The sequence below is a fragment of the Apteryx mantelli genome, chromosome Z (genome assembly GCF_036417845.1).
Source record: "Apteryx mantelli isolate bAptMan1 chromosome Z, bAptMan1.hap1, whole genome shotgun sequence".
In the NCBI taxonomy this organism is placed as follows: Eukaryota; Metazoa; Chordata; class Aves; order Apterygiformes; family Apterygidae; genus Apteryx; species Apteryx mantelli.
Genome location: NC_090020.1, coordinates 8,099,369 through 8,221,264, shown reverse-complemented (window position 1 = coordinate 8,221,264; position 121,896 = coordinate 8,099,369). Strand labels below are relative to the sequence as shown.

The window sequence follows — 121,896 nt, the reverse complement described above, 5'->3', positions numbered from 1 at the left end:
CGACCCTCAGGTATTCCACACCCAGAATCGGTTTCATCGGTGCGTTGGAGGGGATGAAGGCGGTGTTGTGTTGTCCTGTGTCTGACCCTGCTAAGGGCAGGCTCGACCTCCTCGCCTGGCTCTGCACAGCTGCATATTTGCACAGGGAGCAGGGTCGGACGCCGTCGAGGTGAAGTTTCCAAATGGAAAGGGCCAGGGGAAGCAACAGGGTAGCGCGATGACTCCTGTAGCTGTGTCCATGAGTAGGTGCAAGGTATCTTCCCTCACTGAACTTTTGCAAATTCTTGCCTTCCCTGCTTTTTCCCTCCAGACCCCTCAAAAATCCCCCTCCACGCGGGGCTCGGGGATGGGGCGCACGGATGGATTTCCAGCCCGCTCAGTACTGCGGTTACGTTATTGCAGCCCCGGGGCAGCCTGGCCCGAGGGATGAGGAGGGGAGACCCGCCGGCCTGCCCGAGGTGCCTCAGCTCCCGGTGCTCCAGGAAAGCACCGGGAGGGGGTAAGAAACCAGCTGTGCACATTAGCAGATCCCTCCCCCTTCGGTCGATTTCGGTGAGGAAGGTGAAATGCGGAAGTTGCCACCCAGAGCTGTCAGAAGCGGGTCGGATTTTTAGCCTGGAGCATGCAATAAAGAAGGGGGGGAAAAAAACAACCCAAAAGACCCCAAAGCGCCCTTGGTGCTTTCAGGCAGCTTCTGTCCTCCTCGGCAGCTGAAGCTGCAGGGCTGCTCCGCCGCATGGCTACGCTGCCCGCTGCAGACAGGAGGGCGTTTGCCCTGAAGATCAACAGGTAGGAGACTTTTTTTGGGGGTCGCACCTCTCGGCTCCTGTGGCCGCCGCTGGCAGCCCGGCAGGCAGCGGCGAGGGGAAGGAGCGCGGCGGGGATGTCTTCTGCTGCGGACGCCGCGCGGGCGGGCGGGCTGCGCGCTCCCACGCGTGACACCGGCTGCCGGCGGTGGTGGTGGGGGGGGAGATGTCGGGTCCCCCCCTGCTCTGCCCCGCCGAGCCCTTTAGTCCATGCAAAAAGGAGAAAAAAAAAAAAAAAGTATGGTTTAAGATAAATAGATCTTCCCCTCGCCCTTTAAAACCGAATAAATCAGGTTGCAGCTGCTGAACGCCACGCTCTGGCTGCTGACCCTGCTGTCTGCGAGAACTGGGTGTCTTTTCCCCCCGGGCATGCTGACTTCCACCTGGTCTGCGCTCTCTGGTAGCAGTAAGAAGCCGAGATAATTATTCTGATATTGTTACAAATTCAGGCCTGCTTTTCAAGAGTCTTACAATCTGAGACAAAAACTGTGTTTCCAGGGTGTTGATGCAAGTGCGAGGTAACTGAGTTTGCTGACACGTAAAAGAGCAAATAGCATAATGGTTTTATTATAAACTGAGAGTAAGGCTGATTTCTGCGCCGGAGAGGAAAGTATGCACAGAAACTCCACCTCCACAGTAATTTATTGGAAGACATGGGATTTTCAGTCACTGAGGATAAAATTAGCTTCACTCTGAGATATGCCTTTCCCATGGCAGAATACACATCAGCGTACCTTTCCACGGCCTTTGAGAATTCATTTCAAACTGATGGCAGAATATTTACAAGAGTGAGATACCAAATCAAGAGGCTGTCAGATGAGCAGTTCAGTCCAGGGTCCTGCTGTAATTTCTGGTCATTTGGAGATATACTTGAATAAAGAGTATGACTGGCTGATATTTAGAGGGTTTGGGTTATTTTTTTCTTCTATTTTTAGGGCAGCTTTTCTGGCAGCTTTTCCCAGCTGTGGTGATGGTCAGTGTTCCTCGGTATGACTAAAGCCTTACGCAGTTGTGGAATCATACCAATTAACCTGGCTTTGTTTCAAAAAGGCTCACAAAAATTTTGCTAGAAAGAAACATTGTGAAATTAAACTGTTATGATTTTTTTTTAATCTGATAGTGACATATTTGATATTTGTATCATAAATTAAACTTCAGTTATGTTATCCAGCAAGTTCTAAATGTGATTCCAATTTAATAATCTATATATTTATTTTGCAAGTAAGAATTTTTATTTTTTTTTTACTGAGTGTGGTAGAAAGTATGTATGCTTGCTAGCAGAACATATATTTCTCATTCTTCAAAAGCAGCAGGTTGTTTTTGAATGAGCCAAGTGTGGTTTGTTCTACTGACAGTAGAACAATATATTTTCACAAGGAGCATTTTTAATGTTTATTTTTTGAAAGGAACCTTCTAAATACAAGGAGTAGTAAGTCAGTGTGTTAGCTTACTTGCCCATACACAAAAGGTTAATATACAGCTACAAAATGTTGTTCCTCTTTCTTCAGAGTTCCTGAATTTATTTTTTCAAAATACAGCTCATCAGTGAAAGTTGCACATTGCTGACCAGACATCATTTACAGGAGTTACTATTTTGTCAGTATAATTATTCTCTATTCACTTCAAATTCACATGCAAGCTGGATTTTCTCTCTTGCCAGTGACTTGGCTAAGCCATATACTGTTTTTTTAATGAGGACCAGTGGAAATTCAGGCTCTATCCTGGTTCCTCAGTACAGCACCACTAGCTGCCTCCGTGCTAGTTACATAAGGTGTAGTTTGATGTGTCCACTGAAAGCATGGTAGATATCTAATCATTGTACAAACTATACTAAATACTGTTCTGTAAAAATCCAACAATGAAAAGATCTGAAATGTTTTTAAGTGATCATGATCTGGAGTCTTGATTTCAAGTCAATGTCACTTCTTCATCATGTGCATTTGGGTGGCAGGTGCTTCAGGAAAAGCTATTATGTGACAAACAAGATGTTCATTTAAAGCAAAGTCAAATTTTAAATTTGGGTCTTAAAATGCCTTCAAACTTGTAAGCTGCATATGCAATCTGTCCTCATAACCATGTCCTCCTATCACTTTATTCTTCCTTCCACCCATCTTGTTTTTGTTGTCCCAACCTGTTGCTTCCTGCCTTTTCTTATCCTGCAAAGACTTGCACATATAATGCATATATGTGACTGGTTCCTTCTAATTTAATGGGATAACTCCTATGAATAATGATGTTCATGTTACACGTAGAAGTGAAGAAACAAACCTTTAAGTTAGCGTCCCTCAGGTTAGGCAGCATTCTTGCTACTTTTCTGCATATTACCGAGAGTTAAGTGGCTGTGAACAGAGTAGGGCCTCAGAGAACGTCATACTGAAATAATCTTTTTTTTAATTACATGAAATATTAAATTCATTTCCAACTTCATACATTCTTTTAAAATAAAGCCTAATATTAATTGCATAAAAGAAAGTCAGCTGTAACTGTCTTTTCAAATGGCTTCCAGCATTGGACAAATGAAGGGGACAAGGTAAAATTTTACAGAAAATTCTTGCTAATATACATTATTAAGAAAACTTTACAGCATCTTCTGAGTACGTTAGGTGTCTGTGGTGTTTGGGATCCAGCATGGGACATGAAAAAGTAGAACAACCTTGTTGAATCAAATGAGTCCTAGATAGTAATTGTTAAGTGTCTGAATTGCATGTTGTAAATGTGTTTGCTTTCCAGTCGCAGTATTTGTATCTGTTAACCAAGAGTATTGAAAAATAATTCCAGAAAGTACCCAGAAGTACTCCACTGCTAAAAGTGTGGGCCCTAACATGTAGTAATTGAGCAGTGCGTTTTAAGACACTATATAGCCTGAATTTTAATCAGAGTAATTTGACTCAGCAGTGTGTTAGGATAAAAAAAAGTATTCACAGAACAGATTTTCTATTTTAATTACTTTTATTTAGCTAATGTAGTTTACTACTCTATCTTCAACGCTGCTGTTGCAGTATTATTTATTTGTTTTGACTTCAAGTGAAAAAAATTTTGCCTTAGGCACCTGCCTGGAGCCCTGGCCACCAGTGCCATACCTTCAAACACATAAACTACAAAACAGAAAACTACCAAGAGCAGCAGTACAGTTTCCTAACAAACATATCATTTAACTGTCAGTCATGTGACCCACTCGATTTAAAACCTTCCTGATAGACATAACTCCTCAACTGTCTCTGCAGACCACCACATTTGCATTTTGCAAGCGACATAAAACAAATTTTAGCATTAACTTCCATCATTTCATTTTCTCCTCACTGAAATTGTCCAGTTGCCAAGCAAAATTTTCTTTTCATATTCTCTTTTTAAGAAGCCTAGTTTAAGGATGAATTTAGATTTGGGAATTTCTATATTAAAAAACAAAACTATCTGTACTAAGGCAAACATTTGGCTACTGAAGTTGCATTAAAAATTCATATCATAAAGGTTGCGTCCCTATCTAACTCTCAGATTGTACCATGAATTCTCCTTTAAGTATATGATGACAATACATTTCAGTTATTCCTACCTGAAATGAAAATGCCGGCTTAAATTTTATGGCATATTGATGTCTGGGTTCTAAAGTTTCACAAGAAATTACCGTAAATGGAAAAGACTGTTGCAGAAGGGTCAGGTGCAAAATGGTTTCAGTGGCAGAACAGGCCATTTCCTACCTACTCAGCAGATTTCTGTTCAGTGCAGTCCCTTTATGGGGTTGGGGCCTGCATCTTTTGATTAAATTTCAATAAACTCTTCATCATGTGGATATAATAAAATTCTAATTACTTGAAAACAATTTACCAGGCTTCGTTGTTTAGGCCAAGTTATTTTTTTAATCAGTTTGCATTTTTTAACTTTAAGTATGTTAAATAAGCTGCAGAGAGTCCTTTTGACTGCAGTTTGTATGTATTTAAAACAAACTTATATTGTAAGTGCTTTTTTAGTAAGATTTATAAATTGTTGTAGTCAGTTTGTTACATAAAATTATGGATTATAGAAAACCTAATACAGTTACCAGTATGCTAATAGCTGCCTAATGTACTTCCCGTGTGTTTGCCAGATACCCAAAACATATTCACAGTTTATCAAGTTTAAAAAATGCTTCTAGATGTATCCTTCCTATCAAATATGTTCACTGAGCCATTGTCTGAATTATATGTGCTGTCAGGACAGTGGTAATATTAAAAATCCCGTGTTCCTTTTTACTAAGTCCTTTGTGACTTTCTTTCTTGGATAAGGTTGACTTAGTACACTTGATGAAAGGGTTCCATCCTGCTTTACCAAGATAAGTTGCGCTCTGGGAGTCTGTGTAAGGAAAACTCAAGTTAGTAAGCCTTTGCAGGTACATGTCCAAAAGAGTTTGTTCAAACCATCAAATAATAATCTGTTTGAGTTCATCTAAAATCCATATCATAAACATACAGTATGGAATGGCTTTCAAGAACCCTTAAAAAATTCCAATTTGTAACTGCTGTGGAAACAGATTGCTTTTCACATACTACATGTGTGAGATAATAGTGGTTCTGTAGTTGGTATGGGGAATATTAACCACTAATAACAGATTAAAGTTAAAAATAGGATGTATATAATTTCATATTTTATATGTAACATTTTGTCAGTAGCTATTTATATTAAAAAGCCAATTTTTTTAGACTTGCTTAAAATTAAATGAGAAGCTGATTCTTAAAACCTTTCACAGCAAATTACTTGGCGTTGCATGTGCAGTGAGTATAAAGAACAGGTTAGCCTCCTCTTCTTGCATCCTCGTGTTGTCTGAGAGTCTTTTACTGTGGTTATAGGAAATACTGGGATTTTCATCTTTCAAGAACATTACATGTTTTTCACCTTTCATTAATTTTGATATTCTACTTCTTTATGGTTTTGCAGCTGAGTACAGCAGGCTTTTTCCCAATTCCAAAGCATGTATCTCCCATTTCCAATTAACAGGGATAGACTATGAGTACATCAGAGTATCTGCTCATTCCTTTCCTTCAGATATGGGAAATCCTCAATCTCCAAAGTGTTACTTCTTCTCAGGAAAATTCATCTCTCTCCTCTTCACTTACTGCAAGCTCATTTTTTCTTGTTTTTAATGGAATCATTGTCCTTCAGTCTTCTGGATCCGTATTCTGCACCAGAAATTGGTTGCACGTGGCTCTAAGGCAGGTGCAGAGGAGGGAGAGAGCACAAGGAGTCCCGCTCCGTTGTGCAGTAGTCATAGAGCAGCTTTAACTCCCACCCCACCGCTGTCTGGGTTCAGAGCAACCTAACAGAGCAGAAAAGGAAGGGAGGAGTTGAGATGACAGTTTTATCCCTGTTCTTTTGGTTATGACTGCTCGCTGCATATGGAGGAATGGATTGTAACCATTGAAGATCTCAGGTTGCTGATTCCTTAGGTGGAAAAACCTCTCTCTTCCTTCTGTGTTCCTTCATAACCTGTAGGAACAATAGATGTCTAAATCTACACAAAGGAAGTCAAGATTGTTAAAGCAGGCGAGGGATGGATCGCATCTGGTGTAAATAGCTCTATAAGTAACAGAAGGAACTTTCCTAATGCCTGTAAGATTATCTTTTCATCAGCCCTAAAGATAATTCATTTGCCTTTGCTAGGAGGTTTCCACCCATGTAGTCAAATTAGACTAGATCTACATCAATGCAGTGCTTCTAAATGTATTTTACAATCATGTTTGAGTAAACAATGAATTTAGGTAGTATGCAGTGTGGCTGATCACTGTATAATCCAAATCAACATCAGCAGATTTCCACCTTGCATGCTGGCTTTGATAACTGTGGGATCTAACCAACATTTAAGCCCAACTATATCACGGCCTGTCTGCATCCACACAGCCAATCAAACTATAACTGGGAGTAAGCTGTGCTATAGGTCGTACGAGCTAGAGCCCAGCTGGAGACCACCAAGAGAGACACCTGCACAAAAAGAGGAACTTTGCTATAACGTTTTTCTCAAATTCCCATAAACGTGTTATGGACTGGACTTAGACTACAAGCTGTCATATCTTCTAGAAGCACAAAATAAATAAGAGCAAACAATGGACAAAAAGTTGGATGCCCTTAGGGTGTTCCTAACTCTGATGGGGAACCATGTGAGCATTGTTTCCTCCTCTGGCAGAAGTAAGTCCTAAATCAGTCATGGGAGTGAGTTTAGGAAGAAAGCAACATTATATGTCAAGATTATGCTGTATGGTGTCAGTTCATAATGCTAAATAAATCTCTGTAAGTATCTTTTCATTTTTCAAAGATAAGGTTATTCAGGTTCCTCTTCCAGATTTGACATCCCATTGTCCATCATGAAGACAAAATGCACAGACTTTTCTTCTGGTCCACTGTGCAAAAGATTACAACATTTCCTGCCTAAAATATGCTAACTTTTAGGAAGTACAAAAAGACATGGTAAGAAAATGTCCTCTTACTACTTTTCAGAGGATACTGAGACCTTTGGTTATTAACAGTGATTTACTTTTGGTTTTACTATTTACCTGGAATTTTATGATTGCTGTTTCTGGAGTGGTGGATCTGCCACTTGTGCAATCAAGGTGATAGTAGCCACTTAAGTAAGGGGTTGATGAGAAACACAAGCCCATCCGATCAAATGTCTGTGAAAAATTCCAAGAGCAGGAAATATAGGCTACCTAATGCAAATCTGCTCTTTACCAGCAAACAGGCTGCTGTAGAAACAAAGCATTTAGATAATGACTGGCTGTGCAAGCAGAAAACTATTGTTACTTTTGAGAGACATATATAACTGACAGCTCTTAAGTAGGCAGGAAGCTAATCTTTTCATCTGAGTAGACACTCAAATTGTGTTTAAAATACAACCATCTGTTTTCTGTAAGAGCTGTTGGGGATTGGTATTACACTGTAATTATATATCTAAACAGTCACTGGAATCAGAGATACTAATCCCTGCATACTTGATTAGAATATTGTGTTTTGGAAGATGACTGGTGGAAGTGGATTTTAGGCCCCGACCAGCAAAGCTGCATTTTAAAATCCTTCTTACATCCATGTTAGACTTCAAATGTCTACGAGCACTGAGAAGTCTAAACTGCAATCTGTAATGAGATTCTTTCTTTATAGTACAGGAGGTGTTAATCTGACCCCCCAAAAATGTAGTTGCAAATGAAAAACATCTTTATCTCCATCAGGTACCAGCTATGAACATCCTTTATTCACCTTTCCAAACTTTTTCTTTTCAGACATGAGGCGAAAGCCAACAAGGAAGAAATATTTAATGTTGTATTTTATTGCTTTTAGCTTATATGGTCACTAAACATTATGATTTATGAGCATAGTTGAGCATGGTTGTTCTTGTTTTCTATTCTGATTTTTTTTTTTTTTAATTAGAAAAACACTCACTGGACTATCCTGTTATTTTTAGTAGTAGTAAAAAAGGATAGCCTGTAAAAAGCCCTTAAGTGGTAATACGCCTGCCCTAAATGCTTGACATCAAGAACGTAGTTATAGCAAAATAGGTCCAAGCCTAGACCAACCATTGTGCAAAATTCATGTAAAAAATCTGCAGTATTTTACTTCAAGACCTGTGCAGAGTACTGCTTCGTGCATATGAGATCCTGTATTATTATGGGATGTGTCTCTCCAGGAGACAGCTTACATAATTCCTCTAGTACGTAAAGAAGGTACTTCACAGTATATCTTTAAAAGATTTTCATCATCCTCATGTAGTGAGAGGAAAAGGCTTGCTGGAGTCAGACAGGAGAGTGGAAGACCAGTTGAAGACATCCACATATTTCTGATCTCAGTTTGGCTCTTATAACTTTAAGTAATCTGACAATTACATTGTTGTCAGACAAATTACTTAAATTAATCAGAACAAAATTCTACCAAAATTGCAAGTCATTCCAGATTTGATTTCAGGCAATAGAAAATAATTGAATTGCCATACAAAAGAAATAACAGTAAGCAAATAAAGGAGCAGAATCTGGGCCAAATTCGCAAGAAGTTCTAAAGGATTTGTCAAGAAATAGAAAACTGCCCCCAGTTCTATGTTTATCACAATCCCAAGTTGAGCAAGATTCAGTTGCTCTGGGGTTTGTTTTGTGCTTTGCAATAAAGGTTTTTTTCTTTTCTTTAAAATAAAGCCAGTCCCTTTTGTACTCATGGTTGAGGTAAACAGATTTCAGCTTCTGTAGAAAACGTAAGTGTTCTATGCACACTGGAATTAAGGCTATAACAAAAATGTAAGGGGGGGCTTAATTTTCGCTACTGGCATGCAGTCAAGAATTGCACTTTGGAGGGTATCTTGCTTCTGTTGAGACATACAACTGGGCAGGCTCACCACTGTCATATCTCTCGCTTTTAATTACCTGTTGTCTGAAATGTCTAGAAGTTTTAATAACTTTTAAGAATAGGGGAGAAACTGGTGAATCACAGTGTCTCTTGAGTTTCAATAATAATGACATGGAAACTTTTTATTAAAGAGTCAACACACTTGGACTCAGTATTAATATCTTTCCCTAAAGTCAAGGAAACTGAATTAGGTAAGAGTATATTTTATTTCAGTTATCACATAAGCTGAGCTTGACAATCATTATAATAAAAAAACCTTATGTTCAGAAATTATTAGAGAAAAATTAACTTTTCCCAAAGCTTGAAATTTCACATATGAATTGTCAAGTTTGTAACTCATAGCATAAAATTGCTTGCATCACATGAATCCAAATGTGTGTGTGAGGTTATATATTATAATTTCTATAGAATTTGTACCTGTAGCCATAGCCAGCAGATACAGAAATATATTTTTTAACAACATAGTTGTAAACATAGGCCAAATTTTGTGCACTTCTTTGTTCATAAAAGTATGGCCAGAAGCTCCGGCTTCTAAGTGTATCTTAGTTATTTCTCTGGCTTCCACTGAAGCTGAAGTCAAAATTCCCTGCTCTAAAAATGACAGTACCTCTTCATTTACTTGAGATTATACCAAATTTTTCAGGTATACTGCCCTAGTAAAAGATCCTACTTTTTCCAACTAGCCTCAGACCTCTGAAGAGAAATGTTACTCTAAGAAGTAATTAAAAAAAAGCTTCTTGTTTTTTCTTTTTATGACCAATGGTGAATCTTGTAGTATGTTAGCTCTGCGGGGCAAGATTTGAATGCTTACACATGTTTGCCCAGTAGCCAGATCCAGTGCCAAACACTGTTTTTTAGGCATAATTGCAAGGCAGAAACTTAGTAATCATCAGCATTATGGACAACACGTCAGCACTGAATCGTAAAAAGCTTATAGCCATAGCTAAAACCTAGCAGCATCTTCCAAACTGAGATACAGTGGTGGAGACCACAAGGACAGTAGCTGAAGATGCTCCTGTGCGCAAAGCGATGGGAAAATCGTATAGGTCTTTACAACGTGCCACCAGCAGCATCATAGCAGGGTTCTGCTGCTTCCACTGTGAAACAAATTAAAGGTAACCACAGAAAGGTCGCGCTTCCGATACCCCACAAACTTGTGTTCTTAGGAGATGAGGGGCCAAAGTATTAATACAAAGGCTTCTCCTGATTTTGTGTCATTTACATTATCTGCTCCTCTGGCTTTTGAAGTAGTCATGTTGTTATTACTTCTGAGACTCATTCATGAGTAGATTGTGAATCCTTCAAAGTGGCCAGTTGTGAAAGATACAAAATACGTATTTTTTCCTTCCTAGACTCTTTCTTGTAGCACCAAAAAGAAAAATTCCCCAAGAATGATGTTTAAGTGATCTTTATCATTATTCTTGATATCTGACACTTTTTTCATTTATTAATAATAAATTTTGATAGGAGGAAAGAGGAAGCAAAGCATGTAAACTATTAAACTTCATATGGGTTTTACAAAATTATCAGCTTTATGTTAGCACTTCGTTAATGAAGTCCTTGTAAAGCTTGGATGATATCTGTGAGCTAGAAGAGTTCTTGCATTTATTTCATTATTCTTTTGTTTTTGAATTGACAGGAAGGTGCAGACAAAAAAATATATAAATAACACGCTGATAATGTTATATTACATTTCAAGTCATGATGTAAAAGCTGGCTTAAAGTGGGAGCACTAATAGCTTTGAAATTGCTACTGACCTGTGTTATAGATGATTTAAGATTTAGGAAAGAATTTATACAGTCTAGCAAGAAATGAATCACAGAATCACAGAATCACTGAGGTTGGAAGGGACCTCTGGAGATCATCTAGTCCAACCCCCCTGCTCAAGCAGGGTCACCTAGAGCACATTGCACAGGATTGCATCCAGGCGCGTTTTGAATATCTCCAGAGAAGGAGACTCCACAACCTCTCGGGGCAACCTGTTCCAGTGCTCTGTCACCCTCACAGTGAAAAAGTTTTTCCTCATGTTAAGATGGAAAAAATGAACAAACAGAAAAAGAACTAGGACCTAGCTGCAAAATCTTCCCTGGGAATACAGATCCACAGAGTCTTTTGGAGAGCTCAGGAGCATGTTTGTAGGAAAGTTTTTCTTCAGCCATCTCTCTGAAATGCACATTTAAGGAGTCCCCAATGTGAGCTTTAACACTTCAAGCAGAGAGGTCTCTGAGCCAACCACAGAAAACTAACCTTAGACACAGCAAGCTTAATTCTTTCAGTATAGAAGGTTTATGTATATAATGCTGTATGCTGTTGGCATTTTAAGTTAATGGGGATAACAAAAAAACTTCATTTTTTTCACATAAATTTATCTTCTATTCAAAATTAATATCATATGAACTATTCATTAATAACTTCCTGTTACATACATTGTATAGTATGAGTTATAATCATCAGTTATAACATCATCAGTGATGAGTTATAATCATCAGTTTTACTTTATACTAGGACGGCAGATAAAGCTTAATTTACACTGTTTGCTTTCCAGAAGGCATCACTGTCCTGTGATACGTTACACCTACGTACACTTCAGTCATAAGAGCCAACGAGTTAACAGTGCACGCATAATCACATCTCAAATGTTATGTCATAGATTTTGCATATTATCCACAGAACATAATGATTTAAAAAAACATATAAACACATGGTTCGTCAGGACCAAATCCTAAATCTTGTTTATTTGCCTAGCAAGAAAGTATGGTTGTCTTTCTCCACTGCCAGGACTGGAAAATTGATTTTTAGGTGTGCTTATATCTCTTCCCGAGGGATGAAGAGCCAAACTGGGTGGCAGTTAAAAGTGGTCACTGTATGAATGGCATATGTGACCTAGGGCAAAAATTAAAACTGACTTCTTGCCCATTTTTCCATGTAACAAGCTTACCATAGCTGAAGTAGATGATTTGCCCTCCTAGACGTCTTCTTTCGTTCCTGCACCGCCTCCATTGAGAAGGCTGTGGTTAAATTTCAGCCGTCTTGACTGGGATCGTTATTGCCTTCACCGAGAGAGTCTTAATGTGGCAGACCCCCTAGGTAAGGGTGTGCAAGGTACCTACAACCTACCTGAGCCGTGAGGGAGTTACCTGCTGGTTCAGATCAACCACTGCTGCAAACTGGATAAAGCAGATCTCTGGTGCCTTAAGGACTAATTAGAAACTTAGAAGAAAAACAGGCAGTTCCACTGGCAGTAAGAAAAAAAAACTTCTGAGCAAGATTCCCATATATGCTAGTCAAAGATTTGGACTGTAGCCCAAAACATAGTGTGCGTGTTTGGGTATGGGAGTGGAGGAAAACATAGTTGTTACCTTATTCTATTCCAGAATTTTTTGTTTCTTGTTTTTAGCTGCAACCAGAGAAGTCTGATGTTAAAGAATAAAGGCTCAGAAAAAGCTTGCTGAGGATTTTCTGTGTCAGTGTTGGTTGAAAGGGATTATTCCTCAGGGTAACAACGACTGAATATTTTACCTGTTAAGCAAAAGTTTTCACTACTTTACTTTATGATTCCCTCATCTGTATATATTTAAATGTAAATGTATCCCCATCCTTGGAGATACTTCTTATGGTACCTCTTTATTAATTTTCCATTTTTCCTTGCTGTCAAATGGTGTATGCAAGCTTTCGTGGGAGACATTTCACTGCTCCTCAGTGACTGCTGGAAGGGACTAGAAGAGTGTTAAAAATTTATCTTGCTACCTCGCTCTGGTAGATAACTTCTAATATCCTTCAGATATCTTGATCTAGCAAGCATGTGAAACATATTTTTAAGGTCATTTTTTTCTTATTGTAAAGTTTCTGATTTCCAGTTTATAGATGATCTTAAAACCTACTGTATTTCTGTTTTATTTCTCTCTAAACCTCTAGTTCTCTGTTTAAGTTTTTATATTGTATCCATACTACCGAATCCCTGTTATGCCTGCTTTTGAATTATATATTTCAAAAAAAAGATATTGTTGAGTAGAGTTTGTGGTGAAACTGCAGAACCAGCTGTTTGTGTTATGTGCATTCATATCACTTCAATTACAGAACCTGGGAGTGTTCAACGGCAGGCCTAAAGTATGTTAGAGATAGATAGAAAGCAAATGGTTGTTTTCTCTTCCTTTCCTGATTTCTTGTCCAGACTCAGTCAATAACCCAGATCTCCAAGTCTCCAATCCTGCAATGAGCTCTAATTGGAGAGACCTCTGAGAATTTGACTTACAAGTTAAATTTAATTTTAAGAACTTGCAGGTATAGTCTGCTACTTTGGTTACACTGTTGTTTTAATATATTATGCAAACTGTTCACTTTGCATTGGAGAGTAGTTGTGAAATATAGGCTATGTCTCAACTATTTGTTAGATGTTTAAGAGAATTACTGTAGGATTGTCTATATCACTGGGCCAAACGCTGGCAAAATTCCAGAGAAGCAGAACAGCACCAATATTTTTGGGAGACTACCCTCCAGTCCCATTTCAGGGGGATCAGGATATCCGGTGTGTTCCAGCCTTTTCAAGATTTACACCGGAGGAGTAGGGCATAGTCATTCAATAGGGCCAAATCAGTAGAAATAAGAACAAGTAGTATTTCTCCCAATAGGTCACACGCGTGGACTGCAGTGCCAGCATGCTGTCAAGCCACAAGCACCACCAGACAGTCTCTTACAGTGCTCCACTACCTTTACATTGGAACATTTTTTGTAAAAACTTATTAAATTTTCTTTGCTTCAAATTAACTGGATTACTTCTTGCTCTTCCCTTTATGGATGTGAATTGCTCACTGTTTTCTTTATAGGTTGCTACCTATACATAGGTTGAGAACAACCGCTACCCAGCATAGTTGAGAACAACTGTTGGGTCTTCCTCGCAGTCCTCTTCTTTTGTAAGCTAAATGCATTCATTTTTTTCAGTCTTTCCTCTTGCATCTTCCATCCCCAAATTTCTAGCATTCTGACTGCTTTCTTTTGGAGCCTTTTCAGTTTGTTGGTATCTTACCCTGTGGTGCTCTGACTATGTACACATGCCTTAGCACTGTCTCACTGGTTTAAATAAAAAGAGATAGCTTCCCTTTTTCCTCACTTTTATGCTTTGCTAATAAGTGAGGAAATAATAAGTGCCCCACTGTACTCTGTCAGAGCCTCTTCTACTGCATGTTTGTTTCTCTAGACAGTTTGTTTCCCTTTTCTGTATTTCTGCATTTGATATTTTTTCCTTCCTGAAATTAGAGTTTTACATTTCTCTTTATTGAATCTCATTGTGCTGATTTCAGACTATTTGTATAATTTGAGATCATTTTGAGTGCTAGTCCCGTCTTCCAGAGCACTCACAACTCCTCCCAGACTGGTGTCATCCACAAATGTTATAACTGTGTTTCCTATACCATCATCAGTGTTGTAGAATAATGTATTAACTGGAACAGGACTGGACTGAAGACATTAACCTGATACTCACTTACACTATTACCCTGTTTGAAATTTCCTCATGGTATTATTTTGAACCATTCTTGATTACACTTCACATACATATTTTAACTAATTTCAGAATGAACTATGATGATTTCATCTAGCCATTATCTTCTTTAACATTACCTTTGTTTATAAGAATGCCATGAGCGACAGTATCAAAAGCCTAACAGAAAGCTAGTTAAACCATCATAGAAAAAGATTAGAATGGTTTTATGTGACTGGCCTTTGAGAAATTGACATTGTCTGTTCATCACTATCTATATATTGCTCTTTCTTTTCTAAATCAATAATTGCCAAACTTTTTGCACCATGACTTACTACAGTCCACAATTTCTAGTGGCCCATCATTCACTTCATCATCAGACTATTAATAAACAGACACTATTAAGGTACCTACATTTTAATGATCAGTATGATTTCATGGGCCTCTTGCTTCATCTGGATACTGCCATTTGGGACCTGATGTCCTCCATGATTACACATTAATTGGCAAGTAATTTGTTGTAGTATCTTTTTGAGTGTCAAAGACCAGCTGACTGGTCCATGATACCTTGAGTCCTCCTTTCTAAAGATATATTTGCCTTTTGTCCTACCTGGAAAATTTCTTTGGTTAATCGATTCAGAACTGTAGGATGAATTTCATCAAATTCTGTCACCTTCAGTACATCCCATTTCTCTAAATAGGTTTTTCTCCCCTTCAGGCATCTTTGGGAGATCTTATTTACTCTTTTTCCCTTTGCAATAACAGCGCTCTATTTTTCTGTGTCCCCCTTTTAATGTAGTTAAGATTTTTTTTCTTCTTTTTTCTGTCTTAGTCTTAAGTATTTGTGTGTTAGCCTTTCTGATTTTACCTCCACAGGCTTCTGTCTTTTCCTTATGCTCATCTCTACTCAGTTGCTTGGTTTCCCTGCTATGCTTGAGCACCTACCTAAGGCTTATCCTAGCTGCTAAGGTGACTGCAAAGCTCTCCTTGCAGTCAGATAAGCTTGTTATACGGACAGAGAGAGTAAAAATATGGTCATGGCGTAGACGGACCCCCATGTGCTAGGTTAACGTGCAGCACCATTTTCGTACAGGTTCCCTGGCAGTGTCTGAGGTAGCTGTTTGGTCAGAAAACAGGCATTTCACAGACCACTGACACGCTGAAATCACTTAAGAGCTGTCTAGAAAAGTTTGTGTTTCCACCTTGTTTCTCAAGTTGTTCAAAACCATTTGCACTGATGTCTAATACCCACCTTTTTTCCGTGTTGGATCTGCGGACTGTTGTGCTTTCTGTTTAGTCTCTTTTAACAGCTGCGAGTCTTTCCCTTATTTACTCTTAATAGATCCTGCCAATTATTTCCTGAGTCAGTCCGAACCAGCTTTGCTATCGTCCATTATTCTTACTCTATTGCTTCTCTTTTCCATCATTCACTGATACGAAAAACATGAAATTAATCAATCAAATTAACTTTCTGAAATTCAGTTTAACAGACTGCGGAATTCTTCCTCCACTGGACTGCTTTGTTTTGGAAAGTCTTGCTATTACAGGGAGCCTCTGGAGCTAATCTCAGAGATCTTGAGAAACATAATTTCTCTCAGTTAGCTGGTTTCGCACAAGCTTTTACCAGACAGCAAATTTGGTCCTTCGTCCATATGCCTGCTTCCTCTTTTGCAGATCAAAACTCATACCATTTCCTGTTCTGAGAGTCTGATGACCCCATATCTGGTATAATTTAGAGATGTGTTATACCACTGTTTGCAGCAAGCAACTTCTGCAATACTTGTAACATAATTTTTGAAATACATTAAGCCAACTTCTGCTGCTACATCTTCTATTTATATCAGTAGTAGATGTTTCTGCACAGGACAGAAACTGATTTAGTTCAAAGAAAAATCATAATTTTGGATAATCTCAGTTTTATGCCTTGCTATGCTAAATACACTCATGATTAGAGGTTGTATGTACTGGGGAAATACAAAAATAACCTTAATATGCAAACAGTTTTACTTTTCAAAACAGAGGGAAAATAACCTGATGAAAGCCACAAACTTCCTCACTTTCCCTCCACAGTGTTTTTCTTACTTTTTGAATCACCTTTTGTAAAACAAAAACAAAAACAAAAAAACCCCACATTTTCTCTTGTCTGACCCTTGGAATACCAATGCTGAATAGGAATTTCTCATCCAAATTGATCTCTCTTCCTTCTCTATAACTCTGGCTTTGCTCTGCCTGCAATTGTTGCTGCCTTTAAAATAGAGCAACGTCCCATTTGCACCTGGCATGGCCTCCTGAACTGTAAGCAGCTACTTTTATTTATCCATCTCTTATTTTGGAAATCAGACGTAAAACTTTTTGTACCTTCTGTGAGATGCTAGTCTCTGAGTGGGAGCAGAATATTGCATTCAGCAATACCAGAGCCCATAGTTTGGGTTTTGTCATACTTATTAAATACAACAGTATTCAGATATTAAGTGTCACAGAATAGGTACAGGAGTCATAGAAATTGAGAAACCACAGAAGAGAGAAGGTGCAGACTGAAAAAGGAAACTCAAGGTTGTGGCCTCTGGTAATTCTAAGTCACCTAATAATGTTTGCTGGAGTTGGAAAAGGGTCTCACAAGAATGGAAAAATTATCCTACCTTTGTATTTGCCTGTCTCTGTTGCCTGCCCAAGGCAGCAAAAAGCTTGTCAGCCTGAAATCTGCTTAATCCTCTCATGTTCTTTCAAAAACCTTGCTTGAATTCTCACAGTGAAATTTTCTGTAAATGTGTTTATCATTTCATGGCTGATTATCCTTATTTCATGGCTGGTTATTCTTACATCTTATTAAATATTATTTAATTCATTTCCTTAACGCTGTACAACATTAATCAAGAGACCATGAAGAATGAGCAAGCTATTCTGATTAGTAGATTTGCAGAGTGGATACATGCTGTTGTACTATCAGTTTGGGATTTCCAAAGAACTCAGTATCGTTCTTTTTCCGCTACCACTGAAATCAGTATATTAGCACTTAATAAATGTCCTTCAATTGTTCAGCTGATACAGAGCAATTTTTAAATTAACGCTTTGGTTTGTCTTGTGCTGTTCACAACATACTGCAGCATGGACATAAATCTGCACTTACACTGTTCAGCGAGTGGTCCTGTCTTGTTTTTTTACCCTTGGTCAATTGCTAGCTCATTAAAATATTTTCCTTTGTGATGTTGATTTTTCTCTCTCTGCTCTATTATCCTGTAACTTTGCTTTACAGAAATGAACCTGCAAGTATTGCTGCTTCAGGTTGCAGTCACAACTGACTTAAGGGCAAGATTGTCCTTTCGTGCTTAGTCCTTCCTAGTTGCAGGGACTAGGATATAATGGAAGATATTTGTTGATGAAAGAGAGAGCAGCATCTGTTATATAGGGCTGCAGGTTTTTTTGAATCATTCAGTGGAAGTTTGCATCAACTACACAAAACAAGAAGAGACTAGAACATAACCAAAATATGTTTCTAACCACTGGAATAGGAAACTGAATTGGCTAAACTCTAGGATTTAGACTTTGTATGTGGATAACTGTAATGATAAGGTCTTTTCTCTGCTTAATTAAAGGCACTCCTCTGCAGAAATAAGAAAGCAATTTACTCTCCAGCCAGGCTTTGCACAGTTCTGCCAACGAAGTTTAAGTACCCCTGGATTTTCTACTCTTCATCTGGTAAGTTTTGAGTGCATGTTCTGTATACAGATTGCCATCTACATTGCTTAAAGTTTTCAGGCTGAATTAAGTGACCTTCTTAAGTTGTCTGTTGCTTTCCGCTGGCTTCTGCCTAAAGCTGTTAAAAATACTCCCTGGTGAACTGAGGAAATTATGCATTTCAAACAACTGAGAATGCTCCCTGGAGCATGAGGTAGACGGTCTGTACGCTACTATAAATCAAGGTAAGTTAGTAAGTGTTGGAGCGCGTTATAGCTTTGCTCAGCTGGAAACGTTAAACTCCACCAACTGAATGGGTTCGTTATGTGGTGGCCACAGCTGCTTTGCAAAACGGCGTCAGTGAAGAAAGAGGAAAAGAAGAAAGACGGAGGCTCAGCCGGGATTGCTTGATGCATGCTTTCCAGTCCTAGCCGCAGAGCCGTCATGCCGACCTGCTTTTCGGCGGTACGCAGTAAGGCGAGTGTTACGTGGCTCTGCATCCTCTCCCTCAGCCTTCCGAACGTAAGCCCGCCCGGAGAAGCCAGACCGTGCGGCTCTGTCGTTACGGCAAAGGGAGAAATTGCCAGATCTTTTTAATCGCCCGTCGGAAAGGATGGGGTTCTGCAAACGTACTATGCCGTGACATTTTGATACTCCCCTTCTTCCTCCTTCTTCCTACCTCCCCCCCCCCCCACACACACATTTTTTTGAGGCACAGTAAGTAGAAGCAGGAAAAGCCCGTGTGCACTAGCGATTGTGGAAAACGTAAAAGCACTGTATGCAAGCGTTCACTTCCTGCGTGTCAGGGCCTCCCGCCGCCGCCGCCGCCGCTCGCTTCCTTAATCGGCAGCGCTGCGACATTTCAGCTTGTCGCTTGCGGTTGTTCGGCCTGAGGAGGCTCGGTTCTCCTCTCCTGCGTGCAGGCGGCCGCTCTCGCTCTCGAGAAGCGTGACGGCGTCTCGCTTCCGGCGTCTTGCGCTGTAGCTGCCATTTTGTGCGCTGCCGCAATCTGCACGCCTCTAAATCCAGCCTCTCTGACAAGGTATGTTTGCCGTGATGGCCTGGGGCGTCTTCTGCGGAGCGGTGAGGTCCCGCGCTTCTGCGACGCGCGGCAGCGAGCGTTGGCTCCTCGGCCGTGACGGGATCTCTTCCTCTTTCTTTTGATAACTGGCATCTGCAGTTAGGCAGACCATCGCCCTCCATCTGCATTTACCTTTCCCCGCTATCTTTTTCGTCTGTGTCTAAGAAATTCCCAATATTGACCGCTGCAGGCAGTTCCAGTGATTAAAGATTGTTATTACCGTTCCAACTAGAAAAAGTTGGAAAGTAATGAAATGTGATTGCTTTGGCTTGTCGGAATTGGAGACTGTGGTTTCTGAAAGGAAGTGCAATGCTTATCAAAAATTAGATTGTATTGAACGACATTATTTTGCATATAAAACATTACATCTTCAGCAACTGCATATATAAAATACATTTTTGTACACTTTTAGCCATTTGTTTAATTTTTTTTTTTTTTTGGTGCAGGAGTTAATATTTGAAAGTAGAGCTTCATATATATGTTTTGACGCACAATGTTTTGCACACTGATAGTACAGTAAGTGGACTTCAAGGATGTTGTCCTAGGACTATAAAGGCAATTTAGAAAAATCAACAGCTAACGGAGATTGCTATTTACTGAAAACTGTTGACCCAGTATGCTCAGCACTAAATTAGGCACGAAATAGAGATAGTGCTTATCCTGAAAATTCATAAACAGCACGATGTACTACTTCAGTTGGCTGCTTCATGATCCTCGGGACTTACCATCAGTTTTAGCTTTTCCCTTTGGGTAGGAAGGGCAAGAAAGAGAGGGATTTTCCAAAAAGTGGTTTCAGAGAATGCAACCGATCCTTATACATGTTCGCAGTGGGGAGATCCAGAGACCGTGCTCAGGTAAAGCCCACTACAGTTTCCCTATAAAAGAGGAGAGTGGGTATGTTGGTTTTTTTTCTCATGTGTTCGGTGGTTTGTACTACATCATTTGCAGGAGTATTTACCTCATCTATTTTTGTCAAGTGTTTAAATTGCTGTGCTTCTTCTAAATGTTTTATCATATTTCTTCTAAACTTGCTTTGCTTTCTGCAGTATTTTTCTCAATTTTTATTAACTTACTAACTTCCTCGCTTATATTTCCAGAATACTAATAAGACTCCAATTCTAGTATTTACCACTGATCAGTTTGAATTTACCTCCCTATCTACCATGACTGACGTGTCATATTCTGTGTAAGCCATTTTAGTTCGGAGCTACCCAGAACTTTGTTACTGTTGGGCACCTTCGCGCCCTTCATAAATTGTAGAATTCTGCATTGTCCTATTGACGTAAAATTCCTGATGTTGTGAGTGCAACACTGCTATTACACAGGTCATGGGGAGAGGATGCAAGTCCCAATCCACTGAAGCCAAACAATTGCATACTATTGCATACTTTAGAGGTGGGGATTATCCCATCTGTTGTATATAAATGTCAGGGGGAAAAAATGCGTATGTCTTACGCTCTCTAATTTCATTGGTTTAATAAGTTATGCTGGGTTGGTTTAATAAGTTACATGAGAAAACCATGTGAGAAGTCTAGAAATTTCAGTGGCATGATCCAATGGGTAAGTCCACGCTACTCTTTCTGAGTTAAAATTGCTTCAGCATCAGTTAGCCCTGGACCCTTTTAGGAGTTACTGCAAGTTCTCTCTGGCAGAATGATACTTCCAGAACCAAAATTATCTGTACAAAGTCTAAAACCTATGTTATGTACAGGATATGTTCAAAAGATGCCTCAATCCATGTAGAACTAAAGGAACATACAGTAACATTTGCACTATGAACATTTCTTCACATTCAGAATTTTGGGAAGTTTTCCTCCTACTGCTGTAGATGGTATAAGTGCAAGTGGAGCTTCTTGGCATTGTTTTTAAATACATACATGCACAAGCAACAAAAAATTCTCTAAAACTTTTACATCTAAATATCCTAAAATTACGCTAAAAAACTTTAGGGTAAAAATACCCTAAAACTTTTATTTTTTAACAAACTTTTAAGTAGAACATGACTGATGTACAAAACGGAAGATTAGAGCAGAGTCTAACAAGATGTGAAGAGGACAAAACATACTGGCAAAAATTCCACTCAATGAAATGCAAAGTATTCATGACCCAATTTTTTGTGAACAGGAAAGAACATCTTTTTCTAAGGCTAAGTCCAAAAGTCCTTTCTGTTTAAGGACAACTGTCACTGCAGCAAAGTCTCAAGTTCTTATTCTTCACTCACTTCAGACTCAGGTGAAAATCCTATTAACTTCCATGAGCACATTGCCTGAGCATGTGCTTAGCAATAATGTGTGAAAACTTCCTGATTTCGATCTACAGATGTTATTTGTGGAGACAAACACTGGAATATCCCCAGAATAACCCTGTAAAAAAAATCTTGGGTGAGATAATAGTTCCTGTAGCACTAAAGATAAAGGTCATATTGATATCACAGGCATGGGGTCCTTTGTTTTCCCCAGACCCCACCAATAAAACCCCACAGATAGATTGTCTCATCCGTTTTTGGTCTGTTTGTTGTTGGCACATGCAGTCTGGTGAAATGTATTTGGGCTACTGGTGCAATAGAATCCTTGTTCTTTACAGTCAGGGATGATTTGATATTTATCCTTCACTAGAATTTTTCCTCATGACAAATTAATTGTTCTAATATGGTAAATATTTTTCTGTGCTCTTACTGTATATAGGTTCCCATTGCCTTCCTGGAACTCACAGAAAATAAAAAATAGGTTTTCTAGAGCTGTAGCTTTTAGATCTATTCATTATTTTTCAAGACTCTCAACAATATGAGATGCTGATGCTGGTTTCTGTACACAACTGGACAAATATTTTCTTTATGTATACAGGCTATTTTTCTTGGTTATATAGCAAGTGAAAGTAAATTTCAGTATTATCTAAATACAAATAAATGTGACTTTATATATATTATTTGTATGTGGAGCAGTTCTAGTTAGCATATCAAAGAAGTCTTTTCTGCCTCTGTTTTTTAGACTAAGTAGGTAAAAGGAGCCAAACAGCTTCATAGCACGTGCAGCTGGCAGAGCTCCCACTTGTTGAACTCTGTTCTGGACTGGATGTTCTACGTAAGAATGGCTGATTAAATATAATCAAATACCATTGCTCCCTGGCAAGATGCAATGCCACGTGCTGTAGAAATGGTGGATATCTGAGGTTTGCTGTGATAACTTCAGTAGTTTCATGCAATGTTTTTGCAGTTACTGTGCTAACCCTCGGAGAAGACTGCCAGTTTGGATTTAGGTGTAATATCTTCCATTTCTTCTTTTGAGTTTTAGAACTTTTTTTCTCTTTGTTCCTTTTCTTTTTCAGCTAAATATTTCGCTAGCAACTTTTCCCTGCATTAAATGCAGTGGCGCTGTATATAAGGTTAGAAGTCTGTTTCCTATGCTTAATAAAAATGACAGTGACAAGCAGTAAATAAATAAATAAACCTAAGTTATGTTAAAAAAAATGTTGCTAAATAAATACCTTTTTATTTAATTCTTTAGCCTTCCTTTTATGACGCAGTAGACCCGGTGGATTTTGAAGGCTTCCTAATGACACAGCTGAGCAACTTGGACTCAGAACTAGCTCATGAGCTTGGTGATTTTCCCGAAGATGACTTGGACATTGTCTTTACACCTAAAGAGTGCAGGACTTTGCAGCCTTCTATGCCAGAAGATGGGTAAGAAGACTCTCTCTCTTTTTCTCTGAAATGCTGTAGATTTAAAAATAGATTTGAAAACAAGGCTGTTGGTCCAGATACCTCACTGTGCCGGCCACTATGTACCCGATTAACTTTAAACATTTGAACATTGCCATTGATTCTGTTAGGGCTGTTTGCACACCTAGAATTACGTAATTAGGTACTAACACAACTTCCTGAGCTATCTGGTAGCAGCAGGAGTGAGATATGGGTAAACTGGGGAGAGGAGGAAAGAAGGAGTGTGAGAAATAATTTTGTAGCTGTGATCCTGAGGCTGGAAGCTGATTCTGGTTGTGTAGGAAGCACAGGACTGCAGGGTGTTTTTTTTTTGCTGGTTACGTGTTACGGGGGGTTGGTCACATCACTAAACATGTCTTTTTCAGGGCCTTTGTTGCTTAAGGAGGGGGCAATAATAGTTATTTTAAAAAGTTTGGGGGAGGAAAAATTTGTTAATTTCTAGCACAGGAGTCACATCTCAATCTGGACAAGTATCAATGAAATTATTAGGAAGCTTTCCACTATTTTCCAGCAGGTTTTAAGTTAAAACAAGTAACACATGTTGATGCCAGCGCTCAGCAATCCTGGAAATTTTTAAGCTGGTTAGATACACAGACAAACTACATGCAACAGAAGTTTTCAGAATGAGAAAAGAGATGCGCTGGAGATTTTTCTGATGTGTTTTGGAAGAGCCCTGTGCATTGTATACAGAATATTCTTCAAGGACCTTTCGACTGTAAATGCTACCTTGAAATAGAACCACAAAGGCATATTGTGGTTTGCAAGCAGCAAGAGCTGGATAAACTTCAAGTCAACACCAGTTTAACCCCAGACTTGTATGTTTGCAGAGACCAGACCATGCGAACGTGTTTCAGTGGAGGGGTTTGTGTGTTGTGCCTGGCTCCTTCCAGCACATTCAGGAAATCACATGCATAGTCGGTATTCTTTGCTGTGCTGAGCTTCAGTATGGTTGGGTTGAGCTGGCTTAGCTTATGGTGCTCTGGCTTGCAGTGTAGACCTGCATCACCCTCTGTTCCTGCATAAGTTGTAACAGCCTGCTCTAATTTATACCAGGTAACAATATAATTTAAAGCCCTATCTGACAACTGTATTTGTGCAGTGTCTTCTGTCCAGCGTATCAAGTGTGATGAGGCTAAATGGAAATGACAGTACAGATGATTTTGTGTTAAGTGTGGGCTAGGCGAGACTTCTTCTCTCTCTAAGAGGATTTTCAGCTTGCAAGTTCCTTTTTGGCTTAGTACATCACTTAAAAAGTTCAGAAGAGACAAGGTGGTAGAGAATCCTAGGGGATTTTGTAACATGTGCTCAGAAGATGATTTTCACTTAAACTTACGCATGAATCCCTCATAGAAAATATTCCAATCTTTCTTATGATTTTTTTTTCTTATAATCTTTCTTTTCTTTGTGGGTAATAGGAAGAGAGAATGAGTGTGGGAGACCATTCATATTTTGACGTTTGAACTTCCCATTTAGTTAGATGATGAGTATAAACAGTAAAAAGTTATCCAACTTTGAAATGAGATTTAAAAAGATAAAAAGACCATTTCTTTCCTATACTTTTATATATATATATGTGTAATACACACTTATATATATATAAAAGTATTTCCAAGCTTATTTCCCAGTATGTCAGTTAGTTAAAAGCAGCAGTAATCTCTTCATATTTCTGGTAGGAGAATGAGTAGATTCATGCTGTACAATCTGTTTTAGACCTTATTTGCAGCACAGGGAGATTAAAGTTTCTACAAGGAGTCTGTGGCAATGCTGAGATAGTCAACAAAACAACAAACATGCTTTCAGCAGGTTTTGTCATACATCGGCTTCCCATTTTGCCGTTCATACCACCACTGCCAATATTAGTGCTTTCTCAGAAAACCCTGTTCAAGGATGCCACGTTACCTGAGGGAAGGTTAGAGCATGGGAAGGGCATGAACCAAAGGTTGTTGTGTAGGCAGTGCAGTCTGCGATGTACTCCTGTGCTGAACGCAGGAAGCAGATACCACCAACCAGACTGGGTTCACGTGCTATCTGCTTACAAAAATATGTTCTTTCTGCACCAGATACAGGAAATTGACTGTGTGCTATGTCTGTCCACCAACCAAAGCAGCACACAGTCGTCTGACATACTTACCAACCAAGGATTCATCCTGTGGTGTATCGTTCGTAACTCAATCTTGGTAATTGGTTGCAAATCTGCTAAAGAGTTCTGGGTGGAAAGAACTAAAAAGTATCAGACCTTCTATTCGATCCTGCATTGCAGGTTTATCCTGCTTTTCTGCTTTCTTAGTTCAAAGGACATAACAAGTGATTTTGATACAAGTCACTAAATTTTTTCAGACTGGGGGTAGGAAAATTACACCACAACGTCATGACATCAAATTCACAGACAACAAACTTAGCTTATAATATTTCAGTGCCAATAAGTATCCAGTCTATTAGTCAGCACTGATAACTCCCTACATTAAATGACTCACTGAAAAATTATGAAGTTATGTTTTCAGATCTTAATGTTTTCTTATGCTTTCTGATAAAACATGTTCCTTTTTTACAATTTCCTCCATTTTTATGAGAAATAGAAAATGACACCAAAACCAGTCAATGAGATTATGTATTCCCAAGAGTCCAGGAGCTGCGGTCTCTGGAAGAATATCAGAGATAGCAAGTAAGACTTGCTATCAAGTTTTGAAAATCACAAATGTGGGTACCTGGGATACGTTCTTTTGTTTTGCAGAATATGGCAACTCAGTTTTATATTCATGAAATACATGTGGAAATGGTTACCTCTGTTAAATGTATGTTTGCTAATTTATAAGCACAGCAGCAAAAATGTGCATCAGGCTACTCACGCAGTACAGGTAATTCTTTAAAACTTAGTCAATAGTGTAGAAGTAAAATAAACATATAGAAAAGAACTAAGAGAGGCCTTAATCTGAACAGCATAGTTAGATGAATTTCTTTGTCCTTCAGGTTTGACCAAGGTAATAAAATATTTACTATATGTTGCTTTTTCTCCAGGGTTGAACTAGATTCACATGTCAGAGATTGTGTTCAGACGTATATCCGGGAGTGGCTGATTGTGAATCGAAAGTAAGTTATATATAGATAAAAAAATTAGGAAATACCTTGCATCTTATTTGAGAGAGAGAAGATGTATGTTGTTATAAATAATCCTTAAGAGTAATGATTGGAATCAGTGACTGAAGACAAGAATTGACTTTTCAGTAGTTTATTTAACTACATTGTTTTGTTTCAGCAGGCAAGCTATGGCTAAATATTCTTGCTGCTGCTTCTTCATTATTGGGAACCATAGCAGAATTAATCAAGTAGTAATTCACATCAGCAGTGTATAATGGTGATTTATCTGAAAAAGGAATACTGCATTTATTTTGCTTCCTATTATTCTTAGGTGGCAGTTAATTGGCCAGTGTAATATACTTGGTAGGATATTATCTTTCAGAGGTATGAAACTTAGTTCTTGAATGCTTATGGGGTTTAAAATTTCTGTGTCTTAAGTTCCTGAGAAAATTCCAAATGAATTATTTTCCACTTTTATTCCTCGACCAATTGCACTTTGAATTTAGGAATACAATACCGCAAGGGGTCATATGAGTCTCTAAGGCCATTCACTGCTTTCCAGATACATAATCCCTTTCTAATCCGATTGATCTTTATTTTAAAGTAGTAGGTTAGTAGTAAGTAGTAGTAACCATTACTCTTGCTGTCCTAGAAATTTGCTCATCTGATAGTTGCAGCCGTTTCCTAGTTCCCAGCTCAATGTACTCACTGCCATATGGGCCATTTATTCTTAGGTCAATACCATCCTTTTTGTCCTTACCATTTACCCTGTTTGCATACTGAGAGACAGCAATCATATGCTACCTCAGCCTTTAAACTGCTGGGCTGAACAAACTGAGCTCTTCTGGTCTCCGCTCGTACTGTAGTAGCTTTACTCAGTTAATATATATGCTGTTGAGTCCTTCATCTCAACCCCTTATTCCTACTTCTTTTCTCCTTTTATCTCATGCTTGAAAAATCTTTTTTTTTTTTCTTAAAAAAAAGTCCTGTGCAAGGTCTAACTCAGTTTGAGTTTCGACAGTTTTGACTTTATATTCCTTAATACCAGCATTTTAAAATATAGTTGTGTTGGCTCTCCAGTCTTTTTAATCCTTGTAGGCTCTTTGCTTAATATTTATATGCTTTGTGTGTTTATGTCTTGATGGCTTTTCTTTCTTCTTTTTCCTTTAATCCAGTTAAGTAAGGAGTCTTTCCTAACAAATCCTGTAGATTTCCTAAAGAATCACAACTTCTAAAACTATTTTAAAATTTCTTGTCAGACAACAGATGACTTAGATAATCACTCTAAGCAGAAACCAGGAGAATTTCCACTTGTGGCTAGATTTCCAAGTACTGACAGAACACACTCCTGCACTGGAAATGATTTTTTTTTTTTTTTAAATGAAAAGTCAAAAACTCTTCGTACTGTACAACTGACACGGTTGTATTGGAAAAGTGAATTTTCTGGATGTATTATATTCATTACTGGACTAACTAGTTTGCACTAATATTGATTTGTGCTAACTTGTTCTTTGATCAGTTCAAAAGGAAAAATAACGTGGATAAAGATTACATTTGTATGTTCTTCTTTTTCCCCTCCCTGCTCTGAAATTTTGACATAATTGAATTCCTAACGGTGTGTGAAAAGGAAACAGAGTGCTAGTAGCAAAAATCTGAAGATTAGGGGGAACTGGCACTGACTGACTGTATTCATCAGATTATTAGTGTAACGTCCAGGTACACCATTTTTTGTCTATAAGGGATCTCTACATTTGGGGTCAGCACAATTCAAAGTACAGGATCAAACCTGTGGCCATTACAAGCTACTCAATTCCCTTTAGCTTTTTATTTTATTTTATTTTACCTCATTTATTTATTTATTTATTGAATGTCAAGGATGCTTGCAGTCAGTGCTTTCGGTGCTGGGGTGTCAGACTCAGAGTGATGCTCTCTGCCAGTGGAAGTCACCTCCTTGCCCAACATCCCTCCCGTTCGTCAGGCAGAGCTTTCTGAGGCCCCATTTTTCTGCTGCCCCTTCCTGTTCATCTCCTGGTGTGTTCACGCCGTGCTCTTCAGAAGTAGTAGTAGCAGTGGCTGGTAGAGTGCTAGTATATTTACTGCCATTTTGTGGGGCCCTTTTGCCCACTCTTGCTGCTATCTGTGGCTTTGGTCTGATGTACATCACCAGAGAGTGCATAAGCTGATGGTTGTAGAAGACTTGTCTTGTTTAATTTTGCAGTTTGTACAGGGACAGCACAGCTGCTGGGGGTTATTAACTTCCTCCGTGGGTGCTGCTGAAATCGATTCAGTTCTCAGAACTGTTCCACAATGAGTCACTAAAAATAAGTTAGCGAGTTAAGTAAGAGTTTTGCAGGCTCTCCACCTACAACGTTCAGAGCGGGGACACTAGCTCTTTACATGCTGTTGTTCTGAATACACTGTCTAAGGAACCAGCACGCAGCTTTGTCTCTGTACACAAATAGGAAGTAAGTGTAACAAGCAATAGAGCATAACTATTTTTGCTCTTATATGTGCTTGCAGAAATGTAAATGGAGTCACGGAAATACACACGTGTAAAAACATTTTGTAGTAGCTTAACTATCTATCTCATTCATTCAGGTGAGGCAAATTCACATGCAAATTCTTTATTGAGCAGTTGGGTCTGAGGTGAGCATGATGAAAAACCATGTCAGGGAGCTGACCTTTGATGGCTGTGGCCAGCAAATCAAGCAAGTTATTAAAAAATGCAAAGAATGAGATATTTGAAATTGCAGTATATTTTACACTAAACCAGTGATAGATTGTTGTCTGGAGTCTCATATTGTGCTTGGACACCATTCTCAAAACAGATGTGAGAGGAAGAAAAGGAATCAAGAAGGGAGCGAGAAAAATTAGGCGTGGAAAGCTTTCCATTGATTTGAGAAAGGCTGACAAAATGGTAGTTGTCTACTTGGGAGTCAAACAAAGATCCCCAGGACAGGGAGATGACTATGCGGTCTGGTGATCTACAGACGTTGTGGTGGGAACGTGTAAATGACTTTCATCCATTCGTGGCTCTGAAGGGTTTCAGCAGTGCGGAATGAACGGAGTGCCGTGGCTGGCTTGAGGAGGAAAGAGGTCCTTGTGCCTCCGAGCAGAGAGATGCGTGAGAGGGTGGCGGGATGCATCTAGTGAGTCTGTTTATTTCTGCTCCAGGCTGCTTCCTGGGTCTACCAGGGAGAGGCTTCTTGGGTTCTCCTTGCAGTTCCCCTTTGTTTCTTCTCTGTGGCCCATTTTCAGAATTCAGTGTATGGCTGTTCACTTGGGACGTTTGCTAAAAAACAGATTTGTCTCTTTGTGAATTTTAATTGTCATTGTGTTTTTTAAAAACACAAATTTGCCATGAATACTGTCAGGGAAAGGCATCTTGGGTATAGCTTGTACTTCTCAAGGTCAGTGAGGTCTCAGCTAATTAAATCTCTCCATTAGTGGTTTATTTGCCACTGGAGGTGGTGGAAAAATAGCAATAAAGCATCTTTTGGATGCTAAGGTATCTTAAAATAAGCTTGTGTAGAATTCCTGTCTTTCATTCTGTGTGATTAATACAATTCCAAAACAAGGTCACCTCCAAGGAGAGCGGGGTTTGTCTCTTTTATGACTTCATTTTTCATTTGCAGTGAACTGGTAAACAATTAAAATGCATACAATTAAAATTAAAACACATCAGAGCATATAATTCAGTTACTCCCAAAATGTAATAAAAAGGTGTCTCCCTGATCAATAATTGCTTATCATGACATTTTTATGCAAGGCACTAAGATGTTTAGATGTTGCTTAGGAAATGTTATGGAAAGGAAAATGAACAGAGCAGCATATTGTAACTAAGGAGACTGGTTACAAAAAGGCTGTTACACAATTTAGCAAAATGCAAGTTAAAGAAATAGAATTCTGAATGTATTTGGCATGTTTTTTTCAGGGTAACTACTACTTTTTTCCATCTGTCACATAAATGTAACTTGAAATTGGGACCTTTCTGGAAAATTTTGCAAAGTTCCCAGCAGAAAGGGTTAAATTGTGCCGTAGGTGAGAGCCCTCTTTGAAGAACAGGTACTGTTTGAACAAACTAAATAGTTGTACCTGATTCACTCACTGTACCAGCTGGGACATGCTTTGGACCAAACGACATTTCAGACAGCAGCAGTAAACTCCTTGAGGTATAATTGCAGGAGCAGAGAGACAACCAAAAAGTAAGTGTTCCTGATCAAAGTTCTTCATTGAAATAATGACTTCATCTTGCAAGAAGCTCAGAATTTAGTTCGTGCCTATGTCAGGTTTCTCTCTTGTCTCAGTTTGACAGTCCATTCAGAAGTGATGTGAAGTAATGTTGTTCCTTTTAAACCCATTCTTAATATATATGATAGGGCTGCAACAGTGTGATAACACAGTTAAACATTGTGAAATATCATATGAAAATTCACATTTTATATGAAAGTTGTATTGTGCTGCTCTTTTATGCAATAATGTTCCCAGTTGCTTAAGTTTTTTAATTCTTTTTTTTTTCTGTTTTATTTTCCCTTAATTTCTTTTTGCTCCATCCTGGCTTGCTTGGGTTTCTCTGTGAAAGGAACCAAGGAAATTCAGATATCTGTAGCCTGAAAAATAAGGGATCGCGAAAGGATTTTCACAAAACCCTTCAAAAACAAACATTTGAATCAGAAACTTTGGACTCCAGTGACACAAGCTTTCAGGTATTTTTTTCTTCCCTACTGGAAAAAGTTATAAAATATATTAATTTTCATCAAAGGAAGTTGATTTACTGCTAAGGTCTGAAGTCTTGGGTATGGCATGTCTTTAAGAAGTATTGTAACCATTATTTGTAGAGGATGGAGGGCTGATCCAGCCCTAATCTAGGAGGGTCAATGTGGTTGTATAACTCAACCTGTCGTCTCGTGTCCTGGGAAGCACAAACACCCAGACCAGGCTATGCGCTAGCAGCAGTACACCAGTCACCTTATTCTTCCTCACCGTGTGTTGTGCTGTCAGACTCGAGAGACCTGAAAAGCGGCTCCCTGCAACAGCTGTTCTGCTATGATTTCAGGGACATTAACCTTAAAATATGGCAGGCAGTACTGCCATTTTGTTTGTTCACCTGAATTTTCTGCCTCTGCATTATGCTGGCATGCAGGTACAGTTTGGGAACTTTGTCTTGCGTGATTGAAATAGCCGTCCTTCTGCCACCAGTAAAAACAGGGCTCAGGTTTTCCTTTCAGCTCTGCTCAAGGAGGAAGTCACCATATCCATGAGTTGTGCTCACTGCCAAGCTGGTAACTTCATGTTCAGGGCTGTATTGGCCTTTGGCCAGGTCAGAGTTGAGAGAGAAAAATCTTGCTTGACATCTTTTCCAGAGATGTAATATCCCAAACATAGCTTTTTTTTTTTTTTTTTTAATTAACCTGTGGAGTTATTTCATCTCCGTCATCTGAAAGATGTGAGAGCAAATTATTAAGTCCTACTCTTGACTAGCCTATTAATCCTCTGGAGCACATAGACAAGATAAAAAACGAATTACTGTGATCGCTAGACCTTTGGATCTCAGATAGTCTTAATGTGTCATAGCTTGGTGATGCCCACCTTTTAAAACTTCTGAAAATGGACCGGAGAATGGGAAATAAGAATTGCAGTGTGATAGTCCTCAGCGAGTGGGAACAGAGAATGTAGCGACTTCCACCCTGTCTTTGCTTCTCTTCAGTACAGAGATACTTGAAGATGCTTACACTTGATGCATCTTCCCTTTTCCCCTTGCAGTCAGGACTGAGAAAACAGCGCATATCATCTTATTTCTACAGTATTGTCCCAAACCCTGTTAGCAGAAAATCTGAAAAAACAGAGGTTCTAATTAGAGATTTCAATATAGCGATGCCTGTTCTGCCGAAGTATGAACACTGGTGTATGTGAAAAATCCTCAGTCTTGCCTCACCCACAGGCTAAAGAAATCCAGGTGACCTAAAGGGTCTAAGAATGATCGGTATTAGATTCATTACACAAAGTATCTGTAGTATTAGTAGTATGGCTGGAGTAGTGGCCTCTGATAGGAGTGAGGATCACATGGGCCATGCGCTGTGACCCGAAGACAAACATTGTCCTGTCCCAGAATAGGAAAAAATGCAGAGAGACACAGAGTGGAGAACCCCAGGGAAAAGACTGAGATGTACAGTAGGAGCTATCTTGCCATCATGTGCTAGATAATCTTTGAAAGACAAGCAAAGAGAAACTTGAAGATGTTCCAGTATTCAGGTCACATTTCTCTGTAAGAGGTTTTCCTAATTTGTCGTTTTCCAACAGGCAGGTCCCAAGCACGTACACGTACTCCCTGAAGATGCCTCAAAAACTACCCTCACATCCTCTGACTTTGATCTACGCAGCCTACAGCCTGATCCCCGCTTGGAAAACCTGCTGCGACATGTGAGCGCGGAGGAATTTGAAAGGCAAAATGAAGAAGCACGACGAACCAACAGGCATGCCGAGCTCCTGGCCCTCTACCCTTCCGTAGACGAGGTGAGCTCGAAAGTTTTCAGTACACAGATTGTGCCTTATGGTGGTGTTTATGAATGGTTTGGGGTGTTTATTTTGGTTTATGGCAGGGTTATGAATTAATTGAAAGATCAGGTTACCAGTTCTGGTAAACTGTTAACCTGAAGTTAAAAAAAAAGTCCAGTGAAGGATGGATTTTTTTTTTTCAGTGATAAACAGGGGCTGTGTTTTCATATTCAAATAATTGTTTCAATGTGATTCCCAGCAAAGACAATAGGTTGATAGATGCCTCAGTGGTCAGCCCTGTACTTACTTCCTGAGCTAACTGTCTTGGTACAGAATGCACTCATTTGCAGTTAAGTTTTACACTAAAACTGCACTATAGTCAAAAATGGGTTTTGCAATCCAGATATATGTTTCCTTTGCTTTTATGTATCTACCCTGGATAATAACATAGTGAGGACATATCACAGTGAGCATGGGGCGTAAGCCTGTCAGCTATCTTGAATATGCCTTCAAGCAGATGTCCTCAGGCTTATGATGCCGCCTTAGGCTTTGTTATACTCCTTCTTGTGTGGATCAAGCCACATTCTGATAATATGTTTGTGTCAGACTCAAGGTGCTACCCTTTTTTATAATGTTTGCTTGGAAAATACACCATATGGAGGTCAAAAGTGTAAATCATCAGAAATGTAAACCAATCTCCTTCTGACTAAAGAGATGAAATGCCTGCTGAGTGGGAGAACATGTTAGTTTGCAGCAATAGCTTAGTTATGTCATGTAAAGTTTTATATAAGTATGTAAATTTATACTTATTTTAATTGTATATAAATAGAATAACTGTTTAATAATAGGAGGATGCAGTGGAGATACGACCAGTGCCAGATCGCCCAAAGGAACATCTGGGCAACCGGATTTTGGTAAAGCTGCAGACTCTCAAGTAAGTGTCTTTATATCCTCCTGGTTTAACAGGTCTCAGCAACATCTTTCCTTAACAGTTTCTTAATCCATAGGAGTATATTGCTACAGTCCCTATTATACTGCAGGTTTCATGTTCAACTATAAACATATAAGTGCTTGCTTGTTTTTTCTTAGTTAATTTTGGCAGACAACACTCCTATCTAGAGCTACAAAAGCCTTTAACTCGTCAGGGTGAAAAGAAGTTGGGAGGGGAACCCAAATTATCTTCTCAGAACAAACTAGACTGCTCTCTGTACGTGCTAATGGACTTGATAACTAGAAAAAGGGTGTCAAAAATGACATGATCATTTTTGTTTAATATCTGAGGTCACCTTTCTAACAAAATTAGAAAATACATTGCAGGCAGCTTACTTCCCTTCTTTTCCTCTTGAAATCATCTAATAAAATGTGCTAATAAAAAAATCCTGCAAACTTTGAGAGAGCTGAGGTCTGCAACTAAGTCTCTCTCCTTATTTTCTAATAGAAATGTCAAGCAAAATACAGCCCTTTTATTTTTCATTGTACAGAGTCCTAAGAGTGAAATATTAATTAGTGTCCTGTGTCTTTTTTCTCAACAGGTTTGATATAGAGATTGAACCTTTGTTTGCGTGCATAGCTCTCTATGATATAAAAGAAAGAAAAAAGGTAAGTGTGCACTAGAGCAGAGCGGTGGACAATAGCAACCCATAAATAATGGAGTAATAATGGTTTATTTTTCCATATTTTTCAGCTGAATTTCATTGTGATATGAAAACTCCAGGATGTTTAACTTCTCTTTTGTTATTTTTGTTCAGTTGGTTTGGATTTTTGTCTCTGGAGTAGCAATTTAGAATAACTTACAAAAAAATATGCAACTCTTGCACATGTGCAGTCTGACCCAGGATTCTTTTTACTCGGTCAAAATTTTGCATGTTTGCAATTGTATGTTTTGTAGTTCTAGTTACTACTTTTGACTTACTTTAAAATAATCTTTGATGCACTGTTGCTTTGTAATGAGTTTTTTTTTTTTTTTTTCTTTTCAAGATCTCTGAAAATTTTCATTGTGACCTGAATCCTGATTCATTAAGAGGATTCTTGCGTTCCCATACACCCTCCATTGATTTGTCTACTCAGGCAAGATCTGCAGTATTTTCTGTCACTTATCCCTCATCTGATATCTACCTAGTAATAAAGGTATGTTACAGTGCTACCTCAGCATTGTTCTTCCAGCTCCCGGCTATACCTAGTCCGAGTCATCGAGTTGACAAACATGAATTTCTTGTAGCTAAGAAGTATTCTGATGATTTTAATAGTACATGTGTAGGTATCCACTGGTATATCTCACAAACTGACATATTGACACCCTATATTCTAGTTCCACTAAGTATTTACAGTTCCCTAGCTCTGCATCAGGGAAATTCAAAGGAAAGTGCAATAGGTCATTTTTAAAATTGCGAGTTACATTTTGTAGGACTTTTTGACTTTATTTCAGTGCATTTTGCATTGCTTTGTTTATTAATTCTGAAACCTGAATTACCATTTCATTTGGAATGTATAAATTTTCCTTAGTGAAAATGCAGGAGTATCTGACGGACAGTGTTGTCGATAGAAAATTGGGAAAAGGTATATTTAAAAAAAAGGTATATTATACGTTACTCCATAAAGACAGTTTCAAGAATTCTATATTATGCGTTTAGGCAGGCTCTTTCATGTTGTTAGAGAAGGAACATGTTAATATTTGGGTAATTTTTCTTCTTCATGGATGTTTTACTTTACTGCTTTTTGTAGATAGAAAAAGTGCTTCAGCAAGGAGAAATTGGAGACTGTGCAGAACCCTACATGGTTCTTAAAGAAAGTGAGGCTGGGAAGGTAAGTAACAGCTATAGTGTTAATGTCAAAGAATGCATGCCCCAGAGAAAAACAGACAAAGAATAGACCCTTAGAGTAGAACAGAGTCTTCAGGACGCTAGGAAAGTCTCCAGTTGGTACGTACATGGAACAGGTAGTCTGATTCCTGTGACTAGCAGGAAGAGGTTGTGAGAAGACAAAGTACACTTTCATTATTGACCTTTTTGGAAATCAATACTGATAAAGTCTTGAGCAATGAAAGAGCTAGGGGTGGGCAAAGGAGACGACAAGGCAAAACGGAGTTAGCACAAATATTTGCACCTCAGAGACACGCTATTGATTTGGATAGGCAAATAACATGTTGGAGTATGTACATGGCCGGTTCAGTGCTGTCATCCTAAAACATCATGAGCTCTGCCCATGGAAGTCATGGTCATTTACCTCCCTGGAGGAGACTGATAATGTTTCCTGGACTCCCACAGATCTCTCACCTTTAAAATATCACTTTCAGCAGAATATTGTTTCTGTATCTGATGAAGGAAATAGCACCTACTAACATTTCATGGTGATTGCTCATGCTGGGCATGAGGATCACTGGAAAAAGATCTGCATTCTTCTTTCCTGTAATGAAGATGTACGTGTTGAAAGCAAATGAGAGGCAAATGTACAAATCAAAACAGCTATGACCCTGACAGTGGTGTAGCAGAAAAGCGTGGTAGATAAGACTTCAAATTATTTATTCAACTGTAAATGTGTAATTTCAGGTTTTTCTCTTATAGTGGACATGACATAAAATAAAAGCTTGTTTTAACACACTGATTATTTTCTTCTTTATTTTAGACAAAAGAAAAGATTGAAAAACTGAAAGCCCAAGCTGAATCCTTTTGTCAGCGGCTGGGGAAATACCGAATGCCGTTCGCCTGGATTCCCATAAGCCTATCTAATTTCTTTAATGTTGCGACACTTGAACGAGAACTACCTGAGGCAGAAGGTTTAAATGGTAGTACTTTAACTATGCTAATTAATGTAAAGTGACTTTTCAGTAGTACTACGCTTAGGAAACAATTTGTCATTCACTCTGGTATCAAGACAATATTATGATTCAAATTTTCATCTTCTCCACCTTCCTTTTCTTTGCTAAGAACACTTACCAGCTGACATGCTCGCTATTTCATCTTCACGTATTTATTCCTTATGATTTCTAAATATTATTCCATGTTTTAGGCCCAGTTGTGGTTGAATACTGTGGAACTTATAGAAGTGGAACTGCATTTACCACATAGAGTCCATTTACAGTACAAAGAAATCAGAATATTTATCTTAGTTCTTGAGTGTACAGGAGACGTTCTCAAGCTATATCCAGCAGTCACTGACCCCTGGGCTTGATAATCTGTTAGCTAAAGATCTGAATAAGCTTGTGCTCTGCAGTAGGATAATGTTGACTTCACTAGATGTATTCTGGCATTCCATGGTTTCACATAGTCTTAAATGAAAGTAGTGTAAAATGTAGGCAAACAAAGTGTTTTAGGTGCCCTCCTCTGTCCTCTGATGTTTCTGGGAACTTGTGGATTTCTAATGTATTCTGGCAGTCTTTATATGGAAACAACACAAAGTGAGTTGATGTTTTTAATAATTTCTCTTTGAAGGGAAAGGATCAATTAGTGACAAGAGAGCAACACTGCTACAAGCAAGAAGACTTTCTGAGAGGAGCCTCAGCTCAGAGGACGCTTATCCAGTATCAAACTTCAAAACAGTGTCTCAGACCCACAATACCTTCTTTAAACAGGTATGGGATGTTCTTTATTTCTGATCACCTAAGACGTTATTCATCCTTGTAGTGTGAACTGTATTGGGAAAAGTTAGCCAATGATGTCAGTGTGAAGACTGGAGGATGGTTCCTGTCGAGCAGGCAGCAACCCACTTGCTTTGCTTGCTTCAAGGACATGTTTCATGCAGCAGATTTCCTCAGTGTAACAGAATATTGCTATAAAGGTACTGATTTTTGTCTTTCTTCTGATAGGAAGGAGACAGGCTTAGTGATGAAGATCTGTTCAAATTTCTAGCTGATTTCAAAAGATCATCTTCCTTGCAGAGAAGAATTAAGACTTTACCAGGTAAAGAATTCATTTTGGATGGAACAGGACATATGTACCTGTCTCCACTCAATTACTCTATAAATTCCAACCACAAAATGTAGTAACCTTGTTTTTTAAGTCTATAATTTGTACTATTATGGAACTTCCTGGGTTCTCAGTGTCTATGTGAAGACAGCTTTTTTTTTTTTTTTGGTGTGATTGGTGAGTATGGAGATTCATATTTAGCTTTATATTCTAAAATGATTTGTTTTTCTCCCTAATTCACTGTCTATCTACTGAAATACATTTGTTAATTATCATTCAAACTGTTTGAAGAGGATAAGTTTAAAACAGATTTCCAAGAACCTTGCTATTTTCCTGTAATTTTTTTAATCGATTATATTTTGAAGAGGGAGATTAAAATATATATGCATTTCCCCTTTATTTGGGTCAGTGTTCTTAAATCCAGGAGAGAAGCAGAGATAGTGTTTGCTCAAAGACTGGACCAGCTGACTTTTTCTCTTTAATTAAAGTATAATTCTGGCACTTCTGGGTTGTAAATAAACCTCTAAAATGAACTGAGTGCAAAGCTGTTTTGCCTTTCTGGCTGAATGCCAAAACTGGCAAGTCTAGGTTCCCTAAAAGGTTTCCCCTTATCATAGCAAGTATTTAAATTGAAAGCCTATTTATGCCTGTGTAAATGTTATCATTATTAACTCTTTAACTGCTGGCCACTGCAAACCTGACAGTCCTGGTGGGTGGTGTCTGCCGAGTCAGGTGATTAATCAGAGCAGCATCAGTGTAGGGAGTGAGAGAAAACTTTATTATGAAAAAACTCTCTTTTATCTTTGCTTTGGCTTTTTTACTTTTACATTATTTATGAATTACATTCATGAAAGATACTAGAAAATCAAACCAGCATATGGCATTCCTTCCTTTCTTCCTTCTTTCCTGTTCATTTGACTTTGCAGAAAGCAGACATAGCTACAATTTCGGCTTGATGTGTAGGGATGTGTGTACATTATTTCTTGCGTCTCTTTCTACATGCGTATTTTCATTCTGTAACAGCCTTCAAATTAAAGACTTAGTTCTTATTTCTGCAGTATTTCTTTGTAACCTTAGCTTTGTTTTCATTCTGTTTTATTATACATTGGTTATTTTTGATGAAGTGCTGAGCCTTTTTATGTTTTTTTCTTTAAAGGAACACTTAAAGTGGAGATCTCGCCAGCTCCAGAAAGCCTTGGTTATTGTCTGACACCAGAATTATTACCAGTGAAGCCATTTCCAGAAAATCGTAATCGCCCTCACAAAGAGATTTTGGAATTCCCAATTAGAGAAGTGTATGTTCCCCACACCATTTATAGGTAAGAAGCAACATTGTTTTTTAAATTCCTAAGATCCGTTTTCAAGAACAGTTGTGGCATAGATACATTTTTTTGCAGATTAGTGGATACTAGAAATAGAAAAAAGTTGTTAAAGATAATGTAATAGGCTGATGATTTAATCTTATTAGCCGTTACAAGGTAAGATCCCTACTGTATGTTCTACAGTGCATTTACCAGTCGAATTATCTTGACCTCTACAAAGTATTTCTAAAATGTCCAGAAAACAAACAGCAACTTTCATTGGCTTGATATAATTTTTTTTTTCTTTTGTGGTTTTTCTGTTAATTCTCTCATTCACAGTTTTAGTAGATGTTTGTCCTGGATGGTTTCTACTGTTAGTCTGTGTCATCTGACTATCTAAAGAAATAATATGTTGCTCTGCGTACTCCTTCACTATGAGCAAGCTCTGGGCTATGCACGTCACTGAAATCTATTCTGTTCTGGTTGTTTCAAGGAGACCACGGTGCTCGGTAGTATGGAACTGAGCAACTCACATAATTTCTTAGCGGTTTGGCACATGTGAAGGAATGAATATCAATAGAATATGCTTCAAGATGTTTGTGTAGTATAGTATTACTAGTATTACTAGTACCTAGTAGAATTAGTAATAACTAACTAGCAGTAATTGAAAAGGGGCTGACTTGTATCTCATGGTATATTTCAGTATTACAGATACAGAAATACTAGCTTTTGTGTGACTGTTGTGTTAATTTTAGTGAAGGCAAGGACATAAAGCAAAATATGTCTTACATCAGTTGAACCTATTTTAAGGGACATTTCTGATCCCTAAAACAGTAACAACATTGAACAACATTAATGGCAAAGATATGACTATCAATAATAAGAAACGGAATGAGGACACTGAGTAAAGGGACGTAAAGGTTATTAGCTTTTTGGAGCCAGAGGGGCAAGGGGAGAAGGGAAGGGCAAGGCCTGTGGCTCAGTACAACTCACAACTTGAAGACCGCAGACTAACTTATCCTGGGGAGATGCTCCATGCCTTCATGAGAAACCAGAGACTTCAGTGGTGCTGTTGGTCACACCTGGATTTGGGTCTCAGCTTTTGAGGACAGCAGAAGGAGGAAGCCCTAATTTGACCCTGGGGACAGCTTGTTAGATATGCCGGGGAGATGGTGAAAAAAATGCAGAAATGTTAGATCATTTTTTGCTGCTTTGTGACTAAGAACATGTTTGGGGCCAGAAAGAAGAGCTACTACCAGAAATTTTTAATAAACTCCAGCACTAGTTCCCCAGAAAGTTAGATGAGGCAGCTTTGCAAACCTTATGGAATAGCAGAGTCTGGAGCTGTGAGGGGTCCAGAAAATAACGCTTGCGTTTGTGCAGTGGCAGTGATCTCTTCCCACAAGCCACATCTCAGATGCTTTTGCCACTGAAAGTGCTCACTTAGTGCTCATTTAGGGCACCATTTAGTGCTCATTTTGGTGAGCACAGATCTGCAGTTGTGGAATGTAGGGCAATATATCTAAGTAATTAAATTGCCATGCAATTCTCCTTGCTTAGTTCTATGCATTATGAATAGCATTTTGAGTCTGAGATTAAACTAACTTATGCGAAGTAACTCTCTGAACTTGAATAGAAAATTTATGAAGTGTTTTATGTCATTTTTATTCTCTTTCCTCTAATCTAAAAAGCAGAACCATTCTGTCTTCATAAAGCACTGTACTAACATTTAATCATAACTGAGCTACTGTCATGGCCTGCTAGTGTTTTACAGTTGATTTAATAATTCCTAAGTTTTGATTGTAAGTCTACAAGCCAGGTTTATTCACTAGTGCTATAGATACTAAAAGAATTAGAAAAGGATAAAATAATCACTGTCTTATTAATATATTACCATGAATGTAAGAGAGAAAGGACTGTGTGTATAAAATGACTGAAAGCTTTCAAGTATACAGGCTGGTAATCTCTTACTGGCAAAATTATACTTCTGTGTGTGTCCAGATAAATACTAATGGAATATCTAGCTCCAATTTATCTCCTAAATGTTTAAAAGAAATACGAAGATTTTGCTTGTTTTTTTTTTTTTTTTTTTTTTACCAGTGTAAGATTTTTCTCAGAGAGAAAAAAAGTCTTATTTTTTAAAGAAATGCTTTTTTCCTCTTTGATTGGAGAAGCAGAGTCTTCTGTTATAGTCTTTGAACTTGGCTCTTGTTAGTTTTTATCCTGGTGTATTGCCATTATTTTAAATGATGCTATTTCTGATTTATGCCAGAGAGATCAGCCATCCCACTTTCTTTGTGCATTGTGAAATTGAGCACTTCTTTTTGCTGTACCTACATTTCTTTAATAAAAATAGTTCTCTGAAAAATGTCAGAACATTCCAAGATTTATTTCTTTCAGTACCCTTTTTCTATTCTTAATCGGAAAAATGATATAATTTAAAGTTTGTTTATCGTTTTGTTTTCTCATGAAATATAAATGAAAACGATGCTGCTCACTGCCACTGTGAAATGTTGGTTCTGAGGAACAGTGATGTCTTCCATCACTTCAGCAGTAACTCAGTTTAATCAGGAAGTCAGTGTTTAATTGCAAGCCACTTGGCATTGAGCTCAGACTTACTGTATTCTCCTTTGTCAGTTCTAGGTCTTGCCTTTGGCTTTTCTCATTCTACCCCTGTGCTTGACCAGTTTTGAGTATGGGAAGGCAACTGGTGTATTACTGTGTTGTTCCCCTGTTATTTTTGTCATGACAGTATCTGCTCCTTGACTGTCGTCTTTTTTCTACGCATGCTACCCATGAGATGTGGAGAGGACAAAGTAGCTGTATGCTTCTTCCATGCCTTTTAGAGGGTAATGGAATAAATAGTCCCTGCTTGATGCCCTACTGCGGGTGAACTGTGTGCTGTGTTGGGGGAATCTCTCTTCTGGTGTTGGGGGAATTTCATCTGGATGCTCACTTTGATGGCAGAGTCCTGGGGGAAGAGCTGCTGGGACTTGCTCTGTGCTGGTGAAGGAGGCTGCCCGGCCAGACTGCCCCTTTCCAAGCTCCTCCGCTCTATAAGTGGTCAGGAGGAGCTCTTTCCTTCTCATTGCTTTAATTTATGTACCAGCAAGAGGTGCTAGCACTCCTAATATCTTTTCATAGTAAACATGATAGAGTTTAATACTGCACTGTCATGCACAGTTGAGGAAAACAGTGAAACTAGCTACTACAGTATCAGGCAGAGACATGAGTGTGAACTAATTTATACCACTTCCCAGCACATAAAGTTCCACCTTAGGGTAAATGTCCTTCTTCTATTTCCCAAGCTCGATAGTCCTTCTTGGGCAACTTTACGCTCTACTGTCTGAGCAGTAAGATATACTCTTAGTTTTCAGGGAAGGTTTCCTAAATTTGTCTGTGCTTTTTACTAAGATAAAAATGACTTTGTCAAATATGGCATAACAAAACACAAACCATGAAAACAAAAACTTCACTAACAGCATTCTGGAAGTACCTGCCCTCTGCCATAGATAGCTTGTTTATCACAGTGCTTTCTGCTAAGTATCGCACCTAACTTCCCATAAGAAATTGCATCAATTATGGAATACAAGCACAGTGAAAAACATGCCACCATGGCAGAGGATCACAGTGTAGTCACTGAGCTAAGACTCTGTGAATAAAACATGGATTTGCCTAAACTTCCAGATGAAAGCAGAGCCTTTAAAGAAATGTGTAGTTATTCCAGTCAGCACTGGATCTGCCACTCATGCCTGTTCCTAGTGCAGTATGAAGAGGCATCTTTTGGTCATTTCCCCACCTTCTTGCTTCTAGAGTCACTCATCATTTTCATCTGTGCAGGATACCCAGAGCTAATGTTTGCCCCTGTTCTTCCTCAGTGCTGACAGGTTTAATACACATGTAAGCAAGGTCAGTGGAACTGCATGAGCATAAATGGCACTAGCTATAGCACTTCAGTGCAGTACTGGCTGGAATAATGCTTCCTTGGTTGTGTTGACAGCAGAGAGCTCTCTGCTTGTGATTTTACATATCTTTCATCTCAAGTCACATCTAAATGTGAAGTTCAGTGCTCACAGACATTGTATGGATTTGTGATGTCTTTTGCTGGCCTGCAGATTCCTGAAGCAACAAATGGATTATGCAGCCTCCGCTATATGTATTTCTTCATGTCTGACAGATGTAATGTTGATAATATTCTCCGTTTATTTTGTCATTCCCCCAAGCATATTTCAGTGTAGGTTACCAATATATTTCTCACTTTTACTTAGCTTTTCATAATATCATCTTGGAGAGAATTTGGCTGGATGGGAATTGCATTTAAAAATGTGAGGAGGAAAGTGCATTAGTGTGGCAGGCAGGAGTACTAGTCAGAACAAAGAGAATTATAAGTTTTGTGCGAGTTTGTTTGCTAAGACATGTCATGACCCATCTAGCATGTGTTGTTTGGCAAAGTAGCTTGGACTCTGTAACTGAAGAGAGGAGTGTTTTCACACTGTGACACATGGCAATAAGGAGTACCAACTGCAGTTTTTCAGGTCTGGAAGATATACTGACAGGTTTAATGACGATGCTCCCCAAAGCTGCTTCTCATTTTCAGCTGACTTTGGTGCAAAAGAGATTTCTGTGATAAGTACAGGGCAATTTTGTGTGTAGCTTATGACTGTCACAGATGCAAGGCAAGGATGAAAGCCCATAAGTAGTTCTCATTGTTTTCACTGGAAAACAGCATGCTTCCACTAACGCTAGTCTTATTCCTTTTATTAGGAAGGCAAGAGTAAGAAGCCTTTATTAGACTGGGAGAACAAGGCATAAAATGGACATAATCAGGATTTGAGAATGCATCCTGGTCTTGCTTAAATCATAGAGTTGCTATAGATTTCACTGGAGCAAAAGTTTTACATTTGGCTTTTGTCTCTTCTGTCAGAAATCTGGGGTCTAGAACTTGGAAAACTTTCTATGCTGGCATATACCCCACAGGAATTAAAGGTCCTCTGTAAGGCCAGTGATCTGTCCATGTAGAGAAGCTGTTATATGGGAAAGCATGCTTTATTTTAAAGTCCTATGCATATTCATTATGAACAATGAGTTTCCGAAGTCAGTTTCTAGAATTATAGGTTAAAATCTCTTGTTTGTATTTACTCAGGTCGTTGATATTAGTCTTTGATGCTATCACCTAGAAAGATGTGCTGTTTAGTTGCTATAATCTAGGAATGTATGAACTTCAGTTCTTGGTTTTATTTGCAGGTTTACTTTTTTTTTTTTCACCTCTCTGACAAATACCTGTCCTCTTTCAAAACTCCATTCTTCATAGCTGAAAAGTGAGCTGCTTTCTTGAGAAATTTTCCCTTTTCATTGTATCAAGCAAAGATACTCATTCATTTGTAACTAGGAATAACAGATTTGGAATTGCTGTTTCTTCATTAGTTTTGCTTGAAGCAGTCTTTGTTTTCATATGAACCTGCTTCTGAAACTGCATATGAAACAACCGTACCATTAGGTTCTGGAATGCTAGAGAATTGAAGGATTAGCACAGAGTCAGCATGCCTTGAACTTTTCTTCCTTTGGCAATGAAAAGCTTTAAACACAAGGTCTGATTATTATGAGATTTGTTTTGCTAGCAACTACAAAACAGACAATAGCTATCTAATGACAGACTGAAAACAAAAAAATCACTGAAAATCCGTCAATACAGCTTCACCCAGGCTGCACTGTACAGATATATGCACGACATCCTATAGACCTAGACCAAAAGCTTTGCACATGCATGCAGGTATGTACATGTGTGCATCTGATCCTGTGACTTGGTTGTTGCCCCACCTTTTTGAGTGGAAGTCATAGTGAAGTTTAAGGCCAAATCACTGTTGTTATGTTAGAAAATAGTGAAACATCCTCTCAGCTTCCTTTTCTTCTTTGTTAAAGTAGAGGTTCCCATTCTCACCAGCTCAGTCCATTTAGTGATTCACTACTTGAATTGGAGATCCATTTGATGTTGCCTCAGGACATGCTTCTTTAGCCTGATGACAAGGCTCTGCCTGCTGCTTTTGGTATAAGGAAATCTCTGTTCCCGCCCAAGAATGGTAATTGCTTTAAACCTTCTCACCCTGGATTTTCCCTTGACCACAAAGTTAAAGGGTTGGAATGACAGAGCCAAAAAAAAGGAGAGAAAGCAAGACTGCCTTCTCAAAGACATAGTTTATAAGGAATCCTAAAGCATAGTTTTTTCTATGTGCCTCAGTAAGAACTTACCTTTTCTTTATGTACTTTTGAAAAGGAGTTCTAGAAAGCTCTCACCATCTGGGTGGGATTGAAGGACAGGGAGAGAAATTAGCAAGATGCTAGATGGTGCACTTCATTTTGAAAAGCAAGGGCTTGCCATTTATCCATTTTATTCTTCCTTTTCTTTCTTCCAGAAATCTCCTCTATGTTTACCCCCAGAGGCTGAATTTTGCTAATCGACCAGCTTCTGCAAGAAACATTACCATTAAGATCCAGTTTATGTGTGGCGAAGACCCTACCTGCGCAATGCCGGTAACGAACACTGAACATCCTTAACAGACTTTTGCTCACTTGCAGTTCTGAGGAAACCTCTGAAGACATCACTCATTGTCTGCTTCACATCACCACAGCTTCTGGTGGGGTCTTAGGAAGGCTACAGTCAGAGAGCTTCTGCAGTTTGTCATTCTCATGAGGGAGCAGGGCTGGAGGCCCGACCTATGGCAGGAAAGACGTGTCACTTGAGTAGAACAGGGGCATATCATTCCCTCCTATTTAACTCTTCCTGCCTTATTTTCAAAAGATGTTAAAGATGTCAAATCAATGCTATGCTGGAAACTCTGCCAGTAAAATTCACAAAGCTTCAGAAACCTTTTAAGAATGGTACTCTGTAACCCAGTATAACCAGTCCCTGTGCATTGTAGGTACCCAAATTCCCAGGTGCAGCACTGGTTAGATGTTGGGACCTTCATTGCCTGAATGTGAATGGGTGCACACTCATGCAGCCTGGATGAACTTTTCTGTCTTCAGACCACTCCTCTGTCTCTCCCTGCCTATTAGTGCATGTGTGTGCTTTATCAAAAGAGCGGGCAGTGCTGTCTGCGTTCAGGTTATTCAGCATTTTTCAGTATAGGGTCCTCTCTTCAGCTTTACCAGGCTTCAGCTGTTCAGTTTGAGGCATTCTAAGTCAGGTGTCTGCTTCAGCCTGAATTTTGGGGGAAATTTTCAGTCAATGTCATTGGCTCTTTCTAAGAATGATATTAGGATAGTGTCTTCTGTGTTTTAGTTGGGCTAAAGGACCAAAAGTGAGTTGAACCATTACTTTTAGGAGCTCTAGCGCAACAATATGTTAAAGGATGAACATTTGACCAGCCTTTATCAGCACACTGACACTGCACAGGACATACTTCGCAGTGACGCATTCCTTGCTCCACATGAGCTCTGGAACCGAAAGCAAAGCATCAGCACAGTGCTTTCCCAAGCCACGTTTCTTCCAGAGCCTGAGCTGTGCCATGTGAATATAACATTGTCTCCTACACAATACTGCACTGTATGGTTTAGAAATACCCTATGTTCAGGTGTACCGGTTGTGATTTCCTTATTATGATAAATATTATGATAAATATTTCCATATTATGATAAATAATGCTTTTGGTGAATGCTCAGGATAGATGCAGTTAGTCTCCATTGTGAGAGTGAGCTTCACCTCAACACATATGGATGGACTTGTGCTGTACAGGTATCCACACCTATGCTTGTCTCCCTGGGCTCCCTTTAAAGTCACTGGATGTCACGCTGTCATGCTATGAAGGTTCGATAGCAACGACTGAGACAGTAATATAATAATAAAAAAGATGTTTATTTCCTCACACAAGTTCTTAGATTAGTAACATCCATTAAAATAATGCGATTACTAATTTAGGAAGGATAACACAAAACCATCAGTTACTAATTTAGAAAGGATAACCTGAAACCGTCGATTACTGCGTTATTAATGGGAAGGACTGCTTATCCCTACTTGAAAGCTTTCTTGTTCACTCTCCTAGTGAGAGGGCTCTCAACCTCGAGGAGTTACCTTAACCCAGCGTCCCAGGAAAAGGGGAGGGGGGGGAATACTCACGGTCCAGCCGGAGAGGATGGTCAGGTCACGTTCCCGTCCCTGCTCAAACTCTCCTAGCTCCCAAGTCTCTTTTTATACAGCTGGGGCTCTGGGCAAACACCGCTTTTGCTGACTTTTAGCAAGTTTCGCAATCACAGGACTGTCTGTTTGTCTGCTTGGGAGGACCCTGCTGGCGAGGCAAGACCACAACACCTCCGTATTGCTTCTTCCCTCCCTGGGGGTCCGTGCAGATTCCAGGTGGCAGACTTCACCTCTTCAGTCTTGTTAATGCTGCCATTCCGCAGCCTTATACATATCAATCCTTGCGCATATCGGTTGGTAGACGACTTTAGTCCTGTTAAGTCCTCTGTTCAGCAGCTTTGTGCACGTCAGCTCTTGTGCTATCAGTTCTTCTGCGTATCAATTGACAAACTTCAGTCCTGTTGACTCTTCACTCGCCCGTCACTGGATTTCTGCGCCTTACGCCAAAGCCATGTCTGAAATGGGGACATGAATCAGGCGCCAAGAATGCGTATTTCTCTACATTGGTTGTAAAGGGATTCTGGACCTCTAAATTAAATCAGAATCTCACCCTAAATAAGGAGGATTCTACTGAAAAACAAACTTTTTAAAAACATTTTAATTTAACACTTTAACATTCAAATAAAGATGATGTGATGATGTCTAAGATGCTTATAACTACTTTATTCCTGTAATTCCTCACTTTTGAGTGCATGACTGTAGAACATATTGTGAAGTGGTCGGTGCCTCTGGAAGTGACCTCTGCTCCATTTTATTTGTGTTTTGCTCTGAAAGTGTGTAGGGAAGATACCTAGTAATATGCCATTTGTGTCCACATACTAAGGTAAAATTGAAGAGTAATTTCCAGTCTCCAGTTGCCATCTCAAAACTGATACAAGATGATGACAATTCAGTGCTTTAGCTCTGACTGTCGTTACTGTCTTTTCTTCTCAATGCAGGTAATTTTTGGGAAATCTTCTGGTCCAGAATTTGTGCAAGAAATTTACACGGCTATCACATATCATAACAAGTAAGTATTGTAATCATTTCTAACACTTGAAAAATATCAGTCATGACCTCTGTACATATTTCTCATTCTACATAGTTGTTGATACTATTCTGTTTTAAACATTTACATTTTGGGGGGATTTGTCAATATCTTATTTGGATGACCACATGATATTGGACCAGTGACCATTGCCTGGGGTTTACTTATTCTTACTTGGGATGTTTCGAAGGTTAGTCAAGAATTTTCTTTGTCTGAAAACAAAGGAGGAGGAGTAGGAAGCAGCACCACAACTTTGTAACAGCTTTTATTTCGATGAATTCGCAGATCCAAAATAGCTGAAGGGACTATATCTTGTGAATTTGGGCTCAGGATTTAGGATTTATACAAAAAATATGCTGAAACCTCAAATTAAGATTAGATAGTTTTGAAAGTATAGAAATTGGCAATATCCAAAACATTCCAGCTGATTCCATCTGTCCTTTTTCTAATTCAAATTTGTATATAGTTCATTAAAAAGTGTGTGTGTGTGTGTATGCATATGCATATATACATATATGCATACACACACACACACACATGCACATATATTTGTACACACCTCATTTACTTAACTTGGCTCAGAGACTGTTTTCAGAATTTGTACTGTTTTCATTACTACAGCATCTAAAAACCTACTTGTGAATTTGCCTTCTGCTCAGTCTTATACTTTCACTGGAAATGCATTTGGCATATTTTTAAACAGGTCGCCTGACTTTTATGAAGAAGTGAAAATTAAACTGCCCGCAAAACTCACTGAGAAACACCATCTACTGTTCACGTTCTATCATATCAGCTGCCAGCCAAAGCAAGGAGCATCTGTAGAAACCCTCCTGGGATATACAGTAAGTTCCATGTTAGTTTATCAAGAATTTTGTCACACATTCCCCTTCTTTTTATATAATATATCATGATATATTATATCACAATATAATATAATATATCAAAACCAGGAGTTCTTAATTCACAGAAAGCCATGTGTGCTCCCATGTTCATTAAACCTAAGGATTTCGCAAATACAGTTGTCATTTGTGTTATGTGAGGTACTGGTCCTATAACTTTATATTGGTAAGTGTCTTTGAAGTTGATGAATTCACCTGAAGCAGCTGAAGTTAAACATACACCTAAGTATTTACAGTATCAGTGCTTTATAATATAGCACCTAATTCTCTTTGATTCTTTTTATTGCAAAAAAAACCCAAATACGCATACAATTACTGTTATTTGATATTATCTCCCATGTTCATACATGAGGTAAAAACTAAATAATATTTTAATTTAAATTTTATATGGCATATAGTTCATGTTATAAACTGACTTTTCTCCATTTTAATATTAAAAAACAGAAAGAATCTGAAGGCTAAAAATATAATTCTGTTACATTCACTTATCTTTTTAACTTAGGAGATATGTTGTTGCAAAGTCTCTTCTTTATTTCTTAATCAATAAATATATTTAACTAAAAATATTTAAAAATTTTAAATCATTCTTAAGTCATTTTAAAAATAAGAGGAAAGCACTGATGATAATATTTCAAAAGAGTATATAATAACATTTCAAGAAGTCCTAATGTTATGATCAGCAATTGAACTATGGGGCCAGAAAAATTTTTGTTGTTTCAGTGCTTTCCATATGTTCTTGTTATCATATTTGTATTTAATTTTTATTCCTGTACTGGGAATCCTTTCAAATGGGCTTTTTCTTATGCATAGAAATAGCCCCACTAATGCCAATGGGACTGGTAAGAAGTAAGTTAGTTTGTGCTTCAGGAGCAGGACTTGACATGGGTTAGGACTTAATTTTCAGGGTTCTATTTAACTAATTAAGAATGTTTCTGCTCTGTGATACTTGAATACCCAGTCTCTTTCAAATTTGAATGAAAGAAAAATTAAGTGTGCCCAAATATCAATACAGACTTATGATGGATCATTCTGGTCTTAATTCTAGTGGTGACCATGACCAAAAGGTTCAGTTATTCTTAGCAAAACTTTAACTTGGTTAACTTGCTTCCACGCCAGAGATCAGTCTATTCAAGATAAGTGATTTTTTGAATAAAACCATTGTAGATGGACTCTACTAAATCCTTCTGATAGGATATATTAGAAAAAAAGGATATTGGACTTGAAAACTCTGTGTTTGTTTTCCTCAGAAGGGATGGGTTGTAAAGCAGTCACGTGGATTTTTTTTACAGTAGCTGTGGGTGAATTATAATGCAAAGAAATTACTCTTGAATGGGCTGGGGCAGGGAAGCTTTGGTCAATATCTCATCTGTTGTTCTGTTGATGGTAAATAACAAATTAGATAAATAGCCCTAATCATATGCAGTCAGGAATATCACTGTGTTTTCTCTTCATTTGTTTCAGTGGCTGCCGATTCTGTTAAATGATCGTCTTCAAACTGGACATTATTGCCTTCCTGTTGCATTGGATAAGCTGCCAGTCCACTATTCAATTCACTCTCCTGAGGTAACAAACAAAATTACAAAGAGATAGTATTTTCCTGATGTAAAAAGAGCATCATCAGTATTTTAGGATCTAACATTTTCTACTTGGAGTGAATGGCCTGTTTTTATACTTAAAAAGGGAGGGAATTCTAGAGAAAAATGTTATTGTCATTGTTATTAATATTTTGTCATGTTATTTTGTGTTTTATTTTTTAAGTTAGTAATCCAAGCAAATCCTTGCAAAGTGACTAACCAGTGATATATTTGCTTGGGGGTATGAATTCAGTCACCTACTTTCTTCAGCAGGAGGACTTGCCCATTTTTTGTGGTTGTGTAGGAAAAGGAGGAGAACTGGGATCAGGTGCTGCTACAAGAGCAGAAGTAAACATGGCAAGTAGGAAACTGACCAGAGGGTTTGAAATTGCATCTCATCACTGTGGAGTATCTTTGGCAGTGCTTTAATTGTGAATTAATAACCTTAAAAATAACCCAGCAGAAGATGCATGTTCACAGTATGCTGTACCTCCAACTGATGTCCTCTGAATTTCCCCCTTCAGTGCATCAACTTCTCTCCATATAGCCTATGAGAACAAGATGATGTCTAGCTTTGGTCCTCTGTGTTGCACTGAATTTAGTTATCTCAAATGAAGTGAACAGACCCCCATGTAAATAGACTTTCTGTTTTATTTTTAATAGGAAGATAATGATTCCATTTTTTCTTTTCTGTCACAGAAAGTTCCATCACAGACACCACCTGTTAAGTGGGTTGAAGGACACAAGGGTGTTTTCAATGTTGAAGTGCAAGCTGTTTCATCTGTTCACACGCAGGTAATGCACTGGTAGCATCACACAGCTGTAGTTTCATTTCAAAAAGAGTTCTGAGGTGTAGACTGACTTGGGAGGTTTATGAATTGGAGACACTGGAGTCCACAGTGTTTGGAAAACGATTAAAAGGTTCCTCCTGTCTTACAGCTTTGAAAATAACCTGATATGTTCAATGAATCAAGTCCATTAGTAGAAATGAACGAATGAGCATTCTCAGCAGCAGGTCCCATCAAGCAATAAGGAGTCTGGTGCCCTCTAAGCTCAACAAGGACCTGCTTAGGCTATGTTTGAAGGACACTGGTGGGGCACAGTGCCAGCTTCTGCAGTCTGCATGTTCTATCCTGCAAGGCTAGTTCAGACAACACTCCCACATCTGCAGTGAAACAGGGCATCTCCCCTCCAGCAGGAGCAGGTTAGACTCCCCAAATGCTTTAGGCAGCTCAGCTGTCGATACCTCCTGGAGTGGAACAAAAACTTAGTGATGCATGACAACTGTAGGATTCTGATCATTTAAATGTGATTGGAAGTTGTTGCTTTCCCCTTATTGTTGCCCTGGGTTGGAGCACAATAGTTTTATTTTTCCTCTCATGGTTTACTATGTCTCCTACTCGTCATCCCATTCTGGTTAACCCTGAGAGCTGTGTCCAAGCAGCTGGAGGCCCTGTGTAGAGCAGATCTATCACTCCTTTGTAACATGCTTTTTAGATACAAATGGGGCATACTCATAAGGCAAATAACTCTATATATAGCTGGTGGTAAGACTCTTAGGTGCAGGTGGCAGAGAGACTGTAGACCTGTGACATGACAGAGTTTTATGAGAGAGAGCTGTGCCTTCCTGAAATGAAGCAAACACTTTACTGAGGGCTTTAATTTTCTGCTTTAATCAGATCTAACCAGAATCTGAATCTGAGCCAGATGAACACAAACAGACAGAATGTTGTGGCAGCTGCTTTAAAAACTGATCTCTGGAGTTAGCCACCACTGTAATGCACGAAGGACAGAATATTTTTCCTTCCCATCAGATGGGATAATCAGGTTTTGATTAGCCAGCAGCAGCCTGAAGTATATCAACTCTGTCAACAATGAGCGCACTGTATTTGCAGGACAATCACCTGGAGAAGTTCTTCACTCTGTGCCATTCTCTGGAGAGCCAAGTGACCTTCCCCATTCGAGTGATGGACCAGAAGATCACAGAGGCTACACTGGAACATGAATTGAAACTCAGCATTATCTGTTTGAATTCCTCCCGCCTTGAACCTCTTGTCTTGTTTTTGCATTTGGTACTAGATAAACTTTTCCAGCTGGCTGTGCAGCCCATGGTCATAGCTGGCCAGACAGGTATTTACTGATGCATGCCTTTTTTTGATGATGTTGGAATAGTAGTACAGGCAAACTACAGATGTGGGTGCTACATTTCCAGGCTCAGATTTGGTATTTGTGATAGTCTACTTCAGAAAGTTTTGAGCTTCTGGAGATCCAATTTTGCTGCACAATTTAATCAGGCTTAACTGAGTTCCTGCCTTTCCTCCTCTTCCACCTTGCACAGAATGCCCTCAGACACAGGTTGGATATACATTAAGTTCCAGTAGTTTATTTATCTGGATATATAAGTCAGAAACTGGGTAAAAGTTTAACTGGATTAGAATTTACCTGCCTTGCAAGGAAACACAGGCAAAATTGCTTATCCTGAAACTGACATTGCTGACTGCACAGTATCCTCTGCACAAAGAACATACGATACATCTTCAGACAGAATTGGATGAGCCCAAAACAGAGGATATAGTCATACAAACAGGTTTTTCACAGTTACCGAAGGTGCCAGCTGCCCATCAGGTGTGTTAACTCTGGAGGCAAGGCATACTCTGAGACAATGATGTAGTTATTTCCTAGCTCATTCTGGTAAACAACACTTGCCATCTACTATAATGTTTGCAGAAAAGCCTGCGAGCTTATATTTACTCTGTCAGCTGGAGAAATGTCCTGAGTCTTAGTATCCCTCAAGCAGATGTTTTATAGAAAAGGCTTGAAGGCTATAGAAGTGGCTAATAACTGTTAGGGTCTGTTTTCCATAGCTCCGAGTGATGGAGTATCACTGAGTGATAGGATTGAAAACCAGTGGATATACTGAAGAGAGTATATTGCCTTATATAGATCTTGGGTCTGGTCCAGTATAACAATTCCTGTCTAGGGCTGTGAATTTGTTAAGGACTGAGTTAAAGCACGTATGAATTAGTTCTTGTTGGTACAAGGAATGCCTTGACCTAATTACATTGTACATTCAGTGCTGAGACTAATTCTTTCCTTTTGTTTCACAGCCAACTTCTCGCAGTTTGCCTTCGAGTCTGTGGTTGCAATAGTGAACAGTCTCCACAACAGCAAAGACCTGAGCAAAGATCAGCATGGGAGGAACTGCCTCCTGGCATCCTATGTCTACTACGTATTTCGCCTGCCAGACCCTCAAAGAGAAGTAGCCAAACTAGGTAATATTGGTGTAATGGTTGCAAAACAATTTTCCCCCCCCCCCAATACTCTCTCAGGCTAGAGGAGACGGCTTTAGACTCTGGAGAAGTATGGCTACTCAGCATGGTGCTTCTGAGAAGAGGTCTTAGGGAACTAGCCTATAAAACAGCAATACACAACTTCTCAGCCCCAAACTGCACACTTTTCCTGAACAGCACTGTTCAATCAGTTTTCTTGCCAGAGATCTAAGCATAGAACAACACAGACTTGCTCCCATAATCTCTTTCTCACAGCCCTTTGTTTAAGGTATAAAGTTCAGACAGTCCAGGTGAGAGAAGCTGCAGTTATACAAAATATTGTAGCTTTGTGGAGATGAAAGTGAGACATCTCCTAAATCAGCATTTCTTAAGAGAAATTTCCTCTAGAAATTGAAATGGCCTTAAGATGCCAGTTTCTCACCAGTCTGCACATCAGCCAACTTTTCCTTGCGGACTAACCTACCACCAAGTGGCATAGGGCCCAGCTCTGCCAATTTCTCCATTGCTTTAGGGAAGTCATTAGAGAATGAAATCCTGTGTCTTGAAGCCCATAGTCCTAAAGCCTAAGGAGGTTTTACAGGTGCTTAGTCTAAGGATTTATATGATACTGTTTTAAATGAGATACCACCAAGCAGCTGTGCTGTAGGAACTGATGTAGGCCTTTCTCTGTTTCAAATACTCATTTCAGTCGTCTTCCTTGAGGAATTTATAGGCTGGTATTAGGATTTGCAAAAATCTGTGAGTTTCTACACTTGGAAATAATTTATCCTGGAAAAATAAGGTCCATGGGGAAGCTGAAAACTAGATAAACATTTAGTGAAATTCCTGCTGTTAGTAGTTCCTGCTTCCCTGGCTACTTTGAAGGTGGTGTTAGAGTTTTGTGTTTAGGCATGTGAATCTTGTCTTAATCCGTAACAGATTAAAAAGAGCTGACGAAAGAAAGAGCTACTGTCATAGTGCTGCTGCTTAGATAGCCTTCTTCATTTTTTGGTACTACATGTGTAACCACCCTGTGAGCTGTGGAATCCCAGAACATGTGCACCTAGTTATTCAATGCCTATGTAATTTTTTAAGGAAGCAGCTGGTGAGATTTTTAGGAGCTCTGTGTTGTTCATGCTGCCTATGCTGTAGCAGCACTAAGCAAGCTGTCTTGGATCCGCTGTGTCTCATTAATATATCCTTTAATCTTTGTTCAAACGTCTCCCCATGGGCAGGTGCAGGGAGCGGTGCCGTTTTGACAGAGTCTCGTTATTACACATTTGGCCGCACTTCTGCAGTGTCCGTGGGGAATAAACTCCTGCAGAGCAGAGTGATAAGCTGCAGCAATCCTGACATTACTGTTACCCAGACTACTACTGATGAGGAAGTCAAAAATATCATGTCGTCCAAGGTAAGAGAAGGAAGCCAAATATCTGGAGAAGTGCATGACCCAAAACCTGGGCTAAGAATCTAGATCCGTTCTTCAACAATTGGATTTGCCTCATGTAAACACGTTAGACGTATCACCAGAAGCATTTGCTGTGTATCTGGTTTGGCATGTACACACGTTAAATCCCCTTGCTAAATTCTGATAGCTGTCATCAGTGGAGCCGGTAAGGGATAAGGACTCTGTGTTTATGACCTAGATGTTCCACAGAAGGATTTGGTTTTTCTAGGTCCCTCATATTCCTTGTCTTCCTGTCATTTAGATTCTGTTCATATTAGATCCTAGAGTGTTCAGGAGAGTTGATTCAGCTCTCATGGAGTTAGTGTGAGAAAAGGGTACTGGGAACAGGTTCACTTTCTAAAAGGGGTTAAAAAACTCCTTGGAAGGGCATCAGTATTCCTAAAATCTGCAAATAATTTATTCTGGTTGTCCTTAACCTTTCTTTTTTTCCCTCATTCCAGAGCCTCTGCTTCATACTGAATGGTTTTGTGTCAAAGAAAAATTAGGTGTGGTATATACCAGCAGCCCCATGATTTGATATTGGCTAAAGTACATGTGCAGACTTTGTAACTGAGTCTCTCCAAGTATTTAATTTATCCACTGAATGAAACACAAGCTTCCTCTGCCTTTCTCATTCAGAAGAACATATTCAACAGATATTGCAATACAGGAGAGGACAGCAATGTCTGAGAAGCAGGATTTTGCTACCCTGATTGGCATCTCGTGCTGGTCTACAGCCTCCTCCTCTCTTCTCGGAGCTCTGTGAGGACGGTGCAGCCCAGCTCACCGGGGAGGACAAAGCCCAGAGACCCACATTCAGCAGAGCTGGGAAGCTCCTCACAGAAGCAGGGTTTTACTCCCATGCAAGGAATCTGCTCTTGGCTCCAGGCCTTAAGAGCTCCATGGCAGTCTGTCTGCTGCGCTCAGAACCATATCCCCCTTTCCTTTTCTTTGAGTGTTACATGTGTAAAATACTGCTTCTCAAGCACCTTATTTTCACAAGCATTTTGAGGTCTTTTCTCCATTTAATGACCATGTGCATCTCCAGTTTAAGTGAATGAGAGCTTGTCTTTGGCAAATTAAACCAGCAGAACTAGTAAGATTTATAGGCTTTGCCAATCTGTTTGATTTGTTTATATGGATAAACTTATTCATCCATAGCAATTTTTAATAATGTAGACTTGCATTTAATAGCTTTATGAATTTTATTCTCATGTACTGTGTTCTAAAAAAAAACAGAGCTCGAGGTGTTTTTATTTTTTCCAAATTAATACAAAATTAAAATGTTTGATATTACAGCTTCATCACATTGATAAATGTAGCAATTTACAATGCATGGGTGACTACTGCCATTTCACTGCCTTTTAAATTGGCATTACTTTTAATGGAAGGAAAACTCCCAGATGCTAGTTAATTTCAATTGCAGAGCTACTGAATAAACTTAAAGAACAGTTATCACTGAACGGATGAATTTTAAAGCTTCTGAAAGATAGCTGCAGTGCTGAAAGTGGGCACGTGATGGCAGTGTTGGCATAAGTTTTCATTCTCTTGTGGTTTCCTAATTCTAGTATTCTCTCTCTCTTGGGCAGGGTGGTGGGTACAAGAGAAAGAAAGAAGAGATGTTTATGTGAACAAGTGTACATACTAAACAAAAACCACCACTGCTGATTTCTTCTCTGTTAATTAACATCTTTATCTATTGCTTTTGACCGTTTGCTTCAGCCTGTGGATCACAGCTCCAATCGGATGTCTTTCTACATTGAAGCAACAAATGACACGCCAAATGTTTGTGCAAGCCCGAGACCATCCAACAAAAAGGTAGCCTACCACTAAGTGTGATGGCACTCATTAACAGAGCCTGGAGCCTCCTACGATAGTGCTGGTAATCAGCGCTTCTAGATGAGGAGGCGGGCGAGAGAGAGCAAAATAAGATAAAAAATAAGAGAGAGAGCAGTTTTACTAAATGGGGGATTTGTGATGGAATATTGAATTAGTGGGTTAATATTTCCTCAACATTTCTGCTTCTGCTCCAGAGTCTTTAGATTCTTTTTGCAGGACAGACTTTGACAAGTAACAGCCTGCCTGAATTCTCCCTTTGCTCTCTTTCTCAAGGTGTTGATGCCTCTGCCTTTTTACAGTGCTGTTTCCCTTTGGTTACCTGTCTTTACATGTTGCGGTAAACTGCTTTCAGAAATGTTTGCCATCTCTTTCTTCTGTCAAAGATGTTCTACTTTCCCCCTTCTTGTAGCTTTTGGAACCCAGAAATTCCTTCTTATTCTGAGTATGTATTCCCAAACAGCTTTTTAAGAACATAGAAAATACTGTATCAGATAGATAATCCTTTCAGAGCTGTATCTTGTGTTTGGCATTGATCACCAGGAGTGGCTTTGGATGAAGAACCTGGGGTAAAACTCTGCAATGAACGGTTCAGAATTAGTGTTACAGTTAAGAGATTCTCCTTTCTTACTCCTGTTTACTGGCCAGAAAGCAGAGAGGTTTATATCCATTCTGAACATTGGACAGATTAGTATAGCCTATTTAATGTAACCAGAGGCTTAGGAATGTCAATAACTCTATTGTTTGTTTGAGCTTCCTAAAAGTTTAGATCATTGAGATCAAGGGTCTTGTGATCAGATCTAACTGCAGAGTATTGTCTCTGAGTGCTAATTTCTGTAAAAGCCCTGGCTGTCGTTTTTCCTGTGTCCTTCTCTTGCATGACTGACACAATCTTACTTCTGCCTTCTCCCAGAAACACAAATGTACTGAATGGAAATGCTCAGAATCCCAGTAGGACAGAGGAACTTAACTGTTCCCTATCATGCACGCAACCCACGGGCTGAGGATAGACCAAGGGCGTTTCCCAGTTGGTGTATCCAGGGTTATGGATCCACACAAAAAAGGATCACAAAGCTAGTTTGCCACTAGCACTCCTGATATGTTATTTTGGGTCAAATTCACCTCCTCATCCCACAGGGACATTCAGACACCCCCATCCAGCTGCTAATTTTCCAGTGTGGGATAGTTCCCCACCCTCACCCCCACCTGGGCTACATTGAGCCCAGTTTGAAGAGGCAGGTGTTGGGAGGAGGGTGAAACTGGAAGGGAGTTGGGTGAGAAGCCTTTTCCCAACACCTTGTGCTTATATTCTAGCATTTCCATGAGGAGCTGGCACTACAGATGGTGGTCAGCACAGGTATGGTGAGAGAATCTGTCTTCAAGTACGCCTGGTTCTTCTTTGAGCTCCTGGTAAGATTCATCAATGCCATTTTATAGCAAGTTGGTAACTCAGTGTAGCATGTACACCAGCCACAGATTTAGATGTATCATGATCTCTTCAGTCATCCAGCCCCAGTAGGAGAAGAGAAGTTCCTGCCACTTACGTTCCATATAAAAATGGGCTTGTGGCACAAGCATGGATTTTCCTTCTTGTATGAATTTTCCAAAAGTTCAGGTATGCTTGTATCATGCAACTGGTTCTGTGGGGAAGTTGCCAGGAGCCCCAGTTAATAGAGGTACACCAGAAGAATTCTCCAAATTCATCACCATTGCCTATTGGCAGCCTGTGAAGGCAGAGTCTTGCATAAATTACATGCACAGCGGTCCATGACTGGCAGAAGGCTGAAAGACAAAGGGCAAACTGAGCCCTTCCTTCCTTTTCTGTAAATACCTGTCTTCTCACAGGCTACTGTCGCAAGGATCCCCAAACTCATAGTTTCACAGAGCCCTGCGATGACTGATGTCACTGGAAATTGTTTTGACATATCGGTTTCCACTGGCAGCATATAAACCATCCAACAGGAGGCCAAGGAGTAGGAATTCATTCCAAAAGTGTCACTCCCTGTCTGTCATCATGAAGGGCAAAAGCTGCAAAGAGCAGATTTTCAGAGCCGCAGAAAGAGGGAACAGTCAAGGGTGATCCTGAATTTAAGTGCTGAGAGTAGAGCCAGCTGAGGGAACATGAACAGGGACCAGTGTCTGTATGCATTTGAGTCCTAGGCTCTCTGTTGTCACTGCATAGGATTTATCACAATGCTTCTGAGAAGATGTGAGTGATTACATTCAAGGAAGATCAAGTAGGGAATGTAACTCCCATAGCCTGACTTAAAGCAGTAGCTTTACTTCAGTTTTTTTTTTCTTTTGTTTTGCAGATAAAGAGTATGGCTCAGTACGTTCATAACATAGAGAAGCAAGACAGCCCACGCAGAAGTCGGTTCTCTGATCGTTTCAAAGACGATATTACCACTATAGTTAGCGTGGTTACTTCGGAGATTGCCGCGCTTTTAGTCAAGCCGCAGAAGGTAAATGTGTGAAATAAACACCATGGCTCCTTGCTGCTCACCCTGTGTTACACTGAGCCGTATTTAGCCCCAGTTCACCTTCAGGAGCGTCACGAGTCTAAAACTGAGGCTGTAGTCTCACATATACCTTAAGCCAGAGCTGTAGGTGTCAGGGATAGCCTTGCGCTCCCCTGGCAAACAGTTCGTTCTGATGAAGATCAGCTCCCCAGCCTGCTTCACTGTGTCACTACACTGTACAGCACCACGAAGGAAAGACAGGCTAGAGGAGGGAATAGTCTCTCCGATGGACAGGAAAGGTGGGACTCCCTCTTGCAGCAGCAGTGCTGCTTTGTGCCAGGTTAGCCAGGGCATCAAACTGCAGCCCGTGTACGGCTTATTCCTTTTATTTCCCTTTCCTGGTACCCTCATTCCTACTGCATAGCATTTCATTCCACATTTGGCTTTGTTAATTGCAGTGGGGTTTTTAAATAAGAAAGCTGTATTCTTCCTGAGGTTTGCAAAATCCAGCCACAAATGATCTAACTCCAGCTTTCCTTAAAGAGGCGCTGTTCACTTGAAACTCAAAGGCAAGAAGTAAGCCCTAAACCTCATGCAATTCTTCCTCCTCTCTCCTTTCTCTGTGTTTTAATAGGTTCCATTGATATATTGGATTATGAAGTTGAAAGGATTACAGAATGTAACTTATATATTAACATTAATACTGTCAGGTTGCATCATCGATGCCGCTCCCCTCTGGCCAGTATGAAAGCTAAGGCCATGAGTATACGTTGGGTGAGCGCTGTTTGCTCAGTTGCTGCAATGGGCTTGTGTTTTTCACGCCCCAGAGCAGCCAGGAGCACCGTGCTAGCACCGTTGTGCGTTCTGCTGCAGGGCACACGAGGCTGGAGAACTGACCCGCCGGGGTCGTTTCTCAGCCAAGGCGGTTTCCTGATCCAGCTCTCCGCACGTGCCCAGCTGGGCTGCCGCAGAGCGGGGAATGGAAAGGGCCAAGAACAGGGAAAGGAGGGTAGGGATTAGGAGAAGCGATTGCCGCTGTCCCCTATAAAGCTGTCCTTGAAGCTTCACCCTTTGCTTCATCGTGGGGTGTGCCTTTGTACTAGCCACATGCAGAGAAATGGTTTGCACAGAACATTTACACAGGGTGTCAACGACTTATTTTTAAAAATGTTGTATGGTACAAGTTTGTTACAGTAAAAAAAAAAATTAACAAAACTTACAGGTTTTGCTTGTAACTACTTGACAGCAGTTAATGTTTTATGGCATCTTCACAAGAAAGACACATGTTTATGGACTGTTAATTCAATTCACATTCGATAGAGTGAGTGTGAAGAGCTCAGCTGTGAGAGACCTCCATGTGTGTAAATCCCATTGCAGAATTAAGGCCATTAGTTAGTTGTACAGAGCAACAATAGATAATGCATTCGTGATTTTTACAGACCATGCAGTAATAATCTGTATGTTCCAATACACTGTTGGGAAGGTTAGACTGTCCTGAAGTTCTGCAGTAATATTTCTGTCTTATTTTAGCCTGCCTGGTAAGCTAGTGGAAGACTGATTTTTTTTTTTTTTTTTTTTTAAGCACAGTAGAAAAAAATCTTACAGTGTAAATTTCAGATTTTAGGAAATATATTTATATTGCTGAACAACAAAACAAAAATGTTGAAGGTGACAAAATAAACTGGTAAACACACTGAGGTGCTGCACACCTGCTCTCACTAGTCTGGGACACTGAAAGTGGGAACGTTTTCCTCAGTCCACTGCTCTATCAGCCCCGAGTGAACCAGTCTAAGGGATCTGAATGTCAGATGTGTGCAGATCCCTGAGGCACCTCCACAAATTCTTCTTGGTGAACTACACATGCTACCAAGATTTTATGATTTAAATTGGTATGTTTGAAACAACTGTGGCTTTATTTTAGAGGATACATGGAACTCTTTGTGGTTTTTACCTGGGGGTTGCCTATCTCTGGTAATCAGGCCAATTATAAACATAAAAGAGCTTAGCTGCTAAATGATAAACCTACAGGTCTATATTCCAGGGTGTGTTTTTTTGTTTTTTTTTTGTTTTTTTTTTGTTTTACTATCAGCATTCCATCAGCAGAGCCAATGCAGATTTTTATTAATATTTTAAAGCAGCATTTTATTTTGTGTATATAAAATAGTTTTCTCTAATGTTAATACTCAATTAAGGGAAAAAAAAACTGTGGTGTATACAGGATTTAAGCCATAGGAAGTTCATAAGAGATCTCAAATTCTGTTTCAGTATTGTCATCCACAAGGCTTGCACAACTAAACTTATTCATCCTTGCTGTGATATTCTCTTCTGTAAGCAACAACTGTTGAAATAATTCACAGGAGTGATTCTGCATAATTTTAGCAAGATAAAGTAAATTAGAAAAGGGAAGCAGTCTTGTTTAGCCTGTTGCATAATATGTTTCTGGAAGCTGTCCCCTACATCATTTTTAAATTATTCTGAGAAGTCTTCTGCCTTTTCACGAATTTTATACATCATAACTGCATATCTTTTTTTCTCCTTTTATAATAAAGGAAAATGAGCAAGCAGAAAAAATTAATATCAGCCTGGCATTTTTCTTGTATGATCTTCTTTCCCTAATGGACCGAGGATTTGTGTTTAATCTCATCAAACATTATTGCAATCAGGTAGGCATCACGTGTGATTGTGATTGCATTTGGCTTAAGGGCAGTCTTGTGTTCTGTTCTGTTTGCCTCATTTATCCATCTAGATCCTTTGAACTGTGTTAAAGAGCAAGGTAAATTTTCTATTTCCTGTTGCATACACAAAGACTTTAAATCTCTTTTGATTGTGGTCTGCAGAAAAATTTTGAGGTTAAGATTCTTTTAGAAATGTCACACCCTTGCACAACTGCAGAGCATCCACGGACCTACTTTTCATGCTCCCCTTTTTTACAGCTCTTAGCAGCAGCCTGTGGACCCCCAGGGTCTGCAGATCGCAGGTTAAAAAACACACAGAGCAGGGTCATGCTGCTCCTGGGTTACCCTCCCTGTTAGTTCTAGTGGTTTTTGGTCTCTGACTCTTCCAGTGCACTACTGTGATGGGGCAATATTTAGATTGGGGGTTCAATCAAAAGGATCCATCTCAATTGTCTTGTTTTCCAGTCCTCCAAATATGAAAAATAAATTATATTTCTGGGATGTTAGTGTATTGTTGCATTTGAGGGGTAAAGTTTACCTTCCGTCTTGTGACCCAATGTACCTGTTGCAGCTTCTCTGCCAAAAGAAGGCCACGCAGTCAGCCGATGGCGGTTAGGAGAACTCAAGGTCCATGCCAGCCCGGTTTCCTATAATAATGAATGCAGTGTGCTGCCTAGCAGGTCTTTTGATAAGTTTGCCGTGGACTCAGCAAAGTTTTGTTTGTTTTTAAGCTCATTTTGATGTTACGCAAAAGTGGAAAATATTATATGTTTTTCCTTTGGGAGGAAAAGAACAGTTGATCCTCTCTTGGGAAATCAGCTGGAGGGAAGGGGGAAAGCATCACCACTGCCAATAAAAAGCAACTAATGGATAAAAATGAGATAAGTTTGGGGAACCAGTGAGCATTTTATTGCATGTTGGGCTACTTGGCTATTTCTACTAGACTGGCTGTTTCTATTTCAGGATGCAGAGTATTTCACTGTGTGATCGTTTAAATAATATGCCGCTGTCACATGACACTTTTTTGTTTGCTTTTCTAGCTCTCTAACAAGCTCAATTCACTCTCCACCCTGATTTCCATGAGACTGGAGTTCCTGAGAATTCTCTGCAGCCATGAACATTACCTCAACCTGAACCTGTTCTTCATGACCTCAGCTTCTGCTCCAGCGTCCCCTTCTCCCTCCCTCTCCTCCCAGGTAGGCATCCATCAGACAACATTGCATGGCTTCCACGTGAAGCACATATGCAGGGAAAGACTGGTGTTGCTCTGTATTCAGTTACTTAGGTTAGAGTTAGTCGGTCACTCTTGGACCAGGGAGACCAAATTCCCTGATGTAAGAAAAGGGCAGAAGAGTAAAGACTAAGGGAGTATTACCGCAAAACTGGAACTACACAAGTTAAAACTTGCCATGGCACAGATATGTTTGTGGTAAATCCTCAGTATTTACACAGCTCTAGACTTCTTCAAAGTCAGGGCTTCCCACCATCATCCTGGCCACGGAATTCACAAAAATATTCAATAGAAAAACTTGTCTGGCACGCCACACAGTGCTATACCTGGTCTTGTGCTCTTCTCCCCTACGTTCTGCTTAGGTGGTACTTTACTTTGACCATAGAGCAGACTACCTAATAAAGGGTGGTAGCCTGCCTATTTCCCACATCAGTGTGGTCTTCTAGAAGTCAGTGCTAGGCTGAAGCATTTCAGTCCAATGCCTCATAATTGCTACAGCCCTGGGAGGGAGTATAAGTGGACCCGAAGCTAACAATCCTTTTTTAAGTGTCATTACCAAAGAACTGGTTGGATGCTAAGACTACCACATCTCATGTCTTAATGGTACCAACAAGTCGATATTAGTAAATAAGATTTTCTTAAAGGTTTTCCTGGTTTTTAAAGCAGAGCTTGAAGGTCTCAGAGTGGGGGGTTTCTGCCTTTTTTTAGTGCCTGTCGTGGATGCCAAAGATCTAGAAATGGGATTCCTCTGCTTATGGAAAAAATAAAGCAAAACAAAACCCCCTAAATTCCTGAACCAGAAGTCCACATAGCTTTTTCTGCTTTAAGAGTAACCTATGAAGTACAGCCTACGCAAATCAATAGCGCTTTTGTGGCCCTTACATGATTTAATACAGTAGCTGACCCCCATTGCAGTAATTCTGCTCTGTCTGCAGGAGTGCTGCCCAACTAGAGTTAGATTTCCAGTAAGAAATGTGGCCTTGTGAATAAATCTTTTGGAATTCTTGGGGCAAGGCCAAATATGTTCCCTTAATTCACTTAACTAGGTGCTCTGGACCTTAATGTTTTCCCGTGCGCAGGCAAACAGAACACAGTCAGTGGACTGTCTATTTGAGGTCTAAATGGCAGTGTGTTTAAGTGTGTAGGTCCAGAATTTGGGGCTGCTTAGACATGTGGGTTTCATTTGAGCCAATACTCTGGAAGAGAGCTGTCATAGTGTAGTGTACTGCTACTTCATGTGTTTGTTTTCTGGGACTATTCCCAGATGACTGGCAGAAATATTGAGAGACAATATTGAACAATATAAATTAAAAGCAAATTTTGGACTCATAAAGCCCTGTAGCTGCACTGGAAAGTAAAGTCTTAAGAGTTATGCTCACCTGATCAGGGGACAAAAACATTCCAAGTGACCTGTGGCACAGACCTATGATTGGAGGAGCTAAAAAGTTCACAGCACAAATATAGCAGCAACTTTCCATTCCTGGACTGGCTGTATATCAGTCATAGCCATAAGTTACAGCAGTTTGAAGGCTGCTCTAAATTATGCCAGCTGCCAGCAAGCTCAGCCAAGGATTTCCAGGGTGAAGGGAAACACTGTTCACACCTTCTTCACACCTGTCCTTACTTCCGTACTAGACATTGTGGATGCTGAAAAAAGACACAGTGCAAAGCCTTTGACAGTCAAGGTCCTCCCTCCCTTGGGGACAACTTCCCACTACAGGAAAAACAGCCTGAGAGTTGCTCTGCAGTAGTAAGAGCAATGTAAAATTTCCTAAACTTGGAGGACTGTTTGTACCTGTGTTCTGTGTTTGTACCTTATCTGAACTAAAAAATAAGAGGTGAGAATTTTACATCTCAAAAAATGTCAGATGAGTTGCTTGCACAGAACTGAAAGGATGAGATTGCATCCTAGCAAGCAACTTGTTTGAAACTCAATTTTTTTTTTATTTTCCCATTCAGATATTTTCCTCCAAAATACGTGACCTTCTTTTAAAGTCTGTGCTACATCTCTGCTAGGATGTTGCATTGGTTTCATGGACTGTCATTACAACCTCTTTAAGGGTCTTTCATTTCGGTGATCATTCTTTGAGTACTTCTAATATATTTTTGCAGAATTCTAGCTCCTGCTCTAGTTTCCAAGACCAGAAAATTGCTGGTATGTTTGACCTTTCATCGGAATATCGTCAGCAACACTTTCTGACCGGGTTACTCTTCACTGAACTGGCAGCAGCGCTGGACACAGACAGTGAAGGGTGGGTGCCCACACTGAATGCAGTTGAATGCACTCAAAACATTGTGGCAGTGTTGGTTAGAGTTATAAGAACATCTTCAGCCTTTGGTGTAGAACGGATGGGCTCCTACAAAGCCCTCCCCTACCTCCCCTCCCTCTACCTCCTTAAGCAAATATTAGTGTGCGAACCTCCGTGAAAGTTCGTACCAAACTAAATATCCATTGCGGAAATTCACACCTGCATAACAAGTCAGTCACATTGCCATGTGGAGTAGACTGATTCTGAACAAAGGGAAACAAAAGAATGATCTTCACCATCCTTTCAGGTAGCACAGAAGGAAAAAGACATCTTCATTAAAAGTAAACTAAAATTATAACCAGATCTAGAGCATTTTAGGATAAGCTGGTAATGTTCAGCTTTTCATCAGATAAACTCAAATGCCAGTATTCATCCTGTGGAAAACTACATGAGAGTCCCTCTGTAACATAGCAATAATACAGTGATTCCTTTTCTGCAGTTTGTTTGCCCCAGTGGATACAAATGTACCATTGGTTGCAATAATGTTGGCAAAATAGGTGACCTGAGATGGCAACTTAAAATTTCAATTGCTCTTCTCTCTAAAACACCACCGCCTTTGTTTGGGTTTAAGAGTTTAACTACACTTTGACCAGAGTTTGATGCCTGTCTCTAAGCACATTTCTTCACCATGTTGATTTTTTCTGGGATACTTGGAAGACTTGGATGCTCTTTGATTTGTGGTGAGCTAATTTGGAAAAGTAAGATATCTGCGTTTTGCAGGGAACATCGTTCTCTGTTCAGAATGGAAGGGGTTATCTCTAATGAATATTGGTGTATTAGTTTTTCTTCCATGTCCACGCTGTTTCTTATATCTTTGATTTATAAATAATTTGTGCATAACCCACTGATGGAGCTCATGCTTGTTTTTGTGTTAACAGGATTAGCAAGGTGCAAAGAAAAGCTGTTAGTGCTATCCTTAGCCTGCTGAGTTCCCATGACCTAGACCCACGTTGCTCCAAAAAAGAGGTGAAGGTTAAAATTGCAGCTCTCTACCTCCCTTTAGTTGGGATCATTTTGGATTCACTGTCACAACTCCATGATTTTACAAGTAAGACCTTTCGTCTCTTGTCTTTTTCAGCTTCTTAGAGTAACTTGTCAAAATAATCTGACTATCAAACATAAAAGATATTTCCCTAAGTGCAGAAATTCCCCACAGTGATGCAGGGTGAACATTTCTTTACTTGGAAGTAAATTGGATTTTTACAGACAGAAGAAACTTCAGTGTGCTTACTTCATTAGCGAATGATAGACCAGAGGTGTATCTGTATATACTGCTGCCTATATCTTAGTATAAAAATTGTGATTGCAAAAAAATTTTGCAAGGTCTGCAGGAAATATACTTCCATCACTAGTTCTGAAAATGTTTTGCATATAGATGTCTGAACAAAATACTATGAATGTATTTAGCACTTACAGTCTAAGAGCATGAAAGCATTTATAGCACATTGACTAATCAGACCTCACCACATTCCTCTAATCTAAGTGCTATCCTTATACCACAGATGAAAAGGAGACGGAGTGAGGAAACCCAAGTGTACCAGTATGGCTAGTTTTTAGAGTGCCTTTCTTTTTGAATGTCTATCATGAGAGGCTGCTGACCTAGTTCTGAACACACTGAGTTTGGCTGGTCACTTACCTTCTCCGAAAGCCAGGTCTTCTAAATCCCAAAGTGGACACTCAGAATCAGAGAAGGTTTTTATAACACTTAGATATAAGTACATTTATTTGCTGAGGATGATATTAAGAACCAGTGGGGAATAGAAGTGGCCAGTTGCTTGAAATTAAACTTGTCCTTTAAACCAGCAGGCAATACCGGCTCTATTAGCCATTAGCAGACTGACATGCCTTGCTGAATATCCCCAAGCCAATGCATGGCTTTGATGTTGATCATCTGGGATGGGATGGAACTGGATGGCTCCATCCGAGCCTGATGAAGCGCTGGCTTAGCCTTGAACTTCAGAACCAGCCTCGTGTTTGCTCCCGCCTTTGCTTTTAAACCAGCTTTTCTGAAAAAAATAGAGCTTATTGGACTCATCTCCTTTTCCTATGTTTATCTGAATAACTTGGCAGTCTTTACAGATAGTTGCAAAGTGTCTTGTTAATGCTGTGCCCCTTTTGTTCCTTGGTGCATCAGCCAGAACAGCAGTCTTGGGGATGGATGTGCCGGTTGTTTTGCTTGGTAACAGAATGGAGGACTGTGAAATGTGAGAGTACAACAGCAACAACTGGATTCTTCCCTGCAGTCCCACTGAGATATTTCAAATCTAGTTTCAGATGCCCGAGGGGGAAAGGGGCGCACAGGCAATCCGGAAGAAGAACAAGAGTCTGCAGGTGCAATCAATCAAAATGTGGCCCTCGCCATTGCAGGGAATCAATTCAACCTCAGGAGTTCTGGAATATCTCTGATGTCCCTGGTATGTCCAGTGCCTTCCGAGTCTCCTTTCTTGTATCTGCTTTTGTCTTTCAGTATTTTGTACTTTTTATCTTCTCTTCTGGCTAACAACTAGGGTCACAAGAAATTGCTTTCTCATTTCCTCCAACCCCCACAATAATGTCTCATATTCCTGGTGTTATCTCCTACTCTTCCAGTCATTTAACTTCTCCTGCATCATAAGTGGTTCCACTTTTTCTCCTCTGTGCCTATCTCCATTTCCACACCCAACCTAGTCCCATTCCTGGGTCAGCAAAGGCCACTTTCACTCCCCCACTGCCTCCCAGTCCCAGTGTCACCTGAATCCGTGGATTCATGACTCATTATCCCCTTTTTTTTCTCTATTTCTTTCTTTATAGTTATTTTTATCCTCTATATATTTGGCTGACACAGCTGCCTGGCAAGAAGGAACCAAACAGTTACAGAATCTTTCTCTGCATTAATTTCTAAGGAAATTAATGTGTGTGCATCTGGCCGACAGTGTTTCTGTGCTGCTTCCTCTCTTTCATTTGCATGCAACTGGCCTTGCTGTCACTGTTTGCACAGATATAATTTTCAAAAAATAATCAGTATAATCTGGAAGAGGTTAACTTACTTAAGAACAGCCCTGGGATTTGACTACACTGAAATTTAAATAACACTTCTTAATTTGAATGGCCTTCCTCTTCTTTTTCTTCTTTCAACTGACATTTACCTTATCTGCTCCCAGCCCTACAGACAGAATGCTACATTAGGTCCTGATACTACTCGCAACCTTTTGATCTGTTTTCTCTGGATCATGAAAAATGCTGATCAGAACCTCATACAAAAATGGATTGCAGACCTTCCATCCATGCAACTGAACAGGATTTTAGACCTCCTCTTCATTTGTGTCTCATGCTTTGAGTACAAGGTAAGTGAAATATGGCCTGATTTTTTGCACTATTTTCTTTTTTTTCTTTCTCCCTGGCTGTCCTGGGGAAATTTATTATTGGCAAGTTAAATTAGCTCTTGTCTAATCTATGCTACAAGTGGACAGATTAATTCAGATAAAATAACTGACTCTACCCTTCAAGCAAAATGCAGCCAAAGCCTTCAAGGAAGTCACACAAAATTGCTTTTAAGTTGTTGTATTATTTTTCCTTTTCCTGAGGATTTGAGGAACTATTTATTTTAGGTGTTCTAGATTTAACTATTTTAAGTGTTTTAGGAATCTATATACATGTCTAATTTACCAATATTTTCCACCTGTGAAGTGATATAAACAGTTGCTGCTGTCAGCACTGGAGTTGTTCTCTTTACACTCTACCACTGAAAGCGAGGTGGTGGCAGGTGATCCTTTGGTTAAGATTTGGGTCTGAACATCAGGACTCCCCTCTCTGACACAACCTGTCTGAAACAGATCAAATAACTTTCTCTCTGTGCTTCAATTTCCCTCTCTGTAGCACTGAGCTACATCTTTGTGTTTATTAGCAGTACGTGTATCGCCTCTTTCCGCATCTGCAACCTTTAACTAATATTTTTGTATTAGTCAATCATATTCAGAGCTTTTTGCCTGCTCTCCAGGTCTTTCTCATTGTCTCTGGTTCTGTTGATATAATTCGGGCTCGTGTTGAAAGATGGAGGCACTGGTGCTGATCGCTTTGACTTTACTTTCAGGGCAAACAAAGCTCAGATAAAGTTAGCACTCAAGCACTCCAGAAGTCGAGAGACGTTAAGGCCCGATTAGAAGAGGCTTTACTGAGAGGTGAAGGAGCCAGAGGAGAAATGATGAAGCGCTGCAGAATACCAGCTGGTACTTCCTCCCACCCTTTCCCATGACATTTGAGAGGATCTCAAGAGGTTATAGATATAAATGTTTTTGTTGCCTTTTATGCACACTGCCCCTTCTTATCCTTTTATTTTTGTGTCAGTCCTTCCCTTGTAGACCTCTTTTGGATTTGCTGTGGATATAAATATCGTTAGACTTCAATTACTGATGCTGTAGTTCGGACTGAGCTATTCTCAGCTGAAGAATATGATGCCAGCTAAGAAATTTTAAGACATTCTAATAACTTGTGTTAGTGTCTAATCAAAAGCCAAGCAATCATGTCAAAACTATCAGTAAGAACAAACTGCTGATATCAAAAAAGTCTGTTTCATTTAATAAATGGATTTACTTGTTTTTTGGGTCTTTGAAGACATCTGCAACCAAGCTAATGTTTTAAAAGTCCTAGATGAAAAAAGTGATGGGGCCCTGTCCTTTGACTAGAGCCCCAAGGCCATCGTGTCAAATGGTTTGAGTTCTGGCAGACTGCTACAGAAATGTAGCTCCCTCTTTGGATGAGCTTTCAGACTTCAGGTGTCCCCCTTTGCTTTAATCTTACTGATGATATATGTTGCACTTTTAGGGAATGACAGATCAGCAGGGCTAAATGAAAACCTGCGATGGAGAAAAGAGCAGACTCACTGGCGACAGGCAAATGAGAGACAAGATAAGTAAGTCAGTTAATAAATATATATTGCCTTCATTAGAACCAAGCTATCTGTGTTTTTTTAATATGTTTTGTTCTTTCTTCCAGGATGGTTTTATTATGAAATCAGCAATTTCAATCCTTTTTCTTTTCTGTCAAAGGGGAAGTAAATAAAAAATGTTTATGTGGCAGAAGGATCTGGCTGTTGCTATGATGCAATAAAGAGGTCATAAATACTTGAATGAGATGTTTAAATAGTTATCTACACACTTTTCCTTTTGATTATCAGAATGGGAAACAGTAGTCATTGATACATGTCATATCAAATCCTCTGCTGAGGCCTGATATGACATTTATTTTGGTGTTGCTATGGCTCCCACTGTGTACAGTATTGTGATAAAAGTTTTGCCTCAGTTGAGCTGGGTTCACTTGAGAAGTTTAACACTGCTGTGTTAAACTTGAGAAGAGTTATTTGCAAGAAGAACAGAGAAGATGATTCTGTAGTGAACATTTTTTTTGTTGCAGGTTATAAATGTATCAGTATATTTCACCTTATCAGCACTATATGATAGAAGACAAGTTAGTGTCCAGATTTACAGAAAGCTTATATTTTCAGGAATGATTTGTGTTACTAATAGTATTTTCATACTGTATGTGCCAAGTTTCTGTAAGTATGGAATTTGTTGTTTTTCCCTAAAGGTAATGTGCCTTTTTTCCATATGCTTGAATTTTGACTATCTAAAAGGACCACTGGGTGGCCTCTTGCCAGCAGAACTGTTGTGAGCACCAATGATGTCCTTCACCGTGTTTTAAATTGAACTCAGAGCACTGGCTTTATTCTAATTTTTGCATGAGTGGATTGTGCTCTGCTAGGCAACTATGTTGTTGCCACATGACATCTTTTGAACACAAAGATTAATATTTTGGAATTTATATGAACTTTTGAAAGATAATCCGTGTGTCCTCTGTACCTGGTTGGAAGACATGCAGATCCTGTGTGAACATTCTTATTTTGCCTTGAAAGCCGCTTGCTTCCTCCCAACCAATTTAAATGAAGTCAGAGTAAGCCAGTCATCAAGCAACAGCTCTACAGTGTCTCTCTGCAGTTCAGTTAAACCACCTGAAATGTAACTTTTGGTTAAATGAGTGCAACTCTGCATGTTGTCGAGGCCTTTCTGTTCTCTCTTGCCTTCATCAGTGTGGTATCCAAGTGCTTTGCTCTCATCCTTTGTGGATCCTTTCAGTGTATGTCCCATGAGCAAGGTGTTTGCAGGTTATACATGGCACAGCAAATTTGCGTATGCATGCTGTTCAGCCTCACTCAGCCTGCTTCTCCTTGGGTCCAGTGTGCTCTGGGATTGAGACTGTTGTCACAGTTATAAGCTAAGAACGGTCTCGGAGAGAATCTAATCAGTTAGCATGGTTAATGTGCAAGGCTGAGTGGCTGCTGGAAATTATTCAAAGCGTTTGCTTGATTTGTATGGTTCTCACTCACTCATATTTAGTAATCCCTGGCTTGATTATAGCACTGGCCTTCTGGCAGGCCCTCCTGTTCTTCATTGCTTTGAGTAACTGTAATTAATCAACATATGACTGTCCTGACTTCCTTTCCTAGTCCTCCCTAAAATTATCTGGCTGTCTCCAAAGGATGTCTCACTTTTCTGGCTTTCCTTTTGGGTGAGACTCTCACCTCAATGGGTGGAAAATGTAAGCAAATGTAGCAGAAGAGCCACAGAATCTGAACTCTCTCAGAAACCTGATTGTAAGAGTGTTCCTCCAGCCAAAGGACAGAAATGCACCTCGGGAGCTTTGGCCTGAGTCAGAGCAGCTCTGAAGTCTCAGAAAGCAGCTTCTTGCAGCAGCCCTTTTCTAAATGGTTTAAGGAAAAGAACAAACCCTCTTCTTCGTGTTCCTGACTTAGGAGGGATCACTGAAAATACATTTTTGTTAGAAACTGTTTCTTAAGCTCAGACTGTTGAACTGCAGGGAGCTCTGTTCTAGGTCTCTTCTTAAAGTGTTGACTAAAATCGTATCATGCATTACACTGCTACAGCCTTCTGTCTTTTAAGAAATGTTCCAGTCCTCTCCTAAATGGCCTGGGGCACCGCTTCACTGACCCTGAGGCATTTGAACCTGCTGTCTTACATGTCAACAGTCTCAAGAACCAGTATTTTTAACTACCCACATTAAGCACTGCTGCTAGGGCACTGAAACAATTTCCCCTTCACCAAAGCCTGCTAGTTTATTGTATTTTTCTCTGGAAGTGTTAGAAAAGTTACTTCTTTATTCCATTTGGGGTTTTGGTGTCCTGCTGCAGGCAATGCATTAATTTCAGAACTGATATTGAGGGTGAGGGAACTATTTCATAGATGGCTATTATGGAAGCAGCAGCATCCATTTGAACTCCCCAGAGGTCTAGTTGTCAGGCATCCCCTTTGGAATTTGTGACCTAAGATAACAGCTCTCCTTGTTTGACCCTGAAGTTCTTAAGAAATGCCCTTGAAGACTATTTTCATTGTTTGCCCCTATGGCTTTATTCAGAATGCTATTGTTTGTATTTTGCCTTTGTTGCCTTTGTTTAGTAGGTCATCTAGCTCCTGTGGTACTCACTACGTGCTTTAACTAGAGTGTCTTTTTGCAGGACAAAAGCTGAGCTAGATCAAGAAGCTCTGATCAGCGGAAACCTGGCGACTGAAGCTAATCTGATCATTCTCGATATGCAGGAGAATATCATCCAGGTGAGAAGCTGCAGAGCTGGCTTTCTACCAGCCCCTGCAGCTCCAGAAGCTGCAAGCCCCTTCTATTATAGGCCATCGCACCAGCGTAAATGAAGGAAAAATTCACTCCTTTGCCTTCAGTAGGTGTTGTAGAAAGCCATTTCAACTGTCTTGCTGTATACTGAACTTTACAGAGGATAAGGGGAGAAAAGCCTTTATTTAGGTTGGGAATATATCTGAAGGTATTAGTAATTTGAAACTGGACTGCTGGGTGGCCTTAGATAATACTTTGCATGATCCCGTGAAACAACAGGATTTAACCTTGACTCCCACAGAATGCTCAGGGCAGGAAAGACTGCTTCACCTTCGTGGAGCCCTTCTGGAGACAGAAGTGCTTCCATAGAGCAACTTGAAGAACCTACACCTTAACTTCCAGCAGTCAGGTGCAGCAAAATTTAACAGGTCCATTGGTGGCAGTGGAACTAGACTATTTGACCAGACCGAGACTTGGCCTCCCGGTTTAGGAAAGAGACTCCAAATTCATGGGTGTGGGAGTACTACTACTGGAGCAGCATACTTATTCATATATAGTGAGGGAAAACTTTGGTTTTGAAAACCTGCTACTAGAAAAGCATTTAGCTACTAGATTCTTATATTGCTGGGCACATTTTTGCATGGCACCCCTCAGTGCTCTCAGTCTCTCTGCTGCCCAGGTTGCAGGTTTGAGCAGAGCGTACCAGCCTATCTATCTAACCAATATGTCCAAGAAATCAGACCATGAGGGAACGGGGAAAGCAGGTGCTTGCCCACCACAGAATCACTTCCTGATCCAAGGCACATGAAATAGTGGCCAGAAGATGGACTGAGCTTCAGGAGTCACTGCAGAAGTTGGCTGAGCTAAAATGCATTGGAGGGTCTTCTGATGCTGAGAAACAGTTGAGCATTTTCCCCTCTATCTTCCTGATCTTGACAGAAGTGATTTGAATTTTCTCAGTAGCAGATGCTAACAAATGAAAAAAGCTGTGATATCCAACCTCATGTTATTTGGACTTGGGAGAATCTTGCAGACAGGAGAGGAGAGCTCTGGTTCCCATGTGCCAGTTCCCTGCTGAATTGCCCCATGCAGTTATTGTTGGTTTTCTCCTCCACGTGTAGGCAAGCTTTGCAGCAGAGTGCAGAGACAATCTTTTGGGAGGAGTTCTGAAGGTCCTGGTAAACTCTCTTGGCTGTGATCAGAGCACCACTTACCTGACTCATTGCTTTGGTACCCTCAGAGCTCTCATCGCTAAGGTATGCTGTTGATATACTTTTGTTTTCATGCTTCCATTCAAGTTACCAGAATCAGAGCAGAGCTGTGTTCATCCACTTAACAGCTGTGCTGTGGCATTCATTAAATATGTTTAGCATATATAAATACTGATGCCTATCTGTAGGGATATTCATGATTGTTCAGGGACTTCTGCAGTTATGGTAGGACTCTTCTGTCAACAACACAAAATGGAGTTACTGAATCAGAACAACCTTGTGGTTCTAGCAATTGATTGTGAAAAATAGAGGGTTTGCTTTAAAAAAAAAAAAAAAAAAAAAGTAAAAAAGCCCACCCAAAATATATTTAAAATGCATTCCAATTTTAATTTTTAGGAATGTTAGCATCATGGATCAGACAGTTGCCACAAAGTCAAATTTAAATTATTATATCATCAGGAACAGTTTCTAATCAGTCAGGTGGAGGATTAATCAAAACTAACTCCTCTAAGAGCAGGGGTTTGTTCTAGGTTTCTAATTCCAAAATAGATTCTAAAATTCTAAGAAATTTCTAAGATATTGACAAATGCTGTCTTTGTTCTATCTGAGAACTAAACCTCACTCTAATCTCACTTTATGTATCTCAAAGGAAAATAATTTATTTTCAAAATGTATATGAAGATAGAATTTGACCCAACATTTTTAGAATATAGGTCATAAAAAGTTAGTTGCTTCATGAGGACTCTCTGAAATCTGGTAAAGAGTCATTCTCCTACAAAGGAAAGTATTTCCACTTACAAGACAGATGGAAAAATCCATGAAATGTTTTTCCCCTAAATTATTCTAAAGTGCAAATAACAAACAGTATACTGCTGTCCAGTTAATGCCTGTCTGTAGTTAAATTTGGATTGGCTGACAAAGCCTAATACCCCTAATACAGGGTAGATATCTGAGTAGTTATGAAATTCATAAGTATGTTCTCATTGTGCTTTATCTTTGAAGCTAACTTCCAATTAAATTGTGCATTTTGTGAAGCAATCATTATTCTTATTGAAATAGACATTCTGGTTAAGCTGACTCAGTTCTGTATTTTATGAAGCAATCATTCAAATTACTTCTATTACACCATAGGTATATAAATGTTATTTTGCAAACAAATAAAAACGATAGATCCCTATGCCAAAAGGTATGTCATATAAATTAGACATACCACAGTGAGATAGTGGAGTGGAGAAAGGTTGAGGGCTGGGAAATGGGCCTGCGAATGAGAAATAATATCCTGTGTTCTTCTGCTCACACACCTTTATCAGTCCTATCTATGTACATACAGTACCAGTGCATCTGTGATGTTTACACTGACAGTTCCTTAGGACATGTATCTTGCCCTCTGGGTTTATTGTCTGCTAGGTATATTGTGGAAACACTTTAAAAGAGGGTCTGTCATGTAAGCTGGGCTGCGGAAGTTTGATGGTACACAGTAGAAGGAAGAACATGCCGGAGGGCAAGCGAAGGGTAGGGCATTAATTTGAAAAAATAGTAATTGTTCCTTATGCTTAAGGAAATATTTGCATGTTTCATCAGCTGCCATATACTCTGGAGATAGCAACTCTTTTCATGCTTGTAAGAATTTTGCAATATTTGATATTTTTGAAAGCTCTTGGATCCTTGGGACTTTTTGAGAAATTTCTCTCTCTTTTTGTCCTTCTTTTTTTAAACACAAAAGCTATTTTAAAACCATGCTTCTGTAGAAAAGCTTGAAAATGGAATCTAAAGAAGCACAAAAATAAGAAAGTACAAATCAAAAGAATGTGAAATGAAGTTTTTTCTATATTTTAACCTTTGTCTGAACCAGGGGGTTTTGTGCACTAAGCTCATGACATTTTAATGGCCAGAAATGACAATAATGAATGGTATCTTCTCTGTCTCTCTTAGTTTGGAGATTTCCTGTTTGAAGAGGAGGTGGAACAGTGTGCTGACCTGTGTCAAAGAGTTCTTCATCACTGCAGCAGCAGCATAGATATTACACGGACTCAAGCCTGTGCCACTCTTTATCTCCTCATGAGATACAGTTTCAGCTCTACCAGTGTAAGATATTGTGAATAGCAATATACTTTATGCTACCTTTTTTGTGAAGAATTGAAGCTGAAACTGAAAGTGCAATAAAAACCAGAAAATATCAGCAGATAAAGCAATATGTCAAGTGTCGTGCTGTTTTGCACATTTGAATCTGAAGAAGTGCCAGAAGTGTAGGGACAGAGTAGTTTTAACAGAATTATTGTTCAGTATTTTGTTTAAGAAAATGTGACACTATTCTGCAACATCTGTAAATGCATCTTTAAATGAAGCAGTGTTAGAGCTCTGAGAGCAAGGACTGTACAATGCATAAGCAAAAGTCTTCGTTTGTCTCCTAATTTTTTTCAGTCCTGTAACAGAATTGCTTAAACTTGACATGCCATACAGATCGGTTCTATTCTGATGCAACTGAGGCCTCAGTAAAACTGCTGTATATTGGTATTATTGTCATATTTTTAATTTGGCATTTGGTCTCAAGGAACTGTAAACTAGACTGTGATTCTGCCCACACATATGGAGCTAAGTATGTATGTTATGCATGTAGACTCACAATGTCCTAGCATGTAAGGACATTCATGTGCATTTTGGAGAGTATCTGATCTTCCACGGCATTTTTCCTCAGGTTGTTACTTTAAAAACCTTGAATACGTAAAAGTGTTGGCTTTGCAGGAGGAGAATTTGCCTCGAGATGCAGTCATCAGCAAGGCATGGTGCATCAGTCCAGGTGAAGCCCTCAGAGGCTTTGTGCTTCACAGACTTGTTTCCAGAATGTTTTCCCAGCTCTGGTTCCTCCTGCAGATCAGCCGGTCTGTGCAGAGGATGAAAGAGGGGGGATTCAGACTTCCCCTTGCCTCATTCAAGCATATGGCACATTCGCGCCACAAAGCGTGGACATGTCAGAACTGGGGACTTTTGTCTAACCAGGTAGAACTGGACTGACTTTGGTGCACCAGAGATCACTCACCTGAGCAGTGAATTTAACCCACTCAGTGTGGCAGGAGAAATTGAGTTTATTTAGTAAACGGAAACATGTGAGCAGATATGCATGGTGCAGTGCAGTCATCATTCTCTTATTTTTTGTTTTTTTTGAAAGAATTTCGCAAGAGTGAAGATGCAGGTGACCATGTCACTAGCCTCTTTGGTTGGCAAATCACCTGAGTTTAATGAGGAATTCCTTCGACGATCCTTACGAACCATCCTGGCCTATGCAGAAGAAGATGTGGAGATGCAGCCAACTCCATTTCCTGTTCAGGTTGAATCTTTTGTGGCATTCACTGCTTATTCCAGGAGCTTTCACATAGGAATGTGTTGGAGCAAGTCCTAGATCTCAGTCTTCCAGAGCAGGGAAAATAAGCAAACAGGTGTTATTGCCTAAGCTTATCTCTAATGTAACAAAAAGTGAGGAAGAAGTGGAGCACATAATTCCACAGCAAAATATTTTAAGAAGCTTCACTGGAATCATGTTGGATGAGACTCGTCTCTTAGCTTTATGCACATCATTGTCCTAAAACCCAGCAGGAACTGTACCTGTAAGAGTTCTGCAAGCTGGAGTTTGAGTCTTTATATTTTCAGACAAACAACATCATAGGAACTTCCCTCCCTTTTTCAATTCATAAGGCAGCAGCAGCAGCAATAATGAAAAATATTTCAGTCAACTCTTAGTTGCTTTGATGAAATGCAGCTTGCACTGAAGATTTACAAAATCTTCTGCTTTGATAACAGATTACAGTTCAGGTAAAAGGTGAACTCCATTAGTACTTAAATTCTTGGTTTGTGTTTTTTTTCCCCCCCTTTCAAAAATAAACAGATCAAGTAATTCCAGTTTTGTGTGAATGGGATTTGCTATGTCAGCTAGCGCTGTTTGTATTAAATGGAGTTGGGAAAACATATCTAGTAGCAATCTAGCATCCTGATATTTCTTTGGGCAAGAGGGACTAAGTAACATGTTATCTGGTGCAGATGCCAGCAGATTTCTAACAGGGAAAAAATAAACACCTGAGAAATGCATGTTGATGTTTATATTACTCCAGGTCGAGGAGCTGCTGTGTAATCTGAACAGCATCCTGTCAGATACAGTGAAAATGAGGGAATTTCAGGAAGATCCAGAGATGCTCATGGATCTCATGTACAGGTGAATCCATTTGCAATTTCAGCTGAGGAAATTCAGTGAAGTGAGCTCAAGAACTGTGCATTTTGGGGACGAGCTATGGAGAAACCCTCTAGCTGTTTTATTTGCGTACATTCTTGCTTTAGCATAGCAAATCTCCGTCTGGGGGCCCAGGTTGTATGGGGTAGAAAATGTTGCTGTGGAGCCATTGGGAGGTGACTGGAGGGCGTGGATTTCAATAAGGACGGGATTCAGTGATCGATAAAGACACAAGAGTCTTGGGGTCAGCGGTTTTACTCCCTCCATAGCCCTCTGTGTCCTGGCTACACCTGCCAACCCATTTCTTTTGCTGTGTACGCAGTGAAACGCATTTGCAGGTTAGAGACAGCGGTATGTCCTTCCATTCAGCCTAGGTGGAGAATTACGAAGGTCTTTTTTTATTTCCAAGAAGAGAAAATCATTCATGTCTCTGTCGTGTCCTGCACTGTTAGAATTGCCAAAGGGTACCAGACGTCACCCGACTTGAGGCTGACTTGGCTGCAGAACATGGCAGAAAAGCACACCAAGAGGAAGTGCTACACCGAAGCAGCCATGTGTCTGGTCCACGCTGCAGCGCTGGTGGCAGAATACCTCAGCATGCTTGAAGATCGTAACTATCTCCCGGTGGGCAGCGTCAGCTTTCAGGTAAGAAGATCTGAAGCTCTGATAGCATAAGGCTGGGATAGTCTGTTTTGACTTATGTATTCCTCCCTGTGTTAAGTGTAGTAGAAGTGCACTTATTGGTAGGGAAACTTACAGTGACAGAGAATCCATCACCAGTCTTGGTAGGTTGTTCCAATGATTTATTAAGCTCACTGCTGATGCTTTACTGTCTGCCTATCTCCAGGTTCAATTTTCAGCCTTTGGATACTGTAATCTCTTGTTTGTTAAACAGAAGCCCTCTATTATCATGTATTTTTTCCTAGAGTTTTCACTTATCAACCTTGACAGACATAACTTTCAACCTTATTTCTGATAAGCTAAGTAATTGGAGCTGCTCAGTTCTTTTAGGCATGTTCTCCAGTCCTTTGACTGTCCTCTGATTACTAACCAGCTTCTTTTTGAGTGATGAATGACCCAATCACATTGGTCTATAGGCAGTCACACCAAAGTCAAATAAAAATGCCCATAAGCTCTTTAACCCTGGGAAGTGTCTCTCAGTTTGTTTCCAAAGCCTCCACTGGCTGTGCTGAGCTCATTGCTCAGTGACATGGTGATCTTTTCCAGAGGGTTCTCTTGGTTTTGTTTTTCAGGGTTCTTTTCTACATCTTGTAAATAAGAGCTTCATTCTTTGCTGTCAGAGCAGCATTTTGAAATGTAGATATTTGTTCATAAGTTGCTTTATCAGATCATGCAGTATTGGTGATCTTCCCCTGAAATGATTTCATGTGCAAACTTAGTGATTTTATCAGTTTGTTCCAATACATTAATAAAAGATAGAAAAGACTTAGCCCCTGAAAATATTCCCATATGTTGATGATTCCTCGTTTATGATTACCTTCTAAGACCTATGGGCCCATTTTTCATTCATGCAATGTTTGCTGCAATGATTTTGAATCATTCTAATTAATTAGTAGAAATGTTGTACAGTACTAACTCAAATGTTATATAGACATCTTTTGTTTGGCCACTATTGCTTTTCTCAGACGGTAATCTCATTAAAAGTATCAGATTTCTACATTCTGGTGTCGATATGGATTAATTACAGTGTCTTTTATTTTTTCATTAATAAAATCTTGTATCAGTATTTCCACTGTTTTGCCTAGGATGTCAGACCGGTAAGCCTACCACTACCTGCTTATCTTGTTTGCTTTTTTAAAAATGAGGTCCCCAAAGCACATTTCCTCCTCTGGAACTTCCCCAGTTTTCCAAAACATATGGAAACTCAGTATTAGCTGTCTGAATGGCCTTTTGCTTAGCTCATTCAAACAGTTAATGGGCATGTTTTATGGTCCAGATGATTCTGAGGTGGCTAACGTTAGTAGCTGGTACACTCATCATCCCTTGATATAACCACATCATCTGTTTTTTCTCTCCAAAATAGTAAATGTGAGTATTATTGAACCATTTGGCATTTTGCATTGGGATTAGTATGCTGGCCATTAGTATTGACAATTCCACCATAGCCATCAGCTAATGGACTAGTGTTATTGTTAGAATTCCTTTGCTCTTGCACTACGTCTGTACTGACTTCTTACTGGCTAAACTTCTGGCCACAGATTTACACTTCTGCTGTTTTTCATCCGTTACCAGTTTTGTGTGCTTCCTAACTTCTGACTTATACTCAATACTTCTATTTTTTCCTTCTCCTCCACTACTTACATAATATCATCACTTGGATGTAGGTGAATCTGTCTTCACTTGCCACATGCTACTCCCAGACTACCTTGAATGCACGTAGTCTGACACACTTGATCCTAATGCAATTCCTCCTTTCATTTCTCTCAGATTATGCAGATTTCTGTGAATGGATATGTTTCCAGTTATTTTAGAGAACTGAAGTTAAGGCACTAGGCAAGCAAAAACTTAAGATTAAAAGCCTCTTAGCAAGTCAGTCTTTTTTGTGAAAATGCTTGTGTATAATGCATATTTGGCAAAGGGATGGTTACTCCACAGGAGAGGTAATGAAATGCATTAATGACCAAAACCCAATTACACAACTCTGTATCTGACAGCATAATTTTGAACTTCAGTTTGCTCAATAACAGTAATTAACTATAACAACACTTTGCATTTTTACAAAGCCTTTCAGGAGAGGAGTTCCCATTCTCTACAAACGGGTTTGTGTTTTGTAGCACCTGTGATGATCTTGTTCTGATGATTTTGTTCAAAGAGAGTGTAACACTACTCAGACTGTCTGGGCTTTATTTGGAATTCCAGATCTCACTCACTGAATCTCTGTGTCCAGTTCTTCATTTTACTATGAAGGAACTTTCTCAGCTCAGACATGAGCTAATCCTGGTGAAATACAGTCAGTTGCTGAATTGCAGCTGATATTAATATGTATAATAACTATTATTCTGGATGAGGAGAAGTATTATCCCCTTTTTACAGATGAGTAAAGTGAGGTAGCAAAGGGTTAAATCGTTTGACCTCAGTCTCCTGCAGTGACTCTGTTAGCATCCAGAAAACTGATTGGCAGCAGAGTGATACCCATTCCTTATACTGGCCTAGGCAAAACTGTACATGTTTCCCACTGTGCAGTCATAAAACAATTCCTGGAGATAGGAAAGACTTTCAGTGAAATTCCCTTTGCGCTCAATTCATGTTTACGCTAAATGCCCTTTACAATTGTTAAGGAGGACTCAAACTAAGTATGAATCATATATGGATTGACTTTAAAAGCCACTTGATATTATCACAGACAAGGACTTAGGGTGTGTCTATCCGCTGAGGCATAGGGCTTATTAGTCTCGGCCCAACACTAGACTATTTCAACTGTGCTGCTTTCCAGAATTGAAATTGCAGGTTAGCTTAGCCGTATCTAACATGGTAATAGGGGCTGGGGATCACTGTCAAGTCTCCTCAGTTTACACCAGTTGCTGTGTTTTTTTTTTTCCTTAAAGAAAACTAGGCATGTAAGATCCGTAATAACTGCAGATGATATACATGGTGACCTGTGTATTGCTCATCAGCCTTTACTATATAAGAGACTTATAAAGTTCTTCCATATGGAAGGCAGATAAAGGCAAAAGGTAGATGAGATATGTACACTTTGCAAAAGATCATGCAAGCCCCAGGAATATATCATGGAGGTACTTTCCTACCAGAGTGTGTGGACTATAAAACATGGAAATACGTTTCTGACTAGAAAGTTATTGCGGGTTTAAAGCCAAAGAACAGATAAATTGGTATCTGCAATTTTCTTGGCTTCTTTTCACAAGTAAATCACTGCTCTGGACTCTTTTCCCTTTGCTACAAAAAAGCGACCATCAAGGGCTGCATATCATTCTGTAAAAACACTCCTTAATGGTTTCTGTTACAGAAAGAGAAAAACAGAAATTGAGCCGTAACATGGGTTGTATGAGTTGCCCCAGGAATGTACCAGAAGGCTAACTCTGTTTGGTTGTCATCTTCATTGGGATTGTGACATGGATAAGCTAAAATATGCTCTAGTTTTCCCTCTGGCTGCAATTCAGACATATTCTTAACTCCCAATTATGCTGTCCTGAGCTTTGTGGGCTCACTGACCCTTTCAATAGGGCTGACGTGATGCACAGACTAGACACTGATGGCAGCCTGTTTAGAGTAAGTTCCACCCACTGAGAAATAAATATATACATAAAAACCATGGAGAAAAGTCCTATGTTGCTAGTGATGTGTGATGCCAATTCTTTATACAAAATCTGGTCAATAGTAACAGCCCTCGATGTCTCTGCCATTTTATAAAGATGTCTTTCAGAAGTTAGCTAGCTAGCCAGCAGGCATTTATCCTTCACTCAGACAGATTGCCATTGTCAGTTTCTGCTAAAGTGAGACACGATTACCCTAATTTAACTCCTTTTAATTACTAGCAAATCAAAGCTTAGCACTTCTGCTGCTGTTGAAAGTTACAGATGCTAGTTCCATATTGCATGCACACATATATTAATGCATATTTACATGTATTTCTATGTATTCTAAAATTTCTAATGTTGACTCTACCTAATGTCTTTTATCCAAATAGGTCCTAAAGAACTGTAGACATGTTATTTAATGACCGAGAATCTCAAAGAGTGACTAACCCTACCTAGTTATTTTTATTTAAACTAACAATGAGTTTGGTGACTTCAGTGAGAAACTAAGTGAATTCTACAGGATCAGGGTGTGGAGGCTGAGACAAGAAGCAACATTCAATTATCGTAGTTTTAAGAAGAATGTTCTCCCCTACTTGCACAAGTTAAATCAACGACTTCAGCGTTCATCTACTTCCAAAAAACTCACAGGAGGTCTCAGATGCAGCCTGGAATTTTCTGCCTCTGAGTTACAAGCAACTAAAAGGACATGATTGCTGCTGACCACTGCAATATAGGAAATTCAGTGAATTGCAGCTTCATGGAAATCACTCCAGAGGGAGGTCAGCTGGTGACCTACAGGAGTCTATCTTTTAAAAGTGAGGCGAGAAAGAAAGTTTAGGATTCTTGTAACAAAACTCCTGATCTGCCATCTGTGGAGATTTACGATGTTACATTAGCTTCTAGATGGTATTTAGCTGTGTATCCCCTGGCTGCACTTCTACGATTTCATTCTTCTTCCTGTCATGTAAATATGCTGAAACTGGATCTGCCTGGGTTTTCACTGTAGCCTCTCGGTCTAGGTTTCTGATTTCTCTGCTTTGATTTATTTCAGAACATTTCATCCAATGTGCTGGAGGAGTCTGCCGTTTCAGATGATATTTTGTCTCCAGACGAAGACGGTATATGTTCTGGGAGGTATTTCTCAGAAAGTGGCCTGGTAGGGCTGCTAGAACAAGCAGCAGAGCTCTTCAGCACGGTGAGTGGGGGCCAAAAGCCATGGCAGGTACAAAGGACCAGGAGCAGTCCGGGTCAGATCCATAGCTTGTTTCTGTGCACATGAGAAAAGGAAGGCTTACTACTCAGCAAGGATCACAGAACTTTCCATTGGAAACAACAGAGCCAGAGATGCATCTTCCGGCTGACCCAGTCCTGCTTCAACCAGATTGGCAAAGCACCATTTCTGGGTAGTCTAGCTCAGCCATATGCCCACCACGACTGCAGGAACTGCAGGTCTCGCAGGCTGCTGACCTTTACAGGGAAGTGGTTGTCCCAAGCATGAAATAAGCCTCCTGTTTTTTTTTTCCATGGGATGGCACATTTTAAAAGGATCTTGCTTAAGCTGTACATTTTAGGAAACATGAAAGAGTTACTCCTGTGCTCTCGGAGTACAACCGCTGGCCTCATAATCTACACTTACTATGTGGAGAGTCGTGATGTTAATACTCTAAGCAGCTCTCTGCGTTGCCGTAGTGCTAAAGAGCAGATGATATAGCATCTCTTAAGAAATCGTTTGGTTTCCTATTGTCCAGATGCAGGGCTAGAGGCCCTTTGCTTTTGACAAAGCCCTTCATGTTGAGCAAAGACATTCCCTTCCTCTCACCTGAGTTTGTAACTGTTCTGGCCTCCAACTAGAAACCATGTGCATGACAGAATTCGGTTGTTTATGTATGAGTTTGGGGTTGAGAGCCCAACATACCTGAGATCCAAATGAGGTCCAGTTTGTGATTTGCTGCTCAGAACTACCCATTTCCTGTTACTGTTTACAGAAAGCTAAAATAAGCCTTATACCAAAATTAGAAAAGAGCTCTCATAAGTCCCCTTTTCAGTCACACCATTAATGGAGATCCAGTTTCTTTTTGTAGTGAATGAGGACTCATTTCTTTTTCTCTGTTGTTTTTTTTCTTCTTCTTCTTCTACAAGGGAGGTTTGTATGAAACTGTGAATGAGGTTTACAAAATTGTCATCCCCATACTTGAAGCACATCGAGACTTCAGGAAGCTTACCTTGACGCACAGCAAGCTACAGAAGGCCTTTGACAGCATTATTAATAAGGTACTCTACAAGGCAAGGCACTGCTAGCAAGACATGTTGCTGGGCTGCACTGTTTGTTCCTGACTGGTGATTATAAAACTGTGCCTATGAAATAGATCCATTTCCTTTTTCTAACCTAAGCTTCTATCTCCTTTGGCCTAACTGTGAAGGGTAGTCTACAGTAAAAAGAAACCTGATGAATCAGAGAAACACGTACTGTCAGGAGAAGGCTATGTCTTCCTTACAAGGAAGCCAAAAAAAAAAAAAGAGATGAATCTAAAATTGTTTGAGTTACAGAAAGAAAAACAACTGAAGAGGTCAAATTTAAACTAAGAGCATGCATGACTCCGGCTGGCGGCATCTATTTAAAAATAATAATCTTCTTATCAGTTAACTAGTGTTTTTAATTACAAAATGGAAGAAATAGGAAAGCTTGGCTTCTCAGCCCTCATACTGCTCCTTTACTTCTCTTTTTCCAGAAGAATTTTACTACTGAGTTTAGTCATTTTCAAATTCTCATGGACTTTCATTTATGGACTTACGGTTGCAAAATTCAAATTTTGTGGAAATGTATACAGTGGAATTAAAAAATAACATAAATAATACTTCTTTTTGGTCTATAAAAGTATTTTCATAGTCAAACTAAATCTTAACTTTAAATTTCAGCAAAATGTCCATTTAACTTCTATGCTTTTCTTCATAAATATCTTTTCAATGCTTTTAATACCTCAGCATCGATGTCACATAGAATGAAATTTGGCTCTGAAACATGGGAAAATGGAGGATTAGGGGGTTTTCTTATATATCAGTTGGGGAAAAAAAAACAAACAGAAGGCATCCAACTGAAATTATGTTGACATGGAAGAATAAGTAATATAGTAAATTTCCTCCTTCTTTTTATCAATTAGGGTCAAAAGCGAATGTTTGGAACTTACTTCCGCGTTGGTTTCTATGGATCCAAATTTGGGGACTTAGATGAACAAGAATTTGTTTATAAGGAGCCTGCAATTACCAAACTTCCTGAGATTTCTCACAGATTAGAGGTAAAGAAAAAAAACATTAGATCAGTATGATCTCCTGTGTTGTGTTATACTTTCTAAAGAGCCCACACAGTGCTAATAGTATTACTACTGTATAAATATCAGTCATGAACTGATTTATAACATAGATTATTCTCTTTATATATGCCCTTTCTGTTTCAGCCCTTTCTACAGCAGAACGAAAAGAGTGGTCCATTCTCTGTATCTTGAGGCCATGTGTCTTATGGGGAAGTCTGTAATATGTTGAACGATTTGATAAGAGCAGGCCAGATGTTTGATTTGGTACTTTTCTGAGCTTCTTCTTGGAGCTGGGATAGTCCCATCTTATCTCTTTAGCTGGAGCTCTGCTTTTTACTTAGCAGCTCACACTGAGCGTTGCCAGGATGATGCCTTACCGTTGGCAGCTGTGGTTCATGAAGAAGCATCCTTACTGTAGAGATCCCAGAAACTGCCCTAGTTACTTCTTTCTCCTAGAGGCATGGATATTATTACACAGATAATTATCATTGTATTAAGGAGTACTAAAACCACTCTGTGATAATTCTATTACCTTTTCAGGGATTTTATGGACAGTGTTTTGGAGAGGATGCTGTGGAAGTGATTAAAGACTCTACTCCTGTAGATAAACGCAAGCTGGATCCCAACAAGGTATGGAAAGCTGACAGAATTGAGTGCTTCATCGCAGAAGAGAAAGGAAGAGAGGAAAACCTTTGTTATACTTGAACATTAAGGCACCAAGAAAAACTCAGCTGTATCTGTGTGTCCAGGGGTGTCTTCACAAGCCTACGTGAAAGGCTTAGTTTGATAACTAGTCATAGAGCAAGGAAAATAAAAGCTCTGATCTCTGGTCCCTGTTCTGGCACTGATCCCCAGGCTTAGGCTCTACCCTGGGACTCTCTTTCCCCAGAGGTAAGTTTTTTCAGCTCTGGAAAGGGACAGGAGCGCTGAAGGATTTGCAGCTGTGTGCTTAGCCATGGGATGTTTCATGTATACCATTCCTTTTACCCTTGTTGGGTGTAAAGTACTGTAATGATTCTTCCCTCTCTCCTCAGGCATACATACAAATTACTTTTGTGGAGCCCTATTTTGATGAATATGAGATGAAAGACAGGGTAACCTATTTTGAGAAGAATTTCAACCTCTGCCGGTTCATGTACACTACACCTTTCACCATGGATGGGCGTCCTAGGGGAGAGCTGAGCGAGCAATACAAGAGGAACACCATCCTAACCACTATGCACGCTTTCCCCTACATCAAAACTAGAATCAATGTCATCCAAAAAGAAGAGGTAATTGGGTTCTGAGAACAGATCTCAGTTGTCAGGGGCTGAAGGAGTGTCTGGATGGGAAGATTTTCAAATTCAATACTTGGCAGAAAAGAGAAGGCTGAATTTCTCAGACATGTTACATGCATAAATAGGAATGGCATAGAATGAGTAGACAAATACAAGATCTGTACTCTCTGTGGAAAAGAGAGGATGGAGAATATATATCCTTCTTTTAATCTCCCAGTTGTAGTGCTGTGCGGGAGGATGCATGGCGATGTATTTATGGCTGTACTTCCAGCTGATAAAGAACAGTCAAAGAACTAAATCAGGCTCAGAACTGGTGCAGAGACAAGAAAGTTTTATAACAGTAGGAAGTGCAAAACCATTGCAGACAAGAAGTCGGTAACTTAGAATAATGAAAACATGCAAATAGAGAGTCTGATCCAGATCCTATGACTGCAAATGAAAAGATGTCAGAAGGTTTTGGATCAGACTCAGCATCTACCAGGATGACATTTTGATTGAACGTTCTTCCTGGTTTTCACAAGTCCTGCTTCTGGCAAGGGACAACAATGGTTGTATTGCCAGCTTTAGAACAGCTTGACTGTGCACGTGATTCAGATAATGAGGCATCTCTTCCTCTATTTTGATTAGTTTATTTTAACCCCGATTGAAGTTGCTATTGAAGATATGCAGAAAAAAACACAAGAACTAACTGCAGCCACCAACCAAGAGCCACCAGATGCCAAAATGCTCCAGATGGTTTTGCAGGGCTCAGTTGGAGCCACTGTAAATCAGGTAAGGAATCCGAATCAGCCAGATGACAGAGTTTCTGCATACTTCCCTCACTGTGCTTTCTTTTCAGTGCTCATCTCTTGCACTGGAAAAGATTGTCTAATCAGACGCATTTAGCTGCACTGTGCATTTAAACTTTGTCCCTTGGTATTTAGTCCTTGTGTACTGTCCATTAGATATGACTTCTGACATTTGGGGAGTATGGATTGTTTATCCTCTTTGTTTTATGCGTCTGTGCACTTTCCAAGTCCTGACTGAAAGCAGAAATGCTAAAATGCTGAGATATTCTGTTTCTATGATACTGCTACTCCAGCTGATGCAAGAACTACTAGATACTTTTCATGGGAGCTTGTTTCACTGGCTGCAGACCCTGTAGCTTCACCTAGCTCAGCTGAGGTATGGGTTTTAGGTTATAGTCTAAGGAGTAATATAAATTGTCACAACATGACTTAGTTGCCAAAGGAAGGTATCCTGTGTTCCTGCCCACCCCTCAGAGTACCCACTCTTCTGGTAGGACAGGCATTTATGCAAAGAACTGATCTAACTGGGAAAAAAGAGAAATTAATTGCTGGCTTAGTTTTCGACTAACTCAGTTCCTGCATCTGTTCTGCTGTGCAGCAGTACAATGACTTTTGTCAGGTAGAGGTGAGGACAAGCATTAGCAGCCAGCAATACAGAAAGGTGGGAGTGCCTCTTTAGGTTAAAGTGCTCACTGAAATGCTGTCTTAGTCGTAAGTGCAGATACCCACATCAGCCTTGTGAATGCTTGCAGGGATTTTCCACTGCTAACACACTAGCCATCTCAGCTGCTTCATTCACTTAAGGTATATCCTTGGGGAAAGAGAAGAGTAATAACTCTGCTGTGGCATCACCATAAAACCAAAGAAAATACATGAAGTCAAAACCTGTGTGCCTGAAAAGAAAGCTGAGATATAGTAACACATATATGCCCACTAACAAAGACGGACAATAAAATAACTCAACTACACCCAGAAGGAAAACAAAAGTGAGAGGGAAAACTTGGCATTATCCACATTCTCACAGAGCTTAGTTTCTTCCTGAAAGACTGTATACTCTGTTTCTCCAGCTTCTTTGTCAGCCAAAGTCTCCAGACTGAAGTAACACACTGTTGTAAATTGTGGAAAGAGTGTTCTCTGTCTGCTATGGGCTTATCTAACTTCTGCTGGGTCATGTAACACTGCGCACAGGAGCTGTGTTTCTCTCATGTAAACAGATTTGGCAGCAGAGCTATCCCAGCTCTTCTTCTTTGCTGAGCAGAAATTATCCTTTCTCTTCTCTGTGGGAGTTGGAGGAGAAATATAAGCTGGAGAGGATAAAATATGATGGGCAGAAATTCTGCTTGCCAAAGGAAAAATAGGGGGAAAAGGAGTGAAAAACATCCTGTTATGGTGACTATGTGTTTTGTTTTGTTTTTTAATTCCACTCATGAAATAATAATAAACAGCTTAACTAAACATGTGGTCTGTTTTCAGTATAAGCAGAAGAGGTGTTTTTCTGACATTTTACTGTTATTCCTATAAGGGACCGCTAGAGGTAGCCCAAGTGTTCCTGGCTGAAATCCCAGCGGACCCCAAACTTTATCGACATCACAACAAGCTGAGGTTGTGCTTCAAAGAGTTTATAATGAGGTCAGTAAAACAAAATTGAATTGCTGAATTGCATCAATAATGGCAGTAATGATACAACAATAATACGACTGTGTAATTAATTATGCAAGCTATCCTGGATCCACGAATCCTGGAGTCTCAAGCTTTAGACAGTTGGTCCAGACTTGTTATCTGTGTTTCACGGTCAAATGCTTTTGTGTGGGCTTTGCATCCCAAGAGGGAACAAAGCCAACAAATTGAATTTTAACACTACAAATGAATTATGTGGAAACTAAGCTCTTCCTTTTTTTAAATCTTTGAAACTTGGCAGAAATCAAGCTTTTCAGACTGTCTTGATTTTATTAAATGACATTTTTTATATAGTGGTTCTGTAAGAAAATATTTGCCCATCTCTGCCAAGCAGACACTTTGGTATGAGTAGACACATACAGACTGCTTTGAGATGTGCTTGTAAGTCTTAACAAGCATACTCACATAGCAAGATACTAATCTCTTTAGTCCAAAGGAAGCACAGTTACTGAAGGATAAGTCTGGGTTAAATAAATACGAACATTATGCAGAGGATACAGTCCCAACTGGCTGCTATTTTAGCTGCATCTATTTACAGTCAGTAGGAAGGTAGCTCAGTGTTCTGCTGTCAGTAAGTTTCTTTTTTATTAGCTCCCTCATGCATTTCTAATATCTCACAAATGTCATCTCAGTTTGTGTACCTGGAAAAGATGGAGGTTTCCTACTATTTCTTTATCATTTTGGACCTGATAAGTTATCAGAGGAATGCATAGCCCAGAAGAGCTGTATTCTTAGCTATTCAGATTATTTAACATAAAGTTAACGAGTTCAACAGAACTAGTTGATAATATGCGATAACTTTTTTTTTCTTCCTTTTGGACTAGGTGTGGTGAAGCAGTGGAGAAAAACAAGCGTCTTATTACGGCTGACCAGCGGGAGTATCAGCAAGAACTCAGGAAGAACTATGGGAAGCTGAAGGAGAGCCTTAGACCCATGATTGAGAGGAAGATCCCAGAGCTGTACAAACCTGTAGTGAAAGTCCACAGTACAAGGTACAGCTAGGGCAGGGCTATCTGTTGTACCTCCACAAAAAAAAAAAAGGCGATTTTCTGAAGGAAGAAAAGCAGTTTTACCAGCAGGTTTTGATATACAGCTAAAAACAGGCTAGAATATATACTGCCAACTTCATATTTGATGGAAAAAAGTCTGTTGACTTCCATCGGAGCTGAACATAGTATTAACTGTATTTCTCAAGTTGCTCCATCATGAGGTAGGGTATTGGTGTCATTTTAATACATCCTTAGAAGAGACCTTCCTCTTTACCCTGATAGAAAGAGATTGGAAGCATCTTGCCATTTCTTCAGCCTTCGAATCCAGAATGGAAATTGAACACATATGTGTTTATTTTGAATGCATGGCACTGTGCGGTGTGAGCCAGTATGAAGTCAGAGTGATCCTTTCACTTCCAGATAACATAATCTGTTTTAGTCCTGTGACTGAGACAGACAACTATTGATGCTTTTTACTTATGAATATTTGTTTCTTCGCAAAGTCACTGTGCCCAATGTGGGGTGGGAGTGAAAGAAGGAAAGAAAGAATATGCTAACATAACATGTTAGCATGTTATGTTTCAATTGATGACCTGTCAGCTGCTGCTTTTCACAAAGCAGGTATTTCTTGGGGGGGTTGGGTCTTTTTTTTGTTTTTTTTTTTTTGTTTGTTTGTTTTTGTTTTTGTTTTTTGCAAACTGTATTTATGGAACCTTTTCATTGCAGGGACTCTTTCCGTAACCAAAGTTTTAGAAAATATGAGGCCCAGACTTCACAGAGCACCTAAGGGTTGTCTGCTTCAGCCAATGAAGAGCTTCATGCTGCAGGCCAAAAATGATGGGGTATTTGACATCTATGAAACTGGGAATCTCCTCCACGAGACAGCATGTGCGCTTTCTGGCCAGCATGCAAAAAATACTTAGGGGATAACTCCATATTAACTGTATCTCATGAGGGCTTGGGAAGGAAGAGGGGTGTTTTATAGCTGCTTTTTCATTTACTGTACAATAGTCACATAATGATGAGATTCAGACCATTGAAATGATCAGTTGGATGAGGTCAGTCACCACTAACAGACAGAACTTTGTTGGGTTTGGCCAAAGTGTTATGTGAATCCAAATAATATGTCTAATGGAAGCTGAGGAATGATGTCTATTTACGTTCCTTTTCCATGACAGCATTTACACATTGTCCTTTTGGCACTGGAGCACATTTTGCAAGTTAATCACATGCTTAAGTACTGCCTTCATGGGAAGGGACTTTTAGGCCCCAGCTCAGTCTTTGCTGAGTTGAAGCTCTAGGAAAGAGCAATTTCCTCAGTCAGCATCTTTCATTTTTGGAGAATGGTCTTAAACTGAATGGAAAGTTCCTTACAAGTTTTCTCAACCAAAGCTCAGAAAGTAAGACACAGCAATGAGTAATTTCTGTAGATCTTCTTCTTCTTTTTTTTTTTTTTTTTGTAAATACATGGACTACTACTTGACATGCTGTTGGATTTCTTAATAATCAGTGTCATGTTTAGCAGAGCTAACAAACAATAGTTTAGAAGGATGGAGGTAAGCTGTAAGTGATTCTTTTATTATACAATGCTCTTATGTAGATAACCTAATCCAAAATTTACTACAGCAGCACACAGCAAGAATTTCATGCAAAGCACTTCACTCAGGCTTTACTGTAGCATAAGAGAAATTAGCACATCATTTTTAATATCTAATGCTTGATATTTTCTGAGACCTGAGCAAATATTTTATTAAATAATCTTTATAGCACTTCTCTAAAGTAAGGACATATCATTATTATCATTTTGCAGATGAAGGTGTTGACAGAGAAAGAGAGACAGAGGAGGATATTAATGCTTCATAAGTCATTTAGTGAGGCCATGACAAAGCCAAAATTTGCGTTGTGACCACACTGCCTACATAATATTTATGTTTTGAAACGTAGTTCCGTGAAAGAGTCTCTCCATAGTGCTTCCTTCCTCTACCTTTTTAATGTTTGGAATTGATGATTCAGTGATAGTTAACGTAACCAACCCCATTTGGCAAAAATAATAATGATAATAAAATTAAATGAAAGAGTGAAACTGTCTCCTTTGTACATTATTATAGGAAATTACTGTGAAATTCCAAATTCTAAAATGCATGGTCTCTTTGTAAGTGTAAGGGAGATTGAGGCTGCTGCTTTTAGTGGAAACATTTTGACTTTTGTGGCCATCCGCAACCTTACCATTTGGCAGTAGGAATTTTCCCAGCACTTCTGTTGACATCCGAGCTAGTCAGATTTTGAAAGCGGTATGAGGAAGATCCACAAAGATGATCAAACAAGAAGAGATGTGGAATATGTTAAATAAACTCTATACTTACACAGCTGTATTAAAAAAACAGCTCTTGGAGTGTAAGAAAATATTCCCCTTCTCATTCATAGTCTTCCTAAATGCAAGAATCAGGACTAAGTACTGTATGATTTTGCAGTGAAAGCATCCAAAGTCCACAAGCAAAGGTATAGAAAGCTTACAGCAGAGGATACCTTCATGGAGTGGCTTTTCTTTATAAAGCTGCTTTGAAACAGTTTTAACTTAAAAGATGATTAATTTCCCAAAGCCCTGCAGCTTTTAAATCTGTGCCTGTCAAAACCTGGCCCTTTATGTATTGTTTTTAACAATACTGTTCTGGGAGAATGTTCTGGGAGAAGGTCAGAAGAATATTGTCACCCATTAACGCGATAGTCCAGTCTCATTGTTTATAAGATGCTTATTCTTTACAGCTAAACAGACCAAAAAAAAAAAAAAAAAAAGCCTACAGGTGTGCCAGTATACCGGCTAAGTGTTTCATATTGTGGTGTCCTGTGCAAATGGGTCTCCTTGAATTGGAACAATACTCCGGACAATCTACATACTGAAAGACCCTTCACTCACATTTTACGGGCTGACCAACCCCTCAGCTGATCAGTCTAGCCCTCAGTTTGTAGCACGTGTTGTCTTTTCCACAAATGAATCGTGGTTTGTACATTTCTGTCAAGAGTTGAGCTATGTGAAATGTAAATTCTCAGTCTTATGATAATTTGCAATAAAGTGACTATTTCACAGGAAGTCCAGCAGTACTGTTGTGTTGTACCTTGTAGCTCGGTAGAATCCAGCTGGAAACAAAGCTTCAGTAGGAGCTTCCATGTAGAATCATTCAGCAGTAAATCAAGGATCTGGAGGGGTTAGGGTATTTTGGGGGGGGTAAACTCTTGTCTCTGTCACCATGGTATTTCACAGACAATGACTTGCTTCCTTTTGCAAACTGTCTTCATTTGGTAGCTGTGAAAAATGGCAGGTCGGAAGCTCAATGACTGTAGATCATCAAGCCTATACACAGCCTGATCACCCAGCAGGGCACACTTGATCTGGATCAGGGGCGAGCACACATGCACGCTCCTGCCAGCGTTTGCAGAGGGCACACACGTAGGGGCTCCACGCTGGCTGTGAGAAGACCAAGGGTACTTGATTCTCTGTATCGTACCGTTTGGAAGTACAGAGTTAACCTGTCAGGATGTTTTGAACGCATTTGAACTGTCAAGGTGAGTGCTTTCGGTTAGTACTTGGTGTTACGTGCCTAGGCACTTCTGATCCAACATGAGCAGCCCTACTGCTGCACTTCTTGGGTTGGGGAACAGCAGCCTTAACGGGAGCACACCTTTTGTGCTGTGTGGGAAATCACACTTTTGATGCTTCAACAGGCTATGGACCAAACAGGCGTGATGGTGAATAGCTATAGCCACGCTTGTGCTAGGTGAAGAGAAATGCAGTGTTGTCACTTAAAAAATAGTAGGGGCGGATTTTACGACCTCTCCCTCTAGAGGTTGAGCACTTCCGTGTTAGGTTTCCCACTTATCTGAATACTTTGAAAAATGAAAGCAAATCTTTTAGTTCCTGTTTTCTCTTTTTTTTTTCTTTTTTTTTCTCCTTTTGGCCATTCAGAGTATCATCCTCTCAAATATTTCAGGAAGGGAGATTGAAGCATGGCGGATAACTTGAAATAAAGCCAGCTAGGAATCTGCAAGGTGTTACAATCTCTCAGGCAATGCTTGTTATGAAAATGAAGCACATTAATAGTCAGCTGTGTTTTCCTGTACTACAGTGCCACTTCCTTCTGGTAGACAAAAACACCTAAAAAGAGTGTTCACAAAGTGTTGCAATTAGCACTGAATTTGGGAGTTGGGTGATTTCTGGAGTAGTTCAGCTGTCTATGTTTTAACCATCTTTTAAACTGATTAAGTGGAGTTGTTAAAAAATAATCAACAGGTCTTGATAAGTTGTTCCTGCTTGGGTAATGCTCCAGTCTAATCAGTGTGCGCAAAGGAGAAGGGGCCCCTGTGGAAAAAGTACCTTTTGATTGCTTAAATAAAGGCAGTGCATACCCACAGTAGGGCTTGATTAGCATTGGGAAAGGTAGTAGTAAAACCTGGCACTAAATCCTTGTCGCTGAGACGTGAATACTCTTCCATGACTACTTATGTGCTCAGTGAGGGGCTGGTTTAAATGAAGCAGTTTTTATTGAAATAATGACTGTTTTCCAAGTGTTCAAGAGTTAAAAAGCTAACCCTGACAAAGTTTTTTGCAAAAAATGTGGTCACTCAATATTCACTCAATAAAAAAAATTCTGAAAACATCGAATTTACATATCTAGCTGATCAAAACAACCTCCTCACCAAAGCATCTCAATATTAGTTCTAGAAGATTAGTTCAGAAAGCCCCAAAACTTGTAACATTTTGTTCTGACTGATTGTATGTTTTAAGCAACCTGCTACTTTACACTCTTCAACCAGAAAATTTGCCTTTAGGAAAAAAATTATAAAGCTGAATTCTACTTTTTTTTGCTTTCCCTTAATGAACTTAAATGACATATGCAGTCATGTTCAGGACGCAATATGGATTTACTCCTGATTACTACACAGATACACTAGTTCCAAATTATATACCTTCTCAGTGGAAATCGTCATAAGAGGAAAAATTAGGACATACTTATTTGCTACATACATTAAACAAAATAAACCTAAATAGAATACTGATTTTTTTTCTTTGACATCGTTGTTGATTTTGTATTTCTCCCTATGGATCTATTATTTCTTTTAGAACTACCTATTTTTACAGGAATGAGATTTTTGCCTTTTGCCTGTATTCATGGGATATTGCTAAACAAATATTTGGAAGCCTACTAGGATTGTAGAAATCCTATTTACAAGGAAAATGAAGCTCTGATAACCGAAGGAGAAGGAATTTCATTTAGGTTGCAGGAGGACTATGTTTTGCTTTGTTTAACAAACACCTGTAAAGCAACTGAAAGGGAAGATCTCCTATTTAAAGGACTGGAGATTTATGGCTTTTCAAATGTGAATGCCTACACGAATTTCTCAGCTCCCGAAAGAGAACTCCAGGAAAAACAGAAAAAGCAAACTTAGCAATGCTGATACATCTAAGACTTAAAAGTGCAAGAAAGCTATCTTAAAACCTCAAGCAAACAAGTGTTTCAGGACTCTATAAACAATGAAAAAAGGAAGTAAGCACAAAGTATGTCTTTTTCTTTGTTTGCAGGTCAGCTTCAAGAGAAATGAACAAACCTCTTTTCAGGTATCAAAAAAGGTTTAAAGTGTTCCTAAAAGGGTATGTTCCTTCTTGATTTAAAGCATAAAACCCTGGACTCAAAACTAAGCCCTTGGGGTGGCATTTTTCCCAGCTGATAGTAAAAAAAAAAAAAAAGAAAAAAAAAGAAAAAGAGCTGGCGGCTTTACAATGATTAAGCTGATGTTGCTTGCCTCAAAGGTAGATTTCTCGGCAGCCTGGAACGATGCCATCTCCACTCTCAACTTCACGCTGCCGCCTTCCAGTGTTGGAAGAATAATATCAAACCAACAGGGTCTAAAAGATTTCAGGGAGACCTGCTTATGCAACAGTCCTCAAGCGCTGATCAAGTTCGGGAGAGGGAAATCGTAGCAGCGGCTGGCAGGTTAAGGAGGATAAAAGCGCTCCTCCATGACCGCGGAGAAAGGAATGTCCCGCGCCGGCGGCAGCGAAATCCCGTCGCCCCCCAGGCCTGCTGCAGCCCAGGACAAAGGCTGCAGCTGGGTGAGAGAAATCCATCCATAAAGAAATAAATAAGCGATCAGAGAGCAAAAGATTAAAAACCTAACACGCTGCTGGGAACAAAGGCAGCAGCACAATGGAAATGGAATTAAGGGCAGGTTAAAGCGCTGGACGCATCTCACTCTCTAGGCTGTGTGGGGCACTCGGCGCCAAACTGAGGGCCGCTGCGCTTTAATGGAAGCTGTCAGGCAAAAAGTAATCACACGAGCTTGAAAAATAGTAATAATAGCAAAGTAGGCGAAACCCTGCTTTTCCCGATAAAAGTTTCCTGCTTGTATTTTGTTTTTACACTGCCCGCCTTGCTTTCGCTAGGTTCCTCCAGGAGCTGGAGAACTGCAAAAGCAGGAAACAAAAGACACGCTGTGCTTTCCCCTCGCTCCTTTGAAGGAGGCCGGCTGAGCGCCGTGATTGTTACTTGCATCCAGGCAGGATCCAGGCAGCCTGGAACCGGTGGACTGGCTCTGCAGGCCTCCTGCAGTGCAGGATGCCAAGAATGACCACCGGTTACACGGCCTATACACACAAGTGTTACCCTGAATTAAAATTCTTCAGTCTGGAAACATGGGCCTTCAGGAATATGAGGTAAAGGTATATCATGAATTGCATGGAGAATGTGAATAAGGAATGATTGTTCGTATGAGAATTACAAAAATAATTGGACAGCAGGTTTAAAGCAAACAGAGGAACTTTTTCACGCAAACTAGAACAAAAGTTTGAACTAAATTTTGGCACTCCTTGCCACAAGATGGTCTGGAATCTAGAAATATACATAGGTTCAAAAAGCAATTGGACAAATCCGTAGAAGGATGGCACATTAAGATCTATCAAAATCAGGGAAGAAGATGAAGCCCAGCTTAGGAAGTCTTGGTATTGCAGCTTCCCAGGAGATGGGTGAGTATAATGATGGAAGCGTCTTTCTCTACTTGCTGTGTTCTCGTTGTCTTTCCTAGGCATCTGCTTTCAGCCACTGTCAGAGACAGGAAGCTGGCCAAGGTGAATCTTATGTCATTAGGAGTTTATAGTAGAGGATTTACTAGCAGTGTTTCCAAGTAAAGACAAAATGTCCAGAGCGTTGCTGCCTTATACCTCAGAGTGCCAGATAGGGACGGGTGGAAGTGGCTGCAAGCCATCTTAACATACCACTCCTTTAATGGGAGACTGCTTATTTGAACGGGAGAACGAGGCTGAAGGTTGGATGCTTTGCTGCTTCTTACCCCTTCCTGTGCCTGTTAGGGGCTGGGAAGTCCGCGTCTGAGAGCTTCAGCCCGCACTGCGTTACTTGCCCACACCAGTTTGCAAACCAGTCTGAAGAAACAGAGGTCCAAGGCAGAAAGTCCTGGTGTTTCTTCCTCTCTTGATTCAGGTCTAATCCTTTCTCTTGCTAACTGATGGGGACTATGCCCAAACGCGTCCAGCAGTGGCTTCACGGTTACGAGGATTCAGCTCACAACGCAGGCAAGGTCGCAGAGGATCTGATCCCGTGGTACCAGCTGCGGTCCCGTCACTCAGAGTGTTTCACTGAGGGACAAAATCCTCCTAGAAAGGCAGCCTCGGCTTTCCTTCGCTGCTGATCCCTCTCACAGCCTGGTAGTTAAAAGTACTTATCACACAGTATCAGGGGTTGCAAAACTGGAGCTTGTTTTTTAGTCTTTGTTCAAATTCTTAGCGACTGGCTTTAAAACAGTGCCCATCTCTGCTGTCAGTGATGTTGTTGTACTTTGCACCTTACCTCAACACTCCTGCACCTGACCTCTGCGAACCTACACTGGGTAAAGCAGATAAGTCAAGAGTAGGAAGAAGCTGCAAGGACGTTCTCCAAAACGTGCAAGTGCGTGGTGCACAGCTCTGCACGGACAATTGCAGGGAGAAAACTGCGGAAACTACGCAGAAGAGCTGGGACGCACCATCATGCGCCACCAAGGGGCTGCTGAACTCCAGGACTGGAAAGAGGGTGTGAAACTGCCTTGCTTGCCTTCACCGTGACCCAGAGCGATCACAGCTGTGGCTGGAGGAAGAGCAACAAACCAAGAAACGCTTTGGGAATTAACTCAGTAGCTCCATACCAATAAAAACATCTCTCCTAACTGAGCAGCCCGTGGAGTGGATACAAATACTGAGGTACACTTGCTGGGCCCAGAAAGGGGGAATGCACATAACTTGTTAAAAACAGAAATTCTTCCTGTATTCCAGGAGGGGCTGAAACAGTAAGAGAGTATCTGTGTCTATATAATAACTGCCACGTCCCAGATCGGGTCCCTCTGGCTGGCACAAATAAAGCAATAAGTCAGCCCATTTTCAGAGAAAAGATCCATTACTTGCTGCCTGCGTCAGGTTTTGTTGCCGGGAGGCAACCTGAAGGCTGAAGACTCTCCTGGTGCTCAGGAGTTTGCTGAAATGCAAAAACATCTCATTATAGGACCTGGCCTCAGCTCCAGGCTCGTTTCTGTGCAGCAGCTGGTGCCAGGTGCTTCTGAACCAAGAACCTCTGCAAGATGTGAGGGGTGTGAGATAACCCACGCTCAACTCTGGTGCTAGAAATCACAGACTAACCAGCAAGTTGCAACTTCCACTAACGGCTAAAACTATCCCCAGTCTTTGCCAAGAATGAAGGACCCGTTCTCTTCTGCAGCTTCATCTTTCATCAAGGTTAGGACTTTAGTATTTGGAGTTGTCACTAAATAACCAACAGATGGGCCCTTATTTGTTAAAGTCAGTCAGCAAGCTGGAAAAAAACAAAAAGGCTGCCTGACTACCCTACTAATCAAAACTTCCCAGTGCACCAGCTTTTTTTGCCTTGTACTTTTGCTGTGAACACCCTCCGTATCCTACCATATTTTGAAACAAAGCTTACCATGCCTTTCAGTTAAAATCCCCTTGTGAAATTAAAACGAGGCTGAAGGTTGGGAAACTCCATTCAAAGGCGACTAATGAATCTGGTGAATCACCATCCTCACTAAAATCAAGTTATCTATACAAAATAAATTAATCTGTCTGCATAAAAGAAGTCCTTGCTAGCCGGGAGGCTGGCACAGAACACACTTTAACGTGAAAATTTCAGACCATAACGCTCTGTTCAGGGTCCAGCTTATACAGCTGGATATATGAGCCAAATTCTGGTGAATCCCCTCCTCCCCACTCCCTTTGGTGGTAAGAGCAATGCAGCATACAAAAGCAGAAATAAAATACCAGCTGTCTCATATGTAAGATGCAGGGTTACTCTGAAGAGTCTGTCAGATGGTATCCTGGGGGTTATAAAGCTAAAATAGGTGATGAGAACTTGCCGAGAAAGGGAAAAATTCCTCCAGCGATCCCATATTTTAAGGAAAGGAATATTAGGCTCATTAATTTCCTGATTCTGCCATTCCCGGTGGCAAATATACACAAATTTAGGATCACACTGGCTGAGTCTGTCTTTGGGAGTTTGTTTGACAGATGCCTGGCTGCAGCAAGAAATTGGCAAAGCTTATTCTCTCTCGGTTTCTTCCTGTGGCATGGCATGGTCGTTGCTTTTGTCTTTTACTGTGGGTCTGAAGTTTGCTATTGGGGTGCTGCAGAATGTTTCCTAGTCTGCTACGGCACGTGAAGTAAGTATCATGTGAGCTCTTCCAAGCCAACCCTCCTGCTCACAAGCTGACTTGTGGACCCACTCGTCTCTTTCAGCACGGTTGTCCTGACAGTCTTCTGGTGATAAATTTAGGTTTTAGCATGATACCCCAGTAAAGCTGCAGACCCAGTTTGCTCTGTGCACTTACCCATTAAAAGCATTATTATGCGTCTGCTCCAGTTGTCAGACAACTCACAAGAGATGTCAACTCTTTTTGCAGAGAATGAGTTTGCTAATACAACCGCATAATGCTGTTGATTCAACTTAATCTTCAGTGGCCTTTTCAGCCAGCTTGGAGCTAAAATAAGGGTCTGGGAGCTCTGGAGGAAGAAGTATTCTTCCAAATATTTCAGTGATAAAGGGTAGATGGTGTCTTAGAAGGCAAAATTCAGGAGACTTTTCCTCTACCCCATTAGGCTTGGTCAAACTTTGGGAAATACAGTACCTTGACGCTGCTGCTTTAAAGATAAGGAGAAAGGCAAGTGCTACATTTCATCTAGTAAATGATTCCTGGAGTTGCATTCCTGTGCATTCATGCACAAATCAAGAACATTGTTGAGCCTCAGACATGCATGGGCCTAACGGCGGGATCCAAGGCAACGTGTGCAAGCGGCATGCAGCGCCATGCACCCGCCTGCGCCGAACACCCAGGTAACCCAAACCCGTCTCATCTCACTTTGGACCGAGAGGCAAAAGCGCTCGGTGCTGTTTCCAGACCGCCACAGATGTGAGCCCTGAACCAGGGCAGAGCGAGCGCACTGCTGTCTTTTGTGTCTGTGTAATACCCCTCCTTTTCGGGTGGCATTCAGAAGCAAACCATGCAGTGTAATTCGCCAGTGGTGTGCAGCGCGGAGCGCGGTGTCGGGGATTACGTACGCCCTCTGAAACCATCACCGCACCAGGAAGCAAGTCGGAACAGCAGGCGCAGAGAGGCAGAAAAATGAGCTTTTGCAGACTTGCTGGGGGAGAGGATTAATTTGACTCTTGGAATATTTCATATTCCCTGCTGCTGTGCCCACTGCGTGGGGGTCACTCACACCACTTGCTTTGCTCAGCGGTTTGCAGAATATACAGGACAGCAGAAGTCCAGTGCTTTTAAAATGCGCCTTTACTTAATTCCTTAGGCTGCTGCTCGGCTTTGGCAACAGCAGCTGCTTGGCAAGGGTCAGCACCGCAAAGCGCCCTGCGCGCACCAGCAGTGCACCCAAGGCCTCCGAATGAAGACGCTCCCCAGCAGCCCATCTGGGCGTAAGGCTTGACGACGGCAGGGATAAATTGGGGGCTGGCGCAGCAGTGCTCCGCTCAGGCTTACGCAGGTGCTGCGAGCACAGCTTGCTGAAAGTCAAAGCTTCTTTCGCGTAACTTCTTGCATCCCACATTTGGGGTGTGGGGGGGTGTGTGTGAAAAGCCACTTTGCATCAGCCTTTTCCATCCCCTCTCGGCCCACTGAGGACCTGCTTGCTGCAGAGCCGCAGATGCCCGCCAGTTTTAGAGGAAATCCTGAGGTCACTTCTCCGAGATGCGTGCAACCTCTTGTTGGACATAGCCAAGCGAAGCACTGCTGGAAAACGCGGCAGGGCCGGCACGCAGCTGGGCGCGGGGCTGAAGCAACCTGCCTCCAAGTGCACCCACCGGGTCGTTTGCACCGAGGTGCATTTCCAGCTTCTGAAATTGCTCGCGTGGCCCCCATGCTCCAGCAGCACCCGGGCTCCTGAGCAAGCTGGGTGGGGTATTCAACACAAAACTGCTCTCAGGCACGGTGAGTGCTGAGATCCAGAGCCACCGAGCCCAAGCGCCCAGGGGACCTCGTCCTGCCAGACTCCAGACAACATGCTGAAAATGAGGCGGGAGAGGAAAAAGGGCATTAAAAATACATCTTCCACAACGATCCTGAAGCTCGTACGATTTCTCTTAAGTCCTTCTTGTTTCTAACAGACACACTATGTGTGTTTAGGCTTTATCTGCATTGTGTGCAACCTAAAATCTCACAGAAAAGTCTGCCAAAGTATACACAATATTTATCTGGACCGGATCCAGCTCATGGAAAAACACAATGTGTTCTCTCTCTTCAAGTATTACGTTTATTTACCTCTCTAAATCCAGGACATGTCACTCATGGTCACTGCCTGCCTCATTCACAGACCTGGGGCATCTGGCTCTCTGAGAGAAAGAGGCTCTTTCTTTTTTTCTCTTCTCTTCTCTTCTCTTCTCTTCTCTTCTCTTCTCTTCTCTTCTCTTCTCTTCTCTTTTCTCCTTTTTTTCTCTTCCCTTTTCTTTTCTTCTTCTCTTCTCTTTTCTCTTTTCTCTTTTCTTTTCTTTTCTTTTCTTTTCTTTTCTTTTCTTTTCTTTTCTTTTCTTTTCTTTTCTTTTCTTTTCTTTATGCTGGTGGCATGTCCAGCCTTCCCACCTGCTGGAGCAGGTCCCAGAAACACACCGCAGGGAGCCGGGACGCCCCTCGTCCCCGCTCTGTGCCTCCCCAGTGCTTGCGCGCAGAGGTCCTCGTCCCCATCTCCTCTGGAGGCTTCGCCTCGCTCAGCGTGGATCCCGGCAGGTTTTGCCCCGGGAAGGGGTCTGTGTCCTCTCGCTGCCGACCTCCCTTATATCCCTCCCTTCCCCCTCAGGTTCCTGGTTAACAGATTTTTCTAAGCTCTTTATAGCGCCAGATAAGCACAAAGGAGCAGAAGGGTGAACCGAGACCTGACATTTTTAATTGCCCCGTCAAAGGAAAAAGCACCATCTCCTGCATGACCACACCGAAAGTCTTTCCCTGTCACTCTCACGCAGGTAACCCAACAATTGACTTCTCTGTTTAATTTCACTTGTTTAAACTGTCAAGAGCTGGCAACTCCTGAAAGAAAGGATTAAGCGGGAGAAGTAGAAAGAGCCCTATCTGCTTGCTCTGCTCGTTGCCGTAGTCTGAAGTGCTTTCATTCTGTGTTTGTACAGTTTCTGGTACAACATGGCCCTGACCCAACTGTTTTGATGAATAAACTGATGCTGAGGAGTTGTTTGCTGGCGTGAATATACTTACTTTTTTTTCTTGTTAATATAAGTAATAGTAAGCAGTGTTTGGTGTTGTCTCAATTGTTTCTTTCATCAGTCCCCCGTTTTTTCTCGGGTTGGTAACTCAGCCATAAAAAATAGCCTCTGGATGGAAACAGCACAGTCAGGATAAATTAGTGTCCAAAAGAACTGCAGGATCTGATCACAGATTCAGGCCGGAAATATTTCTAAAAATATGTATTGTTGTATTAAAATGTATAAAAGTATCTAATAATTCTTTTTTAATAAAAGCTTAGTGGTTTGAGAGCTGGTTTATGACAACTCCATAGCAGCTTTACTTACAAAAATACATGGCATGATGTAATCTCCAAAATGTTTTAATGGCTTTGGAGATTTGAGAAGAAATACTGGAAATGATTTAGATGGAAATATCACTAAATGTATTAGCTTTTTATAGAACAAGAAAACCCTACAATTTGTTGTCTACCATTAGTTGATTGCGGTCCACTGGGAAAAAGAGAGTGAGATTTTCAAATTTCCTGAATATCCTCCTTGCCATATCACTGTTCATTGAGACAACTCGTGCTGTTCTGCATTCATGAGCTTCTGACATCGTGCATGCAAAAACATCTGGAAAATAGCAGGGTTGCAGGAGAATTACCCAGAGAGAGGCAATGACACAGGAAGATTGGAAACAGCAAGGGAGAGTCATGAAGTGCTGGTGTTTGACAGCATTGCCCAGGGAAGGCCAGAAAAAAACGGAGGGAGATGTCCCATGGCCATGTCCTTGTGTGTTGCGAAATAACTTGCAATAAAAAAAGAATTAAAAAAATTAAAAAAACCACTGAGCAGTGCTCCGCATCCAGACCCGGGAGGGGAGACCAGCTCTGGCTGGTCTCTCTCCCCACGCTGCCGGACTTCCCCGAGTCCCTCGGGTGCTGCTTTGCTGCCGGCCTGTGACTTCGCTTGTTAGCCCCTCTCTATTTGAAGGGATGGTGGAAGCGGAGCTGTAAAGCCCCTCTCCGCGCCACCACGAAGCGTTTGCTCCTGGGGCCTGGGAGGCCCGGGGCACCCGAGACAAAAGCAGGAGGAGTGAAAGAAGCCATGCGTCAATCCGTCCATCCTGAATGTTCACACTGTTAAGCAAGAACTCGGAGCTCACAAAACAGGGAATGCCGTACCCTTTCTTGGCTGAAAAGGCGTTAGAAACAGCCTGTTCTGGCCGGTAAAGATCAAGGCACAAGTTTAAAAACATTGCTTCTAAGCTGAGATTTTCAAAGTGAAGCAGAGGGAGCTGGTGCACGCTTTGCCCTCCCTGGAAAGCCCTGGCTGAGGACCCCGTCCGTCCCATCCCGTCATCCCGTCCCCCCGCCCCGAGCAGAATAGCTGACAGCAGGTGGGCACCTCTCCCTTAATCCGCGAAACTGGAAAACGCATTTCACGCGAGGGCCCCCAGTGAGGCGCCCTGGGGCGTCCGGCGCGACACCGTCCCTTGGCACCGAGCGCTGCCAGCCTCGATGGGCTGTCGGATCTGGTCCAAACCCGGCCGATGTCAGCGCTTCTTCCCACGGGCTTCGGATCAGGCCTGAGCACAGGGACGATTTCTTCATCCAGGTCAGTCACCAGGCAGGTTTTCGCTGTGATGCAGTGGTTTTCCCCTGCAGACCCCATGGGCAGCCTGCTCTCCCTGGGGGCTAAGCTCTGGCATCCCACCGGCCCGGTGACCCAGGCGGGGAGATGGAAACACTCAGGCTGGGAGGCAAAACCTCCTCCCTGAAGCATCCCAAAGCCTCCCGTGAAGGGGAAATACCACTGGAGCCGCACTACCTGCCCGTGGGGGACGGGGGGGGGGGGACAGGGACGTGTCCCACTGGCCATGGGAAAGCTTGTGTCCCCCCAACCTAACCCTGCCCCAAAACCTCCCTCTTGCCCCCGCAGGAGTGCTGCAAGCCCTCCCCGAGGACAGCCCCCGCTGGCCCCCATGCCCCGCAGTGGAGGGGGGCTGCATTGCCTGGGCGGCGGGGGGGGGAGAGGGTTTGCACAGACGGGGGTGTGGAGCTGGAGAGGTGCACTGTCGGGGGGGTGGGTTGCACTTTTGGGGGGGGTCTGAAGGTTTTGCACTGTCGGGGGGGTGGGTTGCAGTGTTGGGGGGGGCTGAAGGGTCTGCACTTTTGGGGGGGCTGGAGGGTTGCAGTGTCGGGGGGGCTGGAGGGTCTGCACTTTTGGGGGGCTGGAGGGATTGCACTTTTGGGGGGGGCTGGAGGGTGGCGCTGTTGGGGGAGCGATGGGTTGCACTGTCGGGGGGGGGGGGGGGTCCGGCAGGTTTGTGCTGTCGGGGCGGCCGGACGGTTTGCACTTGGCGGAGGGGGTGGGGGGGTGGTGGGGGGCAGAGGTTTTGCGCTGTCGGCGTGGGGGTGGGGGGGGGTGCGGGAGGTTTGCGCTGCCGGGGAGGGGCAGAGTTTTGCGCTGCCGGGGGGCGGCGGCAGGGCCGGGGGGCCGGAGCAGGTCGCGTTGTTGGTTTTGGGCAGCGCGCAGCCGCAGTGCGGGGCCGCCGGCGGGTACAAAGCGGCGCGGGCGCGGGGTTTGCGGGCTCCCGGCGGTGCGGGCTTGCGGCGGGGCCGGGGGCGGCAGCCGCCCGCCCTCCCCCCCCCGCTCCGCTCCCCTCCCGCCGGCGGCCCCTCTCGACCCGACGCGACGCGACGCGACCGCCCCGTCGGGGCGCGGAGGCCGGAGGTGAGCGGCGCGGCGGGGCGGGCGGGGGCTGCCGGGCAGCGCGGCGGTCGCGGACTCGCGGGGACGCGGCGGGTGCGTGGACGGGGCGGGCGGGCGGAGCGGGTTCCCCCCCGCGGGCAGCGCGCCCCGTCGGGGCCCGTCTCGCCCCTTCCCTCCCTCCGGCCCGGGCGCCGCAGCAGCTCGCGGGGAAGCGGCAATTCCTGCAGCTCCGCTCCTCCGCGGCTCCCACGGGACGCTCTGGAAAGCGGCAGGAGTCCGCCCAAGCTCCGCTCTGCCGGTCGGTAGCGCCCGCACATGCGGCCGGAGGTGCTGCCTGGTGCGCGCACAGGCTGCGCGGAGGCGAAACGCCGCGTCGCCCCGCTCGGCGCGGGTCGAGACGCTCTGGGCATCGCTGTGTTTCACTTGGGAGCGCCAGACGCGCTCCCTAGCCGCACCGACTGCCCCTTCTCTGCAGACAGTGCTTGTGCTAGCTGTAAACCCGTCAGGACGGACAGTCGCGGCGGTGCACCGAAAGCGGATTTCGGCGTTTCCCGCAGGACCTTGCCTGCTCCTTGACTCCTTGCTGCCCATCTCGGGCTGGAAGCGAGGAGGGACGGGGAGGCCAGGTGTGAGCTTGTGCGCGAGTCGGTCACATCCGCGGAGGGCTGTCTTCGCCTCTGCTTCCTTTGCATGGACTGCCTGGCATGTAGGCAAAGCTCCAGGCTAGCACTTTTAAAAGAAACTAGCAATCTTTCTTTCGAGGAGGGGAGGTCTTGGGTTTGGGGTTTTTTTTTTTTTTTTTTTGGGTGCGCAGCTTATGAATTACCTTAATTTTAGCTGCTTTTTGTGGATCTCATAAAGAGTGCTTGAAAACATCCCAAAGTATTTGAGAACTGCCTTGTTGCTTTTGAAGCAGAGAACATCATGAGGCACTGTGGCCCCATACACAGTTATGTTTAGAAAAAACGCTTCGGGCATTATAAGCCTTAATAAGGACAGTGACTTTCCTGTGACTTCTGTGGCACATGGCCCTAGGTTTTACAGAAGACGAAGCTTTATGGTTAATTTTCCTGTGCTGATGTTAAGACTTGTTGTAGTGTGCTTTTTGTTAAATGAAAGCTCTCAGACATTTAATTAACAGCATAGCCTATTTGGCAGTTCTGTAGATTAGTTGACAACCTTGAATCTTGGCTAGGCAAGAAAGATGACCCTGACAATTTGCTAATTAAAAATATCAGATTTATCTTATCCTCCTATTTCTCACCTTCTGGCAGGGTGAATGAGTCTGATTAAAGGTTGCATGTGCACATTGCAAAGAAAGGAAAATGTGAGATAGGTGAGAGGAGGCTGACTGGTATTACCTGAGTTTTAGGAAGGTTGAGCTAATTTAGTAGACACCCAAGATATACAAAGAAAGCCCTGACCTTTTCATGCGGATGGAGTTTCAAGTCCTTGAGAGTGTTGTTTGTGTCTTTATGTCTGGCCAGCGCCAGATTCCCAGAGGGAAACGTGCGGGATGGGGCAGAGGTCCCCAGATGGGCAGCGATGGGGGCCGACCCCCAACACCAGGACAGGATAGGGACAGCCTGGGTGGCCGAGAACTAACCGCTACAGAAAACAGCACCTCGGAAATTGTCTCTCATGCCTGGAAACACCTGCCTGATGCTAATGACTGGGCAAAATGGGATTGTAACCCCAAAATGCCTCTGAAGCAAAAGAGGGAGCATTGCCCCATGGCGGGGGGACCTGTTCATTCCTCCTGGTGGCCTCCAGCTTCCAACCCTGGTGGCCCTTTCTGCATGGTCCTGAGAGCTGTGCTGTGGCCACTCAGCACTGCCAGCGCATCAGCAGTCCCCGAGGGACAGCCCAACTTTGGACCCTCTCAAGATGAGGAGAGTCCTGAAGCCGAGGCCCTTGAGCCAATATCAAGATTAGTAGATGAGTGATGACAATCACCCCCTCCCGCTTTCTCCTCCCATACCTCTTGTTTTGAGTAAACGAGGTTTTGGTGTCAGGGCTTTCGGGGGACTTGGGTGTGGGAGCTTGTCATGCAAACACCTCACCTTTTTGGTAGGATTCGATGTTACACTGAACTCCTGTTTCATTTATTCAGTGTCACAGTGACATTTTCCCTTTTCATTGCCTGAGCTCCGGACGAAAAATGTTCCAGTGAAATGGATGGTTCTCTAGTGGCCAACATGGTACTGCCATTAAATAAATTACTGGCGACTACTTTGTGTGGTTTGGTGACAACTTCTGTAGCACTCCAGCCTGCAGAGAAGGAGTCCCCGGTGCTTCGTATGCGCCCGCTTCCCTTTGAGGTTAGGTGTTACTCTAGAATTGCACTGGTGAAACTAAGACTAAAACTAGGTCCTTAGACTGAAAACTGAATTTGAGTCTTTTTTTTAGGTGGCACTCTAAATACTGTAGCAAGTCTCTAAATATTGTTTCCATTGGCAGAACTGGCAATGGATGTATTTTTCATACCGGGAATGACTTTTGTATGAGATGAGTGTGTTAGAGTTGTTTCTCCTTGGTATCTGTTTACCTTTTCTCACTCTGCAGTTTTCTCAGGCTCCTAGTACTGCTTGCTATCTCAGTTTCTGCAGTGCCCTGTATGTCTAAATAATAGATGCTGAAAGTGAAATGAAAACTTTCTAATGAAGAGTCTCTTTTGCAAATGATGCTGAGTTACCATGCAGAGCTGTCAGAAACTCGCAGTTGGTCGTGCTTTTAGTTACCAAAGCATGAGTCGTTAATTGAGAACAGTTGCAAATTTTCTTGTGGTGTCAGCACCCATTGCAGTGGTAGGTCACGGAGAAGGAGGGGTTTTTCCTAGTCATTTAGCTAATGGAATTGAGTAATGGAGCACAGTAGGAGTTTCAAGCATCAACACACGGACTGTCTGATCTGTTCAAATTCACCTGTTTCCTTCAAAAAGGAAGGAAACATAGAACTCACAGGGTGGCTTGAAAGCCTGTGGGTACCATTCCTGTATAGGAATGAATTTTGTCTAAATTTGTGGGCTGTGGTAAGATAATGACAGGCTTTAGTAACTGATTATCATGTCATGATGACTAGAAAAAGTTCTTATGTGGAATTGCAACAAGAAGTAAACAACAAATGACTTGCAAAAATATTTGTTTCTGCCTAACTTTGTAAAGATGCAGCAAATGTAATTTGCAGATAGCTTGAAATTACAGCTGTAGTTTTTACAGGATTTACTTGAAAAGTTTTTTGCTCGAGTTATGTAAAGGTGTATAAAAGTCACGATATCTTTTTATAAACCTTATGCAAGCACTGAAATAACAGTTTATCTCGACTAGTGATTTAGATTTATGATCAAACTTATGATGTGTTTGGTTCTAGTGGAACATGATTCATTTTAAGTATCTTAATAGTGTCTATTTTTGTGGTTGAGTAATTGGCAGTGCTGTAAAAAAGCATTTAAACGTCTCATGGAGAAATCGGAGAAATCACTTAGACTTGTCAACTTTGACGCTCCGTAGTTATCCCTTGCTCCCATTATAGATACTACATATTGAGGTGAACTAACATGCAAATTATATGGCTGGTCCCAGCTGTCAGAAGGCCAGGCCCAGAAGGGAAGTGGCAGTACATGTCAGGAATGAACAGTGAGGATCACTGATTTTTTTTTTTTTTTTGCAGTTTGTATATTTTGTGCAGTTTGCTCTTAGCAGAGTTGTGCTGTGAATTATACTGTAGCTTCCAGCTCACTCTATAACTCTGAACGCTGTCCAGGTGTTTTACTACTTTGGGAAGCTGGGTGTGGAGTCATGACAGCGGTGCTGAGACTGGTAGTTAAACCTGAGTATTAGTTTGGGGCATATTTGTATTCTTACTCATTAGAAAAAAATTCCTAGCAAGCTCTGCAAAATAGCAGAAGGATGTATACGCTGATAGTCACTTCTTCGGCACGGAGGCTGTGGGATGATGAACACATGAAATGACCTTTCAGGTGCTGTGGTACTGGGTGAGTGGAGCGCTGGAACCGGCCTGAGCTTTGCTAGTAGTGCAGAGACTGCAAGGACACGTGGTCTCGCCTCTGGTCTGTCACAGTCCCTGGGCTTTTGCCCAGATATTAAGCCCAAAAACTAGTTGGACTAAAGCTTGGCTTCTGAAATGGCACCCAGCTAGGAGTGCTCCCACAGGCTTCCCTTGAAAGTTTATTCTAATCTTTAATCTTTTTTCTATGCTCAGAAACGTGATTCTGATTTCTAATTAGAGTTTGTGGGAGGGAAACACCAGACCAAACATGAGCCATGAATTCACATTTCAAACATCCTTTCATTTTTCAAACATATGAGTAGATTAAAGACATGGGAATCAGACATGAACAGTTGAAACTTAATTGTGGGTAAGCAAATTGGTCAAAATTACGCTTTTTTTAAGCTAAATTGTTGCTGGTAGTGGTTGTTCAACATACAGGATTTCCGTTGCACATAGGAACCAAAACTAGACCCAGGTATCTGTGGTGATGAGCTGGGGGGTAATAATAACAATGTTTCCCTGAAACGAGGTTTCTCAAGAAAATGATCTCGTGTACGTGAAAGTGGAACAGTGTCGGATGGGGCGGAGAGGACGGTGTCCATGCCTGTTTTGGGATGTGTGGATGGTGCCTCCATATGGCTGATGTGCGCAGAGGGAGGCGTCTGCGCAGTCTGATGGCACGGAAAGGTACCGAATCTGAAAGCTGTGTTGTACCGTACTGAAAGTACTGTTGCACGGTAAGCAGAGCGATGGAGGAACTCAGGGAAAGGAGGGAAGAGTCTTTTACAGGCAAAGTGTGGATTTTTCTCAGTCTTCTGTCCAGTTCTCTGCTCCTTGAACTGCAGACATTTCCCTGACTTCGCTGGTGGCTGGATTGCAAAAGAAGTAGTGGCATTAATTCAGGCAATAGCTGCTTGAGAACGACTGAGCCTTTCCTCTTCTAACGGAGTAACATATCGTGTACAGTGTTTCTTGCATTTCCCCCTGCAAATGGGTAACATTGGGCACAAGGGCCGAGCTGGGGCAGGGGGCCGGAAGGAGGAACGGCAGCGGGAACACCTCCAGGGGCTCTCGTGGGACGTGGGGCGCAGACTTGCAAAGGAGGTGCATTGCTGGTCTGCTCTGATTTGATGATCTTTGATGTCCTCGCCTCGTAAATATTTGCCTGTGCACAGCAGCGCTGGACGCACATCAAGGCATAAGTGCTCCGAGTCTGCTGATGGACGATATCGAGGAAGCACGGACGGGTTGTCCCCAACAGCCCCTCTGACAGAGCTGAAGTGCCTGTGTTACTTGGAGACTCCTTCGTTGCACAAACTTATCCATGCTCTGGTCCCAAGTGCTTGTGGTTTTGCTTCTGGTCTACCTTCCTCAGTCCAAAAAGCCACCAGTGCTGTTGTAGGAGATGTTGTCTGTCTATAATGCTCTTCAAATAGGCATATCAAAGCAGAAGTGGATCGCTCTGAGCATGATGTCGTGTTGATAACCGTGTTTTCTGAGGAGGTAGAAGTGCATGAGCTGGGAACAAATCCACAAGGTCATCTGTGGCAGGGCTTGCTCAGGAGGGCTTTGTCCTGCCTTTTTTCCTTTTCTGCCCATCAAGTAAGTTAGTTACGACCGTGCAGCAAGAGTGTCAAGGACAGCTTCTGCATGAGGTTCAGTAGTGGTGGGAAATGGTGCTTTCCATGAAATTGCACCTGGGGAGGACGGCAGCAAGAAGGAAATGGGTGAAATGTTGGCTGTCTGCTGAGACTGCAGCCCTTTTAAGGCTGCTTCATGCTGAGAAGATGGTGCAGCATCCTCAAGGGGCATAAACTGGTCCCAGGACCCTCCGCTGTGGGCTCTTCTCCTGGTTAGTGTGGGACAATCCTGAGCCTGCCTCCTGGCGCAAGGGACAAGTTGCTCTCTTCCAAAAGAGAGCAATGCAGAAGGGATATACATCTAGATTTTAGTCTTGTTTTTCCCTGCTTGGGGGAAATTCCCAGCATACTGAAGCTTAGGCACAGTCCAGGCCCTCCCTGGCAAAGGCTGGTACCAGGGGCTTTGAGAAATGCGCAGTATTCGTACACTTAAGGCTAAGGAGGGCTAATCTGTCCATTACCTTATGTCTTGTGTTGGTCTCTAATTAGCAGACATTGGGGTATTTTTTTAAGCCCTAAGTCCTTAGAATTAGTTGGGGGTTTTTTTGTTTTTTTTTTCCTGAACACTTTAATTAGTAAGTGCAGCTCCAGATAGCGCTGTTGTCCATGTAAGCATCCAGTCCTTCTCTCAGCCTTGCAAAGCCTGCGGCCGTCGTGACTGCTACACAGTGATAATGTGATCTGTAATAATGTGTGTGTGGGCGCGTGTGAGACCTAGGTTGGGATTAGTCGAATAGTTTTTGTCCATTCATTCTTCCTGCCTCCTACCTCCAAGGTTTGATCATCCCTCATTCTTGAGATAAGGAGAAAGAAGCACTGATTTACCTTTTATGTGCCTTTCACTATTTTACGTAATTCCCCAGCCCCTTCTAATCTTTTCTCAGTCTCCTGAAGGATGAGCCCTTTTTTTTTCAAAGCCTTGTTCACTCTTCCTGCATTTTTGTGATCTAGCTCTGTTTCCCCTTCTGCAGGCTCTTCATTGAGGTAGGATGCTGCCCGCAGCGATCCGGATGGTTTTGCACCATTAACGAACCTACTAAAATAGCCCCCCAGGCTGCTCTCCGATCGTGCGCCACAGCCCAAGTGCAGTGCCAGCTTAGCAGGGGAGGGTGGGAGGCCTTTCAGTGGCACTACGGACTTGTGTCGGAAATTAACAGGCATGTAATCATGGTACTAGGATTCCCCCTCGAGCCTGTAGACGGTTGGAAACCAACATGACATGTTTTAAAATTTGATCCGTTAATGAGCATCTTTGGAAATGATGTTGAAAAGCATCTTACTCTGTGGGTGGGATTTGAAAAACTCCTTTCCTTTGGTCTTGAGCTTCATGCTCCTCCATGGCTCCAACCTGCAGCTTGTTCATGTCAAAGACAGAAGAGCTTCGTTGAAAAGAATAGTTTCCCCTGGCTTATTCTGACTTTTTCCTCCCCTCCCTCCCCCCACTTTTTTTTTTTTTTAACTGCAGCTGTTTTCCCAATTTAATTGTTGGGAGCCTCCCCTGGAGCGAACCAATGTCAGAGGTTGAATGTGTTTGTTTAGGTGCATAAACATGGCTGCGTATGTTAGGACTTCTGTCAAAGTTTTTCATTCACTTCATGAGCTGTTAAATGCGAAGAGGATGGGGCTCACTTAAGAGCTGTTTTGGAACAGCTGTGTCAAAAAAAAAAGAAAAAACAAAAAACCCAAGGACTGGAGACAATAGTAAACTTTCTGCAAATGCCGCTCCGCTCCTTTCATCCTTGTCTCAGCATATGGTAACACAGAGGAGCTCTAGCAGTCACTCCAAACTAATCTGATTTGGACAGAGGAAGAAAGACGCATGGGTGTCTTAGGCAGCTCTTCAGTATTTCTCCAGAGGTAATTTGCCAAGAAGTGCAATCTGACTGGGGAGAAAAAAAAAAAAAAAACAACCTTTGGATTCAGACTAGAGAGCCTTTCTCCCTATTTTTGGCTTTTGAGTGTTTTTAAACTAGAGTACAAAAGTGACAAAGGACAGTGAGGCCAATTTATCAGACAAAAGTGTAGGGACATGACCCGTGCACAATTATTAAACGAAACAATATTGTGAAATTTGTGTCTCTGATTTCCCAGCTTACAACAGAAAAGGAATTGAACCGAAGGAGCTGATAGCTCTTTTCTCTGTTTTGCAGCTTGGCAAAGGCAATTTAAGCCTGTATTTTTTTTCTCACCAATGCTTTATTATTAACCCAAAGGCTGTGGCAGACAAGTTCTGCTCTGTCTCAGCTCCTTCTCTTCAGTATCCTTGTAACGTTAGACGGATAAATTAAGACACAGTTCGCTTACCACAGCAATCCAGGCTTTTGCAGGGCCGCACCAGAGCAGAGGGTTGCTTTTCTCCGAGTGGATGTGCCTCAATAGGCACAGCAAAAGATCTGCTGAGCGAAGGTGTTTAATTTAACTGAACCTTTCTTCAGAGCAGGAATTGACGCTGGGGTCAGTCCTCCTGCCTGGTTCGAGCAGGGTGCTTTAAGAGATAATTATTCACCCGCTGGAAACTGAATTTTAATTCCAGTTACCCACAGATAGGCCAAGATGTATTTGGTATTCTGAAATAGGTAACTTCAGTATACCTTGTTTACGTTCCAGCTACCAAACCAGAGTGAAAATCAGGCTGTTCATTCACTGTGACTTGTCATGTAGTAAGTATGTGTGCATATCCCTTTGGGCTCCATTAGTGTGAATTAACTTCGTAATTGGGCTTCTGGGGCAAATGGGGACAGGAAGCAGAAGTAATTTAGCAGGCTAGACTTAGCTTTTTTCTTCGTGCAGGAGAAGTGCTCAGGAGAGCAGGAGTGAAGGATGGGCACAGAGTGGCGTGAGAGATACTAAGAAAGTGGAGAACAGTTGCCAAAACCATCGCGTATGGACGTTATCGAGTATTGCGCGGCTACGTCAAGGTGGGGCTATGTAGGTGCATCAAAGCAGGATTTCTATAGCTCCTGTGCTTTTCATGTCCCTTCTCTTGCTTCCAGGACATCTCTTAAACCTGCCCTGTGTTCTCCAGCTCTCGGTCCATCCGGTAGTAGCACTTTTCTCGTAGGCCTGGTGACCAAAAATGGGCTTTTTCCTGGGAAGCTGAGTGAAGAGTGTCTGGCACTCAGCTTTGAAACCTCTCAACAATGAGTGTGCTGATAGCTATGTATGCTTTAAAATTGCTGGAAATTCTGATTGTAGTCTCCAGTTTTCAGTTAAAAAAAAAAAAAGAATGTTTCCGTTTTTACATGTATCTTAGTTGCTTGAAGTTTAAGCTCTTGGACAGTTTTCTTGAACAGCAAAACTTGGTGAAAGAAATTATTGACTTTGTAAAATGTTGGGGTTTTTGAGGGGGGGGAGTCTTTTTTTTTGTTTCTTTTTTAATTAAAGGCATTAAAGCTGATCAGACCCTTTTCAGGTGTTCAGTGTGGGTATACTTGAGTGGGATTAGAATTAAGCAGCTCGTGGTATTTTTATAAACCTCACTTCACATTTTTCAGTAAGCAACCTTTGCTTTTAAAACAGCAGTCTTTATCCCAGGCTAATCATAAGATTTACAGAAAGCAACACAAGAAGAGAGGTGTTTTTTTTTTTTTTTTTTTTTTAAGTTCCATTCCTTTCTGTTATGTGGTGTTGAACTCATTCTTAAACTTTTAACTTGTGGGTTTTATGGTAAGCGCTTTCTTTCCTCGGATGAATGCCAGACTTATTGTGGCTTCAGACCCAGGGCCGGCTGTTTTCTCCGCGCACGCAGTTTAACCGTGGTGCAGTCGGGTTCTTTGGTGTGTGCGTGCGACAAGTTGGTAACTTTCCCGGGTCAGGTAAAGTCACTTGCAAGAAGACACTGGGATTGATCCCCCCTGAAACCAGCAGGTGCTGAAAATGATGCAGGAGCAGTTCGCTGCAGCTTCGGCTTGTGCGGCTTGTCAGCATCGTGTAACTGGGCTGGCAAAGTTTATCCGTGTTTCTCACTCTCTTCTTGTAGTGTTGTGGGCTGGTTTTTCATCTTGCCCTTTTTTTCACCCCCCCCAAGTAGAGGGGAAATCCGTGCCTGGGCATGGAGCTGGAGCCTGCTCTGTCTTAAATCCTGCTCCCACCTTGGATTTATCCCTCTGTGTCTGCCCTCGGTGCGCTTCTTGCCGTTTCTCGCCCCGTCGCCGCCGCTCCTTGTGACCGCTGTCATGTTTTTAAGCAGCGGATGAGCTCGGTCGCATCGGCCAACAACACTCTGGTGGCTGCCGGGAGCTTTCCCAGCTGGGGAAGCGCAAGAGAAACAAGCCCTTCTTTGTGCCCGCGCGCGCATCATGACCGTCACGAGTGTGGTGGAGGCGCCGTAAGGAGATGCGGTGGGGCCGGGGGGGGGGGGGGGAGATGGTGCAGTGCCGCGGTGGGGGGCAGCTCTCCCCCCCCGGGGCGGCCGCAGGTTGAGCGGGATCCCCTTCGTCTCGCCAGGGACAGAGCTCGCTCGCTGAGTCGTTTTTCTTTTTTGTATTATTGCTGGGTCAAGACCTTCGGATCAAGAAAATGTTGCAGAAAAAAAAAAGAAAAAAAAAAAAAAAGGGAGTTCTACCAGAATCTTAAAAATAGCAGGTGACTGAGTACATTCTTCATGCTATTATAAGGAGTTATATTTTTGGCAGATGCAAACTTGGGAGTGTGTCAGGTCCATTTCGTGTCTGGCACTTCCATCTTCCGTAGGCACCTGGGAGACAGGGCTAAAGGGCTGCGCTTGAAGGGCTGAACATCAGCTCGCTGGCTCAGCAAGTGTTAAGTGCCTGTACTTATTTTTTAGTCTTAATGCTGGTATGCTTTTGATGTCAGCAACTAATCAAAAACCAGGGGACTCGCAGTCTGTTGGTAGAAATGAACAACACAACAGGTACCTTTTTTCTTCCCACCGCTTTGCAAAGTTGCACGTGACATTTTGCCTCCACAAGCACAGGGTGAGGGGGACGAGACGGGCAGTTTGGGGGTTTGCAGCCGCAGGCTGGGTTCAGCCAGCAGTCGAGCCTCGCGATCCTGCCCGCCCTGGCCATCTCCGGGTGCCTTTCCCATGTGCCCCCTCTCATCCCTACTGCATCTGTGGCGAGGTCCCCCCGGCACCTGGTGCTCGCTGCTCACATTCCTGCGCTGCGCGTGCGACTGTGCGCGTGCGACTGTGCATGCATGTGCGTGTGTGTGTGTGTGTGTGCATGCGATTGTGTGTGCCTGCATGTGGGGATGGAGGGAGGCATCCCGGCTGCCCCCCGCGTCCTGCCCGCCCTGTCCCCCCTCGCTGTCCAGCAGCCCCCCCTGCCCACATATTTCGCATTCCTGAGCCGTTCCCGGTGTTTGATTTGGGCTTGCGTTTTGCTTTGGAGGCTGTTACGGCTCCATACGGGAGTTTTTGCTATGCAGCTTCCCTGTAGCTGCATCCTCACCGAAAGGCAGTGATTTACTCCCTCCGGTCCCAAGAGCCATTTGGCGCAATCGCCGCCGGTTCTGGGTGGATCCGGGTCTTTTCGGAGGTCAGAACCAGGTCTTTTTGGAGGTCGGTGAGGCGACGGAAGCGTGCACAAGCGCTGCCCCGCGCTTCTGGGGGAGGAGGGAGGGCGGTCAAGGGGTAGAGGTCTGGCTGTGCCTGGGCAGCAGGGGCACGGGGGGGGGTGTCCCGAAGACACTCGGCCCTCCCTGAATTGGGAGCTGGAGTCTCCCCGGCTCTTGTGTGGGAAGTAAATCTCATTGTAATTTCAATTAAAAGACCTTTTTATCCCCCCACCCCCACCCTGCTGCCCCTTCCTCCAAGCAGCTTGTTAATTTGCATCATAAAAGTGGGCCAGGGTTGCCTCTTAGCAAGTCGCAGGAAATAAGATCTCTACAACTGTTTGAGTAAAAATGGGGTGATTAAATGAGTTACTTCGTTATTGGTGCATTTAAAAGCAACTGCTAACTGAATTGTTTAATATTGTATTATTGCAATGTCAAGTTACAGCCATTCTTGTACTGATGCTGAGAAAGTCTCCTAACTGAAAGGAGCGCTGGCTGGCCTGTGCTACTGTTTTTGCACTGTAGAGGAATTATGCAGGTGCTTAAGACCTTTCTCTCTATAAATCCAGTCTTCAGAAACACTGGGCTGGAGTTCCCCCACACCTTAATAAAACTCCCTCGGTGATTCTTTGAGCAAGACACTTTACAAGACACTTTGAATAGCCAGACACTCGTAATCAAAGATGGTAAACATAGCAGAACAACAACAGCAAAAAGCTATTTATTTATGTACAGGTAGGAGACTAATACAGTGCTGGGACTTCCCATTTTCTCTCAGCCAACAGCCCTTGTACGTATTAAAACTTGATCAAACTGACTTTGACTTAGCTGAACTGCTAGAGCATCTAATTGCATTGATTGCAACCCAAAAACTGCAAAGCCACAAAGATGCTCTGACATTTCTGCCATAAGTTTCTATAAACAGGTGTGCGGGCATGGGAGCTTCTTGAAAACATGACTTTTGTGTCTGTATTGTATGTCAGAAGTAATAGGTACAGTTCTCTCTCCTTTGAATTAATCTTTGTACCCTTGTTTTAAAACCCAGGATAGTAGAGAGGCCTGTGGGAAGGAGCCAGAGTGGTGGAAATCAATGCTCCGTATTGCACCCAGATTCATGTTTCTATGCTGTGTTGCAGAACTAATTTTAATGCTCATTCTCTGAAGTTTTTTTTTTTGTGGCTGGCTAAACATACAAGGGAAAATGTTAGGCTCAAAAGAGGAAAATTTCCTTTCCTTCCCTGAGTGAAATCTTGATTTGGACTGATGCTTGAATACTTAGATTTGACTGTCTTTGCACTCTCTATATTGAGGAAGGGGTTTTCTGAGATAAAACTGAAGAGAAATCCAGATAAACCTTTGCGTGCGACTAGCTACCTTTTTACTTCCTGTAAGAATCGTGTTTTCTTACTTAAAAGCAACTGCTAAGCTGTCTGTAGCCTGCAAAACACATGAATTCAACTGAAAATAATTAAAGCAGTGGTGGCTTGCCGTGAAGATTTATGAAATGGTACTTCCCTCCTCCCCGGATTGGCCTGACACTCAACGAGAGGTACCTGCCCACAGCAGGATGACTTCCCAGCTCGTTGCGCTGTCATATTCTGCACAGCGTCCTAAGAAAAAGTGAAATCAGTTTCTTGCTGATTCTGGAGAATTAGCTGGAAGCTAGTTAGCTGGTACCATGTGGGTATGAGACATCTGCAAGGAATATCAAAACGTGCTCAACATGCATCTGGAGCGGGTTGGTGCTGGCCTGCCGCCTTCCTTATTAAGCTTATGAGCTCTTCACCCCGTTCGCGCTCATCCCCTAGTCCGGGCTGCTTCGGTTGTGTTGGTTACCAGCCAACTACTGATTTAAAGAGGTTAGGGGAGGATAGATGTTCAACATCCCAAAAGCTGTTGGAGCGGACATGTCGACGGTGTCTGTCCGTCCCTCCTGGGTGCCGCTCGGGGCAGTTTAGTGCCGCGTGAAGAAATGTGATGCAGCTCCTGGCTCCTGGTAGTTTTTACCTCGTGACCTTGAACAGTTTCCCAGACGTGTCTGTGAAACGTCTCGTGTCTTAGCTGTTCTCATGCTTTTGCTATTCCCCTGTCTCAGCTACCCTGACTCCTTTCGTTTCCCGTAACTTTGCTATCTAGTGCATGCTTAGTTTGCTCCCCGTCAAGCCGTGCCTGCTCCTCCTCTTTCTCTGTGCTCGTAAACGCTCGCTCCCTTCGCTTGAAGGCCCTACGGCAATGCAGCAAATGGAGCTAACAGGAAAAAAAATAAAAGGGAGAAGTGAAAGAACTGACCCTGAGTGAATTTGTGTTTCTCTGTCTAATCTGACACAAGTAAAAATTTTTGTCTTGAGACTCTGCTCTTCCCTTTACATTTTCGGTTTGTCATCAGATTTCTTCTAGTTATGAACTTTTGTGTCAAGGGGCTATTCCAGGAGCAGAGGTGATGAACTTGCTGTGCAATTCCTTTTCTTTTTCTTGCTAATTTAAAAAAAAGATATTGCTGCTTCTCATTGTAACACAGCAGCAGTGGGCAGCTACTGCAACTTTTCAGGCTGCCACCGTTTTACAGTATGTTCTACTTTGGATAAGAAAAAAAAGACATACTGGACAATTCTTGGTACCAAGTTCAATCCTCAGTGCTGGAAAGGAAATTTATGTATATCTAAAAAGATATACATATTACTTAATGACAGTTTGCAAAGGAGAAACTTTTCTTGACAGGGTATATTGGAGACTGCCTGAATTTTGTCTTGTCTGTGTGTGTCTGAAAACTTGCATTTTTGTTGCCCTCCTGGGAACGGAGGAAAATCAGACATGTAATAAACCAGCTAGTGGCTAGGGATCCCAATATGCCAAAGCTTTGAGATATTACAGGTGCTTTTATCCGCTCAGTCTAATCTCAGTTGTTTGTAGACGGGTCAGGTGGGTTGTGGACTAACCCTCTCTCCGCGATCTCCCCGTGCAGCTGGCTGTGACCGAGTGAGGATGTGACACAGAGCACGTGCTGGCTCTGCCTGCTGCTCCCTTAAGCTGCTCCTGCTCTCTGCGGAAACTTGTTTATCTTCTTGGCTGTGAATGCACTTGTTCTAGCCTGATTTGCGGATGGTGTTTGCACCGTCCGTCTGAATTCCCTCCGTTGTTAACCTGTTAATTGAGAGCTGGTTGTCGCGGGGCAGCTTACATTGTGGGTGACATTATAGCCATAATGCGTGTTTTATTTTTCTGTGCGAATCATGTTTCGATATCGTGCAAAAATGTTGTGTGCTGTGGCTGGTTTATGATGCATCTTGGACGGTCTGATAGGGACTGCGCTCAGGTGAGTGGATGACAGTGATAGCACTGGCCGCGTCGAAGTTGGAGTAATGAGGAAGCTTCTTGGCCTCTAACTCCATCTTCATCTTTCGTGTTATGGGAAGGGTAACGTCCACCTTGCTAGACTGATACTGAGCTTCCTTCTGCTTTGAAGCTAGGAAATCTCCACTGGCTCTATCAACTTCCTGGGCAGTTTCTTGAAAACGGTTCATTTTCAGTCATGCTTTAATTTCTGTCTGAGGTGAGCATTGCTGGCTCCTGGGGTGGCAACACTTGGATCAGAAGCTGGATCTCTTGGAGGTGAATTTCTACCATGGCAGGAGTCAGTCAAGATGGCGCTTTCATTCAAGATGAAAATTTCTTTTCTTTTTTTTAGTTTTTTTTTAAATTAAATTAAATTTTTTTATTTTATTCCTGACCTTGTACTGTGTTGGAATTACCCCGCTGTTACCCTGTTTGGTCAGCAGCTGGGGAGCTGCTGGGAGCTTGGTGGCTCTCCTTGGCTCCGGGCTGCACAGAGAGCTGGGGTGTCGCTGGTGGTGTCCTGGCGTGACCACCACGTCCCCGGTGTGTGGAGCAGGGGGCCGTGCAGGTAAAATGCAGAGCCGGGGGGCAAGGCAGGGCCCTGGGGTAGGTGCCCCAGGTTGCAGGGCCATGGAGGCGGCCCATGGTGGAGCGAGCTTCACTAACTTCGCTCACGTCTGCGTGTCCTTACGTTTGCTGAAGTCCGATTGTAAACCGTCATGTCCCGCTTTCTGCTAGGCACATCTTCAGTGTTCCTTTTACGGTATTCTCCCTTCTTTGAGTTGCGTTTGTACTTGCACCTCCTAATTCTAGTTTAATGACATTTCTGTGTCTGCAGGTTGTTCGTTATT

General features: G+C 41.4%; 2 protein-coding genes across 2 annotated transcripts; both read left to right on the top strand.

The window, feature by feature from the left end:
* Positions 1 to 619: 619 nt before the first annotated feature.
* LOC136995354 (dedicator of cytokinesis protein 8-like) lies at positions 620 to 23,071 on the top strand. The gene is made up of 3 exons (XM_067315966.1): positions 620 to 789; positions 18,226 to 18,328; positions 22,892 to 23,071. The coding sequence occupies exons 1-3, from the start codon at positions 737 to 739 to the stop codon at positions 23,069 to 23,071; spliced, it is 336 nt and encodes a 111-aa protein (XP_067172067.1). The 5' UTR covers positions 620 to 736.
* A 2,861-nt stretch (positions 23,072 to 25,932) lies between these two features.
* DOCK8 (dedicator of cytokinesis 8) lies at positions 25,933 to 94,186 on the top strand. Its single transcript, XM_067315963.1, has 46 exons — positions 25,933 to 25,961; positions 26,122 to 26,193; positions 30,764 to 30,887; positions 32,482 to 32,694; positions 33,525 to 33,610; positions 34,209 to 34,275; positions 34,654 to 34,803; positions 35,398 to 35,478; positions 36,298 to 36,457; positions 37,104 to 37,243; positions 37,478 to 37,571; positions 38,734 to 38,896; positions 45,289 to 45,406; positions 47,951 to 48,021; positions 48,743 to 48,881; positions 50,400 to 50,501; positions 51,212 to 51,307; positions 52,408 to 52,642; positions 53,620 to 53,784; positions 55,017 to 55,192; positions 56,951 to 57,046; positions 58,379 to 58,474; positions 59,377 to 59,526; positions 62,073 to 62,186; positions 63,239 to 63,394; positions 65,542 to 65,681; positions 66,617 to 66,786; positions 68,007 to 68,152; positions 68,879 to 69,061; positions 69,808 to 69,943; positions 70,539 to 70,626; positions 73,243 to 73,339; positions 74,474 to 74,608; positions 76,496 to 76,648; positions 77,730 to 77,888; positions 78,667 to 78,767; positions 79,235 to 79,427; positions 84,111 to 84,254; positions 85,199 to 85,330; positions 86,218 to 86,352; positions 86,908 to 86,997; positions 87,402 to 87,638; positions 88,272 to 88,415; positions 89,955 to 90,061; positions 90,934 to 91,101; positions 91,825 to 94,186. The coding sequence occupies exons 1-46, from the start codon at positions 25,933 to 25,935 to the stop codon at positions 91,883 to 91,885; spliced, it is 6,012 nt and encodes a 2,003-aa protein (XP_067172064.1). The 3' UTR covers positions 91,886 to 94,186.
* Positions 94,187 to 121,896: the final 27,710 nt, after the last annotated feature.

What these genes read in the sequence shown, in the direction of transcription:
- DOCK8 (XM_067315963.1), top strand. Translation starts at nt 25,933, where the DNA reads ATGTGCATCAGGCTACTCACGCAGTACAG. An exon ending in ACAACTCCATGATTTTACAA is followed by an intron (nt 66,787 to 68,006) that starts GTAAGACCTTTC and finishes TTTCAAATCTAG; the next exon opens with TTTCAGATGCCCGAGGGGGA. An exon ending in TCAGAGCTCTCATCGCTAAG is followed by an intron (nt 74,609 to 76,495) that starts GTATGCTGTTGA and finishes TGTCTCTCTTAG; the next exon opens with TTTGGAGATTTCCTGTTTGA.
- LOC136995354 (XM_067315966.1), top strand. Translation starts at nt 737, where the DNA reads ATGGCTACGCTGCCCGCTGCAGACAGGAGGGCGTTTGCCCTGAAGATC. An exon ending in TTTGCCCTGAAGATCAACAG is followed by an intron (nt 790 to 18,225) that starts GTAGGAGACTTT and finishes GCTTAATTAAAG; the next exon opens with GCACTCCTCTGCAGAAATAA. An exon ending in GATTTTCTACTCTTCATCTG is followed by an intron (nt 18,329 to 22,891) that starts GTAAGTTTTGAG and finishes TTAATTCTTTAG; the next exon opens with CCTTCCTTTTATGACGCAGT.